This window comes from Chiloscyllium plagiosum, unplaced genomic scaffold (genome assembly GCF_037043375.1).
Source record: "Chiloscyllium plagiosum isolate Xiang-an unplaced genomic scaffold, Cpla_swu_hap1 HiC_scaffold_45, whole genome shotgun sequence".
Taxonomy (NCBI): domain Eukaryota; kingdom Metazoa; phylum Chordata; class Chondrichthyes; order Orectolobiformes; family Hemiscylliidae; genus Chiloscyllium; species Chiloscyllium plagiosum.
The window spans coordinates 14,938,184-15,082,362 of record NW_028270183.1 but is presented as its reverse complement, the minus strand read 5'-3'; the positions used below and the strand labels follow the sequence as shown (position 1 = coordinate 15,082,362).

The window sequence follows — 144,179 nt, the reverse complement described above, 5'->3', positions numbered from 1 at the left end:
TCCCTCCATGCTTCCTCACTCCCCTTCTCCCTCCATCCTCCTCCCTCCCCTCTCCATCCTTCCCCATCCTCCTCCCTCCTCCCCTCCATCTTTCCCCATCCTCCTCCCTCCTCCCCTCCATCCTTCCCCATCCTCTTCCCTCCTCCCATCCTTCCCCATCCTCCCCCTCCATCCTTCTCCTTCTTCCTCCCTCCCATTCTCCCTCCATCCTCCCATCCATCCTTCATCCCTCCCCTTCCATCCTTCTTTCTTCCTCCCTCCCATTCTCCCTCCATCGTCCCTCCCTCCCATCCATCCTTCTCCTTCTTCCTCCCTCCCATTCTCCCTCCATCTTCCCGGCCATCTTTCCTCCATCTCCCTTCTATCCTTCTCCTTCTCCCTCCCTCCCATTCTCCCTCCATCCTCCCTCCCTCCCATCCATCCTTCTCCTTCTCCCTCCCTTTCTCCCTCCATCCTCCCTCCCTCCAGTCCATCCTTCCTCCCTCCCCTTCCATCCTTCTCCTTCTTCCTCCCTCCCATTCTCCCTCCATCCTTCCTCCTTTCTCTTCCATCCTTCTCCTTCTTCCTCCCTCCCTCCCGTCCATCCTTCCTCCCTCCCCTTCCATCCTTCTCCTTCTTCCTCCCTCCCATTCTCCCTCCATCTTCCCTTCCATCCTTCCTCCCTCCCTCCCGTCCATCCTTCCTCCCTCCCCTTCCATCCTCCCATCCTCCCTCCCCTTCCATCCTTCTCCTTCTTCCTCCCTTCCATTCTCCCTGCATCCTCATGTCCATCCTTCCTCCATCCCCTTCCTCCCTCCAACCTTACTCCCTCCCCTTCCATCCTTCTCCTTCGTCCTCCCTCCCATTCTCCCTCCATCTTCCCTTCCATCCTTCCTCCCTCCCGTCCATTCTTCCTCCCTCCCGTCCATCCTTCCTCCCTCCCGTCCATTCTTCCTCCCTCCCGTCCATCCTTCCTCCACCCCCTTCCATCCTTCTCCTTCGTCCTCTCTCCCATTCTCCCTCCATGCTTCCTCACTCCCCTTCTCCCTCCATCCTCCTCCCTCCACCCCACCATCCTTCCCCATCCTCCCCCTCCTCCCCACCATCCTTCCCCATCCTCCCCCTCCATCCTTCCCCATCCTCCCCCTCCATGCTTCGCCATCCTCCTCCCTCCCACTCCATCCTCCTCCCTCCCCCTCCATCCTTCCCCATCCTACCCTCTCCCCCTCCATCTTTCCCTATCTTCCCTATCCTCCTCCCTCCATCCTTCCCCATCCTCCCCTCCATCCATCTTTCCCCATCCTCCTCCTCCCTCCATCCTTCCCCATCCTCCTCCTCCCTCCATCCTTCCCCATCCTCCTCTCTCCCCCATCCTTGTCCATCCTCCGCCCTCTCCCATCCTTCTCTATCCTCTGCCCTCCCCTCCATCCTTCACCATTCTCCTCCCTCTTCCTCACTCCCCCATCTTTCACCATCCTTCTCCCTCCTCCACCATCAACCTCTTCCCTCCCCCTCTATCCTTCTCCATCCCCCTCGATTCCACCTTCCTCCACTTTCCCCTCCTCCATTCACCTCCCTCGCCCTCCATCCACCACCCTCCCTACCTCCATCCTTCTACATCCACTTCTCATGCTCCATCCTCCTCCCTCCCATCCCTCCATCATCCTCCTCCCTCCCCCTCTATCCCCGTGATCTCTTCCCCTCCCTCCATCTTCCAACCTACCTCCATCCCTCTTTATTCTCCCTCCAACCTACATTCTCACTCCCTCCCCCTTCTATCCTTTTCCTTCTTCCTCCCTCGCATTCTCCCTCTATCCCGTCCATCCTTCCTCCCTCCCCCTTCCATACATTTCCGTCTTCCTCCCTCCCATTCTCCCTCCCTCCCCTTCCATTCTTCTCCTTCTGCCTCCCTCCCATTTGCCCTCCATCCTCCCTCCCTCCCAGTTTCCCTGCATCCTCCCTTCCTTACATACATCCTTCCTCCCTCCCCTTCCATCCTTCTCCTTCCTTCTTCCTCCCCCCCATTCTCCCGTCCATCCTTCCTCCATTCTCTTCCATCCTCCCTCCCTCCCGTCCATCCTTCCTCCCTCCCGTCCATCCTTCCTCCCTCCCCATCCATCCTTCTCCTTCTTCCTCCCTCCCATTCTACCTCCATCTTCCCGGCCATCTTTCCTCCATCTTCCCTTCCATCCTTCCTCCCTCCCTCCCATCCATCCTTTCTCCCTCCCCTTCCATCCTCCCATTCTCCCTCCATCCTCCCTCCTTCTCCTTCTTCCTCCCTCCCATTCTCCCTGCATCCTCCTGTCCATCCTTCCTCCCTCCCCTTCCTCCCTCCAACCTTACTCCCTCCCCTTCCATCCTTCTCCTTCGTCCTCCCTCCCATTCTCCCTCCATCTTCCCTTCCATGCTTCCTCCCTCCCGTCCATTCTTCGTCCCTCCCGTCCATTCTTCCTCCCTCCCGTCCATTCTTCCTCCCTCTCGTCTATCCTTCCTCCACCCCCTTCCATCCTTCTCCTTCGTCCTCCCTCCCATTCTCCCTCCATACTTCCTCACTCCCCTTCTCCCTCCATCCTCCTCCCTCCCCTCTCCATCCTTCCCCGTCCTCCTCCCTCCTCCCCATCATCCTTCCCCATTCTCTTCCCTCCTCCCCTCCATCCTTCCCCATCCTCTTCCCTCCTCCCTCCATCCTTCCCCATCCTCCCCCTCCATCCTTCCCCATCCACCCCCTCCATGCTTCGCCATCCTCCTCCCTCCCACTCCATTCTTCGCCATCCTCGTCCCTCCCCCTCCATCCTTCCCCATCCTACCCTCTCCCCCTCCACCTTTCCCTATCTCCCTCCACCTTTCCCTATCTTCCCTCCTCCATCCTTCCCTCCTCCATCCTTCCCTATCCTCCTCCCTCCATCCTTCCCCATCCTCCTCCCTTCCCCATCTTCTGCCCTACCCTCCATCCTTCCCCATCCTCCCCTCCATCCATTTTTCCCATCCTCCTCCTCCCTCCATCCTTCCCCATCCTCCTCCCTCCCCCATCCTTGTCCATCCTCCGCCCTCTCCCATCCTTCTCTATCCTCTGCCTTCCCCTCCATCCTTCGCCATTCTCCTCCCTCTTCCTCACTCCCCCATCTTTCACCATCCTTCTCCCTCCTCCACCATCAACCTCTTCCCTCCCCCTCTATCCTTCTCCATCCCCCTCGATTCCACCTTCCTCCATCTTCCCCTCCTCCATTCACCTCCCTCGCCCTCCATCCACCTCCCTCCCTACCTCCATCCTTCTACATCCTCTTCTCATGCTCCATCCTCCTCCCTCCCATCCCTCCATCCTTCTCCATCCTCCTCCCTCCCCCCTCTATCCCCGTGATCTCTTCCCCTCCCTCCATCTTCCAACCTACCTCCATCACTCTTTATTCTCCCTCCATCCTTCTACATCCTCCCCCCCCCTTCCATACATTTCCGTCTTCCTCCCTCCCATTCTCCCTCCCTCCTGTCCATCCTCCCTCCCTCCCCTTCCATTCTTCTCCTTCTTCCTCCCTCCTTCTGCCTCCCTCCCATTCGCCCTCCATCCTCCCTTCCTCACATACATCCTTCCTCCCTCCCCTTCCATCCTTCTCCTTCCTTCTTCCTCCCTCCCATTCTCCCATCCATCCTTCCTCCTTTCTCTTCCATCCTCCCTCCCTCCCGTCCATCCTTCCTCCCTCCCGTCCATCCTTCCTCCCTCCCGTCCATCCTTCCACCCTCCCCTTCCATCCTTCTCCTTCTTCCTCCCTCCCATTCTCCCTCCATCTCCCGTCCATCTTTGCTCCATCCCCTTCCATCCTTCTCCTTCTTCCTCCCTCCCATTCTCCCTCCATCCTCCCTCCCTCCCGTCCATCCTTCCTCCCTCCCGTCCATCCTTCCTCACTCCCCTTCCATCCTTCCTCCCTCACCTTCCATCCTTCTCCTCCTTCCCCCCTCTCATTCTGCCTCCATCCTCCCGTCCAACCTTCCTCCCTCCCTTTGCATCCTTCTCCTTCTTCCTCCCTCCCCTTCCATCCTTCTCCTTCTTCCTCCCTCCCATTCTGCCTCCATCCTCCCATCCAACCTTCCTCCCTTCCCTTCCATCCTTCTCCTTCTTCCTCCCTCCATCCTCCCACCTTCCCGTCCATCCTTCCCCCCTCCCCTTCCATCCTTCTCTATCCCCTAATCGTCCTCCCTCCATTCCTCCTTCTCCCACCTCCTCCAACCATCCTCCTCCCTCCTCCCTTTTGTTCCGTGTCCATCCTTCTCCCACCATCCATCCTATCTCCACCAATTGTTCTCTCGCTCCCTTCCCTCCATCCTCCCACTTCCAGCCCCCTCCATCCATCCTCTTCTAGCCCCCTCCATCCATCCTCTTCTCCCCCTCCCCTCCATCCTTCCACTTCCAGCCCTCTCCATCCATCCTCCTCTCCCTCTCCATCCATCCTCCTCTCCCCCTCCATCCATCCTCCTCTCCCCCTCCATCCATCGTCCCACTTCCAGCCCCCACCATCCATCCTCCCCTCTCCCCCTCCCCTCCATCCTCCCAATTCCAGCACCCTCCATCCATCCTCCTCTCTCCCCCTCCCCTCCATCCTCCCACTTCCAGCCCCCTCCATCCATTCTCCTCTCTTCCCCTCCCCTCCATCCTCCCACTTCCAGCCCCCTCCATCCATCCTCCCACTTCCAGCCCCTCCATCCAGCCTCCCACTTCTATCCCCTACCCTCCATCCTTCCACTTCAAGCTCCCTCCATCCCTCCTCCTCTCTCCCCCTCCCCTCCCCTCCATCCACCCACTTCCACCCCCCTCCACCCTCCTACTTCCCATCTCCCCCTACTTCTCCTCTCTCTCCCTCCCCTCCATCGTCCTCCCACCAGCATCCTTCTCCCCGCATTCTCCTCCCTCCCTGTCCATTCTTCTCCATCCTCCTCCCACCTCTCCATCCTCCTCCCCCCATTTGTCCTCCATCCTTCTCCCTCCCCTCCATCCTCCTCCCTCCAGCATCCTTCTTGCCGCATTCTCCTCCCTCTCGTCCATTCTTCTCTATTCTCCCCCCACCCCACCCCACCATCCTCCTCCCCTCCATTTGTCCTATATCCTTCTCCCTCCTTCCCTGCATTCTCCTCCCTCCCCTTCCATTCTCCCTGCATCCTCCTCCCTTCCCTGTTCATTCTTCACTATTCACTTCCCTGCCTCCCTCTTTCTCCATCATCACTCCCTTCTCCCTTCCCTCCATGCTTCTGATTCCCCCCTCCATCCTCCTCTATTCCCCCTCCATTCTCCTGTCTCCCCCTCCACTCTTCTCCATCCTCCACCCTTCTCCATCCTCCTCCCCTCCCCATTCCGTCCCCCTCTCTGCCCCCTCCTTCTCCCTGCGCCCCCTTCCCTCCATCCTTCTCCATTCTCCTCTCTCCTCCCCCCTCCTGTCCCCCCTTTCATCCTTCCTCGCCCCACTATCCATTTCTGTCCTTCCCCCTCCATCGTTTCCCATCCTGCACCCTTCCCCATCCTTCTTCACCCTCCATCCTTTCCCTCTTCCCCCACCTCCATCCCCTTTCCCTCATCGCCATCCTCTCCCTCCACCAATGTTCACCCTAACCTCTCCAGACTTGCCCCACCCTTGCCCCCCACTCCCTCCATCCTCCCCCTCCATCCTTCCCCCTCCACACTCTCTATCCTATCCCCTCCAACCTCCTCCCTCCACCCCTTTTCATCCTCCATCCTTCCCCCTCCATCCTGCCCTTCCATACTTCCCTTCCTCCAACATTCTCCTCACTTCACCTCCATCCATCTCCCTCTCCCACCCATGATTGCTCCCTCTATTCCCCACCCCACCCCACCCAGATTGCTCCCCATTCCATCCCATTGCCTCTGAGTGCTCCCCTCATTCCCCCCTCCACCCCCAATCGCTCCCCTCATTTCCCCTGCCCTCCCCCTCATTCCCCCTACCCTCCTCCTCATTCCCTCTCCCTGCCCCAGATTACTCCCCTCATTCCCCCTTCCCACCCCTGATCGCTCCCCTCTTCTCCCCATCTCATGACTGCTCACCTCATTCCCCCCCACCTCCCGATTCCCCCAATCCACACAATTGTCCCGTCATTCCCCCTCCCCACCCCGATTGACGTGTCGTTCCCCCTCCCCAACTCCTGATTAACCCGTCATTCCAGCTCACCATCCCCGATTACTCCCATCATCCCCCATCCTGATCACTCCCTTCTTTCTCCCCCACCTCATGACTGCTCTCATTACCCCTCCCCACCCCGATTGATCCCTCATTCCCCCCAACTCCCGACTGCCCCCGTCCACCTCCATGGTTGCTTGCCCCATTTACCCTAGATTGCTCTCCCTCACTGCCCCCACCTTCTGAGTGCCCCCTCATTCCCCCACAGCCCGATCGCTCCCCTTATTCTCCCCCACCCCCAATCTCTCCCCTCATTCCCGATCTCTCCCCTCATTCCCCCCCCACCCCCGATCACTCCCCTCATTCCCCCCCGCCCCCGATCTCTCCCCTCATTCCCCCCCGCCCCCGATCTCTCCCCACATTCCCCCCCGCCCCCGATCTCTCCCCACATTCCCCTCCGCCCCCGATCTCTCCCCACATTCCCCCCCGCCCCCGATCGCTCCCCACATTCCCCCCCGCCCCCGATCGCTCCCCACATTCCCCCCCGCCCCCGATCGCTCCCCACATTCCCCCCCGCCCCCGATCGCTCCCCACATTCCCCCCCGCCCCCGATCGCTCCCCACATTCCCCCCCGCCCCCGATCGCTCCCCACATTCCCCCCCGCCCCCGATCGCTCCCCACATTCTCCCCCGCCCCCGATCGCTCCCCACATTCTCCCCCGCCCCCGATCGCTCCCCACATTCTCCCCCGCCCCCGATCGCTCCCCACATTCTCCCCCGCCCCCGATCGCTCCCCACATTCTCCCCCGCCCCCGATCGCTCCCCACATTCTCCCCCGCCCCCGATCGCTCCCCACATTCTCCCCCGCCCCCGATCGCTCCCCACATTCTCCCCCGCCCCCGATCGCTCCCCACATTCTCCCCCGCCCCCGATCGCTCCCCACATTCTCCCCCGCCCCCGATCGCTCCCCACATTCTCCCCCGCCCCCGATCGCTCCCCACATTCTCCCCCGCCCCCGATCGCTCCCCACATTCTCCCCCGCCCCCGATCGCTCCCCACATTCTCCCCCGCCCCCGATCGCTCCCCACATTCTCCCCCGCCCCCGATCGCTCCCCACATTCTCCCCCGCCCCCGATCTCTGCCCACATTCTCCCCCGCCCCCGATCTCTGCCCACATCCTCCCCCGCCCCCGATCTCTGCCCACATCCTCCCCCGCCCCCGATCTCTGCCCACATCCTCCCCCGCCCCCGATCTCTGCCCACATCCTCCCCCGCCCCCGATCTCTGCCCACATCCTCCCCCGCCCCCGATCTCTGCCCACATCCTCCCCCGCCCCCGATCTCTGCCCACATCCTCCCCCGCCCCCGATCTCTGCCCACATCCTCCCCCGCCCCCGATCTCTGCCCACATCCTCCCCCGCCCCCGATCTCTGCCCACATCCTCCCCCGCCCCCGATCTCTGCCCACATCCTCCCCCGCCCCCGATCTCTGCCCACATCCTCCCCCGCCCCCGATCTCTGCCCACATCCTCCCCCGCCCCCGATCTCTGCCCACATCCTCCCCCGCCCCCGATCTCTGCCCACATCCTCCCCCGCCCCCGATCTCTGCCCACATCCTCCCCCGCCCCCGATCTCTGCCCACATCCTCCCCCGCCCCCGATCTCTGCCCACATCCTCCCCCGCCCCCGATCTCTGCCCACATCCTCCCCCGCCCCCGATCTCTGCCCACATCCTCCCCCGCCCCCGATCTCTGCCCACATCCTCCCCCGCCCCCGATCTCTGCCCACATCCTCCCCCGCCCCCGATCTCTGCCCACATCCTCCCCCGCCCCCGATCTCTGCCCACATCCTCCCCCGCCCCCGATCTCTGCCCACATCCTCCCCCGCCCCCGATCTCTGCCCACATCCTCCCCCGCCCCCGATCTCTGCCCACATCCTCCCCCGCCCCCGATCTCTGCCCACATCCTCCCCCGCCCCCGATCTCTGCCCACATCCTCCCCCGCCCCCGATCTCTGCCCACATCCTCCCCCGCCCCCGATCTCTGCCCACATCCTCCCCCGCCCCCGATCTCTGCCCACATCCTCCCCCGCCCCCGATCTCTGCCCACATCCTCCCCCGCCCCCGATCTCTGCCCACATCCTCCCCCGCCCCCGATCTCTGCCCACATCCTCCCCCGCCCCCGATCTCTGCCCACATCCTCCCCCGCCCCCGATCTCTGCCCACATCCTCCCCCGCCCCCGATCTCTGCCCACATCCTCCCCCGCCCCCGATCTCTGCCCACATCCTCCCCCGCCCCCGATCTCTGCCCACATCCTCCCCCGCCCCCGATCTCTGCCCACATCCTCCCCCGCCCCCGATCTCTGCCCACATCCTCCCCCGCCCCCGATCTCTGCCCACATCCTCCCCCGCCCCCGATCTCTGCCCACATCCTCCCCCGCCCCCGATCTCTGCCCACATCCTCCCCCGCCCCCGATCTCTGCCCACATCCTCCCCCGCCCCCGATCTCTGCCCACATCCTCCCCCGCCCCCGATCTCTGCCCACATCCTCCCCCGCCCCCGATCTCTGCCCACATCCTCCCCCGCCCCCGATCTCTGCCCACATCCTCCCCCGCCCCCGATCTCTGCCCACATCCTCCCCCGCCCCCGATCTCTGCCCACATCCTCCCCCGCCCCCGATCTCTGCCCACATCCTCCCCCGCCCCCGATCTCTGCCCACATCCTCCCCCGCCCCCGATCTCTGCCCACATCCTCCCCCGCCCCCGATCTCTGCCCACATCCTCCCCCGCCCCCGATCTCTGCCCACATCCTCCCCCGCCCCCGATCTCTGCCCACATCCTCCCCCGCCCCCGATCTCTGCCCACATCCTCCCCCGCCCCCGATCTCTGCCCACATCCTCCCCCGCCCCCGATCTCTGCCCACATCCTCCCCCGCCCCCGATCTCTGCCCACATCCTCCCCCGCCCCCGATCTCTGCCCACATCCTCCCCCGCCCCCGATCTCTGCCCACATTCTCCCCCGCCCCCGATCTCTGCCCACATTCTCCCCCGCCCCCGATCTCTGCCCACATTCTCCCCCGCCCCCGATCTCTCCCCACATTCTCCCCCGCCCCCGATCTCTCCCCACATTCTCCCCCGCCCCCGATCTCTCCCCTCATTCTCCCCCGCCCCCGATCTCTCCCCTCATTCTCCCCCACACCCCGATCTCTCCCCTCATTCCCCCACAGCCCGATCGCTCCCCTCATTCCCCCGATCTCTCCCCTCATTCCCCCGATCTCTCCCCTCATTCCCCCACAGCCCGATCGCTCCCCTTATTCTCCCCGACCCCCGATCTCTCCCCCCACAGCCCGATCGCTCCCCTCATTCCCCCGATCTCTCCCCTCATTCCCCCACAGCCCGATCGCTCCCCTCATTCCCCCGATCTCTCCCCTCATTCCCCCGATCTCTCCCCTCATTCCCCCGATCTCTCCCCTCATTCCCCCACAGCCCGATCGCTCCCCTCATTCCCCCGATCTCTCCCCTCATTCCCCCACCCCCCGATCTCTCCCCTCATTCCCCCACAGCCCGATCGCTCCCCTCATTCCCCCGATCTCTCCCCTCATTCCCCCGATCTCTCCCCTCATTCCCCCACAGCCCGATCGCTCCCCTCATTCCCCCGATCTCTCCCCTCATTCCCCCGATCTCTCCCCTCATTCCCCCGATCTCTCCCCTCATTCCCCCACAGCCCGATCGCTCCCCTTATTCTCCCCAACCCCCGATCTCTCCCCCCACCCCCCGATCTCTCCCCTCATTCCCCCACAGCCCGATCGCTCCCCTCATTCCCCCGATCTCTCCCCTCATTCCCCCACCCCCCGATCTCTCCCCTCATTCCCCCACAGCCCGATCGCTCCCCTCATTCCCCGATCTCTCCCCTCATTCCCCCACAGCCCGATCGCTCCCCTCATTCCCCCGATCTCTCCCCTCATTCCCCCACAGCCCGATCGCTCCCCTTATTCTCCCCCACCCCCCGATTTCTCCCCTCATTTCCCCCACCCCCCGATCTCTCCCCTCATTCCCCCACAGCCCGATCGCTCCCCTCATTCCCCCGATCTCTCACCTCATTCCCCCACAGCCCGATCGCTCCCCTTATTCTCCCCCACCCCCGATCTCTCCCCTCATTCCCCCACCCCCCGATCTCTCCCCTCATTCCCCCACCCCCCGATCTCTCCCATCATTCCCCCACAGCCCGATTGCTCCCCTCATTCCCCCGATCTCTCCCCTCATTCCCCCACAGCCCGATCGCTCCCCTTATTCTCCCCCACCCGCGATCTCTCCCCTCATTCCCGATCTCTCCCCTCATTTCCCCATCCCCCGATCTCTCCCCTCATTCTCCCCCCCACCCCCGATCTCTCCCCTCATTCCCCCACCACCGATCTCTCCCCTCATTCCCCCACCCCCGATCTCTCCCCTCATTCCCCCACCCTCCGATCTCTCCCCTCATTGCCCCGATCTCTCCCCTCATTGCCCCGATCTCTCCCCTCATTGCCCCGATCTCTCCCCTCATTGCCCCGATCTCTCCCCTCATTCCCCCACAGCCCGATCTCTCCCCTCATTCCCCCACAGCCCGATCTCTCCCCTCATTCCCCCACTCCCCGATCTCTCCCCTCATTCCCCCACAGCCCGATCTCTCCCCTCATTCCCCCACTCCCCGATCTCTCCCCTCATTCCCCCACAGCCCGATCGCTCCCCTCATTTCCCCCACCCCCCGATCTCTCCCCTCATTGCCCGATCTCTCCCCTCATTGCCCCGATCTCTCCCCTCATTGCCCCGATCTCTCCCCTCATTGCCCCGATCTCTCCCCTCATTCCCCCACTCCCCGATCTCTCCCCTCATTCCCCCACTCCCCGATCTCTCCCCTCATTCCCCCACAGCCCGATCGCTCCCCTCATTCCCCCATAGCCCGATCGCTCCCCTCATTCCCCCGATCTCTCCCCTCATTCCGCCGATCTCTCCCCTCATTCCCCCCACCCCCCGATCTCTCCCCTCATTCCCCCACCCCCCGATCTCTCCCCTCATTCCCCCCACCCCCCGATCTCTCCCCTCATTCCCCCCACCCCCCGATCTCTCCCCTCATTCCCCCCACCCCCCGATCTCTCCCCTCATTCCCCCCACCCCCCGATCTCTCCCCTCATTCCCCCACACCCCGATCTCTCCCCTCATTCCCCCACACCCCGATTGCTCCCCTCATTCCCCCGATATCTCCCCTCATTCCCCCCACACCCCGATCTCTCCCCTCATTCTCCCCCACCCCCCGATCTCTCCCCTCATTCTCCCCCACCCCCCGATCTCTCCCCTCATTCTCCCCCACCCCCCGATCTCTCCCCTCATTCTCCCCCACCCCCCGATCTCTCCCCTCATTCTCCCCCACCCCCCGATCTCTCCCCTCATTCCCCCCCACCCCCCGATCTCTCCCCACATTCTCCCCCACCCCCGATCTCTCCCCTCATTCCCCCCCACTCCCGATCTCTCCCCTCATTCCCCCCCCACTCCCGATCTCTCCCCTCATTACCCCCCACCCCCGATCTCTCCCCTCATTCCCCCCCACCCCCGATCTCTCCCCCACCCCCGATCTCTCCCCCACCCCCGATCTCTCCCCTACCCCCGATCTCTCCCCTCATTCCCCCGATCTCTCCCCTCTTTCCCCCCACCCCCCCGATCTCTCCCCTCTTTCCCCCCACCCCCCCAATCTCTCCCCTCATTCCCCCCAATCTCTCCCCTCATTCCCCCCACCCCCCGATCTCTCCCCTCATTCTCCCCCACCCCTCGATCTCTCCCCTCATTCTCCCCCACCCCCCGATCTCTCCCCTCATTCTCCCCCACCCCCCGATCTCTCCCCTCATTCTCCCCCACCCCCCGATCTCTCCCCTCATTCTCCCCCACCCCCCGATCTCTCCCCTCATTCCCCCCACCCCCCGATCTCTCCCCTCATTCCCCCCCACCCCCCGATCTCTCCCCTCATGCCCCCCCACCCCCCGATCTCTCCCCTCATTCCCCCCCACCCCCGATCTCTCCTCTCATTCCCCCTCACCCCCCGATCTCTCCCCTCATTCCCCCCCACCCCCCGATCTCTCCCCTCATTCCCCCCCACCCCCCGATCTCTCCCCTCATTCCCCCCCACCCCCCGATCTCTCCCCTCATTCCCCGCCACCCCCCGATCTCTCCCCTCATTCCCCGCCACCCCCCGATCTCTCCCCTCATTCCCCCCCACCCCCCGATCTCTCCCCTCATTCCCCCCCACCCCCCGATCTCTCCCCTCATTCCCCCCAATCTCTCCCCTCATTCCCCCCAATCTCTCCCCTCATTCCCCCCACCCCCCGATCTCTCCCCTCATTCCCCCCACCCCCCGATCTCTCCCCTCATTCCCCCACTCCCCGATCTCTCCCCTCATTCCCCCACAGCCCGATCGCTCCCCTCATTCCCCCGATCTCTCCCCTCATTCCCCCGATCTCTCCCCTCATTCCCCCGATCTCTCCCCTCATTCCCCCGATCGCTCCCCTCATTCCCCCGATCGCTCCCCTTATTCTCCCCCACCCCCGATCTCTCCCCTAATTCCCGATCTCTCCCCTAATTCCCGATCTCTCCCCTAATTCCCGATCTCTCCCCTAATTCCCGATCTCTCCCCTCATTCCCCTACCCCCCGATCTATTCCCTCATGCCCCCGATCTCTCCCCTCATTCCCCCACAGCACGATCTCTCCCCTCATTCCCCCCCACCCCCGATCTCTCCCCTCATTCCCCCCCACCCCCGATCTCTCCCCTCATTCCCCCACACCCCCGATCTCTCCCCTCATTCCTACCCACCTCCGATCTCTCCCCTCATTCCCCCCCACCTCCGAACTCTCCCCTCCTTCCCCCCCACCTCCGAACTCTCCCCTCCTTCCCCCCCACCTCCGATCTCTCCCCTCATTCCCCCCCACCCCCGATCACTCCCCTCATACCCCCCACCTCCGATCTCTCCCCTCATTCCCCCCCGCCCCCGATCTCTCCCCTCATTCCCCCCTCATTCCCCCCCACCCCCGATCTCTCCCCTCATTCCCCCCCACCCCCGATCTCTCCCCTCATTTCCCCCCACTCCCGATCTCTCCCCTCATTCCCCCCCACTCCCGATCTCTCCCCTCATCCCCCCCCACCCCCAATCTCTCCCCTCATTCCCCCCCACCCCCCGATCTCTCCCCCACCCCCGATCTCTCCCCCACCCCCGATCTCTGCCCTACCCCCGATCTCTCCCCTACCCCCGATCTCTCCCCTCATTCCCCCCGATCTCTCCCCTCATTCCCCCCAATCTCTCCCCTCATTCCCGCCCACCCCCCGATCGCTCCCCTCATTCTCCCCCACCCCCGATCGCTCCCCTCATTCTCCCCCACCCCCGATCGCCCCCCTCATTCCCCCCACCCCCGATCTCTCCCCTCATTCCCCCCAACCCCCGGTATCTCCCCTCATTCCCCCAACCCCCGATCTCTCCCCTCATTCCCCCCAACCCCCGATCTCTCCCCTCATTCCCCCCCACCCCCGATCTCTCCCCTCATTCCCCCCCACCCCCGATCTCTCCCCTCATTCCCCCCCACCACCGATCTCTCCCCTCATTCCCCCCTCATTCCCCCCCACCACCGAACTCTCCCCACATTCCCCCCCACTCCCGATCTCTCCCCTCATTCCCCCCCACTCCCGATCTCTCCCCTCATTCCCCCCCACTCCCGATCTCTCCCCTCATTCCCCCCCACTCCCGATCTCTCCCCTCATTCCCCCCCACTCCCGATCTCTCCCCTCATTCCCCCCCACTCCCGATCTCTCCCCTCATTCCCCCCCACCCCCGATCTCTCCCCTCATTCCCCCCCACCCCCGATCTCTCCCCTCATTCCCCCCCACCCCCGATCTCTCCCCTCATTCCCCCCCACCCCGATCTCTCCCCTCATTCCCCCCCACCCCTGATCTCTCCCCCACACCCGATCTCTCCCCTACCCCCGATCTCTCCCCTCATTCCCCCGATCTCTCCCCTCATTCCCCCCACCCCCCCGATCTCTCCCCTCTTTCCCCCCACCCCCCCGATCTCTCCCCTCTTTCCCCCCACCCCCCCGATCTCTCCCCTCTTTCCCCCCACCCCCCCGATCTCTCCCCTCTTTCCCCCCACCCCCCCGATCTCTCCCCTCTTTCCCCCCACCCCCCCGATCTCTCCCCTCTTTCCCCCCACCCCCCCGATCTCTCCCCTCTTTCCCCCCACCCCCCCGATCTCTCCCCTCTTTCCCCCCACCCCCCCGATCTCTCCCCTCTTTCCCCCCACCCCCCCGATCTCTCCCCTCTTTCCCCCCACCCCCCCGATCTCTCCCCTCATTCCCCCCAATCTCTCCCCTCATTCCCGCCCACCCCCCGATCGCTCCCCTCATTCTCCCCCACCCCCGATCGCTCCCCTCATTCTCCCCCACCCCCGATCGCTCCCCTCATTCTCCCCCACCCCCGATCGCCCCCCTCTTTCCCCCCAACCCCCGATCGCTCCCCTCATTCCCCCCCACCCCCGATCGCTCCCCTCATTCTCCCCAACCCCCGATCGCCCCCTCTCATTTCCCCCAACCCCCGATCGCTCCCCTCATTCCCCCCAACCCCCGATCTCTCCCCTCATTCACCCCAACCCCCGATCTCTCCCCTCATTCCCCCCAACCCCCGATCTCTCCCCTCATTCACCCCAACCCCCGATCTCTCCCCTCATTCCCCCCAACCCCCGATCTCTCCCCTCATTCCCCCCAACCCCCGATCTCACCCCTCATTCCCCCCAACCCCCGATCTCACCCCTCATTCTCCCCCACCCCCCGATCTCACCCCTCATTCCCCCCAACCCCCGATCTCACCCCTCATTCCCCCCAACCCCCGATCTCACCCCTCATTTCCGCCCACCCCCCGATCTCTCCCCTCAATCCCCCCCACCCCCCGATCTCTCCCCTCAATCCCCCCCACCCCCCGATCTCTCCCCCACCCCCGATCTCTCCCCCACCCCCGATCTCTCCCCCACCCCCGATCTCTCCCCTACCCCCGATCTCTCCCCTACCCCCGATCTCTCCCCTACCCCCGATCTCTCCCCTCATTCCCCCCAATCTCTCCCCTCATTCCCCCCAATCTCTCCCCTCATTCCCCCCAATCGCTCCCCTCATTCTCCCCCACCCCCGATCGCCCCCCTCATTCCCCCAACCCCCGAACTCACCCCTCATTCCCCCCAACCCCCGATCTCTCCCCTCATTCCCCCCAACCCCCGATCTCTCCCCTAATTCCCCCCAACCCCCGATCCCTCCCCTCATTCCCCCCAACCCCCGATCTCTCCCCTCATTCCCCCCCACCTCCGATCTCTCCCCTCATTCCCCCCCACCCCCGATCTCTCCCCTCATTCCCCCCCACCCCCGATCTCTCCCCTAATTCCCCCCCACCCCCGATCTCTCCCCACATTCCCCCCCACTCCCGATCTCTCCCCTCATTCCCCCCCACTCCCGATCTCTCCCCTCATTCCCCCCCACTCCCGATCTCTCCCCTCATTCCCCCCCACTCCCGATCTCTCCCCTCATTCCCCCCACCCCCGATCTCTCCCCTCATTCCCCCCCACCCCCGATCTCTCCCCTCATTCCCCCCCACCCCTGATCTCTCCCCCACCCCCGATCTCTCCCCTCATTCCCCCCCACCCCCGATCTCTCCCCTCATTCCCCCCCACCCCCGATCTCTCCCCTCATTCCCCCCCAACCCCGATCTCTCCCCTCATTCCCCCCCAACCCCGATCTCTCCCCCACCCCCGATCTCTCCCCCACCCCCGATCTCTCCCCTCATTCCCCCCCACCCCCGATCTCTCCCCTCATTCCCCCCCACCCCCGATCTCTCCCCTCATTCCCCCCCACCCCCGATCTCTCCCCTCATTCCCCCGCATCCCCGATCTCTCCCCTACCCCCGATCTCTCCCCTACCCCCGATCTCTCCCCTCATTCCCCCCACCCCTCAGATCTCTCCCCTCTTTCCCCCCACCCCCCCGATCTCTCCCCTCTTTCCCCCCACCCCCCGATCTCTCCCCTCATTCCCCCACCCCCCCGATCTCTCCCCTCATTCCCCCCACCCCCGATCTCTCCCCTCATTCCCCCCAATCTCTCCCCTCATTCCCGCCCACCCCCGATCGCTCCCCTCATTCTCCCCCACCCCGATCGCTCCCCTCATTCTCCCCACCCCCGATCGCTCCCTCATTCTCCCCCACCCGATCGTCCCCTCATTCTCCCCCACCCCCCAGATCGCCCCCCTCATTCCCCCAACCCCCGAACTCTCCCCTCCTTCCCCCAACCCCCGATCTCTCCCCCTCATTCCCCCAACCCCCCGATCTCTCCCCTCCTTCCCCCCAACCCCCGATCCCTCCCTCATTCCCCCACCCCCGATCTCTCCCCTCATTCCCCCCCACCTCCGATCTCTCCCCTCATTCCCCCCCACCCCCGATCTCTCCCCTCATTCCCCCCCACCCCCGATCTCTCCCCTAATTCCCCCCCACCCCCGATCTCTCCCCACATTCCCCCCCACTCCCGATCCTCTCCCCTCATTCCCCCCCCACTCCCGATCTCTCCCCTCATTCCCCCCCACTCCCGATCTCTCCCTCATTCCCCCCACTCCCGATCTCTCCCCTCATTCCCCCCACCCCCGATCTCTCCCCTCATTCCCCCCCACCCCCGATCTCTCCCCTCATTCCCCCCACCCCTGATCTCTCCCCCACCCCCGATCTCTCCCCTCATTCCCCACCACCCGATCTCTCCCCTCATTCCCCCCACCCCGATCTCTCCCCTCATTCCCCCCCAACCCCGATCTCTCCCCCACCCCCGATCTCTCCCCACCCCCGATCTCTCCCCTCATTCCCCCTCTCCCCTCATTCCCCCCCACCCCCGATCTCTCCCCTCATTCCCCCCCACCCCCGATCTCTCCCCTCATTCCCCCCCACCCCCGATCTCTCCCCTCATTCCCCCGCACCCCCGATCTCTCCCCTACCCCCGATCTCTCCCCTACCCCCGATCTCTCCCCTCATTCCCCCCACCCCTCAGATCTCTCCCCTCTTTCCCCCCACCCCCCCGATCTCTCCCCTCTTTCCCCCCACCCCCCGATCTCTCCCCTCATTCCCCCCACCCCCCCGATCTCTCCCCTCATTCCCCCCACCCCCCCGATCTCTCCCCTCATTCCCCCCACCCCCCCGATCTCTCCCCTCATTCCCCCCAATCTCTCCCCTCATTCCCGCCCACCCCCCGATCGCTCCCCTCATTCCCCCCCACCCCCGATCGCTCCCCTCATTCCCCCGCACCCCCGATCTCTCCCCCTACCCCCGATCTCTCCCCTACCCCCGATCTCTCCCCTCATTCCCCCCCACCCCCGATCTCTCCCCTCATTCCCCCGCACCCCCGATCTCTCCCCTACCCCCGATCTCTCCCCTACCCCCGATCTCTCCCCTCATTCCCCCGCACCCCCGATCTCTCCCCTACCCCCGATCTCTCCCCTCATTCCCCCCACCCCCCCGATCTCTCCCCTCTTTCCCCCCACCCCCCCGATCTCTCCCCTCTGTCCCCCCACCCCCCGATCTCTCCCCTCATTCCCCCCACCCCCCCGATCTCTCCCCTCATTCCCCCCCACCCCCCCGATCTCTCCCCTCATTCCCCCCAATCTCTCCCCTCATTCCCGCCCACCCCCCGATCGCTCCCCTCATTCTCCCCCACCCCCGATCGCTCCCCTCATTCTCCCCCACCCCAGGTCGCTCCCCTCATTCTCCCACACCCCCGGTCGCCCCCCTCATTCCCCCCCAACCCCCGATCTCTCCCCTCATTCCCCTCAACCCCCGATCTCTCCCCTCATTCCCCCCAACCCCCGATCTCTCCCCTCATTCCCCCCAACCCCCGATCTCACCCCTCATTCCCCCCAACCCCCGATCTCTCCCCTCATTCTCCCCCACCCCCCGATCTCACCCCTCATTCCCCCCAACCCCCGATCTCACCCCTCATTCCCGCCCACCCCCCAATCGCTCCCCTCATTCTCCCCCACCCCCCGATCGCTCCCCTCATTCTCCCCCACCCCCGATCGCTCCCCTCATTCTCCCCCACACCCGATCGCTCCCCTCATTCCCCCCAACCCCCGATCTCTCCCCTCATTCCCCCCAACCCCCGATCTCTCCCCTCATTCCCCCCGATCTCTCCCCTCATTCCCCCCGATCTCTCCCCTCATTCCCCCCCACCCCCGATCTCTCCCCTCATTCCTCCCCACCCCCCGATCTCTCCCCTCATTCCCACCACCTCTCCCCTCATTCCCACCCACCTCTCCCCTCATTCCCCCCCCACCCCCCGATCTCTCCCCTCATTCCCCCCACCCCCCGATCTCTCCCCTCATTCCCCCCCACCCCCCGATCTCTCCCCTCATTCCCCCCCACCCCCCGATCTCTCCCCTCATTCCCCCCACCCCCCGATCTCTCCCCTCATTCCCCCCACCCCCCGATCTCTCCCCTCATTCCCCCCTTACCCCCCGATCTCTCCCTCATTTCCCCCCCACCCCCGATCTCTCCCCACCCCCGATCTCTCCCCCACCCCCGATCTCTCCCCTCATTCCCCCGATCTCTCCCCTCATTCCCCCGATCTCTCCCCTCATTCCCCCCACCCCCCCCGATCTCTCCCCTCATTCCCCCCACCCCCCCGATCTCTCCCCTCATTCCCCCCACCCCCCCGATCTCTCCCCTCATTCCCTCCACCCCCCCGATCTCTCCCCTCATTCCCCCCACCCCCCCGATCTCTCCCCTCATTCCCCCCACCCCCCCGATCTCTCCCCTCATTCTCCCCAACCCCCGATCTCTCCCCTCATTCCCCCCAACCCGCGATCTCTCCCCTCATTCCCCCCAATCTCTCCCCTCATTCCCCCCACCCCCCCCGATCTCTCCCCTCATTCCCCCCCACCCCCCGATCTCTCCCCTCATTCCCCCCCACCCCCCGATCTCTCCCCTCATTCCCCCCCACCCCCCGATCTCTCCCCTCATTCCCCCCCACCCCCCGATCTCTCCCCTCATTCCCCCCCACCCCCCGATCTCTCCCCTCATTCCCCCCCACCCCCCGATCGCTCCCCTCATTCTCCCCCACCCCACGATCGCTCCCCTCATTCTTCCCAACCCCCCGATCGCTCCCCTCATTCTCCCCCACCCCCGATCGCTCCCCTCATTCTCCCCCACCCCCGATCGCTCCCCTCATTCCCCCCAACCCCCGATCTCTCCCCTCATTCCCCCCCACCCCCCGATCTCTCCCCTCATTCCCCCCACCCCCCGATCTCTCCCCTCATTCCCCCCCACCCCCCGATCTCTCCCCTCATTCCCCCCCACCCCCCGATCTCTCCCCTCATTCCCCCCCACCACCCGATCTCTCCCCTCATTCCCCCCCACCCCCCGATCTGTCCCCCACCCCCGATCTCTCCCCTCATTCCCCCCACCCCCCCGATCTCTCCCCTCATTCCCCCCACCCCCCCGATCTCTCCCCTCATTCCCCCCACCCCCCCGATCTCTCCCCTCATTCCCCCCACCCCCCCCGATCTCTCCCCTCATTCCCCCCGATCTCTCCCCTCATTCCCCCCACCACCCCGATCGCTCCCCTCAATCTCCCCCACCCCCCGATCGCTCCCCTCAATCTCCCCCACCCCCCGATCGCTCCCCTCATTCTCCCCCACCCCCGATCGCTCCCCTCATTCCCCCCAACCCCCGATCTCTCCCCTCATTCCCCCCAACCCCCGATCTCTCCCCTCATTCCCCCCAACCCCCGATCTCCACCCCCATTCCCCCCAACCCCCGATCTCTCCCCTCATTCCCCCCAACCCCCGATCTCTCCCCTCATTCCCCCAACCCCCGATCTCTCCCCTCATTCCCCCCAACCCCCGATCTCTCCCCTCATTCCCCCCGATCTCTCCCCTCATTCCCCCCGATCTCTCCCCTCATTCCCCCCCACCCCCCGATCTCTCCCCTCATTCCCCCCCACCCCCCGATCTCTCCCCTCATTCACCACCACCCCCCGATCTCTCCCCCCATTCCCCCCCACCCCCCGATCTCTCCCCCCATTCCCCCCCACCCCCCGATCTCTCCCCCCATTCCCCCCCACCCCCCGATCTCTCCCCCCCACCCCCCGATCTCTCCCCTCATTCCCCCCCACCCCCCGATCTCTCCCCTCATTCCCCCCCACCCCCCGATCTCTCCCCTCATTCCCCCCCACCCCCGATCTCTCCCCCACCCCCGATCTCTCCCCCACCCCCGATCTCTCCCCTCATTCCCCCGATCTCTCCCCTCATTCCCCCCACCCCCCCGATCTCTCCCCTCATTCCCCCCACCCCCCCCGATCTCTCCCCTCATTCCCCCCACCCCCCCGATCTCTCCCCTCATTCCCCCCGATCTCTCCCCTCATTCCCCCCGATCTCTCCCCTCATTCTCCCCCACCCCCCGATCGCTCCCCTCATTCTCCCCCACCCCCCGATCCCTCCCCTCATTCTCCCCCACCCCCCGATCGCTCCCCTCATTCCCCCCCACCCCCCGATCGCTCCCCTCATTCCCCCCCACCCCCCGATCTCTCCCCTCATTCCCCCCCACCCCCCGATCTCTCCCCTCATTCCCCCCCACCCCCCGATCTCTCCCCTCATTCCCCCCCACCCCCCGATCTCTCCCCTCATTCCCCCCCCACCCCCCGATCTCTCCCCTCATTCCCCCCCACCCCCCGATCTCTCCCCTCATTCCCCCCCACCCCCCGATCTCTCCCCTCATTCCCCCCCACCCCCCGATCTCTCCCCTCATTCCCCCCCACCCCCCGATCTCTCCCCTCATTCCCCCCCACCCCCCGATCTCTCCCCCACCCCCGATCTCTCCCCTCATTCCCCCCACCCCCCCGATCTCTCCCCTCATTCCCCCCACCCCCCCGATCTCTCCCCTCATTCCCCCCACCCCCCGATCTCTCCCCTCATTCCCCCCACCACCCCCCGATCTCTCCCCTCATTCCCCCCACCCCCCCCCGATCTCTCCCCTCATTCCCCCCACCCCCCCCGATCTCTCCCCTCATTCCCCCCGATCGCTCCCCTCAATCTCCCCCACCCCCCGATCGCTCCCCTCAATCTCCCCCACCCCCAGATCGCTCCCCTCAATCTCCCCCACCCCCCGATCGCTCCCCTCAATCTCCCCCACCCCCCGATCGCTCCCCTCAATCTCCCCCACCCCCCGATCGCTCCCCTCAATCTCCCCCACCCCCCGATCGCTCCCCTCAATCTCCCCCACCCCCCGATCGCTCCCCTCAATCTCCCCCACCCCCCGATCGCTCCCCTCAATCTCCCCCACCCCCCGATCGCTCCCCTCAATCTCCCCCACCCCCCGATCGCTCCCCTCATTCTCCCCCACCCCCGATCGCTCCCCTCATTCTCCCCCACCCCCGATCGCTCCCCTCATTCCCCCCAAACCCCCGATCTCTCCCCACATTCCCCCCCACTCCCGATCTCTCCCCTCATTCCCCCCCACTCCCGATCTCTCCCCTCATTCCCCCCCACTCCCGATCTCTCCCCTCATTCCCCCCCACTCCCGATCTCTCCCCTCATTCCCCCCCACCCCCGATCTCTCCCCTCATTCCCCCCCACCCCCGATCTCTCCCCTCATTCCCCCCCACCCCCGATCTCTCCCCTCATTCCCCCCCACCCCCGATCTCTCCCCTCATTCCCCCCCACCCCCGATCTCTCCCCTCTTTCCCCCCCACCCCCGATCTCTCCCCCACCCCCGATCTCTCCCCTCATTCCCCCCCACCCCCGATCTCTCCCCTCATTCCCCCCCACCCCCGATCTCTCCCCTCATTCCCCCCCACCCCCGATCTCTCCCCCACCCCCGATCTCTCCCCTACCCCCGATCTCTCCCCTACCCCCGATCTCTCCCCTCATTCCCCCCACCCCCCCGATCTCTCCCCTCTTTCCCCCCACCCCCCCGATCTCTCCCCTCTTTCCCCCCACCCTCCGATCTCTCCCCTCATTCCCCCCACCCCCCCGATCTCTCCCCTCATTCCCCCCAATCTCTCCCCTCATTCCCGCCCACCCCCCGATCGCTCCCCTCATTCTCCCCCACCCCCGATCGCTCCCCTCATTCTCCCCCACCCCAGGTCGCTCCCCTCATTCTCCCACACCCCCGATCGCCCCCCTCATTCCCCCCTACCCCCGATCTCTCCCCTCATTCCCCTCAACCCCCGATCTCTCCCCTCATTCCCCCCAACCCCCGATCTCTCCCCTCATTCCCCCCAACCCCCGATCTCACCCCTCATTCCCCCCAACCCCCGATCTCTCCCCTCATTCTCCCCCACCCCCCGATCTCACCCCTCATTCCCCCCAACCCCCGATCTGACCCCTCATTCCCGCCCACCCCCCAATCGCTCCCCTCATTCTCCCCCACCCCCCGATCGCTCCCCTCATTCCCCCCACCCCCGATCGCTCCCCTCATTCTCCCCCACACCCGATCGCTCCCCTCATTCCCCCCAACCCCCGATCTCTCCCCTCATTCCCCCCAACCCCCGATCTCTCCCCTCATTCCCCCCAACCCCCGATCTCTCCCCTCATTCCCCCCGATCTCTCCCCTCATTCCCGATCTCTCCCCTCATTCCCCCCGATCTCTCCCCTCATTCCCCCCGATCTCTCCCCTCATTCCCCCCGACCCCCGATCTCTCCCCTCATTCCCCCCCACCCCCCGATCTCTCCCCTCATTCCCCCCACCTCTCCCCTCATTCCCCCCACCTCTCCCCTCATTCCCCCCCACCCCCCGATCTCTCCCCTCATTCCCCCCACCTCTCCCCTCATTCCCCCCCACCCCCCGATCTCTCCCCTCATTCCCCCCCACCCCCCGATCTCTCCCCTCATTCCCCCCCACCCCCCGATCTCTCCCCTCATTCCCCCCCACCCCCCGATCTCTCCCCTCATTCCCCCCCACCCCCCGATCTCTCCCCTCATTCCCCCCCCACCCCCCGATCTCTCCCCTCATTTCCCCCCACCCCCGATCTCTCCCCCACCCCCGATCTCTCCCCCACCCCCGATCTCTCCCCTCATTCCCCCGATCTCTCCCCTCATTCCCCCCACCCCCCCGATCTCTCCCCTCATTCCCCCCACCCCCCCGATCTCTCCCCTCATTCCCTCCACCCCCCCGATCTCTCCCCTCATTCCCCCCACCCCCCCGATCTCTCCCCTCATTCCCCCCAACCCCCGATCTCTCCCCTCATTCCCCCCAACCCCCGATCTCTCCCCTCATTCCCCCCAACCCCCGATCTCTCCCCTCATTCCACCCAATCTCTCCCCTCATTCCCCCCCACCCCCCCGATCTCTCCCCTCATTCCCCCCCACCCCCCGATCTCTCCCCTCATTCCCCCCCACCCCCCGATCTCTCCCCTCATTCCCCCCCACCCCCCGATCTCTCCCCTCATTCCCCCCCCCCCCGATCTCTCCCCTCATTCCCCCCCACCCCCCGATCTCTCCCCTCATTCCCCCCCACCCCCCCCCGATCTCTCCCCTCATTCCCCCCCACCCCCCGATCTCTCCCCTCATTCCCCCCCACCCCCCCCCGATCTCTCCCCTCATTCCCCCCCACCCCCCGATCTCTCCCCTCATTCCCCCCCACCCCCCGATCTCTCCCCTCATTCCCCCCCACCCCCCCGATCTCTCCCCTCATTCCCCCCCACCCCCCGATCTCTCCCCTCATTCCCCCCCACCCCCGATCTCTCCCCTCATTCCCCCCCACCCCCCGATCTCTCCCCTCATTCCCCCCCACCCCCGATCTCTCCCCTCATTCCCCCCCACCCCCCGATCTCTCCCCCACCCCCGATCTCTCCCCTCATTCCCCCCACCCCCCCGATCTCTCCCCTCATTCCCCCACCCCCCCCGATCTCTCCCCTCATTCCCCCCACCCCCCCCGATCTCTCCCCTCATTCCCCCCACCCCCCCGATCTCTCCCCTCATTCCCCCCACCCCCCCGATCTCTCCCCTCATTCCCCCCACCCCCCCGATCTCTCCCCTCATTCCCCCCACCCCCCCCGATCTCTCCCCTCATTCCCCCCGATCGCTCCCCTCAATCTCCCCCACCCCCCGATCGCTCCCCTCAATCTCCCCCACCCCCCGATCGCTCCCCTCATTCTCCCCCACCCCCCGATCGCTCCCCTCATTCTCCCCCACCCCCGATCGCTCCCCTCATTCTCCCCCACCCCCGATCTCTCCCCTCATTCCCCCCAACCCCCGATCTCTCCCCTCATTCCCCCCAACCCCCGATCTCCACCCTCATTCCCCCCAACCCCCGATCTCTCCCCTCACTCCCCCCAACCCCCGATCTCTCCCCTCATTCCCCCCAACCCCCGATCTCTCCCCTCATTCCCCCCAACCCCCGATCTCTCCCCTCATTCCCCCCGATCTCTCCCCTCATTCCCCCCGATCTCTCCCCTCATTCCCCCCGATCTCTCCCCTCATTCCCCCCCCAACCCCGATCTCTCCCCTCATTCCCCCCGATCTCTCCCCTCATTCCCCCCGATCTCTCCCCTCATTCCCCCCGATCTCTCCCCTCATTCCCCCCGATCTCTCCCCTCATTCCCCCCCCACCCCCCGATCTCTCCCCTCATTCCCCCCCACCCCCCGATCTCTCCCCTCATTCCCCCCCACCCCCCGATCTCTCCCCTCATTCCCCCCCACCCCCCGATCTCTCCCCTCATTCCCCCCCACCCCCCGATCTCTCCCCTCATTCCCCCCCACCCCCCGATCTCTCCCCTCATTCCCCCCCACCCCCCGATCTCTCCCCCCATTCCCCCCCACCCCCCGATCTCTCCCCCCATTCCCCCCCACCCCCCGATCTCTCCCCCCCACCCCCCGATCTCTCCCCCCCACCCCCCGATCTCTCCCCTCATTCCCCCCCACCCCCCGATCTCTCCCCTCATTCCCCCCCACCCCCCGATCTCTCCCCTCATTCCCCCCCACCCCCCGATCTCTCCCCTCATTCTCCCCCACCCCCGATCTCTCCCCCACCCCCGATCTCTCCCCCACCCCCGATCTCTCCCCCACCCCCGATCTCTCCCCTCATTCCCCCGATCTCTCCCCTCATTCCCCCCACCCCCCCGATCTCTCCCCTCATTCCCCCCACCCCCCCGATCTCTCCCCTCATTCCCCCCACCCCCCCCGATCTCTCCCCTCATTCCCCCCACCCCCCGATCTCTCCCCTCATTCCCCCCGATCTCTCCCCTCATTCCCCCCGATCTCTCCCCTCATTCCCCCCGATCTCTCCCCTCATTCCCCCCGATCTCTCCCCTCATTCCCCCCGATCTCTCCCCTCATTCTCCCCCACCCCCCGATCGCTCCCCTCATTCTCCCCCACCCCCCGATCCCTCCCCTCATTCTCCCCCACACCCCCTTCGCTCCCCTCATTCTCCCCCAACCCCCGATCGCTCCCCTCATTCTCCCCCACCCCCCGATCGCTCCCCTCATTCCCCCCCACCCCCCGATCGCTCCCCTCATTCCCCCCCACCCCCCGATCTCTCCCCTCATTCCCCCCCACCCCCCGATCTCTCCCCTCATTCCCCCCCACCCCCCGATCCCTCCCCTCATTCCCCCCCACCCCCAGATCTCTCCCCTCATTCCCCCCCACCCCCCGATCTCTCCCCTCATTCCCCCCCACCCCCCGATCTCTCCCCTCATTCCCCCCCACCCCCCGATCTCTCCCCCACCCCCGATCTCTCCCCTCATTCCCCCCACCCCCCCGATCTCTCCCCTCATTCCCCCCACCCCCCCGATCTCTCCCCTCATTCCCCCCACCCCCCCGATCTCTCCCCTCATTCCCCCCACCCCACCGATCTCTCCCCTCATTCCCCCCACCCCCCCCGATCTCTCCCCTCATTCCCCCCACCCCCCCCCGATCTCTCCCCTCATTCCCCCCGATCGCTCCCCTCAATCTCCCCCACCCCCCGATCGCTCCCCTCAATCTCCCCCACCCCCCGATCGCTCCCCTCAATCTCCCCCACCCCCCGATCTCTCCCCTCATTCCCCCCCACCCCCCGATCTCTCCCCTCATTCCCCCCCACCCCCCGATCTCTCCCCTCATTCCCCCCCACCCCCCGATCCCTCCCCTCATTCCCCCCCACCCCCCGATCTCTCCCCTCATTCCCCCCCACCCCCCGATCTCTCCCCTCATTCCCCCCCACCCCCCGATCTCTCCCCTCATTCCCCCCCACCCCCCGATCTCTCCCCCACCCCCGATCTCTCCCCTCATTCCCCCCACCCCCCCGATCTCTCCCCTCATTCCCCCCACCCCCCCGATCTCTCCCCTCATTCCCCCCACCCCCCCGATCTCTCCCCTCATTCCCCCCACCCCCCCCGATCTCTCCCCTCATTCCCCCCACCCCCCCCGATCTCTCCCCGATCGCTCCCCTCAATCTCCCCCACCCCCCGATCGCTCCCCTCAATCTCCCCCACCCCCCGATCGCTCCCCTCAATCTCCCCCACCCCCCGATCGCTCCCCTCAATCTCCCCCACCCCCCGATCGCTCCCCTCAATCTCCCCCACCCCCCGATCGCTCCCCTCAATCTCCCCCACCCCCCGATCGCTCCCCTCAATCTCCCCCACCCCCCGATCGCTCCCCTCAATCTCCCCCACCCCCCGATCGCTCCCCTCAATCTCCCCCACCCCCCGATCGCTCCCCTCAATCTCCCCCAACCCCCGATCGCTCCCCTCAATCTCCCCCAACCCCCGATCGCTCCCCTCAATCTCCCCCACCCCCCGATCGCTCCCCTCAATCTCCCCCACCCCCCGATCGCTCCCCTCAATCTCCCCCACCCCCCGATCGCTCCCCTCAATCTCCCCCACCCCCCGATCGCTCCCCTCAATCTCCCCCACCCCCCGATCGCTCCCCTCAATCTCCCCCACCCCCCGATCGCTCCCCTCAATCTCCCCCACCCCCCGATCGCTCCCCTCAATCTCCCCCACCCCCCGATCGCTCCCCTCAATCTCCCCCACCCCCCGATCGCTCCCCTCAATCTCCCCCACCCCCCGATCGCTCCCCTCAATCTCCCCCACCCCCCGATCGCTCCCCTCAATCTCCCCCACCCCCCGATCGCTCCCCTCAATCTCCCCCACCCCCCGATCGCTCCCCTCAATCTCCCCCAACCCCCGATCGCTCCCCTCAATCTCCCCCAACCCCCGATCGCTCCCCTCAATCTCCCCCACCCCCCGATCGCTCCCCTCAATCTCCCCCACCCCCCGATCGCTCCCCTCAATCTCCCCCACCCCCCGATCGCTCCCCTCAATCTCCCCCACCCCCCGATCGCTCCCCTCAATCTCCCCCACCCCCCGATCGCTCCCCTCAATCTCCCCCACCACCCGATCGCTCCCCTCATTCCCCCCCACCTCCGATCTCTCCCCTCATTCCCCCCCACCTCCGATCTCTCCCCTCATTCCCCCCCACCTCCGATCTCTCCCCTCATTCCCCCCCACCTCCGATCTCTCCCCTAATTCCCCCCCACCCCCGATCACTCCCCTCATTCCCCCCCACCCCCGATCTCTCCCCATATTCCCCCCTCATTCCCCCCCACCCCCGATCTCTCCCCTCATTCCCCCCCACCCCCGATCTCTCCCCTCATTCCCCCCCACCCCCGATCTCTCCCCTCATTCCCCCCACCCCCGATCTCTCCCCCACCCCCGATCTCTCCCCCACCCCCGATCTCTCCCCTACCCCCGATCTCTCCGCTTATTCGCCCGATCTCTCCCCTCATTCCCCCCACCCCCCCGATCTCTCCCCTCTTTCCCCCCACCCCCCCGATCTCTCCCCTCATTCCCCCCAATCTCTCCCTTCATTCCCGCCCACCCCCCGATCGCTCCCCTCAATCTCCCCCACCCCCCGATCGCTCCCCTCAATCTCCCCCACCCCCCGATCGCTCCCCTCAATCTCCCCCACCCCCCGATCGCTCCCCTCAATCTCCCCCAACCCCCGATCGCTCCCCTCAATCTCCCCCAACCCCCGATCGCTCCCCTCAATCTCCCCCACCCCCCGATCGCTCCCCTCAATCTCCCCCACCCCCCGATCGCTCCCCTCAATCTCCCCACCCCCCGATCGCTCCCCTCAATCTCCCCCACCCCCCGATCGCTCCCCTCAATCTCCCCCACCCCCCGATCGCTCCCCTCAATCTCCCCCACCACCCGATCGCTCCCCTCATTCCACCCCACCTCCGATCTCTCCCCTCATTCCCCCCCACCTCCGATCTCTCCCCTCATTCCCCCCCACCTCCGATCTCTCCCCTCATTCCCCCCCACCTCCGATCTCTCCCCTAATTCCCCCCCACCCCCGATCACTCCCCTCATTCCCCCCCACCCCCGATCTCTCCCCATATTCCCCCCTCATTCCCCCCCACCCCCGATCTCTCCCCTCATTCCCCCCCACCCCCGATCTCTCCCCTCATTCCCCCCCACCCCCGATCTCTCCCCTCATTCCCCCCACCCCCGATCTCTCCCCCACCCCCGATCTCTCCCCCACCCCCGATCTCTCCCCTACCCCCGATCTCTCCGCTTATTCGCCCGATCTCTCCCCTCATTCCCCCCACCCCCCCGATCTCTCCCCTCTTTCCCCCCACCCCCCCGATCTCTCCCCTCATTCCCCCCAATCTCTCCCTTCATTCCCGCCCACCCCCCGATCGCTCCCCTCATTCTCCCCCACCCCCGATCGCTCCCCTCATTCTCCCCCACCCCCGATCGCTCCCCTCATTCTCCTCCACCCCCGATCGCTCCCCTCATTCTCCCCACCCCCGATCGCCCCCCTCATTCCCCCCAACCCCCTTTCTCTCCCCTCATTCCCCCCAACCCCCGATCTCTCCCCTCATTCCCCCCAACCCCCGATCTCTCCCCTCATTCCCCCCAATCTCTCCCCTCATTCCCCCCGATCTCTCCCCTCATTCCGCCCCACCCCCCGATCGCTCCCCTCATTCCCCCCCCACCTCCGATCTCTCCCCTCATTCCCCCCCACCTCCGATCTCTCCCCTCATTCCCCCCCACCTCCGATCTCTCCCCTCATTCCCCCCCACCCCCGATCACTCCCCTCATTCCCCCCCCACCCCCGATCTCTCCCCTCATTCCCCCCCACCCCCGATCTCTCCCCTCATTCCCCCCCACCCCCGATCTCTCCCCTCATTCCCCCCCACCCCCGATCTCTCCCCTCATTCCCCCCCACCCCCGATCTCTCCCCCACCCCCGATCTCTCCCCCACCCCCGATCTCTCCCCCATCCCCGATCTCTCCCCCACCCCCGATCTCTCCGCTCATTCGCCCGATCTCTCCCCTCATTCCCCCCACCCCCCCGATCTCTCCCCTCTTTCCCCCCACCCCCCCGAACTCTCCCCTCTTTCCCCCCACCCCCCCGATCTCTCCCCTCATTCCCCCCAATCTCTCCCCTCATTCCCCCCAATCTCTCCCCTCATTCCCGCCCACCCCCCGATCGCTCCCCTCATTCTCCCCCACCCCCGATCTCTCCCCTCATTCCCCCCAATCTCTCCCCTCATTCCCGCCCACCCCCCGATCGCTCCCCTCATTCTCCCCCACCCCCGATCGCTCCCCTCATTCTCCCCCACCCCCGATCGCTCCCCTCATTCTCCCCCACCCCCGATCGCTCCCCTCATTCTCCCCCACCCACGATCGCTCCCCTCATTCTCCCCCACCCCCGATCGCTCCCCTCATTCTCCCCCACCCCCGATCGCTCCCCTCATTCTCCCCCACCCCCGATCGCTCCCCTCATTCTCCCCACCCCCGATCGCCCCCCTCATTCCCCCAAACCCCCTTTCTCTCCCCTCATTCCCCCCAACCCCCGATCTCTCCCCTCATTCCCCCCAACCCCCGATCTCTCCCCTCATTCCCCCCACCCCCTCCGATCTCTCCCCTCATTCCCCCCACCCCCCCGATCTCTCCCCTCATTCCCCCCACCCCCCCGATCTCTCCCCTCATTCCCCCCCAATCGCTCCCCTCAATCTCCCCCACCCCCCGATCGCTCCCCTCAATCTCCCCCACCCCCCGATCGCTCCCCTCAATCTCCCCCACCCCCCGATCGCTCCCCTCAATCTCCCCCACCCCCCGATCGCTCCCCTCAATCTCCCCCACCCCCCGATCGCTCCCCTCAATCTCCCCCACCCCCCGATCGCTCCCCTCAATCTCCCCCACCCCCCGATCGCTCTCCTCATTCTTCCCCACCCCCCGATCGCTCCCCACTGCTCTTCTCATTCACCTACCCCAGATTACTTCCCTCATTTGCCCCACGATCGCTCCCCTAATTCCCCCATCCCCTGATCACTCTCATTCCCCCTCCCTACCCCGATTGCTCCCCTCATTCCCTCTCCCTACCTCCTCATTGCCTCACACCTCCTGATCACCCCCTCATTCACCCTCCCAATCCCCTCATACCCCCACCCCCTCATACCCCCACCCCCTCATACCCCCACCCCCTCATGACTGCTCTCCTCATTCCCCTTCCCACCCCCGATTGCTCCCTCACTCCATGATTGATCCCCCACTCCATGATTGATCCCCCACTCCATGATTGATCCCCTCATTCTTCCCAACCCCGATTGCTCCCTTCAATCCCCTTCCCCACTCCCTGATTGCCCCCCTCATTTCCTCCCATTGCCCCCTCGTCTGTCTGTCTCTCCCTCCCCCCACACACACCCGCAGTCCGGCCTCTGCGCATGCTCGCTGGCTGCCAGCCCGGCTCGCGGGCTCGCGGTCTTACCGGCCGTTTCTCTTTGTTCCATTAAACAGCGCGAGCGGCGCCTCCAGTCCAGGTAAAAGCCTCTCGGCTTCTCATCTCCTCGGGACTGGGCCGGGCCGGGTAACTGGGACTGGGCAGCGCGAGGGACGGACGGGCGGGCGAACGAACGAGGTCCGCTACCGGTTTGCTGTTGAATGAGGGGCGGCGCGGCTCGTTGCCCCGGCGCCGCTTTTATTGTTTAAAAGGCGAGAGTGAGCTGCAGGCCCCGCCGCCCGATATGGTGGCGCATTCGGACTAAAATTAATTAGTTTATATTGCGATTAATTCAAAATATATTGTTTAGCCAGATCTGAACAGGGGAGGGAACTGCGTGGCTTTATTGCGCTGATCGGATCAGCTGTATTTTTATTGCGCTGATCGGATCAGCTGTATTATTCTGTACATGTGTGTGTTTCTCACACTAGGGCTTTCTGCGTGAGTAGCTGCTGAATGAACAAAGCATCAATCTCTGCTGTCTGCAAATACGTTTTTTGCTAATTCAAAAGAAAAAAACTTTATATTGTTGCATAGGCGATGCTTTTAAATATCTCTTATAGTGTGTTAGAATGTAATTCATGGTATATTTTAAGTTGCAATGATGCCCTATCAATATGACCCCGTTTGAATGTTTTACCTTCCCCTTTTGTTGTCCCAATAAATCGAAAAATATAGTCGTTTACAAGTTTTTGTTATGATTGTGGAGGTATCTGTTCTGAATTGACGCTGCACCCTACTAAATATTGTTGTTTATAGATTTTCCATTTATTTTAAGTCTTTTGCATATGTGAGCATAGATATCAGGGTCTGTATTGTTTATAATGTAGTTTGTGATGACCTGGTTTATTATTCAAAATACAATGTGGATGTTGAGATAATTTTAAAGACTGTGGCTGCTGAATGTCTTTTTTATTTCACATTTTCCCCTGACTCTGGTAGTATGAATTCAAGTAAGCAAATAAGTATTTGGAGTTGTTTAAAGATGAAAGTGTAATAGTTTGAACAGTTCAGTGTTGCCTTCTGCCTGGAACGTTCTGTTCCAAACTAAGCCCTCTTCCCACATACTTCTATTAACCAACTGTGATCCTTGCACCCTCACTCTCCCCAATCGCAGAAAGAGAGAATTAAAAGCAGCTCTATTATAAACTAACTTTGCCTCCTGTTGGGTGCAAAGGATGGCATTGATGGATGCAGCAGTTCACAGTTCATTTCATGCAGCTTTTCTGCAGAGGCTATGAAAAACTTGAAAAGTTCTTTCTTTTAAAATTTCATTTTCCTGTCAAAGATTTTGTGAGGTTCAGGGAACTGCACACATTTCTGCCCCTGGCAACGTTGGCAAACTATTGACTGGATCTATTGCAAAGGAGGACTGCAGATGCTGGAGAGTCAGAGTTGAAAAGTATGGCATCTGAAAAGCACAGCAGGTCAGGCAGCATCTGAGGAGCAGGAGAGTCGACATTTTGGGCAAAAGGCCTTCCATCAGGAATGTGAAAGTTCATCAGGTATCAGGTTCTATTGCAAAGCCTGCTACAATCTTCACCAGTTGAGAATTAATAAATGGAAATACTAGACTAATCAGAAAACGAGGCATAATCTGTAGAGAGAGAAAGACAAATGCAGATGTGTTATCAATTAACTTAACAGGAAGTTGAAGTTTTCAATAGTTTCTAAAAGTCAGGGAGGACTGATGGGAATGAATGAAAAGGGAAGGTGATAGTGATTATAAATGGGAATCATGATTGACTGCTTACCTATTGGTCTGACAAGATAGAAGTAATGATCTTTATTTTGTGTTACATATGTGTAACACTAATCTACAATTGGATCCCTCTAGATAGAGATCTTTAAAAATGTGAATTTTACATAGGAAGGACAGCCCCTGCAGTGATACAGTGTCCTTGAATTGCTATTGTGGTGAATTGGTAAGAGGCACAAGCTTAAATCATGAAAGCAGCATTTTTAAAAAGCACTGGTGGCTGATCAGTCAGTTGTTCAGACCAAAAGGTGTAGGCTATGTTTCCAAAACATGATCAATTCTGCAACTAATAAAATGAAAGGTGGAAGGACTTGTCTCCAACCTATATCATTCTTTGAGCAGAAAGCAGAGATAGGGCAGCTCAGAGTCAAGAGGTCACACAGGGCAAGCTTCAGAGCTGCTTGCCACCCTTATCTCTCTACCCTGCCTCCATTCCTGATGAAGGGCTTTTGCCCAAAACATTGATTTTCCTGCTCCCTGGATGCTGCCTGACCTGCTGTGCTTTTCCAGCACCACTCTAGTCTAAACTCTGGTTTCCAGCATCTGCAGTCCTCACTTTTGCCTATTCAGATCTGCCAACCTCATTTGGTCTGAACTTTATCTTGTCAGCTAGACCATTTAATTGGAGGGATGACTCAGTGAGAGATGGGAAGAAAGTTTTATTTTAACTTACTTATGAGATTACAGTGTGGATCCGTTTTCTCCATAATGTTATTGCCGTCTTCCAACTGATCTGGTTCCTACTAGAGTATGTCCTTCAGCAGGAGTTGCCACGGTGAGCTCAGATGCAGCTTGTTTGGACTGTCCCTGCTTGTGACTGTGTAAAGACGCACTGAGGTTTTCTCAACCCTTGGGGATTAGCAGCTGTGTGGACTGCAATTTGAGCCCACATTGTGCAGTTAAATTCTTACTGACTAAAATTATCAAGGCATTATTGGGAAGTTTGTTGAAGTCCGTGTTTCCTGGGCGGCTTTGCCCCTCTAACCCGTAAGATGAAATTGTGATGTGTTTAGCCTTGCCCACAGCACACATAAGAGTTATGGTGAAAGCTGCATTAGACCACAGTACAAAAACAGAGATTGCGGAGAAACTCAGTAGGTCTGGCAGTATCTGTGGAGAAAAAGCAGAGTTAACATCAAGTCCCCCAGACAGCACCTTCCACACCAAGACCGCTTCCATCTAGAAGGACATGGGAACACCACACCTTCAAGTTCCCCTCCAGCCCATTCATCATCTTGATATGGAAGTAAAGCGCTGTTATTTCGCTGTTGCTGAGTCAAAATCCTGGAATTCCCTCCCGAATAGCTTTGTGGGTCAACCCACAGCAAGTGGCCTGCAGCGGTTCAGGAAGACAGCTCACTCCCACCTTCTCAAGGGCAACTAAGGACGGGTAATAAAAGCCAGCCCTGCCAGCGGTCCCCACACCATAAGTGAATTTTAAAAATCCAGTAACCCTTCCTCAAAAACAAGTGATGTGTTTTCGTTCCACATGTTTAACCAATAATAACAGGCATTTGTATCGCACCTTAAATCTTCCAAGGTATCAGCCAACATTTGACACGTGTTGAACTCGGAGTTTGTAAATCAAGAAAATTTGAGCAACTCTTCACTGCTATTTTCTCCCAACCCATGTTTTGTGTCCCCCGCTTTCACCAACCCTTCTCACGTGTACTGTCCTCCAAACCGCAGCCTTTTCACCGTCTACCCTGCCGCGATTCCTTTGTGTGAGCGAATCAATCTCTCCGAGCCCAAGTTAATTGAACCTGTTCATAGTGATGTGAGGATAATTAACCGCCCTACTGTCGTGGGAATAATAAATGAGGTTTAAAGCCTAGATTTGGAATGACGGTTCCCTTATGTACAGTACCGCATCGGACTTTTCGGAAGCCGGTCAGTTAAAGAAAGTCATCATTGCTTAGGAAAGATAATAATTTGAATGGACTAATAATTTGCATGGAGGCGGAGAGAATGGAAGGAGTGTGGACTCCGGCAGAAGCCATCGGCACGATCTTGATGTGCACACGAGACACCGGATTTGTTTAACATCTGGTCTGGCTGTTTTGCCACAGATCGCTGCCTGACATTGTGCTGTGCTATGTAAAGCATCGTCTGTATGGAAGCATCGTGTTGGACGGAAGCAGATAGAGAAAACAGGGTGCAATAGACCAATTTGTTTGACATCAGTCATCAAGGAAGTATTGCGATGTTATTACAGAGTTCAAATGCACTTAGAACAGCGTAGAATGATTAGTATCAGTTATTGAATCATAAGAGGTGTACAGCATAGAAGCAGATCCTTCCATACAAGTCGTCCATGACGACCAAATATCCTAAATTCTGCGCGCAGTATCCTAAATTCATCCAATCCCATTTGCCATCATTTGGCCAATAAATGTCCAAACCCTTCCAAGCCATATACCCATCCAGATGCGTCTTCAATGTTGTAATTGTAACAGTGTCCACCACTTCCTCTGGCAGCTGTTCCACATACACCACCCTCTGCATGAAAACATTGCCCCTTAGATCCCTTTTAAATCTTTCCCCTCTCACCTTAAACCTATGCCCTCTAGTTTTGGACTCCACTACCTCAGGGAAAAGATCCTGATTATTCAACCTATCCAAGTCCCTCATGATTTTATAAACCTCTACAGGTCACCCCTCAGCCTCTGATGCTCCAGCCTTTTCAGCCTCTCCCTGCAGTTCAAACCCTCCAGCCCCAACAACATTCTTGTAAATCTTTTCTGAATCCTTTAAAGTTTCACAATATCAGTCAATGTGGGTTTATGAAAGGGCAGTCCTATTCAACAAATTTATTGGCATTTTTTAAGAATGTAACTAATATGGTCAGTGAACAGGAACGTGTAGGTATAGTAAACTTGGATTTCAAAAAGGTATTGAATAAGTGGATGCACAGAAGACTTGAACCTCTGGAGCTGGATGGTTTATTTGCATGCATAGAGAATTGGTTAATAGATAGGCAGCAGAGAGTAGGCCAACTGTGACTAATGGAGTGCCACGAGGATTGGTACTGGGACAGCAGCTATTCACAGTCTATATTAATGACGTGGAAGAGCAAACAGAAAATAACGTATCTAGGTTTGTTAATGGTGTAAAGCTAGGTGAGAATGCAAGTTATAAGGAGACCACAAAGAGATTGCAAACAGATATAAACAAGTTTTGAATGGGCACCAAGGTGACAGATGGAATATAATGTGGAGAAGTGTAATATTATTCACTTCTTTCTTAAAAATAGAAAAGCAGAATTTTTGAAAAGGTGCAAAACTTGGAAATTTAGATGCTCACAGAGACTTAGGTGTAATCATGCAACGAACACATAGGTTATCATGTAGGTAAAGCAATTCGGAAGGCAAAGGGATCGGAGCACAAACATGAAACAATAACCTTTCTGTAATTGTATGTGATTTTGGTGAGGCGATGCATTACATTGTAAAGATATCCTTGTATTGGAAGCAATAAAGTGAACGTACTCTAGATTGATCCCTGTGATAAGATGCTTGCCCTGTGATGAGAGGCTGAGTAAATTGGGTCTATATGCTTGAGCTGAGAAGAATTTAAATCATCTATACTTTATTATAAGATCAGTGGATACATTGGAGCTGTTGACTTCATTGCATCCAAACATGGATAACAAAGCTGAACTCAAGGTGAGGTGGGACTGACTGTCCTTAATATCAAGACAGAATTTAACTAAATCGTGGTATCAAAAGACCTGCAAAATTGAAGTTAATGGGAATGAATCGAGATTCCTGATGAAGGGCTTTTGCCCAAAACATCAATTCTCCTGCTCCTTGGATGCTGCCTGACCTGAATTCCACAGGATATTGTTCTAGGCCCAACCACCTTCGTCGGGTCAGAAGCAGGAATGTTTGCTGATGACTGCACAATGTTCAGTATGAATCGCAATTTCCTAAGCTGTTTATGCCCATATTTAGTAAGTCCTGGACAACATTCAGGTTTGGGCTGATAAGTGACAAGTGCTAGACATAGATTCTTCTGTTGGAGATTATCAAACCATCTTCCCATGACATTTGGTGGCAATATCACTGAATCCCCAACTACCTACATTCTGGGATTTACTGTTGATCAGAACCTGAACTGGAAAAGCCATACTATTGCTACCAGTGACAAGCAAATAAAACAAAAGGGTGTGCCTGCTGTCAAGAGCAGGCAAATATCAGAGGCAGAGAAAATTCAAGGAAAGGAAATCCTGAGGCACAGATCAACTTATACATTCAACCACACACCCTGTTGGAACTCTGCCAAACACCCAGGTGATGATAGTGGTCTTCTTCACCTCCAGGGATGAACAAATGGGTCATTCTAAATTGAAAACTAACATATAAATTATTTCTGCTTGTTGAGGACTTTAAAACTGGGGGAAATAGCCTAATAATCAATGCTGTGTCTTCCAGGAATGAAGTAATGAGACAGTCACAAACACACAGGCTGATAGGTTAGAATTCTCTTCCACAAATATCAACTAATGCTAGACCTGTTGTTCATTTTAAACCTAAGATTGATAGATTTTTGGATAGCCAGAGCACTATGGGACAAAGGTGGGTAGGTTAAAGTTCAGTCACAAAAATATTTTGATGTCACTGAATGACTGTCTCGATGTGGGGGGCTACATGTCTTCTCATGTTCCTATGATACAATCTCGGTCACAGTCAAGATGTGGCTCAACATCCTTTTGAATACTGTCAAAGAGTCACCACACACTGCAGCAGTCAGTAATGTATTTCCATAGAGCCCTCCTCCGTCCAGTACGATGATCCACTGACACCCTCCTTCGACTGACTAAACTGGTCCTCACCCTGAACAACTTCTCTTTCCAATCCTCCCACTTCCTCCAAACCAAAGGAGTAGCCATGGGCACCCACATGGGCCCCAGCTATGCCTGCCTCTTCGTAGGATATGTGGAACAGTCCATCTTCCGCAGCTACACTGGCACCATCCCCCACCTTTTCCTCCGCTACATCGATGACTGTATCGGCGCTGCCTCGTGCTCCCACGAGGAGGTTGAACAGTTCATCCACTTTACCAACACCTTCCACCCCGACCTCAAATTTACCTGGACCGTCTCAGACTCCTGCCTCCTCTTCCTAGGCCTCTCCATTTCTATCTCGGGCGACCAAATCAACACGGACATTTACTATAAACCGACCAACTCCCACAGCTACCTAGACGACACCTCCCACCCTGCCCCCTGCAAAAACGCAATCCCATATACCCAATTCCTTCGTCTCCGCCGCATCTGCTCCCAGGAGGACCAGTTCCAATACCGTACAATCCTTCTTCAAAGACCGCAATTTCCCCCCAGACGTGATCGATGATGCTCTCCACCGCATCTCCTCCACTTCCCGCTCCACCACCCTTGAGCCCCGCCCCTCCAATCGCCACCAAGACAGAACTCCACTGGTCCTCACTTACCACCCCTCCAACCTCCATATTCATCGTATCATCCGTCGTCATTTCCGCCACCTCCAAACGGACCCCACCACCAGGGATATACTTCCCTCCCCTCCCCTCCCCTATCAGCGTTCCGAAAAGACCACTCCCTCCGTGACTCCCTCGTCAGGTCCACACCCCCCACCAACCCAACCTCCACTCCCGGCACCTTCCCCTGCAACCGCAAGAAATGCAAAACTTGCGCCCACACCTCCCCCCTTACTTCCCTCCAAGGCCCCAAGGGATCTTTCCATATCCGCCACAAATTCACCTGCACCTCCACACACATCATTTACTGTATCCGCTGCACCCGATGTGGCCTCTATATTGGGGAGACAGGCCGCCTACTTGCGGAACGTTTCAGAGAACACCTCTGGGACACCCGGACCAACCAACCCAACCACCCCATGGCTCAACACTTCAACTCCCCCTCCCACTCCACCAAGGACATGCAGGTCCTTGGATTCCTCCATCGCCAGACCATAGCAACACGACGGCTGGAGGAAGAGCGCCTCATCTTCCGCCTAGGAACCCTCCAACCACAAGGGATGAACTCAGATTTCTCCAGTTTCCTCATTTCCCCTCCCCCCACCTTGTCTCAGTCCCAACCCTCGAACTCAGCACCACCTTCCTAACCTGCAATCTTCTTCCTGACCTCTCCGCCCCCACCCCCACTCCGGCCTATCACCCTCACCTTAACCTCCTTCCACCTATCGCATTTCCAATGCCGCTCCCCCAAGTCCCTCCTCCCTACCTTTTATCTTAGCTTGCTGGGCACACTTTCCTCATTCCTGAAGAAGGGCTCATGCCCAAAACGTCGATTCTCCTGCTCCTTGGATGCTGCCTGACCTGCTGCGCTTTTCCAGCCACACATATTTAGCTCTGATCTCCAGCATCTGCAGTCCTCACTTTCTCCTCTGGGATAGAAACTGAGCAAACTACTATCCTAGTTAACAGTAGGGTATTGGCTAAGTCTGTTGTGCTGTAACCTCTTTTACATCTGAGCTGGACATTAACTGTCTGGCACTCTCTGTATAAAAATAAGGAGGTTTTGGTTTTGCTCAGAGACTAGTTAAGAGGTAACCACATTGCTCTGAGTCTGGAGTCACACTGTGACTCTTGCTGTGTAAAATCCATTGCATTATCTTTATCCAGATGGCATGTGTTGGCTAGATTCTGGTTGCCTTCTTATAGGAAGGATGTGGAAGCTTTAGAGAGGGTGCAGAGGAGATTTACTAGGATACTGCTTGGACTGGAGGGCATGTCTTATGAAGAAAGTTTGAGACAGCTAAAGCTTTTCTCATTGGAGTGAAGAAGGATGAGAAGTGACTTGATAGAGGAGTACAAGATGATGAGAGGCCTAGATAGAGTGGATAGCCAGAGATTTTTTTCCCAGGGTGGAAATGGCTATCACGATGGTTAATTTTAAGGTGATTGGAAGAAGGTTTAGGGGAGATGTCAGAGGTCAGTTCTTTACACAGAGAGTGGTGGGTGCATGGAATGCACTGCCAGCAGTGGTAGTAGAGTCAGATACATTAGTGACATTTAACTGACTCTTAGATAGGCACATGGATGATAATAAAATGAAGAGTATGTAGGTTAGTTTGATCTTAGAGTAGGATAAAAGGTCGGCACAGCATCAAGGGCCAAAGGCTGTGTACTGTACTGTACAGTTTTATGTTAAATGCTTCCTAAACTGTAGGGATGATAGTCCAACCTGACAACATCCCCTCCTTTACTTTTCCACATCAGGAGATGTTTGCTATTACATTACAAGTACATCTTTGGCAGGGAAGGATGGGGGTAATTTCTATGCAGTATGGAGGGCCTCAATCTCCTATAGCATCACCAGAAAGTTGACAAAACTCTGATTAAGTGGCATAAATAGACCATAAGACCTTAATAATGGCTCCCTGAGCCTGCTCCACTATTCAATAGGATCATGGCTGATCTGACATTCCTCACATCCACTTTCCTGCCTTTTTCCCATAACCCTTGATTCCAAATCTGATCAAGAATCTCTCTCAGCTTTAGATATACACAAGGACTCTACCTCTACAGTTGTATGTGCCAAAGAGTTCAAAGACTCTCAACCCTTGAGAAGAGATTCCTCCTTATGTCAGTCTTAAACTGGTGTTCCTTTATTCTGAGACTGTGCTGTCTGGTCATAGAATCTCTCATGGAGGGAAACATCCTCTCAGTAGACACTCTGTCAAGTTCTTTAAGAATCCTATATGTTTCAAAAGAGATCACTTCCAAACTCCAGTGAGTAGAGTCTCAACCTGTTTATCCTTTGCTTATAAGTCAATTCCTCTATACCTGGGATCATCCTAGTGAACTACCTCCAACAAAATTATACCTTTCCTTTAAATAAGGGGACCAAAATTGCTCACAGTATTCTGAATGTGGTCTCACCAGCACGTTGCACAGTTGCAATAAGACTTCCCTACTCTTATACTTCAAACCTCTTGAAATAAGGACCAACATTCAATTTTTAAAAAGTTTAACCTTCTTTTCTGATCAACCTCTCTCAGGTGTTATTACATATCTCTGGAAGGTGGGACTTGAATACAGGTCTTCTGACTCGGAGGTAGGGACACTAATACTGCACCACAAGAGAGCCCAGCCAACATTCGATTAGCCTCCCTGATTATCTGCTGCACCCGTGAGCTAGCTTTCTGTATTTGTGCACAAATATACCGAAGACCCATTCTGTTGCACCTTTCTGCAGTTTTTTGCCTTTAAATGAATATTCCGTTCTTTTGTTCTCCCTTAGAAAATGAACAATTTTGCATTTTCCCACATTATACTGTATTTGCCAACCTTTTGCACTCCCTGCCCTTATATAACCTATCCTTCTCTCTGTAAGTTATATCCCTCTCAGAACCTCCCTTTCCACCTATTTTTGTGTTGTCTGCAAATTTAGAACAAAGAACAAAGAAAATTTACAGCCCAGGAACAGGCCTTTCGGCCCTCCAAGCCTGAGCCGATCCAAATCTACTGTCTAAACCTGTTGCCCAATTCCTAAGCATCTGTATCCCTCTGCTACCCACCTACTCATGCATCTGTCCAGTCACATCTTAAATGAATCTACCGTGCCTGCCTGGCACATGCCTGCCTCTACCATCTCTGCTGGCAACTCGTTCCAGACGCCCACCATCCTCTGTGTGAAGTACTTGCCACGTGTATCTCCCTTAAACTTTCCACCTCTCACATTGAAAGTGTGACCTCTCATTATTGAATTCTTCACCCTGGGAAAAAGCTTGTCTGTATCCACCCTGTCTATACCCTTCATGATTTTGTAAACATCAATCAGGTCCCCCCTCAATCTCCTGTTTTCTAATGAAAACAAACCTAACCTACTCAACCTCTCTTCATAGCTGGCACCTTCCATACCAGGCAACATCCTCGTAAACCTTCTCTGCACCCTTTCCAAAGCGTCCACATCTTTTTTTTGGTAATGTGGCGACCAGAACCGTACACAGTATTCTAAATGCGGCCGAACCAATGTCTTGTACAATTTTAACATGACTTGCCAGCTCTTATATTCAATACCCCGTCCGATGAAGGCAAACATTCTATATGCTTTCTTGACCACTCTATCCACCTGTGCAGCAACCTTCAGGGTACAATGGACCTGCACTTCCAGATCTCTCTGCCCATCAACTTTTCCCAAGGCTCTTCTGTTCCGTTACTTAACTAAAGTACATTTACACCCTTCTCTAAGTCATTAATATATAATGTAAACAGCTGCAGTCGCAGCACTGAACCCTACAGAATCGCATTGGTCGTGGGTCACCAACCTGAAAAAGAACCCCTTATCCCCACTCACTGTTTCCTGCCCATAAGCCAATTCTCTATCCATGCCAATATTCTACCTCCAACATCATGGGGTCTTACTTTATGACTTAACCTTTAGTGAGGTACCTTCTTGAATGCCTTCTAGAAGTCCAAATATGACAAATCTACTGGTTCCCCTTTATCCACTCTGTCAGAAGTCACATGACACAAGGCTGTAGTGTTTATTTGAAATCACAAGCTTTTAGAGCACTGTTGCTTCATCAGGTGAACTTTATTGGAGGGATATGGGCCGGGCGCTGACAGGTGGGACTAGATTGGGTTGGGATATCTGGTCGGCATGGACGGGTTGGACCGAAGGGTCTGTTTCCATGCTGTACATCTCTATGACTCTATGATTGAGACTTTCTTGAAAAACTCTAGTCAGACACAATTCTCTTTCATGAAGCCATTCTGACTCTGCTTGATTAGATTATGATTTTTCCAAACTAATTTGCTATTATTTCTTTAATAATTGATTTCAAAATAGCTGTTTACACAGTTTCTCCATTCGTCTTCCACCACCATTAAAAATCTACTCCTGTATGTTTTATAAGTATCAGACTCAAATTACAGAGTGGGTTACATCATGCACAAGTCAGTGAGTATAAATTTTCAATTGTGGTAACATTACATCTTGTCAGCCTGTGATGCCATTGACTCTAGCTTCCATTAATTAGTTTCCATTCACTGGCAGCTCTCCTAGATCATCCAAATAAATGTTCTTTTTTCACATGGGAAGAAAGGCTTGTGGTAATACTATGTCTTCTACGGGTTCATTGCATCTCTGAGAAATGCAAAGACTATTGTGTGGACAATTACGTTAACTAGTTTTTGGTAGTGTTTTCTTCAAAGGAATGTTTTGGGAGAATGACTGTTTTGGAATGTCGCCTTGCAATCATTGCTATTCTCCTGACCAAACAAGTTTAGTGACTCATCTCAAGGTCAGTACACCTGTTGCAATTTTAAACTCTTTTGATGCTCCACTGAGTTGCAGCTTAAACAATTTGTTCAATGCCTGTAGATGATGTTAATTAATAATCTCTATTATAGAGCAGGATCATCCAAAATCCTAGGGCTGAAAATGACCCCTTAACAGTTTCTGAATCTTATCTAATCTCATGCTGAGCTCTAACCCTATAATTACTCAATAGAATGACATATTGGTCTATTAATGTGGGCACATGATGTGCAGGCATGAGGTCAAATCCCAACTAAATAAAATCTGGTCCAAAAAGTTGACCAGAAGACTACTGAATTGTCATTAAAGTAATTCTGCTTCACAATATCCTTTCATGAAATAAACATGTCATTCTTGCATGCCTATAAATGTGATTCTGAACCCAGAGCAATGTGATTCATTCTTAACTGACTTTTGGACTGGCCTAGAAAGCCATTCAAGAAGGTAGCTCAGCATAACTATATTCTCAAGGACAATTAGTGATGGGCAATAAATGCTGACCTTTTCGACAGTGTTTACATTCCCATGAACAGATTAAACAAAACATTTTGGTACACCCATTGATATAAACATAATACCAAAACATGATCATTCTGTACAGTTTTTGAACAATCAGTTTCCAGACTACCATGCTAGGTAGCTGGGCTCTGCTCTGATACTTCTCCACTCCACTGGGAACTTTGTGAGGAAGACATGGTGCTAAAGTCATGCAAAAATAACTTTTAATGAGCAGAGTAAAAATAGGAATCAGCTGGAGGGTAGTGAGCAGCCTACTGATGTGAAATCTGGGGTTCATTTAATTAAAATTTCCATCTGAGCAGCCGCCAATTTGTGTTCAACAGGCAAATTCCTGTCTTGGAATCTCATTTATCCTTTTTCCTGATGGCAGCTCGTTACAAAGGCAGCGAGTGAAACAATCTGGGTATTTTTAGTGCCTGTTGGGAAAGTGCAAAGCTCGGTCAACCCACACTGGCTAAACTACGCACAACCCACACTTCCTGTGACAGCTGGAGATGTTTTCTGTGGGATTGGATTGCTGAAACAATTAGTTCTTTTTAAAAAGGGGAGAAAACCAGTTAACTAATTCGCTGCCAGCAATGGCTTACACGACAGTGCAAGAGTACTTTTCCTTTTGCAGGAAAGAAAAAGCTTAATTATCTTTTGAGTCAATCTGCCACGGTTGCTGTGACATTGTGCTCGTTTTTTAATTCAGAACCTGCAGCTGGGAATTATTGCTAAGAATAATCTGAGTGAAGGGAAAAGAAGGACGTAAGGGGGTTTTGTTTTTGCTGCTTTAGGAAAACGATTGAACTGAATGCCTTCATAGATTTACCATGGAGTGGGAAGAGAGAGCACAGAGATAGTGGGTTAGGGAAAGGAGGTTTCCCAATTGTGCTCCCATCTACTCTTAGCCTCACTGTTAAGACACATGATATATCAAGAAGTGACACTTAGTATGTGATTTTCTGGATGGGGTTTAAATCAGAGTAAATACAAATTAGCTACTTGAAAGCAAAACATTTTTTTTAAAGCCTTACCTTTTGATTTTTGGGGGCCACTTTTTTGATTTGCAGGGACTATTACCTCCATTATTCAGTGATGTAGTCACATAGTAACATTACCTTTTGTATTTGTTTGACATGTTTCTTATGTGGACTCTGAAGCAGAATTAGCAGAATTGATCACTACCCTCAATAATTGTCAACCTACTAAATTTAACACCAGAACACATAGCATTGGCACAAGACAATAGACTTAAATAGTGAAAGTTTTTTCAAAACAACTTACGCACAGAAAGTCATCACACACTTTCTACTGACTGGTGAAGTCTCGTCGAATGTTTTTCCATCATTTATTCACAAGATTGGAATGTTTTAAATAGTCAGTTACTGCCCTTATACTGCATCTCAGATCTTGATTTTAGATTTGAATTGTAACAGTTGACAGTGTTCTTTACATAGCATGTACTACAATCTTCCCCATAAAGTAGCTCCTGAACATATGCAGCCTTAGATTAGCAATACCACATCCATTTACAAGAAATTAATTACCTCAATTTTTCAAGTATTATTAGTTTCTAGTTAGCTGAGTGTACCTTTGCTGACAAGTTTGGAACTGTTCTGTTTGTGTGGCCTCCCTGTCTGTCTGTCTATCTCGCTCTCTCAAAACTCAAGACCCCTCTTTTTCTCAGTCTCATCCCCTTCTACCTGTCACCATTCTTGTGTCCCCACCCCCCACCTCCCCACCATCACCAATCCAGCCTGGCCCTTGCTATATTTTTAGAGGTAACTTCTTCCTGATGAGATGTTAGACTGAAGCCCTCCAAACCCTTCCTATTCATGTACCCATCCAATGCCTTTAAAATGTTGCAATTGTATTAGCGTCCACCACTTCCTCTGGCAGCTCATTCCACCCTCTGCATGGAAAGGTTGCCCGTTAGGTCTCTTTTATATCTTTCCCCTCTCACCTATGCCCTCTGGTTCTGAACTCCACCACCTCAGGGAAGAGACTTTGTCTATTTATCCTATCCATGCCCATCATGATTTTATAAATCTCTATAAGGTCGCCCCTCAGCCTCCGATGCTCCAGGGAAAACAGCCCCAGCCTACTCAACCTTTCCCAATAGCTCAAATCCCCCAACCATGGCAACATCCTTGTAAATCCTTTCTGAACCCTTTCAAGTTTCACAACATCCTTCCGATAGGAAGGAGACCAGAATTGCATGCAATATTCCAAAATTGGCCTAACTAATGTCCTGTACAGCCACAACATGACTTCCCAACTCCTGTACTCAATTCTCTGACCAATAAAGGAAAGCATACCAAATGCCTTCTTCATTATCCCATCTACCTGCGATTCTACTTTCAAGGAGCTATGAGCCTGCACTCCAAGGTCTCTTTGTTCAGCAACATTCCCTCGGACCTTACCATTAAGTGTATAAGTCCTGCTAAGATTTGCTTTCCCAAAATACAGCACCTCTCATTTATCTAAATTAAACTCCATTTGCTACTTCTCAGCCCATTGGCCCATCAAATCAAGATCCATGTGATTGCATTTTCAGGCTATTTAAGATTTGGGGGCAGATTTGCCTGCCATTCCTGTATATTTTAAGTATTGCTTGAAAGCAATCAGAAGAAGCAAGAGATAAAGCTTCCTCTGTCATTACCCTGAGCTCCAGAGTCCTCTTAATGCAGGCCATAGATGGGCTATAAATGTAGACCCAGCCAGTGATGTTCACATCCCATGAATGAATAAATAAAACCATTGATGAGGCTTCAGTGTAACCTGTTATCAGAAGGACGTTACCTCTAAAAACATAGCACTGCCTCTGTCCTGCACAAGAGTGGCAGCCTTGATTATACTACTCAGTCCCAAAGTGTATTTGTTCACTCATGGAACTCTTGGGTGTTGCTGCCTGGGATTTATTGCCTATCCCTAGTTGCCCTTGAGAAGGTGATGGTGGCCACCTTAAACCACTGCAATCCATGTGTTCTAGGGACACCTGTAATGCCTATGAGAGGGAATTCCAGAATTTTCACCCAGCAATGCCGAAGGAACAGCAATCTCCAAGTCAGGATGGTGTGTGATTTGGAGGGTTTCTTGCAGGTGGTGGTAGTCCCATGTATCTGCAGCCCTTGTTCTTCTAGATGGAAGGTGCTGCCTACAGATCTTCGGTGAATTTCTGCAGTGCACTTGTAGATTCTACACACTGCTGCTACTGAATGGTGCAGGAAGTGGATATTTGTGGGAGAACACATTTTAAAAGCTTTGGCAGTATAAATCCAACTGGTTCACCAATGTCCTATAACGATATGGACTTAATATCCAACCCAGTCTATCTTACCTGTGTCTTCAGACCTACAATTTCTGTATCAACCAGATTGCTGATCAGCACTACCTTTTCCTCAGAAGACGATCTTGGAACAACTAATAATATGCTATAAATGCAGACTTGTTCACATCCTGCCTCCTGTAAAAACGCAATCCCTTACTCCCAATTCCTCTGCCTCTGCCGCATCTGCTCCCAGGAGGACCAATTCCACTCCAGAACATCCCAGATGGCCTCCTACTTAAAAGACCGCAATTTCCCCTCCCATGTGGTCAATAATGCCCTCCAGTACATCTTCTCCACTTCCCACACCTCTACCCTTGAACCCCACCCCTCCAATCACAACAAGGACAGAATCCCCCAGTTATCACCTTCCACCCAACCAACCTCTGGATACAATGCATTATCCCCCACCATTTCCACAACCTACAACCAGACCTCACCGCCAGAGATATATATTCCCTCCCCACCCCTATCTGCATTCTGCAGAGACCATTCCCTCTGCGACTCCCTCGTTAGGTCCATACCCCCACCAACCCAGCCTCCACTCCCAGCACCTTTCCTTGCTACTGCAAGATGTGCATAACCTGCTCCAACATCTCCCCCCACCCTCGCCTCCATCCAAGGCCCCAAAGGATCCTTCCACATCCGGCAGAGATTTTCCTGCACCTCCAAACACCTCATCAGCAGTGTCCATTACTCTTGATGTGGTCTCCTCTACATTGGGGAGACAGGATGCCAACTTGTGGAATGTTTCAGAGAACATTTCCTGGACACACACACTAAGCAACCCCACCGTCCTGTGGCTGAATACTTCAACTCTTCCTACCAGTCCACCAAGGACGTGCAAGTCCTGGCTGCCTCCACCGCCACCTGCTAGCCACCTGACGCCTGGAGGAAGAACACCACACCTTCTGTCTTGGGACCCTTCAACCACACAGCATAATCGTCGATTTCACCAGTTTCCTGATCTCTTTCCCCCACCCTTATCTCAGATCCAACACTCCAACTTGGCACCACCCTTTTGAACTGTCCTACCCGTCCATCGTCCTTCCCACCTATCCGGTCCATCCTCCGCTCTGACCTATTATCATGAACCCCCATGTCCATCTATCTATCGCATTCCCAGCTATCTTCCCCCTACCCTTACCCCTCCTCCATTTATCTCTCAGCCTCATCGGATGTTGCCTGACTGGCTGGGCTTTTCCAGCACCACACTTTTTGACTATAAATAGGTGTGGGTGAGAGCTCAGGCCTCCATGACTAGTTTAAAACACTGTGGTTCCTTGCATTTATATAACAAGTCATCACAGTATCTCAACATTTTAATTTACAACAAATTATGAAATAGTGTGCAGAATCTGTATTTACCTGATAGCCATTTGTGTGCAGCCAGATTCTACAAACTGACACAAGGTAGCATTGCTTCCAATTTGTTGAGTGTTTGCCGCATGAATGTCCACTTATGTGCATTTAAGTGATATTGGTTGAGTGAGGAGTATTGGCCAGAGCTTATTTGACTCTCTATTTAGAATTCTAGTGGAGCCAAAGGACAGACGGGAACTCAAGTATGACATCCAATCAGAAGAGCAGCTCTGATGATACTCCCTCTATCCACCAGTGTGGGTCATGTCCTTTGTGCAATTTGAACCCATAAGCTTTGGACTGGGAGACAGTCATGCTGTAAAGTGAAATGTGGTGCTCTCTCCATTGAGAAATAAGACAATGAAGCAATGGCATGGTCTGTGTGCAAGCATATGGATTCATAAAATATGCATGTCAATATGAATCTATCAACAAAAATGTGCCAACTAGATCTTAAAGCTTTTGTCCAGCCTCTAAAGCCTTTCAAAGAATCTTGCCTGCTCCCTTAATTGTTTTGGTTCCTTACTGTCCTACAATTTAATAAGTACATGCTGCATGATTATTGCTGAAGGAAATCCCTCCCTGTTTCACCTGACCAACAGCAAACCCAACTCTGGGGAATCTCAATGACCTGCCTGATGTATAAATCTCTCTGAGTCAGCATTGTCCTGATATGCCTGCTGTGTGAAGACTAGTGATCTGATCATAAAGCTGCTGTCTTTCTTTCCTTGCTCTTTTCAGTTCTTATTCCAATCAAATCACTCAGTTGTCTCATGAATGTCCACTTGATGTGCATTTGAGTGTTTTTTTTTCAATCCATTTGAATATTGTTGAAAGAGAGAGTCTGTCAGAGGAGAATTGAAGTGATAGTCAGATTTTGGGTATTAAAATTGAATCTTATATTAAACAGGATTGTCAAGATTTGAAATAATTGTTACAGGACACTCTCCTGTCAAGGGCACAGACAGGAGATTCTGTGGCAGTGAGCGTGAATCACGGATAGTATGTAGTTTGCCTGGTGCCCAGGTTAAGAATGTATCAAAAGGTTTGAAGCACATTATCAAAGGGGATAGTGAGAAGCCGGAAATTGTTGTACACATTGGTAGGAATGATATAGTTAAGGAAGGGGTTAAGGCATTGCAGAGTGAATATAAAAGGTTAGGTAGAAGATCAAAAAACAGAACATCAAAAGTAGTAATCTCTGGTTTACTTCCAGTGCCAAGTTCTAATGAGGGATTATAAAGCTGCTGTCTTTCTTTCCTTGCTCTTTTCAGTTTTTATTCCCATCAGAATCACTCAGTTGCCACATGACTGTCCACTTGATGTGAATTTGAGTGATGTTGGTTTTGGCTGAGTCCTGCGGCTATTCCTCTCTCAAACAGATATTCCATTATGTGTACTGTTGAAAGAGAGACTCTCTCAGAGGAAGTGATCGTCTAAGTTTCTTGGATCATTGGGATTGCTTCTGGAACAGAAAAGACATATTCAGAAAGGATGGGGTTCACCTGAACTAGAAAGGGACCAATATCCTGGCAGGGAGATTTGCTAGTTCTATTTTGGGAGCCTGTAAACTTTTTTGGGGTGGGGGTGGGTGGGAATGGGGGCTTCCTAAGTAACAGTGAAAAAGGAAAGGAAGGTGAGGATGGTTCTGAATCAGAAAAGAGCAAGTTAATTAGAAAAGACAGGTGAGCAAGTCAGAGAATTAAGTAACTCTGAAGAATTAAACTGCATTTATTTCAATATAAGAAGTCTTACAGGTAAGATGATGAACTCAGGACATATATGGGAACATGGCACGGGACATTGTAGCTATTACAAAAGCTTGGCTGAGGGAGGGAGGGACAGGACTGGTAGTTCAGTGTTCCAGGTTTTGGATGTTGTTAGAAAGGGAGATGAGAGGAGGCAAAGTGGCATTTTGATTAAGGAAAACATTACTGCTGTAACTAAAGAAGATATTTCTGAGGGATCACTTAGTAAAAATATATGGGTTGAAATAAGAAAGGAATGATCATCTTCATGGATTTGTGCTATAGGACCCCCAATAGTCAGAAGGAAATTGAGAAGCAAATATGTACAGAGATCTCGAATATATGTAAGATCAAAAAGTTTGTAATAGTAGGGGATTTTAATTTTCTAAACATTGACTGGGATTGCCATCATGTTAAAGGTCTGCATGGTGAAGAATTATTAAATATGTTCAAGAAGATTTTCTTTTTCAATATGTAAATGCTTCACTAGAGAAGTCACAAAACTTGACCTTCTCTTGGGAAATAAGGCAGGGCAAATGACTGTCGGAAAACACTTTGGGACTAGTGATCGTAATACTATTGGTTTAAAAATAAATATGGAAAAGGATAGGTCTTCCATAAAAGTTGAAGTTCTTAATTGGAGGAAGGAAAATTTTAAGAGTATGAAACAAGAACTTTCAAAAGTTGATTGGAGTAGACTGTTCACAGGTAAAGGGACACCCGACAAGTGGGAAGCCTTCAGAAGTGTGATAACAAGATTTCAGAGGCATTATGTTCCTGTTAGAGTGAAAGGCAAGGCTGGTAAGATTAGGGAACAATGGATGAATAAAGACATTGAAGTTCCAGTCAAGAATAAGAAAGAATCATATATTAGATATAAAAAACTAGAATTAATTGAATCTCTTGAAGAGTATAAACAGTGAAGGGGCATTCTTAAGAAGGATATCAGGAAAGGAAAGAGGGGATATGAGATAGCCTTGGCAGACAACGTTAAAGATAATCCAAAACTTTCTACAAATTGTAAAGAGCAAGGGACCAACGAGAAAGAGGGCAGGTCCCCCTAAGATCAGTGAGGTTGTCTTTGTGTTGAACCTCAGGAGATGAGAGAGATATTAAATAAATACTTTGTGTCACTTTTTACAGTGGGAAAAAAATGGAAGCTGGAGACCTCAGGGAAATAAATATTGATGTTTTAAAAAACAGTTCACATTACAGAAGAGAAAGTGCTGGAAGTCTTAGAAAGAATAAAAGTGGATAAATCTCCAGGACCTTATCTGGTGTATCCCAGGACATTGTGGTAAGTTAGGGAGGCAATTCCAGGGCCCTTAGTAGAAATATTCATATTATCTAAAAACAGGGGTGAGATACCAGAAATTGAAGGATGGCTGGTGTTATGTCATTGTTTAAAAAGGCTGTGAAGAGAAGCCTGGAAACTATAAACCTGTGAGTCCGACATCGGTGGTGGGTAAGTTGTTAGAGATGATTCTGAAAGATAGGATTTACATACATTTGGAGAGGCGAAGAATGATTAGGAATAGTCAGCATGGTTTTGTGTGAGGAAAATCGTGTCTCACAATCTTGATTGAGAATTTTCATGAAATAACCAAAAAGATCAATGAGGACAAGTAATAGATATTGTTTACTTGGACTTTAGTAAAGCCTTTGACAAGGTTCTGTATGGTAGACTAATTAGTAAAGTTCGATCACATGGGATTCAGGGTGAGCTTACAAATTAGATACAAAATTGACTTATAGTAGGAGACAGAGGGTGATGGAGGGTTGTTTTTCGAACTGGAGGCCTGTGACCAGCAGTGTTCCATACTGGGTCCACTTTTGTTTGTCAGTTATATAAATGATTTGGATAAGAATATAGGAGGCATGCGAAGATTTGTAGCTCGGGTGCTCATTGTTGTGGTTCTGTTCGCCGAGCTGGAAGTTTTTGTTGTCGCCTAGCCAGGGGACGAAACGTTTGCAACAAAAACTTCTAGCTCGGCGAACAGAACCACAACATAGGAGGCATGGTTAGTAAGTTTGCAGATGACATCAAAATTGGTGGTTGCGGATAGTGAAGAAGGTTATCCAAGCTTATAAGGAGATCTCAATCAATTGGGTCATGGACTGAGGAGTGGCAGATGGAGTTTAATTTGGATAAATGTGAGGCATTGCATTTTGGTAAAACTAAACAAGGACAGGACTTATACAATTAAGAGTAGGGCACTAGATACTGTTGTGGAACAGAGACCTAGGGGTTTAGGTACACAAATCTTTGAAGGTAGACAGAGTGGTTAAGAAGGCGTTTAGCATGTTTGCCTTCTTTGCTCAGACCTTTGAGTACAAGAGTTGGGATGTCATGTAGAGTTGTACAGAATATTGATGAGGCCTTCAAAGTTTGTGAGAAGATTTGTAGCTCGGGTGCTCGTTATTGTGGTTCTGTTCGCCGAGCTGGGAATTTGTTTTGGAGACGTTTCGTCCTCTGTCTAGGTGACATCCTCAGTGCTTGGGAGCCTCGTGTGAAGCGCTTCTGTGATCTTTCCTCCGGCATTTGTAGTGGTTTGAATCTGCCGCTTCCAGTTGTCAGTTCCAGCTGTCCGTTGCAGTGGCCGGTATATTGGGTCCGGGTCAATGTGCTTATTGATTGAATCTGTGGATGAGTGCCATGCCTCTAGGAATTCCCTGGCTGTTCTCTGTTTGGTTTGTCCTAAAATAGTAGTGTTGTCCCAGTCGAATTCATGTTGCTTGTCATCTGCGTGTGTGGCTACTAAGGTAGCTGGTCATGTCATTTCGTGGCTAGTTGGTGTTCATGGATGCGGATCGTTAGCTGACTTCCTGTTTGTCCTATGTAGTGTTTTGTGCAGTCCTTGCATGGGGGATTTTGTACACTACATTGGTTTTGCTCATGCTGGGTATCGGGTCCTTCGTTCTGGTGAGTTGTTGTCTGAGAGTGGCTGTTGTTTTGTGTGCTGTTATGAGTCCTAGTGGTCGCAATAGTCTGGCTGTCAGTTCAGAAATGCTCTTGATGTATGGTAGTGTGGCTAGTCCATTAGGTTGCGGCATGAACTCGTTCCGTTGTCTTTCCCTTCGGCATCTGTTGATGAAATTGCGCGGGTATCCATTTTTGGGAAATACCTTGTATAGGTGTTCTTCTTCCTCTTTTTGCAGTTCTGGTGTACTGCAGTGTGTTGTGGCCCTTTTGAATAGTGTCTTGATGCAACTTCTTTTGTGTGTGTTGGGGTGGTTGCTTTCGTAGTTCAGGACTTGGTCTGTGTGTGTGGCTTTCCTGTATACCTTTGTGGTGAATTCTCCGTTAGGTGTTCTCTGTACCATCACGTCTAGGAATGGGAGTTGGTTGTCCTTTTCTTCCTCTCTAGTGAATCGGATTCCTGTGAGTGTGGCATTGATGATCCAGTGTGTGTTCTCTATTTCTGTGTTTTTAATGATTACAAAGGTGTCATCCACATATCAGACCAAGAGTTTGGGTTGAATTTGCGGTAAGACTGTTTGTTCTAATCTTTGCGTTACCGCTTCTTCTATGAAACGACACGACCAGCTATCCTTAGTAGCCACACACGCAGATGACAAGCAACATGAATTCGACTGGGACAACACTACTATTATAGGACAAGCCAAACAGAGAACAGCCAGGGAATTCCTAGAGGCATGGCACTCATCCACAGATTCAATCAATAAGCACATCGACCTGGACCCAATATACCGGCCACTTCAACGGACAGCTGGAACTGACGACTGGAAGTGGCAGATTCAAACCACTACAAATGCCAGAGGAAAGATCACAGAAGCGTTTCACAAGAGGCTCCCAAGCACTGAGGATGTCACCTAGACAGGGGACGAAACGTCTGCAACACAAATTCCCAGCTCAGCGAACAGAACCACAACATTGGTGAGGCCTTTTCTGGAGTACTGTCTGCAGTGCTGGCCACCCTATTATAGGAAGGATATTAAACTGGAGAGGGTTCAGAAAAGATTTACCAGGATGTTGCCGGGAACGGAGGGTTTAGGATATAAAAATGGACTGGAAAGACTGGGACTTTTTTCACTGGAGTGTAGGAGGTGGACGGGTGACCTTATAGAGGTTTATAAAATCATGATGAAAAGAGTGTTTTCCTTAGAATGAGAGAGTTCAAAACTAGGGGGCATATTTTTAAGGTGAGAGGAGGAGAAAGATTTAAAAAGGACACGAGGAGCAACATTTTTACACAGAGAATGTTTTTTGTGGTGTGAACTGCCAGAGAAAGTGGTGGATGCAGGTATAGTTACAATGTTTAAAAGACATTTGTATAAGTTCATGAATCAGAAAGGTTTGCAAAGGTATGGATCAAGCGCAGGCAGGAGTGACTAGTTTTTTTTGGGAACATGGTTGGCATGGACTGGTAGAACCAAAGGGTCTGTTTCCATGCTGTATGACACTATGCTGATTTGCTGTCCCTGTTTTGTACCAGCACAGTCCAAATTAACTGACCTCCATCTGACTTTCCTTTGAATATTATTCCCTTTTCTATTCTGAAAAGACATATGTTTAGCTAAAATTTGATTGCCAGATATCCAAAAGTACACGCAATGAAGTAATTTTGAAGTGTACTCACTGTGAGAAACATGTCAGTCACATTATGGCACAGCAATGTGACAATGACCAAATAATCCATTTTTGTGATGTTCATTAAGTAATAATTATTTGTCTGGACACTACAATAAAAATCCTCCTTTTCAACAGATAAGCATAGTCTCTTCTACCTCAGAGAGAAAATGAGGCTTTAATTCACACTTTCTCCAAGAAATGGCCCCAACCAATAATGTGGCAATCCCTCACTACTGCACCGGAATATTTAACCAATTCATCAGAGTTCTTTGAGAAAGCAAGATATGCTGGAGACAGAGGAGCCAGTGAATGCACTGCACCTAGACCTGCAAAAAACATCTGACAAGGTGCCAAATCAAAGGCTATTGAGGAAATTAAAAGCTCATGATGTAAAGGATAACATATTGACATGGACAGAAGACCAAGCCACCAGCAGGAAACAGAGTTTTCACAAAGAAGTCATGGTTCCAAATTGTTCCCCACCTCCTGAAGACACTAACTTCTGTTTGGGTATAGCTCATTATACTTTCCTAACAACAATCATTTTCCTTGATTACAGATTTATGAATGCTCAATGGCCATTCTCACATGACAGCCTAAACCGCAAATGTCCAGAGTATTAGGGTATGGAAGTCATCAAACAAAGTATACCCTCCTGTCCAGGAGATTCTGGTGGCACAGAGGTAATGTCCTTTCCACTGGACCAGATGATCCAATTTTCCAGAGCACCTGCCCCAGACATATGTTGCAGCGTGTCAGAACATATTGAGTAAAATAACTACCCTCCTGTCCTACCATTCATTTACTTGGGAATACTTGGAAATTAGGATATGAAAAGGATTTAAATAAAAGGAAAGATTGGGATGAAAGAGATAAAGTGTAACCAGATCTCCCAGCTAAGATTCTACTAATTTCCCACCTCCCTCTCAACATAAATTCAGCATTATCTTGCTGGATTCCTCACATTACTCAAATTGCTTCTTCAATCCTGACTTGAGAAAAACTAGATAATTTGTATGACAGTTGGTTTTATTTTTGCCTGTGTCTTCAGAAAGCATGGTATCACCCCTGGGATTCACAGGCCTGCTCTCCCTTTCATAGCGATTGTCAGTGAAATACAAATGCTGCCTGAAGTGTATTTGCCTGGCAACCCACATGTCAGTTTTAATTCAGGCCAAGCACTGTACAGTTGGCTCCACATCAGCACACACCTAATCTAATCACAGAGTTCTGATCTACCAAATCACTTCCCATTCGCTCCTATTATGTAGAGTTCCACTGCAATAAATCACTTCCCACTCAGGCTCCTATCACATCCTGATCCCAGAACAATGGTTCTCCCCAATTATTGCATGATTTCAACACTCTTAGCATAATCAGTATTCTGTCTAATCACACCCGACAGCCACAGAATTAGAATCTAATCTTCCACAGTAATGCATTCTTCTGAGAGCTAATGACTGCATGTATGGTTGAATAATTGAAGTATTGAGAAGGGATGACAATTCTTTTGAAATGCACGTAGTTTCTATTAGATTTAACCATTTAAAACCTATCTCTTTTCCCTTCCACACTGATCTCCTGTCCCTATTTCTCACACAGTCATCACTTTTTGTTTTATTATGTTGCTGCAATATAAAGGGACTATTTAGATTGGCCTAGTGGTTGACAGTGAGGATGAAGGTGTTAGGTTACAGATTGGTCAAATGGGCAGATTGGTGGCAAATAGAATTTAACCTGATAAGTGTGAGGTGACGGCATTTTGGAAGAAGTAACAAGTCAAGATTCTTATATTATGGTGACAGGCATTTTTACTCTCCAAATTTATTTTGCACAATGGAATAGCATTGGTCATCCATTCATGGCTGTCAGAGAATCAGACCTTCAAGGGGTACCTAAAATCCATTTATTGGTTTATTAGTTTATTGCCATTAAGCTGCATTGTCAAGCCTCGTAGAAAACTTTATAGAGCAGTAGGTGACAAATGATGAACAATGCTCTACAGATCAAACAGGCCTAGAAATAGAACACAGAAATAACTTATATTTATATAGCAACTTTCACAACTGTAGAACAGCCCAAATAATCTTGCAGCTGATGAGATGATACAGCAATGATAATGTTGCTAGTAATCCTGAGGAGCAGATTTTGCAAAACATTCATTTACATCCCATCGTGGCAGCTGATAAAAATTAAAATTCAAGGAATTTCAAGGGAAGAAAATCTGCCTCCTGGGCTACATTGTGACTCCAGATTCACACAGTGTTGTTGACTCTTAATTAGCCTTTATAACGGCCAAGCAAGCCATTTTGTTAAAGGACAGCACACAACCTCCTCCTTAAGGGCAATTAGGGTTGGGGAATAAATGCTGGTCTTGCCATAACATGTTCAATCCGTGAAAAAAGAAAAGTCATTTTGAAATGTCATAATTGTTGGGATATAGGATGTATGTCAGCCAAATTGTGTTCTGCAAGCTCCCCAAGTGGCAATGTGACTAGGTCATATTAAGTGATATAATAAAATGTCGAGCTGCAAATGCTGGAGATCTGAAACAGAAACAGAAATTGCTGGAGAAACTCAGCAGGTTTGGCAGCATCTGTGGGGAGAAAGCAGAACTAACCTTTTGAGTTGAAAGGGCAGCATGGTGGCTCATTAGTTAGCACTGCTGCCTCACAGTGCCAGGGACCTGGGTTCGATTCCACACTCTGATGACTGTCTGTGTGGAGTTGGCACATTTTTTTTAGATTAGATTAGATTACTTACAGTGTGGAAACAGGCCCTTCGGCCCAACACGTCCACACCGACCTGCCGAAGCGCAACCCAGCCAGACCCATTCCCCTACATTTACCCCTTCACCTAACATCATGGGCAATTTTAGCATGGCCAATTCACCTAACCTACACATTTTTGGACTGTGGGAGGAAACCCACGCAGACACGGGGAGAAACTCCACACAGTCAGTTGCCTGAGGCAGGAATTGAACCCGGGTCTCTGGCGCTGTGAGACAGCAGTGCTAACCACTGTGCCGCCCATTTTCCCTGTGTCTGTGTGGGTTTTTTTTCTGGGTGCTTTGGTTTCCTCCCACAGTCATGCAGGTCAGGTGAATTGGCCATAGAAATTGTATGGTTACAGGGATAGGGTAGGAGACTGGGTCGAGGTGGGATGCTCTTCAGCGGGTCAGTGTGGACTCAATTGGCCAAATGGCCTGCTTCCACACTATGGAGATTCTCTGAGCCCAATTGATTGGTTTATTCAATAGTACAGTACAAAAGGCCATTTGACCCATTAAGTATAAACTGACTTTTTCAGACAGCAACCCATTCGTCCCACTGTCTCTTATCATATCCCTGCCATAATTTTCTGACCAAGTATTTATCCAATTGTATTTTGAAAACTGCAATTGAAGCTCTTTCAATCCATCCACCCTGTTAGGTAGTGCAATCCAAATTCTAACCATACGTTCCTTTAGAAATGTTTGCATCATGCTGCCTCGGGCTCTTTTGTCAATATCTTCAAAGCCCACAGGTTTAAACTCTCTGGTTATCAACCCAATACCATTCAAAGTTTCTCTTTATTTATTCTATTGAAAGTGTGTGATTTTTAAAAAATCATTTCTCTGCTCCAGTTATGGTTATGACATGGGGAGAACTTCTCTGTGAGAATTCAAAAGCGGAAGCCAAGCATGCAGACACTTGAACCAAAGCATCGCACGCAGAAATGAAGGCAAATGCATTGGGTAATGTGTATCTTTTTATTGAAGGGTGGGCAGCCAGTCGTCAAAGAGTGTTGCTGAAAAATGTCAACTCCTGATCCTCCAATGGGAGGCACACCTCGCCCAGGCCCCTCACCAGGACCTGGACCTTCTCCTGGATCAATGCTAGGCCCCAGTCCTGGACCCTCACCTGGCTCTGCACACAGTATGATGGGACCAAGCCCTGGTCCCCCATCTGCCGGTCATTCCATGACTCCACAGGGGCCTGGAGGTTATGCTGCAGAAAGCATTCATCAACTTCATAAGGTAATGTTGTGATAATCTCTTGTAATAGAACTGTGATGTGTTAGAAAGCAGTCTTTAAGACAAAGAGTTTAGCAGCAAAAGGAAAACATGAATGGGGCTAGACTTTTGATTTGTTCGGCTTATTAAAGTCATTCCATAGCTGCTGTTCACAATTTTGTGGAATCAAACAGCAGAGCAGGCTACTTGACTCAGCATTGTAATGTTAGCTCTTTGATATCTATGTCATTAGTGGCACTCCCCTGACTTCACGCAGAACCTGACCTTTCCTCCTTCTGATTCTCTGAGCCACCTCCCTTAATACTATAGTAATGACATTAGAAATAGAAGCAGGAGTAGACTATTTGATCCTTCAAGCTTTCCCCAACATTCAATAAGACCATGTCTGATCTGCCTCAGGCTTTCATTTCTCTATCATGTCATCTCCTCACAGCACCCAACTCCTTGAGATTTCAAAAACATATCTACCTCCTTTTTAAATACCTTAGTGATTCTAGCCTTCCCCGCTCTCTGGGGTAGAACGTTCCAGACATTCACCACCCTCTGGGAGAAGAAATTCCTTCACATCTCAGTTTTAAATGAATGTCCTGTTATTCTTTAACTGTGGCCCCTACTTTGAGATTACCGTACATGTGACAATGTTCTCAACATCCACCCTCTCAGCACGCTCGGAATCCTGTATGTTTCAATAAATTCACTACTTATTCTTCTAAACTCTCATCAGAAAAAGTTTAAACTGTATGTCAGTTCCTAATAAGTCATGCACTTTGTTCAAAGTAATCAGCTTTTGGACTACCTCCAGTGTGAATATATCATTTCTTAAACACAGAGCATTTATATTGTCACCAACACCCTATATAGTTGGAATAAGACTTCAGTATTTTTAAACTCCAGCCTCCTAGCAATAAAGCCAAAATTACATTTGCGTTCTTGATTATTTGCTGCACCTGATTACACTCTGCCCACTCCTCCAAGCCATTAGACCATAACATCATAAGACATTGAGTTAGAAGCAGTGTGATCACAGCTGATCTGATAATACTCAACTCCACTGACCTGCCCATAGCCTTGATTCCCTTACTAAAAATATGTCTATCTCAACCTAGAATACACTTAACAATCCAGCCTCTACACCCTTCTGCAATAAAGAATTTTACAAATTCACTTCTCACCTCTGTCTTTAAAGGATGTTTCCTTATTCTGACACTAAACTCTCCCATAAAGGGAAACACAGTTGACACAAGTAAATAATTGACGCTGTAGGATCCTTGTGGTACTCCATTAGTGACACCTTTCCAATCCGATAAAGATCTATTAATCCTGAATGTCTGCCTTCTTGGTGTTAATCAATCCTCAATCTATGCTAATACATTATCTCCAACACTGTGAGCTCCTACCTTGTGCAATAAACTTTATCAAATGCCTTCTGGAAATTCAAATGCATTTCATCTACCAGTTGCCCTTTGTCAATTCTGCATGTAGTTTCCTCAAATAACTCCCAACAAATTTGTCAAACCTGATTTTCATTTCACAAAACCGTGTTAAATTCCATTTGATTGCACTAAGTTTTAAGTGTCCTGCTGTTTCTTCCTTAATAATGGACTACAGCATTTTCCTAACAAGAGATGTTAAATAACTGGCCTAAAGTTTCCAGTTTTCTGTCTGCCTTCCTTCTTGAATGAGGCATAACATTAGCAGTTTTCCAAACCTTCCTCGAATCCAATATGTTGTGGATTATGTCGATCAATACCTCTACTATCTCTGCAGTCATAGAGTCATAGAGATGTACAGCATGGAAACAAACCTTCGGTCCAATCCGTCCATGCCGACCAGATATCCCAACCCAATCTAGTCCCACCTGCCAGCGCCCGGCCATATCCCTCCAAACCTTTCCTATTCATATACCCATCCAAATGCCTTTTAAATGTTGCAATTGTACCAGCCTCCACCACATCCTCTGGCAGCTCATTCCATAGACGTACCACTCTCTGCGTGAAAAAGTTGCCCCTTAGGTCTCTTTTATATCTTTCCCCTCTCACCCTAAACCTATGCCCTCTAGTTCTGGACTCCCCAACCCCAGGGAAAAGACTTTGTCTATTTATCCTATCCATGTCCCTCATAATTTTGTAAACCTCTATAAGGTCACCCCTCAGCCTCCAACGCTCCAGGAAAAACAGCCCCAGCCTGTTCAGCCTCTCCCTGTAGCTCAGATCCTCCAAATCTGGCAAAATCCTTGTAAATCTTTTCTGAACCCTTTCAAGTTTCACAATATCTTTCCGATAGGAAGGAGACCAGAATTGCATGCAATATTTCAACAGTGCCCTAACCAATGTCATGTACAACCGCAACATGACCTCCCAGCTCCTGTATTCAATACTCTGACCTATAAAGGAAAGCATAGCAAACGCCTTCTTCACTATCCTATCTACCTGCGACTCCACTTTCAAGGAGCTATGAACCTGCACTCTAAGGTCTCTTTGTTCAGCAACACTCCCTAGAACCTTACCATTAAGTGTATAAATCCTGCTAAGACTTGCTTTCCCCAAAATGCAGCACCTCGCATTTATCTGAATTAAACTCTATTTGCCACTTCTCAGCCCATTGGCCCATCTGGTCCAGATCCATTTGTAATCTGAGGTAACCATCTTCACCACCACGCTCTGTCTTCTACCTTTGAGCCAGTTCTGTATCCAAATGGCTAATTCTCCCTGTATTCCATGAGATCTAACCTTGCTAATCAGTCTCCCATGGGGAACCTTGTCGAATGCCTTACTGAAGTCCATATAGATCACATCTACTGCTCTGTCCTCTTCAATCCTCTTTGTTACTTCTTCAAAAAACTCAATCAACTTTGTGAGACATGATTTCCCACGCACAAAGCCATGTTGACTATCCCAAATCAGTCCTTACCTTTCCAAATACATGTACATCCAGGTCCCTCAGGATTCCCTCCAACAACTTGCCCACCACTGAGGTCAGACTCACCGGTCTATAGTTCCCTGGCTTGTCTTTACCACCCTTCTTAAACAGTGGCACCACGTTTGCCAACCTCCAGTCTTCCGGCACCTCACCTGTGACTTCCGGCACCTCACCTGTGACTATCGATAGTGTATAAATCCTGCTCACAATGTAGCACCTTGCATTTATCTGAATTAAACTCCATCTGCCACTTCTCAGCCCATTGGCCCATCTGGTCCAGATCCTGTTGTAATCTGAGGTAACTATCTTCGCTGTCCACTACACCTCCAATTTTGGAGACATCTGCAGACTTACTAACTGTACCTCTTATGCTCGCATCCAAATCATTTATGTAAATAGCAAAAAGTAGTGGACCCAGCACCAATCCTTGTGGCACTCCACTGGTCACAGGCCTACAGTCTGAAAAACAACCCTCCACCACCACCCTCTGTCTTCTACCTTTGAGCCAGTTCTGTATCCAAGTGGCTAGTTCTCCCTGTATTCCATGAGATCTAACCTTGCTAATCAGTCTCCCATGGGGAACCTTGTCAAATGCCTTTCTTTGTTACTTCTTCAAAAAACTCAATCAACTTTGTGAGACATGATTTCCCACGCACAAAGCCATGTTGACTATCCCAAATCAGTCCTTGCCTTTCCAAATACATGTATATCCTGTCCCTCAGGATTCCCTCCAACAACTTGCCCACCACTGAGGTCAGGCTCACCGGTCTATAGTTCCCTGGCTTGTCTTTACCACCCTTCTTAAACATTGGACCACGTTTGCCAACCTCCAGTCTTCTGGCACCTCGATGATACAAATGTGACTATCGATGATACAAATATCTCAGCAAGAGGCCCAGCAATCACTTCTCTAGCTTCCCAACAGAGTTCTCGGGTACACCTGATCAGGTCATTTAGTTTAAAACCCATGAATGCAGACCGTCAGGTCCTGGCTTCTTCTCAAGTTGTCAAGCACTTTGTCTTTCTGATAGAGACTTTCTTTACATTAGTACCTTGCTTATCTGTTATCTTTGGGATGTTTGCAGTCCTCAACCATGAAGACTGATGCAAAATATTGATTTAATTTATCTTATCACTTCCTTGTATCCTATTGTTAATTCCTGAGTTGCATTCTCCAAGGATCCCATACGTATTTTAGCTACTCTTATACACGCACGAAGCTCTTGCTGTTTGTTTTTATATTTCTTGCCAATTTATTTGCATCAATTTTCTCCCTCTTTATTAACTTTTTGTATATCCATTGCTAGTTGCTAAAAAGATTCCCAATCCTCTGTACTACCACTAGTTTTGGCAATTGGATACTCTTCTTGTATTCCATGGCATGTTCATCCTTGTCACCAAGTCCTCCTTTTTGACTGAAACAAATGTTTGCTGAGTGCTATGAAATATCTACTGCTTTTCACGGCTCATCCACTGACATTCCCTTTAGCTGTTTTCCCCAGCCCATTTTTGACAATTTTTCCCTCACATCATGTAATTGTGCTTATTTGAGTTGAGACTTGTGTTGCTTCCCTGAAACTTACCATGTTATCATCACTATTCCCAGAGGATCCTAAACAATGACATCTCTTATTGATCCTATTGTATTTCACATTACTAGAATTTTAGGTGGCTTAGCTGTGGAGACATTGTTTCCCCTTGTGGGAGAGTCTCAGACCAGAGAGCATAATCTCAAAGTAAGAGATCACTTGGGTAGGACAGAGAAAGAATTTCTTCTCTTGGAGGGTAGTAAATCTGTATGTTTTTTTTAACACAGAGGTATGTGGAAGCTGGATCATTAAGTATATTCAGTGCTGAGGTAGACAGCTTTTTAATCAGTGAATGTATCAAGGATACAAGAAAAGGCATGGAAAGTAATGCTGAGGATTATCAGTCCAGTCATGATCTCATTGAATGGTAAAGCAGATCTGATGGGCAAAATGGCTTACTTCTGCTCCTACATTGTGTGGTCTTTTAGAGCTAAAATAATCTGTTCCCAGGTAGGTTCTGCACTCATTGATCTAAGAAACAATCCCTGACGCACTCTATAAAATTGTTTTCCATGTTACCTTTATCCATCTGATTTGTCTAATCAATACACAGATTGGAATCACCCATTAACATTTGTAGATCCCTGATTATAAACCTCCATTATTTCCTGATTTATACTTGGTCCTACGATGATGCAACACTTCAGGCCTACAGATGAGTCCCACCCTTGACCTCTTTCCCATGCTATTCCTTATTTCTACCTAAACTGATTCCACATCACGAAGTATTGCATGTATATCACTATTTACAACTGGACAAATACCTTCTATTATGAACAAAGCTATCCCACTCCCTTTTCTTTTTTGCCTGTTCCTCAAAAACATTGAATACTCTTGAATATTGAGTTTTTAGTCTTGATCATTGTGCAACCACATCCCTGTGACTGCTATGAAGTCATATTAATTTATTTTAATTTATACCTATCTTGTGTCATGTGCATTCAGATAAAAGGCCTTAAATTTTGACGTTTTACCAATACTACTTACTCTGGTTTTTATTTTTTTCTGCATTCTTCTGCTCCTTCCTATTATGGACTGATTATTGTTCATCTTTTCACTATCCTGCATCTCTGCTCTCTTGTTTCTTTTTGATTTTTTTAAACTTTTGAGACTTATGTTGCTTCCCTCAAACTATTATGTTATCATCACTACTCCCAAAGGATCTTAAACGATGAGATCGCTTATTGATCCTATATTATTACACATTACTAACATTTTAGGCGGCTTAACAGGGTAGCTGTTAAATTGAACCCTCCCCAACTAAGTAGTTTAATGCCCTGTCTACAGCTTTAGGCAGCAATTTTCCAGGACATTGGTTGCAATACGATTCAAATGAAGCTGGTCCCAACAAAACAACTCTCCTACCCCAGTACTGGTGCCATTGCTTCATGAATCCGAACCCATTTCTCCCACACAAATCTTTGAGCCATGCACTTACCTCTAATCTTATTTACGTTATGCAAGTTTGCATATGGCTCAATTAGTAATCTGAACATTAACACCTTTGAGGTTCTGTTTTTTAAATTTAGCCCCGAGCTGCTCATATTCTCAGAGAATATGTGTCTTAATCCTACCTATTGTCATGGTCCACGTTAGTGCCAATGTTGGAGGCATGTGCCAAAATTGGGAGAGCTATCTTACAGGCTGACAGAGTCGTAAGCACATAATCATAATCATATAGAATAGATCTCAAAGCAGTATTTCCATCCTTAGGTAGGGTATATGCTGTCCCACGAGGATAGAACTGCCAGAGATGGGAACATAGAGATGGGAGGGTGAGGTGCCCTGGGAGTCCATGATATTGAAGTCTTCTGGCATCAGGTCAGACTAAAACAAGGAAACCACTGGCTGATATCACCTGCTAAACCGCTTTGACTAACAGATCAGTCCTTCTCCATGTTGAACACTACTTGGAAGAAACACTGAGTTTGGAAAGGGCACAGAATTGAGTTTGGTGGACAACCTCATTGTTCATCACCCGTAAGGGCTCATTAGTACTAATGCCATCAAGCTAGATTAGCACTGTTCAATAAGAGGTGCTAGAAAAGGACATGACAGGTATACCATCAGGCATAAGTAAAAATGAGGTGTTGACCTGGTGAATTTACAACACAGGATTATTTGTATACCTAACATTGGACGCACCATGTGTTGACAGGGCTGAGCTATCAGATAGCCAACAGATCCAATCTAAGCATTTTCCCCTTCAAACCACTCACTGTCACTGTTGGGTTCTTTTTCCAAAGTTTCACACACAAGATGCAATTCGCACACACCAACTTCTGCAAACAGTTAAAGTTTATTAAAGCTTGTACAAGTTAGGTGATCCCCTTTGACCCTCCCCTCCTTTGCAGGCGTGCGAAGTCGAGTCAAAGTGAGGCCCTGAACAAAGAGAACACATTCCCTTTATATAGGTCAGTTGGTAATGTTCACAGATACTCTGGCCACTCCCCCATAGTCACATGCCACTCACGACAATCCCCAGTCACTCCCTCACAGTCACATTACCCCAGATACAATGGTAGGATGAGATCATCCTTGGAGATAATGTAAATGTAAATGCCCTAATCCTGGGAAATCGTTATGTAAATGATTTTCCTGACTCAGTGGTTCCCCAAGACAATGCAGGTGTGACATACCTAGCTTCAGGGGATGGCTAGAAAGCATTTCTGAATGGAAGAGATTAAATGATTGTTTAATTTGATAATAGGGGGAGTAGTAGCAAATGACTAATTGGACTAGGGGTCATTCGCATTCTTGCATGAATGTCATCCCCACCCACTTCCAGAATGTTCACTCAGTGCACTTTAACTTTGTAATATTACATTAATGTCCAGAGAGATATTCCTATTTAATCTTTTAACGTTACATCACAAATCCTTCATTGATGTTGGGTCAAAATCCAGGAATTCTATCCTTAATGGCATTTGGGTTGACCTAAAGCACATGGATTGCAGTGATTCAAGAAAGCAGCTCACCACCAGCTCTTAAGGGCATTTAGGGATGAGCAATAAATATTGGTTCAGCCAGCAACACTCACATACAGTGATTGAATTTTTTAAAAAGGCTCTGCTGTATCCAGTCATGAATGGTGGAGGACAGTTAAACTACTAACAGGAGGGAGGCCCATCGTGCGTGTGTCCCAGAGATGTTCTCTGATTGGGGAGACAGTACGCCTTGAAGAACATCTCTGGGACAGATGCACAAAGCAACCCCACTGCCCTGCGGCCGAACACTTTAACTCCCCCTCCTACTCCACCAAGGACATGCAAGTCCTGGACCTCCTCAATCGGCTAACCACCCAACGCCTGGAGGAAGAACACCTCATCTTCCGCCTTGGAACCCTCCAACCACACGGGATTAATGGTGGACTTCAACAGTTTCCTCATTTCCCCTCCCCTCACCTTATCCCAGATCCAACCCTCTAACTCAGCACCGCCCTCATGATCTGGCCTACCTGTCCATCTTCCTTCCCATCTCTCTGCTCCATCCTCCTCTCCAACCTATTACCATTAGCCCCACCTTCATCTACTTATCACACTCTCAGCTACCTTCCCCCCCCCCCCAGCTCCAAACCCCTCCCATGTATCTCTCTGTCCTCTTGGCTCACAAGCCTTATTCCTGACGGAGGGCTTATACCCGAAACGTCGATTCTTCTGCTCTCGGATGCTACCTGACCTGTTGTGCTTTTCCAGCACCACACTCTTGACGCTGCTGCTTCCTCACTGAGCTTGTCTTGCCACCTTCCGCAAACCTGTAAGAAGAAGTAGACACCGCAGCAGATTCAGAAAGTGCATCATGGCTGCTGCAGTGGGTCGGATTGTGAGAGCTTGATTCTCGAAGGGTAAAGCTCCGGACCTGTGCACTTTTCTGTTCCTCTTCTGTCACTCTAAAATTGGGAAGAGAGCCTCTTCATGCGTGCTATTGGTGTCACCTACAAGGCATGTACAGTATTTGCAGCCTAAAAACTATCCCTCAACATAGCAGTCTAATATTCCTCATCTCTCTAAGTAACACTCTGATTTGTATCAAATTTCTCTGTAAAGTACTCTGGTACACTCTCTCCTCTATGTAACACTGTAATACACCATACCACTTTATATAGCACTCTGATATACCATGCTTCTCTGCATAATAGTATCTGTACGGATGCCCCTTCAATTATACCACTATCTTTTCCAGTTGTATGGTTCCAATGTCAATTGCAGGGTCAGTTTCTGCTTTTCTTCCTATTTCATTTGCATTAAACAGTTAAGTTCCAGATGCATTCTGCTCCTTAGCACTGTGTAACCCGCTGTCATTGCTGTCTGAAAGGCTGACTTTGACATTTCTGCTGAACCCTGTTCGAATCCATGTGCAGCTAGCAGGCTTCTTTGTGGTAATCAGCAGCAGCAGGATGCCAAAGTGCTGACTCCGTAGGAAGTCTGTCAGTTTCACCTTATCTCCTCTTCTCAGCAGCTCTCCTCATGTTAATCCATTATGCTGCATATACTGTGCAGTTCTTGCGAGCCATTTGTAATGCAGAGACCTCCAAGGAACCTGCTACAGTCAGTGCTTGGCTACCCCATTAATCACAGCTAAATCCCCAATCCCTTCCCTGTCCCATTGTGTCCATTTCACTGAGAGCTTTGGTCAACAGAACGCCAGGAAACTGGTGAAGAGCATGACATTAATGGATTGCACATTCACTGGTACAGGCTGTGTATAGTAATTGCAGTTCTCTGCCAGCTGTAGGGGAACAATGCCTCCAACATTTTTTCTCTTTGCAGGCAATGGAATCAATGCATGAAAAGGTGATGCCCGATGACCCACGTTACAGCCAGATGAAATCCATTAGCATGAGGTCAGGAGGACACAGTGGCATGGCACCACCGCCTAGCCCCATGGACCAGCATTCTCAAGGTAACAGGCTTTGCTTTAATGGAGATATTTTTATTTTAATAAAATAAATGAATGGGTTGCATTTTTTGTTGCACCTCTACTGCTCCATTTAAAAAATGAATAAATTATTTTTCAATCATACAATGGCTACTGCTTGGAGTCAAGGAATTATGGTCCACAGGGACTTGCCCTCCAGATGATTTAACTTCAAGTTGTTTCCTCTGCGAGGATCTCTGCTGCCTCTATCTTAACTTGTTCTGGCCCATTCACACACCATCATCACATTCCTTGCATCTCCCCTCCTCCTCCTGCAATGTCCTTAAAAATCCCAATGTTCATCATCCATTATTGTCAGCTATGCCTTCACCGCCGCTCCCTCACCACCCGACGCCTGGAGGAATAATGCCTCATCTTCCGCCTCGGTACACTTTAACCCCAGGCCATCAATGTGGACTTCAGTAGTTTCGTCATTTCCCCTTCCCCACCTCACCCAAGCTCCAAACTTCCAGCTCAGCACTGTCCCCAAGACTTGTCTTACCTGCCTATCTTCCTTTCCACCTATCCACTCCACCCTCCTCCCTGACCTATCACCTTCATCCCCTCCCCCACTCACCTATTGTACTCTATGCTACTTTCTCCCCACCCCCACCCTCCTCTCATTTATCTTTCCACCCTTCGGGCACTCTGCCTGTATTCCTGATGAAGGGCTTTTGCCCGAAATGTCGATTTTACCGCTCCTCGGATGTTGCCTGAACTGCTGTGCTTTTCCAGCACCACTAAACCTAAACTCTGGTTTCCAGCATCTGCAGTCATTGTTTTTACCTATGCTTTGAGCTGCACAGGCCATAATTTCTGGAATACCCTGTTCAAATATTTTAGGTCATCTTCCCTAACGATTTGTTATCTAATTTTGTTTGGTAAAGCTCTTGTGAAGTGCATTGTGTTATACTTCTGATAGCCAGTTAGTGAAGGAAGAAACTGGAGCCAGTCTTTGCTTGAAGTAGATTTGTTCTCAGAATGAAACATTAAAGGTATATCTCCTATCTCCACTCAAGTCTTGTGTCAGTCAGTGTCTCTTTGTACATTTTTGAAATGTTGAGAAGCATAATTGGCAGGATGTGCTCCAGTTATCATTTAATTAAATTTTCTCTGTATTTTATTGTATTCTTACTGTAAAATACACATGATAATATAAATCAAAATCTAATTAATTCTCTCCAACCCTAATCTTTGATACAATTAAAACATTGGGTTGTTTTATGTTTTAAAGTTTTATTCAAATGCAAGTTGTTCATTTAAGACAAAGTTAATCTGTAACAACTCTTCAATCACAGGTTACCCTTCTCCTCTGGGATGTACTGAGCATGCCCCAAGTCCAGTACCTGCTAACGGCCCTCCTTCGGTACCCCCTATGACTTCTGGACCAGGTGGTGTTCCAATGGATGGCGGGGAACCTCAGACACTGGGACAGCAAAACCGTGGACCCTCTCCTTTCAACCAAGGGCAACTGCATCAGCTGCGAGCACAGATCATGGCATACAAGATGCTTGCAAGAGGACAACCCATTCCTGACCACTTGCAGTTGGCTATCCAAGGGAAGAGACCACCGCCTGGAATGCAGCAGCAGATATCATCACTACCTCCGCCCTCCACCCCTGGAACTGGAGCAGCTTCAGGCCCAGCTCCTGGGAATTACAACAGACCACTTGGTATCCGCCTCTTCTTTTACATTGATTGTTAGCAAGTAAACCAAGCTCCATTATAATACTTACACACCCATATCAGAAAGGCAGTTTGGTTTCTATCTCAAAACTCACCACTAAAAGTATATCCAGTCCATAAAGCCCTTTTAAATATGATGTGTTTTGTTAGAATAAAGAAAGATAAGCAGTTTTCATTAGCAGGATGGATGGTAATCAGAAGATGTATATTTGAGATATTTGGAAGGAGGACCAGGAGAGAATGTTATATATTATGATTGATATGTACTACCTGATAGGCGGTGGAATCAGATTCAATAGTAACTGCCAAACCAGAACTGGCTAAGTAATTGATGGAAAAATTGTAGTGCCATGTGGAAAGAGCAAAGGGGTCAGGCTCATTGGTTAGCTCTTTCAAACGGCTGGCACAGGCCAACGGGCCAAATGAACCCTTACTAAGGTCCATGCAGGTGAAAGCCTGACAATCCCCTTTAACATGACAAGGACTCTTCGTGATATTAAGGAGAATCGATAGGGCAGATAGAGGGGGAAACCATTTCAGCTGATTTGAAGTCCAGGACTAGGAGATATGGCCTAAAGGTTACAGACAAGAAGCAAGTTAGGGAATTGTTCTACATGCACTGTCGACTGTCCTTTGATTCAAGAATGATCTTCATCTAATTGAACTGACTGATTCATGACCAGCAGATCTTCGGTATGTGGCAGCTTTCTACACATGTTGGGTCAGATGTTAATTTTAAATCTTTGATTAAGACAACTCTATGAACCAATGATTTTAAAATAAGCAAAGGAGATAATGAGAAGTAAGGTCACAAACTGGCCACAATCTCATGGAAGGATGGGCTTAAGAAGCTAAATGGCCTCTTTCTGTTCCTGTCCTGTTTTCCCTTAGTTTATTTTTGATTGTGCTCATGCTGATATTTGTGTAACATTGTGCTTGCTAGGGATAGAACTGAGGTTAACCAGATCCTGGTTGTATATCAACACACATCTGCAAACACATTGAGTATCCTACGTTATTTACTAAACCACCCCATTTCTCACTTATTCCCAACTGTCATCCACCTGGCTTGCAGTATATATGGATTGTGGCATCATACATTGAGGTACAGAGTTTCTGATCATTGTGATTTGAAGCTTGAGATACTCGGGTATCAGTATGCATGGGCAGATAGTGGAGCATCAATGCTTTGAATACTAAGGCACCAGTATATTAGGACACCAGAACTTTGGGATCAGGTTACTAGAGTATCAGTGTATTGCAACAAAATATGCTAGAGAATTGAATTTTGGAGCATCCACATTTAGGAGCGTGGTAACATGATTTCCTGTGTTGCGAGTCGCAGAATTAAGTTGTGCAGTTCTGACTGAGGAGGTCCCATGTTCCTCCCTGCACAGGCGAAAAGAGGGAATGTCATCACCAGACAGTTGGCTTACTTTTGTGGATTTAAGGTAGTCTTGGTAGCAGCTGCCCCTATAACCTCACGTGTGGTCTGAAAGGGACTAATAAGGCAAAAATATGATAAATATCTTGTCAGAGGGAGTTGGGCATATGCAGGACCTACTAAAAAAAAGTCTTGTTCTCACAAGCATGCCATTGTTTGTCATTACTTCCAATACTAAAACAATCCCTGCCTGTGCTGGTCTATCCACGTGACTTTGTCTCTTCCTTTACCCCTTGTTTACAGGTATGGGAGGATCTAACATGATGCCTCCAGGATCTGCTGGTGTCAATCAGGGAATGCAATGTCAACCTCCCGGCGGCCCCTCAAAATCCTGGCCAGAAGGTAATTCTCTATGCTGTTTGGAATTATTGAGAAACCTGGCCAAATAACCGAGGCTTGCAGGGCAGGAAGGCACTGAGGGTAGAAGTGAAGACCAAATAGTACAGGAAAGAATGGTAGTGTGACCCCAAGATTGTGCCCTAAAAGATGATGGGAGGAAAGGAAGTCTGAGCAAATTTGAGGAGTTCTGCCATTTTTCAGGTCTCACAAACGAATGAGCTTGAGAAGCTGCAATGAGTATCAAGAGCATGAAAGTGTAAGTTGGGAGATATTTGGAGGAACAAGAGTGGAGAGTTCAAAGAAGTGTTTTGATCAGGTTGGATTACCAGGACAGGTATTATGAACTTAGCTTGAATTCCTAAGCATGAAGGAGATTCAGGGGTAATTTGATCAAGATATTGAAAATATTGAAAGGATTCAGTAGGATAGATACACAGAACTAATTCCTATAGGGAAGAATCCAGAACAAAATACAGCCTTGGAATTAGAGCCTAGGCCATTCTGGACAGAAATCAGAAAGCACATATCTCACACGAAAAATGGTAGAAACCCAAAGCTTAGTAGATGCAGGGGGATAGTTAGAACTTGCAAGCTTGAAAATGATAGATTTTTATTTAGTAAGGATACCAAGAAATATGTAGCAATGGTGAGCTGAGGAGCAGATCATCTAGATCCATTTGAATTCCCAGAGGAGGCTCCCGGGGCTGACTGCCCTCTCTTGTTCCTATATAAGCACTTACTAAGGAGTGTATTGCTTTATAATTGATCAGAAATTTTGAACTAGGATGAGGAGCCAGAACTAGAGGTGACTGCCGACGTGACATTGGCTGCCTCAATTTCTCCACCCCTTCCCCACTCCAACCTCACTCCCTCTGAATGTGCAGCACTCCACTCTCTCCGCACCAAACCCCTTTTCATTGTCAAACCCCACTGAAAAGGTGGGGCAGTGGTTGTCTGGAGGATGAACATCATAGTCCCCCAGCCTCGCACTGCCCAGTTTGACCTGCTCCCCAAGATCCAAAAGCCCAGTTACCCTGGCCGATCCATTGTCTCTGCATGCTCCTGCCCCATCAAACTTATTTCTTCCTATCTCGATTCAATCCTCTCCCCCCTTGGTCCAGACCCTTCCCACTTACATCCGTGACACTACCCACACCCTCCACCTCTTCAGTAACTTCCAGTTCCCTGGCCCCCAGCGCTTTATCTTCACTATGGACGTGCAGTCCTTATACACGTCCGTACCTCACAAGGATCGCCCTCAGACTCTTCCTCTCCAACAGACCCATCCAGTCCCCCTCTACCACTATCCTCCTCCGCCTTGCCGAATTAGTCCTCACCCTTAGTAACTTTTCCTTTAACTCTTCCCATTTCCTCTAAATCCAAATCCAGAGGGTAGTAATGGGCCCTAGCTATGCCTGCCTCTTTGTCAGTTATGTTGAATATTCCCTCTTCAATACCTACACAAGCACTGCAGTTACATCGATGACTGCATTGGTGTTTCATCCTGTAGCCAGGCTGAACTGCAGCAGTTCATTAACTTCATCCACAACTTTCACCCCACCCTTAAATTCACTTGCTCTATCTCAGATACCTCCTCCCCTTTCTTGACCTCTCCATTTCCATCTCAGGCGACAGTCTACAGATGGACATTTACTCTAAATCCACAGACTCCCATAACTACCTGGACTACACCACCTCCCACCCAGTATCCTTCAAGAACTCCACCCTGTTTTCCCAATTCTTCCACCTCCATTGCATCTGCTTGGACGAGGAGACATTCTACTCCCAAGCACCCCGGATTTCCAGTTATTTTAAATAATGTGCTTTTCCCCCCTCTGTCACCCAGACATCCCTCCACCGCAACTCCTCCATTCCCTGCTCTACTGCTCTAAATTCCGTCCCCCCCAAACACAATAAAGTTGGAGTCCCCCCTTGTCCTCACTTATCAGCTCACCAGTCTCTGCATCCAACGTATGATCTTAAAAGACTTCCACCAATTCCAATTAGATCCCACCACCAGTAACATCTTCCCCTCCCCACCCCTCTCTGCCTTCTGCAAATTCCCTTCGCCAAACCTTAGTTCATGCCACTCTCCCCATCAACACCCCCGAACGCCTGGTACCTTCCCTTGCAACAGTAAAAGATGCAAAACCTACCGACACACCAACCCCCTCACCTCCATTCAGAGCCCCAAACAGTCCTTCCAGGTGAGACAGAGGTTCACCTGCCTCTCCTCTAACCTAGTTTACTGTGTTCGGTGCTCCCAATGTGGTCTTCTCTACATTGGTGAGACCAAATGTAAACTGAGGGCACATTTTGTCAAGCATCACAGCTAGGTCTGCAGAGGCCAACCTGACCTCCCAGTCACCGCCCATTTTAAATCCCCTTCCCAGTCCCTTTCTAACATGACCATCCTCTGCCTCCTCTATTGCCACAGCAAATCAGACCACAAATTGAAGGAAGAACACCTCATCTTCTGCCTGGGCAGTCTACAGCCCGGAGGACTTAATAATGAGTTCTCCAATTTCAAATAAACTTCCTTCCCATCACCTGACTCCCTTTCCAGCCCCTCACCCTCACTACCATTCCTCTGACTGACCTTCCTTCCAGTTACCAACTAGATTAATTCCTCCCATTGACCAACAAGGTTGTACCCTATACCTGGTTTTTAATTCCTCCCATTGACCAACAAGGTTGTACCCTATACCTGGTTTCACCTATCCCTACCTCACCATCCTGCCCCTCCTCCCACCCAAAACCATCCCCCCCCCCACCCCCACCTTCCCACCCCCAGTCCTGAAGAAGGGTTACATCCAAATGTTGACTTCTCCACCACCTGGTGCTGCCTGGCATGCTGTGTTCTTCCAGCCTCCTGCTTGTTTACCTTGGATTCCTGCATCTGCAGTTTTTTTTCTCTCAGAGCTGGAGGTGAGTCTGTTAAAGATCAGGAAACACCTCCATAGTTCCGTTGAAAATTTATTTGGGAAAAATGAGCTGATATAGTTTCCAAAAAGCCAAATTTGCAGGTTCTGTCTTCTGTTGATAGATGTGCTGTTATGTAGTTTTTTTAATGCTCATCTCAAAGTACAAAGTTCAAGTAATGTAACAATTTGAATTAAGAAGCTTGTCTTGACGATCATGGCACATGGAAAGAGCAATCTATGGAGTTTAATTACTTCCTTTCATTGAGAATAATGCTCAAGAAAGTGTAGGTCAAGTGATAGTTGGACTTTACATCTGATCGCATCTGAGAACAACAAAGTCCTTTAGAAAAGGAAAAGGAAGTTGTGGGAGCTTTTCAAGACTGTCAAAAGCAACGCAAAGCTCTCCACACTCAACAAATTACATTTTCTTCCCAGAAGCTCTTGTTCTGTACACAAACACAATCGCCATTCCATGCATAGCAAAATCCCACAAAATATTAGCTATGCGGGGGGGATGTTGGCCCTGAAGAAGTCACTGAAAAGGGCCATTGGTTAATATCCCCCTAAACTACATGGATAGGCAACATGGATTGACCTACAGAGGCAGCAGTTTCTCTTTGCCATGGAGATTTTTCTTTGTCTCCTGTGTCAATAACGAGCATGTTGCCATCTGTGTTTCCAAGCTTGGATTGTTTTCAAGAAAACCACATCAATTTTCTAACTGAGATAAAGGGTCACCGATGAGTTGGCTTCTCTCCTATCAAAGTACCTCCTCAGATCTTTTAATTTTCATGAGTGTGTCAGCATGGCTCAGTGTTTGGTTCCCTCATTATTGTGGGTTCAAGCTCCACTCTCATGAGCACACAGTCTAGGCTAAGACAGTGCAGTACTGAGGGAATGCTGCACTACCAGAGATGCTGTCTTTCCAATGATGAGATAATAAAGTGAAATCCGTCTGTCCTCTGGGGTGGATGTCAAAGATTCCACAGCCCTCTTTGAAGAAAAGTAAAGGAGTTCTCTCTTTATCCTTTAACTAATGTAATTCAACTGATTATCATCCTATTATCACATTGCTGTTTACGGGAGCTTACTGAATACAAATTAAATGCTACGTTTCCTGCACTACAGCAGTGGGTACCATTTAAAAGTGATGCACTTCAAAATGATGGAGGTTGTGAAAGGTGCTTTAGAAATACAAGTTTTTATTTTGTTCTGGAATGAGATTTGAACTCAGCATGCTTGAAGCTGGTTGGCAATTGCCAAGAAGCAGATCTGCTGCACTCCAAGTAATCCTGCAAAGGTAGGCAGCAAAGTTCAGCTTTTCCTGTAATTATCACATTATTTTATGTTTCAGGTCCAATGGCCAATGCCACTGCACCAACTAGCACCCCCCAAAAGCTGGCTCCCCCTCAACCCACTGGTCGACCTTCCCCAGTGCCACCAGCTGTGCCCCCTGCTGCCTCCCCAGTCATGCCACCTCAGACACAGTCACCAGGCCAGCCAGCTCAGCCGGCCCCTATGGTGCAGCACCATCAGAAGCAGAACCGGATCACCCCCATTCAGAAACCACGAGGGTTGGACCCAGTTGAACTTCTCCAGGAACGCGAGTATCGGTATGGAGAGTTGGTAATATTTTGGAATGAAATGCATGTTTATAGACTGTTAGTTCTGGTCCTGACTTTGTTGGCATATTATGGTAGTTAGGTGTTTACCAAAGCGTGCTTTAAAATGCTCATCTCTGTTTTCAAATCTCTCAATGGCCTCACTCCTTCCTATCTCTGTAACGTCCCCAGCCTTACTACTTCCTGATGTCACAGCAGCCAATAATTTCAGCTTCTTGAGCTTGAGCACCAATGATTTTAATCGTTGCAATGTTGCCTTCAGCTGTTTAGGTCCTAAATTCTGGAATTTCCTCCTTAATCTTGGCTATTTCTCTACTTCTGTCTCCCCCTTTAAGACCTCAGAACATTCCTGTTTGACTGCATTTTTGGTCCCCTTTCTCTACATGGCTCAGTGTCAGATTTTGTTTGGTAATGCTGCTATGACCAGTGTGGAATATTTCACAATGTTGACCATGTTGTACAAATGTAAGTTGTTCTTGTGCTGAATATGTTCACTGCCCTTCAGACCGTAGAGGTCCTTCTCAAGTCATCAAAATCTCATGTGGTCTTTCTATTGGCACACATTTGATCCTGCAGTAAGGATCCTGTGCACTTCACAGGTGTAACAGTTTTATGGTGAAATTATTTGCATTTTTATCATTTCCGTGAAGACGATATAAAACTCTGCCCTACGTAATGTGCACTCCCACTGTTTCAAAAATAAAAATTACAATTACATGACATGACCATTGTGATTTATACCTGTGTAGTGTGCTGAATGACTTCCTACTCATATGACCATTAGCTATAATATTCATACTCCAGATTCACACAGCTGATGCTTGGTTTGTTGGCAGGTTGCAAGCACGCATTTCCCATCGGATCCAAGAATTGGAAAACCTCCCTGGCTCATTAGCAGGAGACCTTCGCACAAAAGCAACCATTGAACTCAAGGCTCTGCGGCTCCTTAATTTCCAAAGGCAGGTTGGTATCAGGTCAAAGATGTTTTAGTTTCCTTCTTGTTTCTCTTTGCACTGTAATAGTTGCCTCACTGGCTACACATTAAAAAATATTAAACAAACACAATTACCATCTTCAGCTGCTTCATCAATGAACTTCTCACCCATCATAAAGTCAGAAACAATTATCACCAATGTTCAGCATCACTTGTGAATCCTCAGATACAGAAGCAACCCAAGTCCACATGCAGCAAGACCTGGACATCTCCAGCTCCTCCAAGACCGTGTTAGGGAACTGGAGCTGGAGCTGGAGTTGGATGAACTTCGGATCATTCGGGAGGCAGAGGGGGTCATAGATCAGAGTTATAGGGAGATAGTAACTCCAAAGATGGCAGATAGATGGGTGACAGTGAGGGGGACTGGGAGGAAGCAGCCAGTGCAGGGACCCCCTGCGGCCGTTCCCCTCAAGAACAAGTATACCGTTTTGGATACTTGTGGGGGGGATGACTTACCAGGGGTAAGTAACGGGGCTCAGGTCTCTGGCACGGAGCCTGTCCCCGTTACTCAGAAGGGAAGGGTGGAGAAGAGCAGAGCAGTAGTAATTGGGGACTCGATAGTTAGGGGCACAGATAGGCGGTTTTGTGGGAACGAGAGAGATTCACGTTTGGTATGTTGCCTCCCAGGTGCAAGGGTACGTGATGTCTCTGATCGTGTTTTCCGGGTCCTGGAGGGGGAGGGGGAGCAGCCCAAAGTCGTGGTCCATATTGGCACCAACAACATAGGTAGGAGGAGTGCCGAGGATGTTAGACAGGCTTTCAGGGAGCTAGGTTGGAAGCTCAGAGTTAGAACGAACAGAGTTGTTGTCTCTGGTTTGTTACCCGTGCCACGTGATAGAGATTCGAGGAATAGGGAAAGAGAACACTTAAATGCGTGGCTACAGGGATGGTGCAGGAGGGAGGGATTCCGGTTTTTGGATAACTGGGGTTCTTTCTGGGGACGGTGGGACCTCTATAAACAGGATGGTCTACACCTGAACCTGAGGGGCACCAGTATCCTTGGGGGGAGGTTTGCTAGTGCTCTTGGGGGGGTTTAAACTAACTCTGCAGGGGCATGGGAACCCAGATTGTAGCTTCAGGGTGCAGGGCCTGGAGTGTAGGGAGGTTAGGAACATGGCATCAATTTCCAAGGAGGGTGTCTGTAAACAGGAAAGTGGCTTGAAGTGTGTATACTTCAATGCAAGAAGTATACGAAATAAGGTAGGTGAACTTGCAGCGTGGGTTGGTACCTGGGACTTCGATGTTGTGGCTATTACGGAGACATGGCTAGAACAGGGACAGGATTGGCTGTTGCAGGTTCCAGGATTTAAATGTTTTAGTAGGGTCAGAGGTGGGGGTAAAAGAGGGGGAGGTGTGGCATTGCTTGTCAAAGATAGTATTACAGTGGTGGAAAGGACGATGGATGAGGACTTGCCATCTGAGGTAGTTTGGGCTGAGGTTAGGAATAGGAAAGGTGAGGTCACCCTGTTAGGAGTCTTTTACAGGCCTCCTAATAGTCCTAGAATCATTGAAGAAAGGATAGGGAAGGTGATTCAGGAGATGAGTGACAGTAATAGGGTGGTTGTTATGGGGGACTTTAACTTTCCTGATATTGATTGGGAAAGCTATAGCTCAAGTTCGTTAGATGGGTCAGTGTTTGTTCAATGTGTGCAGGAGAGTTTCCTGACACAATATGTAGACAGGCCAACAAGAGGTGAGGCCATACTGGATTTGGTTCTGGGTAACGAACCAGGCCAGGTGTTAGAATTAGAGGTAGGTGAGCACTTTGGGGATAGTGACCATAATTCGGTGATTTTTACTCTCGTGATGGAGAGGGATAAGTGTGTACTACAGGGCAAGAGTTATAGCTGGGGTCAGGGAAATTATGATGCGGTGAGGCATGACTTAGGATGTGTGGCTTGGAAAAGTAGACTCCAAGGCAAGAGTGTAAATGATATGTGGAGCTTGTTCAAGGAGCAACTATTGAGTGTCCTTGATAATTATGTACCTGTCAGGCAGGGAGGAAAGGGTCGTGCGAGGGAGCCGTGGTTTAATAAGGAATTGGAATCCCTTGTTAAATGGAAGAGGGCGGCCTATCTCAAGATGAGACGTGAAGGTTCAATTGGGGCGATTCAGAGTTATAGGGTAGCCAGGAAGGACCTGAAGAGAGAGCTAAGAGCAGCAAGGAGGGGACATGAAAGGTCCTTAGTCGGTAGGATTAGGGAAAACCCTAAGGCTTTCTATAGGTATGTTAGGAATAAAAGAATGACTAGGGTAGGAATAGGTCCAGTCAAGGATAGTAGTGGGAAGTTGCGTGTGGAGGCGGAAGAGATTGGGGAGACACTGAATGAATACTTTTCTTCAGTATTTACTCAGGAACAGGGCATTGTCGTCGATGTGAATACTGAGTCACAAATAAGTAGAATGGATGGCTTTGAGGTATGTAGAGAAGAGGTGTTGGAAATCCTGGAAAAGGTGAAAATAGATAAGTCCCCTGGGCCTGATGGCATTTATCCTAGGATTCTCTGGGAAGCAAGGGAGGAGATTGCAGAGCCATTGGCCTTGATTTTTATGTCCTCTTTGTCTACTGGAGTAGTGCCAGAAGACTGGAGGATAGCAAATGTGGTTCCCTTGTTCAAAAAGGGGAGTAGGGATAACCCTAGTAACTATAGGCCGGTGAGTCTCACTTCTGTTGTGGGCAAAGTCTTAGAGAGAATTGTAAGGGATAGGATTTATGCACATCTGGATAGGAATAATGTGATCAAGGATAGTCAGCATGGTTTTGTGAAGGGCAGGTCGTGCCTCACAAACCTTATTGAATTCTTTGAAAAGGTGACGAAGGAGGTTGATGAGGGGAAAGCGGTAGATGTGGTATATATGGATTTTAGTAAGGCGTTTGATAAGGTTCCCCATGGTAGGCTACTGCAGAAAATACGGAGATATGGCATTGAGGGTGAGTTGGAGGTTTGGATTAGGAATTGGCTGGATGGAAGAAGACAGAGGGTAGTAGTTGATGGCAAAGTTTCTTCATGGAGTGCCGTCACTAGCGGTGTTCCGCAAGGATCTGTTTTGGGACCATTGCTGTTTGTCATTTTTATAAATGACCTGGAAGAGGGGTTAGAAGGTTGGGTGAGCAAGTTTGCGGATGATACGAAAGTCGGAGGAGTTGTTGACAGTGAGGAAGGATGTGGCAGGTTACAGCAGGATATAGAGAAGCTGCAGAGCTGGGCAGAAAGGTGGCAAATGGAATTCAATGTAGCTAAGTGTGAGGTGATTCACTTTGGGAAGAATAACAAAAAGATGGGGTACTGGGCTAATGGTCGGATACTTGGTAGTGTGGATGAGCAGAGGGATCTTGGTGTCCATGTACACAGATCTCTGAAAGTTGCCACCCAGGTAAATAGTGCAGTGAGGAAGGCATATGGCGTACTGGCTTTTATTGGTAGAGGAATTGAGTTCCGGAGTCCTGAGGTCATGATGCAGTTGTATAAGGCTCTGGTGCGGCCGCATCTGGAATATTGTGTGCAGTTTTGGTCGCCATACTATAGGAAGGATGTGGAGGCACTGGAACGGGTGCAGAGGAGGTTTACCAGGATGTTGCCTGGTATGGAAGGAAGATCGTATGAGGAAAGATTGAGACACTTGGGGCTGTTTTCATTAGAGAAAAGAAGGTTTAGGGGTGACTTGATTGAGGTGTACAAGATGATTAGGGGGTTAGATAGGGTTGACAGTGTGAACCTTTTCCCGCGTATGGAGTCGGGTATTACAAGGGGGCATAGCTTTAAATTAAGGGGGGGTAGATATAGGACTGAAGTTAGGGGTAGGTTCTTCACTCAGCGAGTCGTAAGTTCATGGAATGCCCTGCCAGTAGCAGTGGTGGACTCTCCCTCTTTATGGGCATTTAAGCGGGCATTGGATAGGTATATGGAGGATAGTGGGTTAGTATAGGTTAGGTGGGGCTTGGATCGGCGCAACATCGAGGGCCAAAGGGCCTGTACTGCGCTGTATTCTTCTATGTTCTATGTTCTAAAATCTAGGCTTCGGCTAATAAGTGCCAATAACAGTTTCACCACACAAGTGCCAGACAGTAATAATCTTCAACAAGAAAGAATCTAACTGTCGCCCCTTGACATTCAATGGCATTACCAAAATTGAAACTCCCACTATCAACATCCTAGGTTTTAACATTGGCTAGAAACTGAACTGCATTATCATACTCTGGATACAAGCAGGTCAGAGGGTAAGAATTCTGCAGTGAATAACTCACCTCTATCTTCCCAAAGCCTGTCCACCAGGCAAACATCAGGTGTGATGGAATACACTTGCCTGGATGAGTGCAGCTTCAATAATGATCAAGAAAAGCAATATCAACCAGGACAAAACAATTGTTTTATTGGCACCTCAACCACCATCAACATTCACTCTCTTCATCACCAACACACAATGGCAGTAGTGTGTACCACCTATAAGGTGCACTGCAGTAAGTTACTAAGACTTCTCCAACAGCATCTTCCAAACCTGAGACCTCTTTCATCGAGAAGGACAAGGGTAACAGATACTTGGGAACACCACCCTACAAGTTCCCCTCCAAGTAATATATGATTGTGACTTGGAACTATATCAATGTTCCTTCATTATCATTGGGTAACTCCCTTCTTAACAGGATTGTGAGTGTCTCAACATTCCAAGGACTGCAGCAGTTTCAGAAGACAGCTCACCACCACCTCTATTAGATTAATAGGAATAGGGTTGAAACGTGTGGCACTGGAAAAGTACAGCAGGCTAGGCAGCATCTGAGGAGCAGGAGATTCGACGTTTCAGGCATAGGCCCTTCATCAGAAAATTAGGAATAGGCTCAGAAATAATCCTGAGCTTCACAGCGATGCTCTCATCCCATGATTAAAAAAAATTTCAAAGGCGACATAATTTGTTTCTGTCATAACCAAGTGAAGAGGGATGATCGGTTTCCTCTTTTTAACACTCTCAATTGATCACAACAAATATTTTAATTTATTTTTTAGCACATAGCTATCACATTTTAACTAAGCTAAATTAGCCAAATCAAAAATTCAGGAGGGCCAATTCCAAGATTTTCTTGAATGAAAGAGAGTGGTGCTTTATTACCTACTAAACCCAAGATAATTAAGAAAACACAACATCTAACACATGCACAAAACACAGGTAATACCTTAAAAAGAAAACAGGAGAGGGGGTCTAGTACAGACAGAAAAATAAAGAAAGTTGTAGTTTGATATTCTACAAGTCCTTCTGTTGTGAGAGTGAAACCTGAGTTACAACTTTTCAGAAATGCTGTTTTCTCAGCAGTTTTGAGGTTTGCAGACGTCCTGCGCTTTCAATGAATGGCTGTTGCCTTTGCACTGGTACTGACATTTTAGCTTGATGAGGAGAGACAAGCAGAGAGAGTGTCTTCTGATTCTTGTTTACAAATCAATTTTCCTTGTCTCTGCCCTGCTGCTCAGAAGCAGCTGTTGATAAAGGTTCATTCATATGTTTTGAGTCTGCTCATTGTTTTTTGAAGATGAATACACTGCAGACAACCTTTCATCTCAGTGTGTAACTTCCAGGAAGTTGTGAATAAAATGGGAAATAGAGATGAGATTTCAGTGCCTTTTATTAACAATTTTAATTTTGGCACTGACTAATTCTTATTTATTGGTGGTTTCATAAGCTGGGCTCAGTTTTAGTCAGATGATCATAGCAGCCATTATAGGTCCATATTTGGCCTTTTTAAAAGTCACTTTAGTGCTTGAAGGTCTCAGATATTAAAAATGATGGAAGTGGAATATTGATAGTCCTTGTTTACTCCGTTATCATGATTTCATATTAGGATTTTCTTTTCCTCTTATAGAAGGATGATGAATAAGAAACCAGGCATGCTGTTGTGTTCAGCTTATTAGGTTGCGTCCTTACTGGAAACTGAATCTTGGAATTGGCTCACCTGCATTTTTGATCTGGTTAATTTAGCTTAGTTGAAGTGTGATAGCTATGTGCTATCAACGTTTTCATCTTTAGTAGGTGGAAAACATACCCTCAATTCCCAATTAGAATTAACTTCATTTTATTTCTTTCAGAATTCTTTAGTTTAATCTGCACTAGATATAGTTAATCCCACACATTCTATGACCCACTCCCACTATGTTAGAAACAAATAGTAATTGTCTTGCTGGTTGGGAGTATTGGTAACATAATCAGGAAGACTTTTACATTGCGTTATTATATCAATGTAAGAACTTACTTGATAATATTGTGAGCCTTCTTCATAGGCACTAGCATTTCAGAATTTAAAATTACGGCACTGCAATTTGCAGATTAGAGTAAGGTTTATTACTGAAGGTGATTAAATATTAGCAGGGTTTATCAGTAGTGGTAAGGTTTATTCATAGTAGTAAGATGTATTAGAACTGGCAACAGCTAATTGCAATAGTTAGGTTTACCGATAGTTGCAAGGTAATTAGATATCAGATGGAGGGTTGCTCCAAACTCTTATGCTACATGGGAATTCCAGGATACTTCCAGTGTTCTGATCAGTTACACCAGCTGTCATCATTATGCTTCATCCATGAGATTGAGAGCTTTGTGGGTAGCATATTTATAGATATGGTCACCCTTCCATTCAAGAATATGCAAGGAGAGAGGGAATGGATGAACACCAGACAAGTAAAAAGAGGCAGATGTGCAGGAGTCCCCTGAGTTCATCCCATTATCAAACCAATATTCAGTTGTAAATACTGATGAGAATAATGGCTCACCTGGGGAGTGCAGTCAGATGGTACCATTGGTGCTCTACCTTGGAGGCCTATACAATGAAGGCTGGAAAAGCAAATTATGCTGAAGAGAGAGAGAGAAAGAGAGAAGGGATATCCCAGTGCAGGCTAAGACGGAATCTACTTGGCTGAGCTAAGAAACACAAATTGCAATTCCATTGCTGAGTGTAGTCCACAGGCCAACAACTAGCGAAAAGGATGTCGAGAAACAAGTTTGCAAGAAAATTACAGATAGATGCAAAAATTAAATTATAGTTATATGGAGATATTTTAGTTATCTGAGAATAAACTAAAACAGTCATGTAAAGGGCAGTGAGGTGTAAGAGTTTCTAGATTGTGTTTTGGAGGCTTGTGTACAGCAGTAGGTCTCCAGTCAAATGAGAAAGAACTGTTGCTCAGCTGGGAATGAGGTGGGCCAAGTGGATTAAACATCAGTAAGGGAACATTTAGGAGACAGTGATCAATGCATCATAAGGTTTAACTGGGGAGAAGCCAGCTTCAATGGTGTAAGAATTAAGCTGGGCTGAATACATTTGAATCAAGGTTGGCAGGAAAATTTTGTAGCTTTTTTTTTTGAAGAAGAGAGAGTTCAGGCAAACTATAGTCCCCTGAAGAGATAAGTGGAGCAAACAAATCCATTGGATGACAAAACAGATAGAGGTCAAGATGAGGAAGGAAATTTGTGCACCTGACAGATGCCAGGTGAATAACACAATGGACAGCTAGGATTAATTTTTGGATTTTTAAAATTCATTCATGGGATTTCCATCAGTATTAGTTCCATCTCTAATTGTTCAGATGGCATTTAAAAGTTATGCTGTGGGTCATATGTCAGCCAGACCATGTAAGGATGACAGATTTCCTACCCTCAAGGATATTAGTGAACCAAATGGATTTTTACAATAATCAGCAGTGATTATATACTCACAACTAGGCTCACATTTTTTTTATGGAGAAAGTAAGGACTGCAGAAGCTGGAGATCAGAGTCAAGAGTGTGGTGCTGGAAAAGCACAGCAGGTCAAGCAGCATCCAAGGAGCAGGAGAATCAATGTTTCGGGCATAAGCCCTTCATCAAGAATGACTCTTTTTATTCCAGTTTTTATTTCAATTGAGTTCACGTTTTACTGTTTGTCATGTCTCCAGAACATTAGCCTTAGGTTATAGATTTTTAGACCAGTACCATTATCATTTCATCTGAATGCATAAGACTCAGAGGGGAATAAAAAAGAAAATAAAAGAAGCATAGAGACTCTTTGAAAAGAAACAGGCAGCTAACATGAAAGAAAATCCTAAAGTCTTCTATAAACCCTTATGAATAGTACAAGGAGGAGTAAGGCCAATTAGGGATAAAAAAGATATCTGTGCATGGAAGTGGGGAAATAGCTAAGATATTAAATGAATGGCTTGCATCTGTCTCTGCCATGAAAGAGGATGTTACCCAGGAAGATGTAATTCATATGGTAGAAGAATTATGAAGACATCGGAACAAATGCAGAAAAAAATCAAAAATGATTTCAGGAATGTGGAACTTCATTTAGATTCAGTTTAGTTTTCAGATAGTTTGAAGAATTTGGGACTGTTTTCTTTTGAAAAGAAAAGGTTGAGAGGAGATAAGATAGAGCTATTAAAAATAATGAAAAGTCTGGACAGAGTATATGAACTGTTCCTACTCATGAAAAGATCACAAATGAGAGGGCAGAGATTTAAAGTCATTGATAAAAAAATAGTGATCTGAAGAAAATCTTTTTCATTTAGAGAGTTTAAGATTTGTAATGTACAGCTTGAGTGTGTGTAGGGGTAAGGTTGAACTGAGGCATTCAAAAAGAAATTAGACTCTTAACTGAAAAAGAAGAATGTGAAGATTGCTGGTGAATGGTACTAGATGAATTGCTCATTCAGAGAGCTACTGTAGACTCAATGGGCTGAATCACCACCTGCACTGACAAATCTAAGATTCTATGAATTCTGGTTTAATTCTTCCATAACAAGGTGTCAATTCTAAGTTTGTAGTTGCTCCTCAGCAGTATTATGAGTACTACAGCCATATGAAATAAGTTGATTAAAAGTGAACTCATGCTAGAGAATAGTAAAAAGTGAGGTCTGCAGATGCTGGAGATGAGTGTCGAGAGTGTAGTACTGGAAAAGCACAGCAGGTCAGGCACAGCAGGATGCTGTGCTTTTCCAGTACCATATTCTTGACTCATGCTATAGAATGTGAGATCCACATGTTAAAATTAATAAATAGTACAACTTACCGATTTTAGACAAGTGCTTTTACTGATTACCCATTTACATTACCCATTAGCTATTGGCAGTTGGCAATGCTTTTATCCATTGATTATTGTGACAAAGCAAATATTGGTGAAGAAAATGTGTTTTCCACTGTTACTAGAATTTTTCTTGATGACAGTCTGCTGCGATGCTGGATGTTTGTCCCTGTTAATGTGCTTTTGACAAGATGACCTTTGTTTTGTACTCAGCTTCGGCAGGAAGTGGTGGTGTGTATGAGGAGGGATACAGCCCTCGAGACAGCGCTGAACGCAAAGGCTTACAAGCGCAGCAAGCGGCAGTCACTCCGCGAGGCACGGATCACTGAAAAACTCGAGAAACAGCAGAAGATTGAGCAAGAACGAAAGCGCAGACAAAAACATCAGGTACCCATGTCCAGGGGATTGAATATATCACACATACACTCTCACAACAGCAATTACATACCATCTTTAATTTGACATTGAGACAAATAAGTGACCCAAAGGCTGGGACGAAGAGGTGGGTTTTAAGAAGGCCATAGAGAAGGATGGAGAGGTGTATGGAGAGAATTCCAGAGCTTTAAATTTTGGTAACTGAAAAGACAGTAGTCATTAGTAGAACATTGAAAAGCAGGAATGCATAAGAAAGCAGAATTTGATTACTTCAGAGATCATGGAGAGATAAAGGGCTAGAGGAAATTATAGAGGTAACGGTGGCACAGTGGTTAATACTGCTGCCTCACAGCGCCAGAGACCCGGGTTCAATTCCCGCCTCAGGCGACTGACTGTGTGGAGTTTGCACGTTCTCCCCGTGTCTGCGTGGGTTTCCTCCGGGTGTTCCGGTTTCCTCCCACAGTCCAAAGATGTGCAGGTCAGGTGAATTGGCCATGCTAAATTGCCCGTAGTGTTAGGTAAGGGGTAAATGTAGGGGTATGGGTGGGTTGCGCTTCGGCGGGGCAGTGTGGACTTGTTGGGCCGAAGGGCCTGTTTTCACACTGTAAGTAATCTAATCTAATCTAAAGCAGTACAAAGGCCACTAGAGACTGAAAATTCTGTCATCGGTAGATAGAAAATACCAGCAGAGAGATTTTTAAAATCCTGGTAAATTAACAATGTTACTGGGATCCTCTTTTGGGAGTTATGGAAGCTTTTCTCATTGTTCTCAAAAATAAATTGTTCAAATATCATTTGGTCTCTGAATTGAGTACTTTCTGGCATATATCACAGGATATGCCCTCAATGGAATGCAATATCAGGGTGCCTGACAAGGATCCACTTTTAGACTATGAGAAAGGTAAAATCTAAATGGAGACAGAAAGAAGGGGTAGGACTGTGTTCAAACTTTTTTTCAGATTTGTGTTTTTTTTCTAAACACCCTCAGTTCACTGACTACACATTTCCTCCTTGCTTCCAGGAATACCTCAATAGCATTCTGCAGCATGCAAAGGACTTCAAGGAATATCATCGGTCAGTTTCTGGGAAGATGCAGAAACTAACAAAAGCAGTGGCCACGTACCATGCAAACACTGAGCGTGAGCAAAAGAAGGAGAATGAACGGATTGAGAAGGAGAGGATGAGGAGACTGATGGTGAGCTGCTGCTGATTTGATTCAGTGTCCCCAGCTTGATGCAACTTCCTTGTTGAGGAAGTTGCTCCACAGCCTTCCATTACATGGCCCACACAGCCATTTTTCATGTGTGAAATTTAGTTCTCCATCTCTGAGTTTGATCCCAAGCACTCTCAGTATCAGGTGTGGTGGACACTTCTCTCCAGACCACAGTCTATTTTGTCCAGAGAGCGTATGAAGAAAAGACAGTGCAATGAATATAGGAATATATTTGATGGTGCTGGAATACCACACATGATGGCGTTCAGTTCCATGTTCCCCATGAGTGTGTCAATGCCATTTGTTGATATCTCTCTTTTTCCCTGCAGGCAGAAGATGAAGAAGGCTATCGAAAACTGATTGACCAGAAGAAGGACCGACGCCTGGCATACCTGCTGCAGCAAACTGATGAATACGTAGCCAATCTGACAGAACTCGTCCGACAGCACAAGGCAGCACAGGCTGCGAAAGAGAAAAAGAAGAAAAAGAAGAAGAAGGTCAGAAGTTTGGAATGAAACCCTGACTACAGGGCTGAATGTTGTATCTAGTCTAACTGCACTTCCTAGTCTGAGTGGTGATTAATTTTTGAATGTCATCCCTTTACTGCTGCTGGGCATGACAGTGTCCAGAACCAGTTAACTAAGCAGGAGGAACCTTAAGCAAATGCTATCTTGGGATAGAATTACCTAATTGAGAACAAATTACAGACCAATTTTTCTCAAAGTCCTCAGGTCTGATGAAAATATAGTAGCATAAATATTTAATTCCAAGATCACTTTGTTTCACCCTTCTGTTCCAACCCATATCCTTTTCAGAAAGGGTTGCTCAGTATTGGTTGGAAGTGACAGCCATAATTAGTTTTATCCCATTTCCCCAAGGCCAACTGTAACACAAGGATGTGTACATATAGTCCCTTGCTACGATTCTGGTGACCCCTGCTGCAATTCTGGTGACTGATGTCATGATGACTGTGTTACATGGATCCTGCTGTGCCCTTGTACTGCAATCCCCACCTACCCCATGTCACTTTATAATACTCCCTTCTTCTCCTACAGAAGCAGGAAAATGTGGACGGTTTGGGTTCTGCTGTTGGCCCTGATGGTGAGGTGAGTAATTGGAAAGTTTGTCACCTTGTATAATAAAGCTGGACCAGCAACTAAAAGATTGGCATTGAAATCTTTTGTGGAAAGTTGTGAAATTGAATTTAGTTAATTCAGATGTAAACTGACATGAAAATATGAAGCCAACAGCTTCATTGTCCTTCAGAAATTGGGAACCTGTCACTCCTACATATGGAAGTAGTCTTACTGCATGTGTTTGTCTCATGGCACCTTCTGAAGGAACAAAACAAGTCCCCTTCAGCAAAACTTCGGTCACTGCTTGAGAACAGGGAGGATTTGAGTATTAAAAGGAATTCAGTGGCTCATTACCTGGAATTGAAGTCATGAAGACTTTCAATGCAGAAACTTTGGTGGAAATCTGGAACTCCACCTTAAAAGAATATACTGTTTAGACTGTGGGAGTGACTCTTAATTGAAAGTATCAAAATTCAGATTGATAGATGTTTACTAAGCAAGTGTACTATGATCCATTTTGATGTTGCTACTATACAAGACACATCCCAGAATGAAATCTCGCTTGATCGGTCTTTTTCTTCTCTTAATTTAAATGGCAGTCTTTCACTGAAACATTAGCAAGACTGCATAGTTGATTTTAAGAATAAAACTGAAGGTTATTACGAACACAACAAAAATAGATTTTAAAAAATCGAAAGCAAAGCAAGTTAACTACATAACATGAATTTGAAGGATTTAGAAACCTACAGCAAACAAAATCCCATCAACTCCCAAACACCATTACTTTAATTATTCAAAAATCCAGAACATTCCTTCCTTATCAAATCTGTAAGTTTGACTTAATTGCTTCTTCTCTGTTCTGAAGCTAGAATGAATTAATTAGTTAATGTTAGCTAAAATAATTTCTAAAATTAAGTCTCTAAGTTAAAATTAATCTTTGATTATTCTAAACCTTTTAAATGTTTTCTTTCGCCTGTCGTAATCCTCCACAAACTTTCATTACCATTCCAGGAGGTACATAGAGGTTTTAGAAGTCATGGTTCTGGAAAAACAGGCATAGTTAATTTTTAAACCCCTTCACAAAATATAAACCAATATCCCATATGCCAATTATTTAAAATTCAAACTCGGAAAAAAATTATATTAATTTGTATAAATCACACACCTTATATCACAAGGGTTATGGAAGCAAGATGGAAAAATAGCATTAAGATGCAGATTATCCATGCTTCATTTGAATGGTGGAACAGTCTTAAGGGGATGAATGGCCTCCTTTTGTCCCAAAGAAATGATAATATTAAATAAATTAGACCCACAATATAAGAAACAAATGGGTAAATCGGCCAGTTTGATCAGTAGCCTGATTAAACATACACTAAGGGCAGGAGGATGGTGGTTTAATGATTGAAAATTAATCTCCAACTCTAGCTCTTGGATGAGACTAGCCAGATGAGCGATTTACCAGTGAAGGTGATTCATGTGGAAAGTGGACGGATTCTGACTGGAGCTGAGGCACCAAAGGCTGGGCAGCTAGACACCTGGTTGGAAATGAATCCCGGGTAAGTAGACCACACTGAATCTCCTCAAGTGGCTGGAGAATCTCATAACATTTTCATTACTGCATAACTTCACCAATCTTCTGGGAGTATGCTACTACATGACTGATGTGGACCTCTGTCATCCACTGGATTGATCCTGCTAATGATGGGCCCTGCTCTCCATATTCATTGAGACCTACTGTCAATTACAGTGCCAAAAACTGAAGTGTAATCAGTAATGTAACATAGGAAATGCAACAGGCATTTTGCACACAGCAAAATTCCATAAACAACAATATGATAATGGCCAGATTTTCTATTTTTGTGGTGTTGGTTAAGGGATTAAATGTTGACCCAATAAACTGGGGCGAATGTCACTGCCATGGAATTTGCGGATAATTGTGTGGACAAATCAGGATTCTATTTAATGTCCCACAAAAAAGGCAACTTTGACAGTACTGCATTCCTTCAGTAAGTGTCAGTCTAGATTTATGTACTCAATCCACAACTCTGACTTGGAGGTTAGAGTGCTACCTGTTGATCGCAAAAATGAACTCTGGAGGAATGCCAGATTTACATGCACAGATAAACTTAGAAATCCTTTGGATTCCTGAGGTGTATGTGGCTTCTGGGATTATTCGATTAAATTATTGGGTTAAAGTGCAGTATCTGGTGACCTGATAGAGTGAAGCTGAATCCCAGCCCTGTGTCCTGTGAACTGATCTCAGTTAGTGGAACCTTCAGGTGGATTTAGCATCCCTGGACCAGGGTGAGGAAAAAAAACAGGTAGAATTCCTTACGCCTCAATGCTTATATGAAATAAGAGTAGGGTTAGTGGAAGCATGAATGAGGTTGCCCCCCACTCCAAACCTCTCCAAACGTGGGAGGCCCACTGCCTTTACAGTTCTTCCAGGTTCTCCATCTGATGTCTTTGCCATTTCTTCTGAACAGCTACGAGGTGGCTCCGCGTTCTGACAGTGAAGACAGCGGCTCTGAGGAAGAGGAAGAGGTGAGAGTGAAAAAGAAAACGCAACCTGTCTACTGAGCTGGAACCCTTGTTATAATATGGGTTTGGTGGAGCCATGCAGAACGACATTGAGAGTATTATAATGGGAGTCGTTCCCAGTCGCCCAGCTCAGATTTACTCTTCCAGTCGTTTTACATTTTCTTTGCATATTATAAGATCTACTATGATTTAAGCTGCATAGTCCTAAAAGAAGTAGCAATAATCTCATCAGGCCTCACTCCCTTGTATTTACTCAGTGCTTTATCCTTTTTGTCTTGGTGGCATTTTAAAGTGTTCTCTGCAGTCTCTGTCTTTAAAATGATCCAGCAAACAAAATGGCGAGAGAACTGTTTGGAAAAGTTGCTGGCTGGAGCCGGGCGACTGCAAACTGTTGATTTTCTTTTTGGATGCAGTGCTTTTATTTTTTTTCATGAACTGTCTTTAAAATCACGTCAGGATACGACAGACTGGAGGCTGCTAATCATGTCGGAGGACAGGTCTCGTTCGGGACTGCTGGTAAGCATTTTAGAACAAGTGTAAGGGTTCCGTGAGTCTTCACATAGCTTGTGAATTGCCGTGCATTGGGAGGGGTCATGACCCCAACCAAGTCCTTTAGTATTCTGTCCATTATACGGATTCCTGAAGGCATTGAATCTTGCAGTTTGCTCACTCATCAAGCATCTCTGGTACAACACCAAGATGACAATTTTTTGAGGCAAGGACAGAGAGACAAAGCAAATATCATTTCTGGTGCCCTCCACATATCTAATAACCTGCGCAGATTTTAAACTTTCATAGGCATGATGTATCCTCACCCTGTGTCCATTCTGGTCTTCTGGCAGGAGAACTGGCCGATCATCTCCCCCCAGTCCAGACCCACGGAGATGAATTTTACTGCTCTATAACTGAAACAGTTATTTGAGACCTGTAAATGGAATTTGAGAAACCATGGTCCACATGGCAGTATCATCATCTGAGCTGGAAAAGTCAACTGCTTTAACTGAGACTTGTCCACTGCTGCAGCCATGAACTCCAAACAGTTAATGTCTAAAATTGGACAATCTTATTCTGAATTGAAATTTGTTTCTGTTCCTCACCAAGTATTCACCTTCTGCTGACTGTCTGCAGCTTCCAAACGTTATTAGTGTAATGAAACTGCATTAGAACATGGAGTGGTGAGGCAAAGGACTGAACTCACCACCTACCCCCCCACACACACACACACAAATCTGTGTTAATGGAGTATTGGGTGCAAAATCCCCGATACATGACCTCTTGCCACACTTGTATGTATCTCCTAGTGATATCTGGCAACAAGACTTGAAGAGACTTCGAAGCAGGTCAACTTGTCGCCTAGCCACATATAGGTGTTACATCAGATGAAAGGGGAGAAGGCAGATGGGAAGCCAGTGTAACAGGCTGAAAAACAAGTATCTTTCCAGCAATATGCCTTTTATTATAAATTAATCAGGAATCTTCAAATGTACTAACTTATATTACTGAGCATGCCAGCACCAACTCGACTGAGGTAGAAGGGAAAGTGAAATGGCAGAGGAATAGACCCCAAAGTTTCACCTCCAGGACCTGAGTACACTCATTGCCCAGACTGCTAGGACAAGAGCATGCTGACTGCTACAGTTTTTTGTGAATTTGTTGGGAAACTAGTAAAACTGGACAGCTGAGATGGGAAAATAAATTATCTGGCACAGTAACAGGAATACCCAACAGCCATGGGATTGAGTTAGAGGAGAGGAGCTCACACTTACCACTATTCATGTTTGGAATTAGAAAGTTTTGGTTGCCTGAACCTCCCCGTACTTAATGTTTGTTTAAACTAGCATCTGGTGAATTCTCCCTGTGGCATTTTCGAAAATGAAATGCTCCACATGAGGAGCCCACTTGTTCTATCCTGATTTTCCCCCCATCCCCTCCCATTTTCTCTTCTTTTGCATCTGCATTCTCCCTGCTCTTCACTTGGTAGATTTGTACAGCTTACACCAAATGGATTCCTGAAGATTGGCAATTTTGACCTCACTCCTCTCTCACGACCTCCCAATCCCTTCCTTGAAATGGCCCTTTTCTGTAAATGTTATGGAAGTATTTCAACAACTGAAGGTAATGTGTTTGGGCAGGCAAATGGAGTAATGACCTTCCCTTGCCTATGATACATTGATAATTATCTAATCATAAAATCAGGAGCATTATTTAAGAATTGATCGACTATTTGACAGCAGCAGTTAGCTGTTTGTCTTAACAAGTGCCCTAAAACTACTATCACGGCTTGGCACCTCATGCACTATCTGTGTCTTTTTCTATGCCTAGTGGGTTAGCACATGTGTGGCACTCCTTGCAGGCATCTCTTCTGTTGGCAGTTGCATCACTCCTGGAAGATCATAGTTAATTGATGGCTGCTATGGATTGTGATGAGGGAATCTACAAGTTATCTCACCTCACAACTCACTGGCCAGTTAACATGCTTACTGTGCATCCTACCAAGAATTGAAAATGGGAAAACAGGATTGTACTAATCCTGGTTTTTAGATTTTTTTAGCATCTGGAGTATGTTTCCTTAAAAGCTGGTGGAAGCAGCTTCAAAAGTTAACTTTCAAAAGGGAATTTGATAAATAACTGACAAGAAGAAAATTGACTTGGTTAAAGGAAAGAGCTAGGAAGTAGGAAACTTAGGTAGTTCTTTCAAAGAGCTGGCATAGGCATTATGGGCCAAATGACCACCCTCTGTGCTATGTGATTCTGTCATTCAAATTTTTCTCAGAATTTGAAGATGATAAACTAGAAGTTTGAAGTGATAGTATTTCATATACAGTCTCTCCTCATTGAAGTACCTCAGTAAAGTAGCTATTCATCACCTGTGACTTTGGGGAGGAAGGGATGGCATCTTACTCAACTATGAGGACAGCAGTGGATCAATTTTGAACAAACATCCACATCAGCCATTGCCCAAGATGGGTGACTGGAGGAGGGTCCTGGGTTGGTTTAAAGAATAGCATTTCCCCATGCCTTTCCTACTGTTATTTGTAGTCACAAATGTAACTTAAAATGGAAATTCATCCGGAGCTTGCTGTAGGAACTTGCTACGTAGATGACCTCCTACCCCTTTGCAAGACACCAGGGTAAGTAGAGTGCGAATTTACTACCTCCGTGCTTCTGTGAATTTTCCCCTACAAGTCACACACCATTCCAGCTGAGAAACATATCACCACTTCAACATCATCAATCGATCAAATTCCTGGAACTCCCTCCTCAAGAGCACTGGCAATGCACCTGCAGTTCAGGAAGCAGGCCTACCATGCCTTCATAGCGTAACTAGAAATGGGCAATAAATGCTGGCCCTGCCAATTACATTCCCATTCCAAGAATTAATAAATAATAAAATAAGCTGCCCGAGTGGAAACGGGCCTCATGTTTTGCGTGAGGGTCACTGCTTGGGTGATTCAAGTGCCTGAGTGAAGGAAACATCATGATCTATTGATTTCTTCTGCTTTCTGTTCAGGAAGAGGAAGAGGAGGAGCAGGCAAACCCACCAGCACAGACTCCTGCACCGGAGGAGAAGAAGAAAATCCAGGATCCAGACAGTGAAGAAGTGTCTGAGTTGGACGCAAGGCAAATCATAGAGTAAGTGCAGCAATATTGGGAGTTGAGGTCAGGGGCATGGGAAAGAATTAGTCTGCTGCTGAATGTGATGGAAGTTGATCTGGAGAAGAATGAGGAAAGAGATCTGGTGTGCTGATAAGTATGAGTGTAGAGATTTCCTTTATTCACATGTTGTGACTGGAACTAATTACATCTTTTAGGAACGCTAAGCAGGACGTGGATGATGAGTACAGCGCACCACTATCTAGTATACATGGTCTGCAGTCCTATTATGCAGTAGCTCATGCAGTGACGGAGAGGGTCGATATTCAGTCTACGTTGCTTGTGAATGGTTTACTCAAACAATATCAGGTAAAGGATGGTGAGAGGCCATTTCCATTGGTGTGTTTGACTTTAGTTTCGGTACAGTCATGGAAGATCATCAAGCTGCTCTTGGGCACTGGATTGATCATATAAACATAGCCAGCTCCTGGATGCACTGAACAAACACCAGGTCCTTCCACAAAGATAAACCTGAAAGGAGGGGAGGGTGGCTGTGACAATAAGTAACTACCCTTTCAGTGTGTGGTCTAACCAGTGGCTTTCATTGCAAAAGTCAGCAATAAGATCTGGTTTTCCAAGGTGGCCATAGAAATGGAAGAAGGCAAATCAAGAAACACTTCCCAGCTTAAGAGCATTTTGTCCATAATGTATGTTCCAGTTCTTTGAAAGAGCTATCTAAGCTGAAACCCCATCCCTTTCTCATGCTACCAAAATTTTTCCCCTTCATGTGTTTATATCCAATTCAATTTTGAAAGTTACTGTTGAATCTGCTATTAGTATATTTTCAGTCAGCTCATTCCAAATCATAACAATTCACTGCATTAAAAAAAATTTTCTTATCTCATCTCAGTTTTTTTGAGATCAACCCTGTCTTTAAAGTCTGCAATTATTGTACCAAAACTTAGAGATTATAGCTATCAGGAAAGATTGTGCAGAAAATAACCTGATCGAAATCTTGATGGTTTGCTAGGTTGGAAAAAAAATCTGTTTGTTGGAGAAATATAAATATAGTCACTAAGAAAACCAGTAGGGAATTCAGGAAAGTAATGAAAATGTGAACTTCTTATCTCAGAATATAGTTGAGGCAGAGAGTAGAAATATGTTTAGCAGGAAGCTAAGTTAGTACATGGAGAAGTTGAATTTGTGATAGAATGAAGTGAAGAGGAGCGGAAGAAAAATAAATACCAGCATGGATCCCAATGGTCTGTTTCTGTGCTATATCTTTTTTGTAAATTTTATGCAATTCCATGCAGGTCAAAGGTCTGGAATGGCTTGTCTCGCTGTACAATAACAACCTGAATGGAATCCTTGCTGATGAGATGGGCTTGGGAAAGACCATTCAGACGATCGCACTCATCACTTACCTCATGGAGCATAAGCGCATCAATGGACCTTTCCTGATCATAGTACCTCTATCGTAAGGAGAAAGCTGTTCTTATCTCTACCTGCCAGGGGCTGAGAAAGCAATGTTGGCCAGGATGCCAGGAAAGTACTCCCTGCTCCCATTCAAAGAAGTCTTTTACATCATCTTACACCAATGGAACTGATGATGCATCAGTTTATCACTTCTGTTCAGAACTTCAGCGGAAAAGGATTCCACGGTTCTCCTAAATGTTATTGGGATGGCGGAGATAATTTTGACTTAGCTCTCTGGGGGTGAAATCTACAAGATGTGCTGAAATGCTGAGTTTACACCTTGTCATAATATTGATTTTAATTCAGGATAAAGTTAGAGGGGTGCGAAGTAAACATTTCACCGGGCTCCCATCAGTTTCCCAACAGGCAGAATAGGTTAGAATTTCCCAATGAGCTCAGTCTACACTACATGGGCTTCAGCAGTTCATCACCACTTCTCAAGGACAATTGGGATGAACAATAATTGTTAGCCTAACCAGCAACATCCATAAATTGTCAATAAATGAACAAAAAACAATAAATGCATTACTAGAGTTGGAGGGGGTAAGAGTACTATTTCATCTTTTGATCATCGACATTTTTAAAAACCAAAACCATGAAATCCTTTTCCTCTTTCACTCGTAGCATAAATGCTAAACTGAGGCTCCATATGTTCCACTGGTGCAGAGCAGAGGAGCACTCCCAATGTCCTGAGCAACATGCCTCCGTCAACCATCACCAACACTATTCCTGCATGTACGAAAAGGCTGCTGTGTTTGCATACAAAAAAGTAGTTAATTGGCTATGAATCTCTTTCAGAAGTTTCAAGTGCTGTATAAATTTTAATTGCTTGCTGTCACCATTTTTATTCTTGTTAATTTCAGTAAACAGTTATTGCTCAAGTTCCATATTAGTTAACATATGATTCAAGCATGTTGTTATCCCTTTTTGATTCTGTTCCTGTGAGAGGTCACTGTGTCTTTTTTATAAGGCCTTATCTATTGACATAAAAAGTCTGCATGCTGTGCATTGCTTAAATTCGTGCTTATGCAGCTAATCCGTTTCATTTTTAAACTTGGTATGGTTGTGAAAGGGGGAGGGGTAGGAATGTGGCTGTGAACAGGGGAGAGTTGGGGGGGCGGGGTGAGGCTATGAATGGGATAGGGTGTATTCCAACTGAATGGGGTGAGTGGGGTTGGAGGGTGGTGCAGTGTGAAGGGAGAGCAGTAGCAAACCCCACAATCCCTGACCTCCTCGGTCAAATCTTCCCATGGTTCCCCCATCTATATCCTACCTGCTGCTGCCATTCCCGACCTCCCTTAATTCCCCCCTATTGAATCCAGTTCAATATACTTGTTTTCTGTGCATGCCTTTGCATATGATGTCATTGGAATTTTGCATAACGACGTAGAGAGTCTGCATCTGTGCGCATGCGTGTTTCCAGACGAGCGTGCAAGTGCAGTTGTGAGTGTCAGCAAACACTGCCGATGTCAAATGACCAACAAAATAGCTGATGGTACTCCTTGCATGTGCAGACAGTGCCAGTAATGTCAACTGGCCGTGACATGCTTCAGGATGCATCCAAACATGCACCACTGTTGTCATCATGTTCCATGCGTAGTAGTGTGAGTATGTGCACAGCCTGACCCTCCTTTATTTCACATTTTGCTTCAGCTGCTGCTTCTCAGCATCTTTTTTTTGTCATAGTTGCACACTTATTAGTTACCCATTGGTTGAAGGAAGCAATAGCTGACATGGTTTTGTGAATATAGCCTTACTTTATGGCCTCTACTTATACTTCCTAATGACAGAATGATTTGTCTTGAAGAAGAGTCATATCAAATCAAAATGCTAACTGCTTCTCTCTCCACAGATTCTGCCAGCATTTTCTGTTTTGATTTCAGATTTCCAGCATCCACAGTATTTTGCTGTTATCAGAATAATTTTGCTGCCTTGACTACTTCCTCTCACACTCCCTCCCAACTCTTCACATTGATTTAGTCCACAGCATCAGTTGATCCCTCATGCTGTTTTGTTCCCTTTTAGCACTTGCTTTTCCTCCTTGCTGAATATTAAAATTAGTTATCCAGCTCACTGCAGAACCTTCTTGAAGTAGCATTTGAAGCATCTGCAGTCATTACAAAATTCTGTAACTTCCAAATGACGTCAACTTCCTCTTTGTGCATGCTAACTCTGCACTGCCTAGATATGAAGTTTGGACCATTCATCGCTGTTAAACTAAGCTTCAGTCTTCCCTCTCAGGTGAACACGACTCATGAAAAACAGATTTTCCGATCATTATCTCATTACTGTTTGTGGGAACTAGCTATAAACAGGATTGGCTACAGAATTTCCTACATTACAATAATGATAGTTCTTTAAAAGGAACACATTTAGTATAAAAGTGTAAAACTATAAAGTCATCATAGTTTCTATAGATATGCGTTTCCTGTACCTGCTTATTTTGAAATAGCTCTGCTAGAAGAGAGTAACAGACTCTGATAGAGCTCCGCTGTGGGAGATGATTAGGCTCTGCTGGATGAGAGGAACAGGCTCTGGTGGAGCTCTGCACGAGGAAAAGAACAGGTTCTGATGGTGCTCTGATGGAACCCTACTGGAGGAGAGGAGTGGGCTCTTGCAGTAACTTTGCTGAGAGAAAAGGAATAGACTTTGATGAAGCTCTGCTACAGGAGAGGGAGTGAACTTAAAGTCAGCATCTCAGACGAATAGAGCCAAGAAAGCGGTGGTGGAAAAGGAATGCAACTTTTAAAAATGTACCAAACGTGGAGAAAAACAATTTTGGTATCCAACTTGATAGAAAGGAGAGATTTGGAGACTGTAATTTGATCTCCAAGCTTGTCTGAATCTAATATAAAGCTTTTAGATTTTGTTATTATAACCCAACTTGATACTCATAATGAGATTCCAGCCCGTAATTGTAGCCATCACTCAGTACAATAAGAAGCCAGTAGTTTCCGTGTATTAGCACTCATTTTAGTGATTGTATTTACAGAACGCTGTCAAACTGGGCCTATGAGTTTGATAAGTGGGCGCCATCAGTATCACGGATCTCATATAAGGTACTTTCATCTTCAGATTTAATGCTCTTATTTTGTACACTGCATGTTGTTTGGTTGTTTTGTATTTGCACGGCCAATATTGATGTGGGTTTTCTCCTCTGCACCCCCATCCCTGCTCTTCCTACTTCAGGGTTCTCCTGCAGCTCGAAGGGCATTTGTTCCTCTGCTTAGAAGTGGGAAGTTCAATGTCCTACTCACCACTTATGAATACATCATCAAAGACAAGCATGTTCTTGCCAAGGTGAAGTTTTACTTTCTTGCATAATTCTCTTCCTTATCCTGTCATCCAATTCCCCAGAGATCATGATGTATGCTGGACTTCTATCTTGTTAGTATTTCCTCCCATTGCATTCACCTGTTACCCCTCCAATTTGGACCTTACATAGGCCAGAACTCTTACATGAGTCCAGAATTGTAGTATCCCAGTACCAGGTCCTCCATCCCACATCCTGTTTCCACAGTCTAATCCACCACCTTGGTACTCCAATGCCAAATGCCTTGGTACTCCAATGCAGGTGTCTTTCTGCTACTCAAATGACCCTATGGTATCCGAGTGTCTAACTCACTGTTGCTGGTGTCATAGTGCAGAACCAACTGCTCCTGATACCCTATTATTCAACCCACTGTCTTTAGTACACATTCATGTCAAAACTATTGTCCCTCGCACACAAGCGTCTAACCCACTGTTGCTTGGAGCCCAGTGTCTAATTCTCTGCTGGTAGTATCCCAGTGTCTAATCTTTCACCTATTACCATAGTGTCTGTACCACCGCCCTGGTGCTACAGTCTCTATGCCACTGCCCCCATACCATAGTGTCTATATCAAGTACATTTTGAATATGACAGATCCGCAGCTCCAGTATAAAATAACAGAATCATGTAACAGAGTGATACCATTGCATCTGCACCACTCTTTGAAAGAGTTATCCAATCAGTCTCACATTCCACTGCTGTTGCTCCACATTCCTGTCATAGCTTCTTTTCTCTTGAATGTTTATTGCCTTTCCTTTTGGAGGCTAGTGTTGAAATTGCTTCCACCAACTTTCAGGCAGTGCATTCCAGCTTACAACTTGTTCCAAAACTTTTCAACATTTCTGAGTTTCATAGCATCTGCATACCTTTAAATTATGTCTTGTTACACTGATACATGTAGATATCCACTCCTCCTCAGAATCATTCCCTCTTCTGCAGATATCGTTTTCCTTATGATAATGTTCGATCAGTTGAGCTGACTTCCAGGTGAAGGTTTCTTTCACAAAAGCCAATTTGGTAACTATTTTCAATGTTTTCTTTTCCTCTTCAGATCCGTTGGAAATACATGATAGTGGATGAAGGTCACCGTATGAAGAACCACCACTGTAAGCTAACACAGGTGCTGAATACGCATTATGTGGCACCACGTCGCCTGTTGCTCACTGGCACTCCACTGCAAAACAAGCTGCCTGAGCTGTGGGCACTCCTCAACTTCCTGCTGCCAACTATTTTCAAAAGCTGCAACACGTTTGAGCAATGGTTCAACGCCCCCTTCGCCATGACAGGAGAAAAGGTACATTAAGGATGAGGGCCAGAAATGATCATCATACAAAGTGGACATGTCATATCAATGCAGAAACCTACATGTATTTAGAACTTTCAACTTCTTACAGCCCTATATCCCTTTTGTGATCTCAGCATTCCTCCAATTCTGGAATGATTAAAATCAAGAAGACACTGCCAGCGACTGTGTTTCCAGCTCCCATGACTTTAAACTATGGAATTCCCTCCCTCAAACCACTCCATCCCTCTATCTCTCCTTTTCCTATAAAATGCTTCTCTTTGACAACTTGGTCACTCAGCCCAATAACCCTTTTATGTGCCTAGTTATCAAATTTTATTTGAATCCACTTTAAACCAGGATGGTTTTGGTTTGTATTTTTAGTACCTGAACATCTTAGAATTTCATTTCACGGTGAGAAGCAAACCAAGGTAGTTTACTGAAGGATTCCGTTTAGTGGATAGAACTTGTAAACAGAAATCTTTATCCATTTTATACTTGATTAGTAGTTTTGTGTCATTTCAATAGTTTCTTTCTTGCCTGTACATGCAAGTTATGTTTCAAAGCTAATTTTTGAATGTTAATACTAACCTTCTCAGAGGCAAATGAGGAATACATAGAAGGTGGCTCCCAAACTCTGGATGGAATTATGAGACATTAAATCAAAAAATGACACTATTTGGAATAAAAGCAGAGGAATTATCCCGTGTCTTGACCAATATTTATCTCCCAACCAGCACTGCCAAATAAAATTAATATTACATTGATATTTGTAGACATTTGCTGTGCACAAATTGGTTACCACAGGGCTTACATTACAACAATTTCAGTATTTCAAATATATTTCTGTAAATTATATTGTGGCATCCTCTGTTTTTGAAAGGTAAGTTCAATAGGAATTTTGGTAAGGAAGTGTTTTGCTCAAATGCATCTTTTTTCAAGATTCAGATTGCGTCATAATTCTTTATGCGGCCACCATTGTGTTCAACGTCTTGCCATCTGTAATGTAACACAGGTGGATCTAAATGAAGAGGAGACTATTCTGATCATCAGACGTTTGCACAAGGTCCTCCGCCCTTTCCTGTTGAGGCGATTGAAAAAGGAAGTTGAAGCTCAGCTGCCTGAGAAGGTGATTTTCCTGTTCTGAACAGTTAGAACACGCCTTTTAACTGGGGATAGTGGCAAAGGGACACCTTACTCCTGGTGGCTTTGTAAATAGCTTCAATATGAACATCACCAATTCTGCTGGACTGTGTTGACTGTGATTGCTTTACTAAGCTAGGTTCAGTCTGAGATAGGAATTCCACAAAGTCACTGTTTAATTTACTCACCAGTGTCTTTGAATGGATCCCATGAGACATCATCCCATCCTGAAACAAGTCTAGTAACCTATTCCCACTCTCCCTTCACAACAAACAATATGGCTTCACTGGAAGTCACTTCCCAATGGTGACAGAGCTCCACTATTACATTACCTCTTAGTCATCAATATTCCAACTGAGGGAGAAATAACCTTTCAAGCATTTTTTTTATGTCTAGTCAATCTTGTGAATCTTTAACTCCTGACATGACTCAAATACCCTCCCAATTCTAGATAACCTACACCAACCCATCACAATCCATCAGTTTTATAATCACTGTCTTGAAGAAGTTTGACACATCTTTTAATATTCAGTGCCAATCACATTTGGTTTTTTCTTTAAACTTTCACTTCAGTAACCTTTTCTAATTCTCAGAACATTTGACGATGTGCAGTTTCTGCAGTTGTAAAACCCCCCACACTTAATTGCAAATGCATTGTAGTTGGAAGCTCACAGTATTGATAACAGTTAGCTGACCCGTATAGGAGTGAGACAGAATATTGCTATGTCATCAGATCAGTGGTTACTAATGGTGCCATTAATTTACTCAAAACCATATTGTCTTTCCTGCTCCCCATTCTAAGTACTAACTGAGGGAGTTCAGTAGGAGATTGTATTTCACCGTCTGCTACAGTTTGTGTTTTATTCCCTTGTCTGGATCATCTTTGTCTTTCCTTCCTCTCTCTACCATTAATTCTATTCTGTTGCACTCTAGCAGACAGAAAGAAACATGCCTGAGCTTAGTAGAACCCAACATTCCTCTTATTGGGGATCCATCAGAGAATCTTTTCTCTGTTGGATTGGAAGACTGACTCAACTGGGTTTATTCTGTTGGTCAGTAAATGGGTACATTTGTGGCTTGTGTGCAAGTCGATTGACTTCATGTGTTAAGCAGTTAAAAGACACAGCTACCTATGGCAGGATGAAGAGAGGAGAGGGTGAGTGTCCAAAGCTGCTTCTGAGATGAGCTTTCTGAAATAAACCAGCTGAAACAGTGTTTTATTCCCTCATAGGTGGAATACGTCATTAAATGTGACATGTCAGCTTTGCAGAGAGTACTGTACCGCCACATGCAAGCCAAGGGAGTGCTGCTGACTGATGGCTCAGAGAAGGATAAAAAGGTTTGGGAACAACTCAGTTATCTTCCAGCACTGAGCCATTCACTGGAGCAATGACCGTTAATTAATATTCACCATTATGTGTCTTGCACTGTTTTTTATGTGATACAGTTTATTTACATGAAAGTGTGGCCTGCTGATGACTTTGACTGTTTCTGGGGAGTGGTCATTGTATTTGCATCATTACCATCTGGTGAAGCTGCTTATAGTTTTTTAAGTTTATTTGGAGTTTGCTTGTTGAGGCATTTGAAATAATGTTGGTTGAAACAAGCTAAATAGAAAACAGGATATTAATGTCATTCAAGGGGTGTAATGCAAGATATACGATTAAACTAAATACTATTTTGGGTAGAGAATAGGACAACTCCTGAACAAACAGTTGTGAGGCTGTGAAATGCATGTCTGAGGTAAATTTTACAGCAAAGCTCATGTTCATATTTAAGATCAACAACAAAAATCCTAGCATTTCTATAGTACTTTTAACATAGTAAAACCTCCCAATGCACTGTATAACAATGTTATCAAATCTAAGTTAAGATTGAGCCATTTAACAAAATTATAAGATAGATGACCGAAAGCTTGGTCAAAGAGGAGTACCTTAAAGAAGGAATGTTTCATAGAGAGGAGGAGAAGTGTAGGGAAGAAATTCCAGGGTTTAGGGCCAAGTCAGTTGAAGGTATGGCCAGTTTTGTTGGAGTAATTAAACTTTGGGATGTGCAAGAGGCCAAACAGAGGTTGTTTGAGAGTGATGAGACCAGAGGAATATCAAAGGAAGAATATGAATTTTAAAAGTGAGGCATTGCTGGTATAGGAGTCTTTGTAGGTCAGCAGCTGAAGGGGTAACAGTCAAGTAGAATTTGGTGCAAGTTTGGTGGTTGAAGGCAAAGGGGTTAGATAAATAATTAAGAGACTATTTGTGTTCAGTATAAGCACAAGCAACAACACTAATTGGGCTGTTTGACTCATTTCTGTGTTGTATTGCTTATGTAATTGTATGTTATGCTCATGTGTGAACTCCAACTCAAAAGCTTCTGTTGAGCTTTGCAATCTTCATACAATTCATGAAATTCAGGAATTTTCATTTCTAAATGTTAAATCTGATGTTCTGAAGCACTGTCTGTGAAGACAGCCTGCAGTCTCAGCACCAGTGGAGAATGTTGTTTACTGCAATTATTTTATGTTTCAACCTCTAACTCCTGCACTCTTTCTTCAGGCCAAGTGCTGCCATTTAACTGTGAATTCTTTGTCTTATTTGCTTTAGGGCAAAGGAGGCACAAAGACACTGATGAACACCATTATGCAATTGAGAAAGATTTGCAACCACCCATATATGTTTCAGCACATTGAGGTAAGCAGCTCTGCCTACATGTGCTAGTGTCGCAGGGCAACAGTTGGCACTTGGTACAACATCAACTTTATTTAGAACCATAGCTACAACCCCAAAAATACATTATTTGCTCTCTGTCAAAGCCCCACTAATACTCTCATAATCTCTTTTAAGTATGTAATTCTCCTGATTTTAACATCTGTAAGACAGAGAGCTCCAGAGCAGGGGTAAGGATGAGGAAGACACTCACCAGTGTAATACAGAGGGGAAATGAACTGTGTTCCTGCCTCTGATTACTTACCCAAGAACTGTACCGATAAGTATAAATGTTTGGTTGTGCATGTGAGCATACCCATGAGTGATTGTACAAATGCATGGTTGTGCATCTGTCATTGCTGGAGATCTATTGAGGGCAACGTTGGGTTAGGTTCCAGTTTTCTCCTTTCTTGAGGGTGCTCTCTCTTGTAGGGTTTGCCTGTGTGAGCACTGACCACCCTAACCCAAGCATCTATGCGTCACCTGTAAAAACTGTGCATCAGTGGAAAACATCATACCAAATCTCAACCTTCTTTTTGCCATGTGTTTTACCAACAGAAATCCTGGGATAGCAAACAGGAAGGGGAATCCAGCCTATTTTCTTAATTACTTTCTGCCAAGAACAAACATGTGAGGCATGGGGGTTTACAAAATATAGACCAGCAAACTTTGCAATGGCCCACAATTTCAAATAGCTCTAATTGTTCAGGTTTACTAAAATGTATTGCAGCTTTGTGCCAGTAAATAGTTTAACGTTGAACTCATATGGAAGTGAGCAGCTGTGATTACCTGATGCTAGAGTGACTGTGTAATGGATAGCATGCTCAGTGGCAAGGCATTCATTCATGTAAACTTTGTCTGCTTTTTAAAGTCAAGAGTGTTTATAGAAAATCTTTGCATTAAATTCATTGTGTAAAGGGTGTGCACTGATTGCTGAATCATTGAAGTAAAATCAGTATTTCTTCAGAGTTTGCAATTTAAACATTCACACCAGTTTCCAGCAAACCACTGAATTGGAGTGCCCTTTTGTAAAGTCTCTTTGCATGGCTTCTCACTGAGTGGGAGATTGATAGTTAGTTCTGCTTCCCAATGATCAGTTGACAGGAATATACGGATTAATGGATGTGTATTGTGTATGCATGTGTGTCACAATGACACAAATCAGAATGTGTTTTTGCTATGGTGGAGTTCACCTCATTCCAAATACAGTGTTGCAACTTTTGCCCAAGGACTGAGAATATTGCAATACTTGCTTCTGTCCTCCACATTTACATCTTCATCCCTTTTATTTTTCAACCAGGAGTCTTTTTCAGAACACTTAGGATTCACTGGAGGCATTGTACAAGGGTAAGTGCAATAGTCTCTACAACAAATCAGAAAGCAGCACTTACCTGGGCTGAATGTGTTGTATGTATGATGAGACTAACTAATTTAGTATGTAAGGAGGTGTTTCAGTAATTTGAACCTACATGGGTAAGGTTGGTAACCAAGACCCGCTAAGGATAAATTTGAACACTGACCTGCTTAAAATTTAGCAGACATGACTCACAAACCTTATCGAGTTCTTTGAGGATGTGACTAGAAAAGTTGATGAGGGTCGAGCTGTGGATGTGTAAATGGACTTCAGCAAGGCATTTGATAAGATTCCCCATGGTAGGCTCATTCAGAAGGTCAGGAGGAATGGGATTCAGGGGAACATAGCTGTCTGGATGCAGAATTGGCTGGCCAACAGAAGACAGCGAGTGGTAGTAGAAGGAAAATATTCTGTCTGGAAGTCTGTGACTTGGATGAGGGGATTGAAGGATGGGTCAGCAAGTTTGCAGATGACACAAAGGTTGGAGGTGTCGTTGACAGTATAGAGGGCTGTTGTAGGCTGCAGGGGGGACATTGACAGGATACAGAGATGGGCTGAGAGGTAGCAGATGGAGTTCAACCTGGATAAATGCGAGGTGATGGATTTTAGAAGGTCGAATTTGAAAGCTGAGTACAGGATTAAGGTAGGATTCTTGGCAGTGTGGAGGAGCAGAGGGATCTTGGTGTGCAGGTACATAGATCCCTTAAAATGGCCACCCAAGTGGACAGGGTTGTTAAGAAAGCATATGGTGTATTGGTTTTCATTAACAGGGAGATTGAGTTTAAGAGTCGTGAGATCTTGTTGCAGCTCTATAAAATTTTGGTTAGACTGCACTTGGAATACTGCGTCCAGTTCTGGTGGCCCTATTATAAGAAAGATGTGGATGCTTTGGAGAGGGTTCAGAGGAGGTTTACCAGGATGCTGCCTGGACTGGAGGGCTTATCTTATGAGGAGAGGTTGACTGAGCTCGGACTTTTTTCATTAAAGAAAAGGAGAAGAGGGGACCTAATTGAAGTATACAAGATAATGTGAGGCATAGATAGAGTCGATAGCCAGAGACTATTTCCCAGGACAGAAATGACTAACACGAGAGGTCATAGTTTTAAGCTGGTTGGAGGAAAGTATAGAGGGGATGTCAGAGGCGGGTTCTTTACACAGAGAGTTGTGAGAGCATGGAATGCGTTGCCAGCAGCAGTTGTGGAGGCTGGGCCATTGGGGACATTTAAGAGACTCCTGGACATGCATATGGTCACAGAAATTTGAGGATGCATACATGAGGATCAGTGGTCGGCACAACATCGTGGACTGAAGGGCCTGTTCTGTGCTGTACTGTTCTATGTTCTATGTTCTATGACCTGAGCTACTTCCCTTATCATAAACAGTTGAACAATTTGTCAAAATGGCTGTGATCAAGGGTTGAAAATGTCTGTGACCCTGAGAGCAAACACTCAGAGAACCTCCACTTATAAACAGAGTTGATTAAAGAAAAGCTCAAGATGGCTGTCTGATTAAGAGGTACCTGCTGTAAACACGCGATCTATTCTGACCAGTGTTTTAAAGTGCTAGAGTGGGTTGATTGTCTAATGGTGAGGAGCAACCATGGTTCATAGTGGGCAATTTAGACAGTGAAGATCTGAGTATGTTGGTTACTGTGCAGCAGGCTATAGATGAGAGAAAGTTGATTTATGATGACAAGTTATCTGTTCGTGACTAGTGCGACAGTATTGAAGCTGAGCTTAACAATAACCTAGAATCTTCCAGTGGCTTGACACTAACATCAAAGAACGCATTGGCATCACAAAGTGACCACAATCATTGGGGTTGTATTTAATAACTTCTACTTATGTATTAATTTTAACATAGTAAATTGTTAAAAGGTGCTTTACAGGAACTTTATTGAATAAAATTGGATACTGAGCCATATTCGGAGTTACCATGACAGGTGACAAAAACTAGGTTTTAAACAGCCTCTTAAAGAAGAGAAAGGCAGAGAAGTTAAGGAAGAAAATTCCAGAACTTGGGTACCTAAAGGCCAAGCTGCCACAGTCGAGTAATCAAAGTCTGGGATGCTCAAGTGACCAGAATTGAAGGAGTGCAGAGATCTTGAAGGATTGTAAGTCTGGTGGAGGTTACAAAAATAGGAAGTGGGTGGTGAAGCTATGGAGGGACTAGAAAACAAGTATAGGAACATTGATGGATAGGGAGCAACTGTTTTCGCATTAACTTCTAAGGTTATTGTTCTGGGCCACTGGACACTCTGGTCTGGCACTGAGATGGAGGCCAATGTGGAATTCTGTTGAATTGTGCTGTTTGCTGACAGGGCTGATCTTTACCGAGCCTCGGGGAAGTTTGAACTGTTGGACAGGATTCTCCCCAAGCTGCGAGCCACCAATCACAGAGTGTTGCTCTTCTGCCAGATGACCTCACTGATGACCATCATGGAAGATTACTTCACATACCGCAGCTTCAAGTACCTTCGCCTGGATGGTGAGTGGATCACTTGGTATTGCTAACTCCTCCATCTCCAGTCTACCAGCCACTCACTCCTTCTGGAGTTCTCCAGGCAACACTCCCCTTCCTACACCATTTCTCATTCCAGGGATGACTTTTCATTTCTGAGAATAGACACCTGAGGAAATAATTTTAAACCAACCCATGTTAAGGAAGTGATGGCATCTGATGCCGTATAGATTTAAAATGCCACCCAGTATTGCTCTGAATTAACCAACCCTGCCTTATGTTAGTAGAACATCACAATCAACTCTACTTCTAACCTTGATACAGCAAGGTTAGATCCCATGGAATACAGGGAGAACTAGCCATTTGGATAAAGAACTCATTCAAAAATAGAAGACAGAATGTGGTGGTGGAGGGTTGTTTTCCAGACTGGAGGCATGTGATCAGTGGTGTGCGACAAGTATCAATGCTGGAGTCCACTGCTTTACATCATTTATTGAAATGATTTGGATGTGAACATAGGAGGTATAGTTAGTAAGTTTGCAGATGACAACAAAATTGGAAGAACATCCTCAGAGTAAAGGGCTGAGGAGTGGCAGATGGATTTTAATTTAGATACATGTGAGGTGCAGCATATTGGAAAGGTAAATCAGGGCAGGCCTCATACACTTAATGATAAAGTTCTGAGGAGTGTTGCTGAACAAAGAGACCTTGAAGTCCAGGTTCATAGTTCCTTGCCAGTGGAGTCACAGGTTAATAGGATAGTGAAGAAGGCGTTTGGTATGCTTCCCTTTATTGGTCAGGGCATTGAGTATAGGAGTTGGGAGGTCATGTTGTGACTGTACAGGACATTAGTTAGGCCATTTGTGGAATATTGTATGTATTTTTCTGGTCTCCCTCTTGTAGGAAGAATGTTATGAAACTTGAAACGATACAGAAAAAATTTATAAGGATGTTGCCAGGGTTGGAGGACTTGAGCTATAGCGACAGACTGAATAGGCTGGGGCTGTTTTTCCTGGAGTGTCGGAGACTGAGTGGTGACCTTATAGAGGTTTATAAAATCATGAGGGACATGAATAGGGTAAATTAGACAAGGTCCTTTCCCTGGGGTGGTGGAGTCCAGAACTAGATGGCATAGATTTAGGATGAGAGGAGAAAGATTTAAAAGGGACCGAAGGGGCAACTTTTTCACGTAGAGAATGGTGCATGTATGGAAATATGCTGCCAGAGGAAGTGGTGGAGGCTGGTACAATTACAACATTTAAAAGATATGTAGATGGGTATATGAATAGGAAGGGTTTAAAAGGATATGGCCCAAGTGCTGGCAAATGGGACTAATTAATTTAGGATATCTGGTCAACGTGGACAAGTTGGACCGAAGGGTCTGTTTCCGTGCTGTACATCTCTATGACTCTAATGACAAAAAGAAAATACTGCAGATGCTGGAAATCTGATTTTACTTCCAACTGTTCATAATAGCCAAACACTGCAGTACTTATCAGCAGAGAGTAACTTGGCTTCTTTCCAACATTCTTGTAATTTGTTCCACTTGCTCTTTATCTCGCTCCCCTCACCACCGTCTCTCCATAAAATCCACCATTTTCCAGCTCTTTTCAGTTATTAAGAAGGATCATACTAGACTTGCAAAGTATTTCTCTCTCCACAGATGCTGCCAGGCCTGCTGTGTTTCTACAGCACTTTCTTTTAAGTTTTAACTAGGTACCAGTCAGACACAGAGAATTCAGCTCAATTTGTTTTATTTTCTGTTTCTCCACTACTCCCTCTGCCAACCCCTCTCCCAGGTTTCCACCTTCGTTCACAGGTGATAAGACCAGTTGTAGTGCCATTATTGGACAACTGACTGAGATGGACCCGCTCAGTTTAAAAACTGAGGCGAAATGGCTCTTGTGGTCCCACCTACTCCAGAGATGCATCAGAACATTTCTGAACAGGTTGGATAGAAAATATCCAAAAATGTGAGGCTGGGGCCAGAAACTTTCTGCCTACCTTGTTACAGTTATGAAAAATACCAGTAGAGTGAGCTGTTGTACTTCTCCATATTGAAGTCTGGAGCTGAGAAATTCTCAGCTGTCAGAAAACTAGCAGGGTGGGAATTTCATATGCCCTGACTGAGACCCTGTCCCAAATCTGGGGAAAGCAGGGAATTCAATTACGTAACAGAGTGGACATGATTCTACTGGGCCCCTGGCACCTTATGCATATACTGAGATCCTAGGGCAGCACCTTGCCACACAGGGAGGGTGAAGTGAAAGGGTTATGGGTGGAACACAATGAACCCAATTTAGCCCGAGTACCCATAGGCAGAGGTCTTGACTTTGCGGGTGATCTATCATCAACTGCTTCCCTATCCAAAATTTGTATCAATTTTTATACTTTTCCATTTTATTTGGACAGATGCCAGGTAGCACTGCTAAATTTATGGGGAAACTAGAACCTGCTTCCAGATATGATATCTGAACAGAAGGTAGCTTGTTAGAACATGCTCCCACCTCACTCTCTTTCCCTTTCCTTGCTCCCTACTCTCTGAAAAAAGCATGTGATGTAACCTTCAGGAATACCTCTGGAAAGAGTTGGCGACCTTTATCCCCATACAGAATCCTGACTGATGATTCTCCTAGTTTGGTAGGTGACTTTGAATGGCTTTCAATCTCAGCAATACTGTATCAAAGGAGGTTGGGACAAATTAGATGATCTTCCAGCTGAGGCTAATGTCCTATTTTTCAGCGGGACCTTCCATTATCTGGCACAAACATACTGAACTGAATGACCTCCCATAATGCAGCTACATTCTGGGATTCCTTCTCTGCTGGTTATGGAATAGATCTGCCACCAGATGGAGCTGTCTGATAGCTATATTGGAGATCACTCACTATCCAACTGCTGATCCTGCTTTTGTTCATTCTCAGGATGTAGGCGTCACCAGTGAGAATGGCTTTTATTGCCCATCTCTGTTTACCCTGAAAGGATGGCAGTGGAGTTTCTTGAAATCAGAGGGCAGTTATGAATTTGCTACATACTGAACTAGACTGGATAAGAATGATAGGTTTCTTCCCAAAGTTTCATGGTTACTTTTACTGATGCCGTTCCTTTGCTGACATTGCTGAGATGGTATTTGAACTGGGTGTTCTCTGGATTAGTAGTCGTATAACCATAATTTCACCAATTCTGAGATATCATCACACTGAATGAATATGATTGTGGTCACTAGAGATTTTTTTTAATGGTTTACCTTTGTCCCCTTTTCCCCATTGTCTCCACACTACCAAGTATTCTAAGGATAGTATTTTCAGTCAGGAACATGATGTTGGCATGCAATGATTATCCAGGATGGTGGTGGGGACAGACATTAAGTTCTGTCGAATGTGCTATCTAACAACCTGTTCTCACCCTCTTTAAGGGACCACCAAATCTGAGGACCGTGGGATGCTGCTGAAGACTTTCAATGAGCCCAACTCCCATTACTTTATCTTCCTGCTCAGCACTCGGGCTGGAGGTCTAGGCCTCAACCTTCAGGCTGCAGACACTGTTGTCATTTTTGACAGTGACTGGAATCCTCACCAAGTGAGTATTGCAGTTATCCAATGCACAAATCCCTTTGTCAAAAGGTGTAAAGGTGAACACTTTGCAACCAAGTTATCAGGTCAGTGTAATGGAAACATGAAAGAACAAAAAGGAAAGTACACTTCAGTGTTTAGAAGAGGAGTAATTAAACAACAAAAGAAATGGTGATGAAAGCAAAACTGGGTACTCATGGCCAAAGTAACAAAACAAGACGGGTCTAGAGGTGGTGAAGATTACAAATGCAGAATCTCCACCAGACCCTGAAAAATGTGAGCAGTGTTTATAATTGAAATTGTTGAACTTGGTATTGATTCCAGAATGTTACAAACCGCCAAACAGTGTAGGAAGACAGAGTGGGGTGGAGAATTTAAATGACAAGTGACAGGAAGCTCAGGCTCCTGCTTACAAACTGAACAGAAGTGTTCGACAAAGTGATTACCCAATCTGTTTGGTTTCCACTGCACAGAAGAAACCACACAATGATCAGCAAATCCAGCACACAAAGTTTGGTCTGTGTTTCTCTGTAGAGGTAGGTTTCTAGTGTCCTTGATCTGTGGCCATGGAATTGGACTGCTTCTCGCTCTTCTAGCAAGCTGTTCATTCAGCAGTCAGCAGAATAATTCTGTAAATTCTACCTGCTGGGTGTTGTACTTACAGATTGTCTGTGAAACCAGAACTCAAGTGCCAAGTCTGCAGGTGGAAGTGACTATTCACTGAAAGTTTCACAGCAACACTTCCACAGATGTCAATTTCTATAATTACAGCCATCAGAAATTAGCCCCCCAAAAATTAACTCTTTATTGTCTTGTTTTAGAACTTTAGATTACTGTCGCAGACAATCACCATCCAGAATCTCAAAGCACTTGTAATTAATAATATCCTTCGTTATTTGACAGCAAATTATTGAGCAGACTGGGAATTTGGCAGAGCAATAGGAGTCAGAGAATAAGGCTAACACAGGTAACTGGCATGATGTAACTCATGGTGTGCCACAAGTTCCTGAGTTGAGGCCTAAATATTTTGCCATATTTATTAATGTCTTTGATGATAAGGTAGAAAATTGCATTTCCTAGTTTGTCAATGACATAAAGCGTCTTGAAAGCAGTATAATTGGAAGTACAAAATTAAAAAGAGATGTTGAAAGATGAAGTGACTGGACAAAACTGATAGATACATTTCAGTGTAGACAAATGCAAGATCGTCCACGTTGGACCTAAAACGAATAGAACAGAATACTTTCTAAATGATGAAAATCTAGAATTAACAGCGATCCAATGACACTTAGCGACCTGATACAGAGATCATTAAAAGATCATTAATGGTCCTGGTCTTAATATTCCAAAGAACTACATCATGTTTACCTGCTAGATCACATCTGGAATGCATTGAGCAATCTGGACATCAAAAGAATAGGAAGGATATATTGGCCTTGGAAGAAATACTGCATTGATTTATCAGTACATCGGGTTAAATTGTAAGGAGAAGTTACATAACCCATTGTTGTATTTCCTGGAATTTATTACTTTAAGGAGTGATTAAGACAAATTTTCCAAGATAATAAGGTGAACTGACAGGATAGATGGACAGAAACTCTTTCTACTAGTGGAAAGTCCACAGATAGGAGCATGGTTAAAAAAAAACATAGAGCCAAATGTTTGAGCTGTGAAACTAGAAAACAATTCTACACTCAAAGAGAGATAGGAGGTTGGAATTCTCTTTCTCAATGGAGTTGTTGAGCTGAGAGTGACAACCGTAGACATTAAGGTAGCATTTGACTGATTATGGGATCAGGAATCCTAGTAGAACTATAGTTAATGGAATTCGGGGGAAATTGTTCACTGGTTGGAGTTATATCTAGCACAGAGGAAGGTGATTGTTGTTTTAGGAGATCATTCACCTCAGTCCCAGGACATCATTGTAGGAGTTTCTCATGAATGTCCTAGGTCCACCAGCTTCAACTGGTTCATCAATGACATTTCCTCCATCATATGGTCAGATATGGGAATATTCACTGATGATTGCACAATGCTCAGATATCCTTAAGACACTGAAGCAGTCCTGACCACATGCGGAAAGAACTGGACAGCATCTAAGACTTGGGCTGATAAATGGGAAGGAACGTTTGCACCACACGAGTGCCAGGCAATGACTCCAACAAGACAGAATGTTACCATTGCCCCCTGACGTTCAACGGCATTACCAGTGCTGAATCTCCCACTGTCAATGTTCTGGGGGTTACTATTTACCAGAAACTAAACTGAACCAGCCTTACAAATTATGTGGTTACAAGAGTACGTCAGAGATAAGGAATTCTATTGTGGGTAGCTCACCTGTCTCACCAATGCCTGTCCACCACTTAGAAGGCACAAACAAGGAGTGTAATCAAATACTCTCCACTTGCATAATGTCACTGTAATGGGTACAACTCTGATAAGATTCAAGAAACTCAACATTATCCAGAAAAAAAAAGCCTGTTCAACTGACACCCCATTCAACATAATGAACATTCAGTCCCTTTACCACCAATGCACAGTGGCAGTAGTGTGTACCATCTACAAGATGCACTACAGCCTCTTACCTAGGCTCCTTTGATAGCACCTTGCAAAGTCACAACCTCCTACTGCCTAAAAGAACAAGGACAGCAGATACATGGGAACCCCACAATCTGCAAGTTCTCTTTAAAGCTGTACATCACCCTGACTTGGAACAATATCACTTATCCTTTCACTGTCAATGGACCAAAACCCTGGAAATCCCCTTCTAGCAACATTGCAGATTGATCTATACTCCAATGACTACATCAGTTTCAGCAAACGGCTCACCACCATCTTCTCAAGAGCAGTTACAAATAGGCAATAAATGCTGGCCTAAACAGCAATACTCCTATCCCTCGAACAAAGAAAAAAAGTTAAATTCTTAACTTTAAATCTGAAAGTCAAGAGATATTTTGCTAACCAAAGGTATTAAGGATATGGGGTGATGGTGTGTGTATGAAGCTAGGTTACAGATTAGCATAATCTCATGGAACAAATACATGGATAGGAAAGGTTTAGAAGGATATGGACCAAGTGCAGGGAAATGGGATTAGCATGGATGGACATTTCGGCTGCAATGGATAGTTTGGACTGAAGGGCCTGTCTCCATGCTGTAGGACTCTGACTCTGGCAGAACACGCTTGAGGGACAAAAGGCTTCTTTCTGTTCATATGTTCCAGGCTCATCAGCTGGCAAGCAACCTACTCACGCTTGGATTGGTAGGGACATCACATTTTGCTAACACACATGTGTTCTCTCTCTCTTTCACTCACACTCACACTCTCTCTCTCTCTCTCTCACACACACACACACACACACGATACACACACACGTTTCTCAGGTGGGTGGTTGTGAAGTGATCCCTATAATTGTAAGAGTCACCAGGCTCGAAGCAACTTGAGGACCAACCACAGCAAACTGCTGTCCAAGTGAGGATTTGACAGGTGTGTGCAATGCAGCATTCATCACCCATTCCTGCAGTGCACAGGGAAGAGTTTGGATCATTGATTGTGACTCGCCTTACACCTGAATAAGCTACTTCACCAGGCATGAAGGATTGTTGTAATCTGGACTGGGTTATGCTTGGTAGATTGCCTTTCCTGAGAAGCATAACTGAATCATGTTTGTTACTACAATAATCCAGGAAGTTGCATCTTGTTGGTAACAGCCTACTGTGCAGATTTATTGCATCCAGTTCCCCAGTGGGATTTGAACTGATCAACTCTGGATTGTTAAGATGGCAATAAAAGTGGCAAAGTAGCGAACACACCTGCTAATTTGCTATTAAATCCCATGGGCTAAGATCCAATTGTTTCTATCAGACACAGGAAACACCCCTGGTTGGAGGGAGAGTGATAATTGTAAATTATATCTATAGGGAATAGAAAAGAAGCTTTATCAGTTGCCTAATGTGTTACCCTATGGCAATTGAGTAAGGACCCAACAGCGTTGCTAATGCTTGCCTTTTAGGTTTACAGTCCAGCTATAAACAGGCAGAAGTAATTAACCCACCTATCTCCCCACCTTTAGCTGTTCATTAACTACTGATAACTTGTCACTTCTCAGTAATTTGCTAAGTGCACTCATTGAGCCTGACCTCTTAATATTCAGTATTAACCTCTTCAAGATCTGGTCTTTGGACTTTATGATGAACATAGTTTAATTTATTCAGTGTAGTAACAGAACATGATACAAACTATAGAAATGGGACGAGGAACTTCTGTTGGTGGGTAGGCTGAAGAAGCTTGGATTGTACTTCTTAGGGAAGAAAAGGCTAGGAGGCGATTTATTAGAGTGTTCAAAATCTGAAGTGTTCTGATAGAGTAAGTAAGGAAACACTGTGTCCATTGGCAGGATCCATAACCAGAGGGCTAAGATTTATAATATAAGAGAGGGAGAAATAAGAAAAAATATTTTTATGTAGTAAGTTGTTGTGATGTAGAAAACACTTTCTGAAAGTGTGGCAAGAATAGTTGCAAAAGTAATTTAAAAAAGCATATTGGAAAGGAAAATACGTGCAAATTGTATAATAAATGAATGATTGTTTTACTGAGCTGGCAGAGATGTGATCGGCCTCCTATGCTGATCTATGATCTCCAGGGAAGCATAAGTATTGCTACTATTAACTCAATGTCCTACAATTAGAGGGGTAGAGAAAGGTAGTTAGGTTACTCATTTCTGATGAGTAAATAATAACTCTGTCGAAGCAACAAGGTGAAAGGATATTGTAAGAAGTCGACACTTCAAGGAGGGAAGAGTCTTCAAGAGTGGAGACTCGTGGGAGAAGGAAGATCCCAGGGTGAGTTGGCATTTTCAGTGTCAGGGCATTGTGGCACATGGTGCATTTGTGGTGAGAAGGTCCTACAGTTTATTCATAATCTCGACCATAATACCAAAAGATCTCCAGGGTAGTCTACTTTATTGCACCTCCCACTAGTCAGTTAAAGAGCAGCAACAATAACCAGGAAGTTGGGGTGCCAGCCCACCTTCTAGCCTGAGAATGAATATGATGTAGAGGGAGGAGCTCATTGATGAAGAAAGAAAATGAAAAGCAGCATTTCTGAGCTCTTCATGTTTGGGTTTGTTTCAGGACTTACAAGCTCAAGATCGTGCTCATCGCATCGGACAGCAAAATGAAGTACGCGTGCTGCGCCTGTGCACTGTGAACAGTGTGGAGGAAAAGATCTTAGCAGCAGCTAAATACAAGCTCAATGTTGACCAGAAGGTCATCCAGGCTGGGATGTTCGATCAGAAATCCTCCAGCCACGAGAGGCGGGCATTTCTTCAGGCTATACTCGAACATGAGGAGCAGGACGAAGTGAGTATAAAATGAAACTCTGCCTAATCTGAGCCACTGTGTAACATCCTGTGTCTTTAAAATGTATACAGACTCACAAGCAACATGTGAATCTAGCATAAAGCATGCAAATATTCCATACAGTGTGCAGATATTCCACATGATGTCTAAATATTCCATATAATGTGATATTGTTTCATACAGAGCCTTGCGCTCTGCTATCGGGCTGTTAGAACATTTTGGGAAACAATGCACAGTGGCAGTTCTGAGTTGAGCTGATGTGATGGGCAGGAAGGAGCTGCTGCAGATGAAGAAGAACTCACACAATGCCTGAGAATAAGCCTAAAAATCTGTATAGCAGATTTGGGAAGATGGGACATTTCTTACTTTGTGAATGTCAAGAATCTTAGCATCATAGCCCCAGCCTGTAATCCTGTTTAATTTGCATTATCTGAATCAAGCATGCAAGCAACTACTTGCTGATTTGCTGATTAAGCAAGTAAGAAAATTCAAGAATAATGTTTAATAGCAACAAAGGCAAGACCATCAGTTGCACTCATGGAATCATAGAAATGTACAGCACAGAAGGAGGCCATTTGGCCTGTTATGCCTGTGCTGGCTCTTTGAAAGAGAGTTGTAATTAATTCTACAACTCTGCTTTTTGCCCATAACTTTCTCAGTCTCAAGTACTTGTCCAGCTCCACTTCAAATGATTTAAGGAATCACCATCCAGCACATTTTCAGATAGAACGTTTGAGATTCCAATATGTATGAAAAGAACTATTTGTCTTCCCTCTAGATCTTTTGCTAATACTTTTAAATCTTTAATTCACTTGTGCTTGATCTACTTGCAGACAAAAAATGTTTTCCTCAAATTTATCAGAGTCTATTCATCATTTTGAAACTCTAAAAATGCTGCATCTTGGCCTTCTCCATTCCAACTCTCTTCACTCTTTCAATTTCCACAAATTTTCGGCCACCCAACCTCCGATCCTAGTTCTCTCTCCTCAGGTACTGTCCCTCTCTTTCTAATCTTATTACCGTTTATTCAAAAAATTAATCCATGGTTCCTCAGTTTTGCAAACCACTGACTCTCTTTGCTCTACAAATTTCTCTCACCTGTATTGATTCCCAAATATATTCATATTTTTCCTGGAACTTCATATTTTAACTTTTTCTATCATGTTTCAACCCAACCACAGTTCCAAAATAACTTTTATCAAAATCATAGATGACGTCCTATTTTATTGTGCCAAAGATAAACTATCCCTCCTCATCCTTCTCATGTGTCCTCAATCTTTGACATGGTTGACCACACCATCCTCCTCCAATGCCTCTTTACTCTTGTCCCACTGAATTTGACTGCATTTTCTCAGTTTCATTCTTACTTATCCAGTTGTAGACAGAGAATCCCTTTTCATTTTCTACATAGTTATCTTTGGTTTCCCCCACCTCCCCCCCCACCCCCTCCACCCCACCACATCAAGGACTGCAGTAGTTCAAAAAGATGGCTCACCAGCACCTTTATCAGAGCTATTAGGGATAGTTAATTAGGGCTGGCCTAGCCAGTGAGGGCGACATCCTATGCATGAAGGAATATTTTTTATAAAGCCTTAAATCCTCTCCTATTTCTTACCTACATGCTTCCATATGGCAGCACCATCCAATAGCAAAGGTTTCACATGTACACTGACAACATCTAGCTCTACCTCATTGCCATCTCTTTCAATTCCTCCTCTGTTATTAAATTATCAGACTGCTTGTTCAGTATCCCATACCAAATGGGCAGAAATTTCTTTCAATTAATTTAGGGAAGACTGAAGCCATTGTCTTGGTTCCTGCTTCAAACAGGAAAAAAAACTAGCTACTGACTCCATCCCTGTCTCTGACAGAACCAAGACTGATTAAACTGTCATATTTGACCCTTCAGTTGAGCTTCCAACCACACATTCTGCCATCATTTCCACATTATTGCATCTCCCAGTATTATTTGTTCCTGGAACATTCATCAATGTATTTGTTACCTTTAGATTTGTCTACTCCAACTCATTGCTGAGCAACATTCTAATTTCTGTAAATTTGATGTCATCTAAAATATCTGCCTGAGTCTGAACGCACACCCAAGTCCCATTCACCTCTGTGCTCACTGTCCTGCAATAATTCACAATCTAGCGGTCTTTTTATTTTAAAATTCATATGATTGTTTTCAAATTCCTTTCCTCCCTATCACTATAATCTCCTCCATCTCCTCAATTGCTTGAGATACGGGCTCTTCTGATACTTTTATATTCCCGATTTTAATTGCTCCAATTTTAATTTGTGGCTGTGCCTTGAGCTGCCTGCCTCTAAGCTCCAGAATTCTCAAGGTACACCTCTCTGCCTTCTACATCACTTTCTATCATTAAGATACTCCTTAAAATCTAGCTCTTTGACCAAGCTTACGGTCGCTTGTCCTAATATCTCCTTACGTGACTCCAATTTTGTTTGACGCTCATGTAAAGCACCTGGGAACTTTTTATTATAATAAAAGAATTACATAACTACAAGTTGTTATTGTCATTGTTGTAGCTGCATGTCTACTCTTTTCAAACTTGTGCTAGTTATAATGTACTCATCAGAATCTTAGCTCAGAATTATAATTCCATTACAGTAAATTCTGACTTTGGGCATGCGTAAATGTTTTGTCTAATCTAGTGGGAGCACCAAGGTGATCAGACATGACCTAGCTGCAGAGACGTTGATACTCACTGAGCTGCAAAGTAACTTAGTGCCATCATAAAAGGAAACCAAGTATTATCTTTGTGAACTTATTATAGGCTACTGTTGTTCACTCTGTGTACTAACCTATATCTCCTTAGCTGGGTAATGGAGTGGTCTTATTATTCATAATTTCTCAATTGGCAATTTAAACAGGAGGCTTAACAGAATCCTCAATGTAGCTGCCAAGGCTATGGTCTGTGATTTACCACCACTGTCCTTGCCACGTTACAGCTGTTTTGTCCTGGATTCTGCTCCAAATCATTATTCAGCAACATCTGCTGGATGTGTATGTGAGTTTGTGTGCTGTCATTCTCCTGTTTGCCCTTCTTTATCTATGGAACCTCTTCCAGCACTACTGTCTGTCTGAGATCTCTGTACTTCTCCAATCCCTCCATCATAGATGGCTGTGCGTAGAGTTCTGCAATTTCTCCCATGAACCTTTCTTTCTCCTCATTTAAGAAGACCTTAGAAACAAACCTCTTTGGCCTAGCTTTGGTCACCTATGCTTATGTTTCATTTTGTAGCTCGGTGTGAACTTGTGTCTGATAAAACTCCTATGATGTGATTGGGATGTTTTACCTGATTAAAGCTGTTATTTAAATGCTGTTGTATTTTTTGTGAATGAATGAGTGTGGGACAGCAAGGGTGGAAATACAGTGAGGCTCAAGTTTGCCTTTGAACCTGCCGACACTCGCAATACAGGCATTCCCATGAAGATTGGTCGCTTGGAAAATAATGGTGGCAGACAGCAGAACAGAAGAACGACATCAGTAATGAAGTAACATAGGAGCAATAGGCTAGGCTAATCAGCTCCTTGAGCTTCTTCTGTTGTTTTACTTAGATCATGGTTGCTTTGTGCCTTAATCGCACCTACTCACCTCAGTTCCATATCCTCAACCCTTATCTGACAAAAGAAAACTATTAAAGTAGAATTTTTCTCTTAATCCCTAGCCTCAACATTGTTGTGGAGGACAGAGTTCCAGATTTCCACTGCACTTTGTGTGAAAAAATGCTTCTTGCAGTTACCACTAAACAGACTAGCTCGAATTTTAGGATTACGTTCCCTTGTTCTGGACTATCCAACCAGTAGAAATAGTTGCTACCCAGTGGGTCAATGTCTTTAATTATCTTCAGACATCTCAATTATATCATTATTTAATCTTCTATGTTTGAGACTGGCTGTCTCAGCAACAAGATCTTTATCAGAGTAACAAAATTGATCTGAAACTTAGGATGGACTTGAGGAACAGTGGGGAGGTTGCTCTGTGGTCTCAAAGCATTATTGTGGATGTTTACCAAGCTCCAGTTGTATTTACTCTATACCTGATCAGTGGCCATGGTCTTTTGGGAAAATGTGGCTGTGTTTCTTCCCTCTTTGGCTGCATAGAGACATCCTCCATCATACCCCGAGAATGTGACAGGAAAGGTCTACATTGTAGATGAAAACAAGCAACAATGAACAGGCTTTGATTTACCGCCACTATCCTTGCCCAGTTACAGCTGTTTATGTCATTTGACAATAGAAATTCTGAACATCAATGGCAGTCAGTTCACAATAATCACTTGTACCTTCTGAACCCAACCTCAAAGCGTTTGATGACTTTGGGCTGAATGTCACAATACACATGAAAAACCAAGGAATGGAAATACAGTGATCTTCTGAAGAATAAAACGTTCTGAGAATGTTTATTTCAGATGAAATGAAGCCTCTGCCTGAATTGCTTAACAAGCAGCCTGCATTTCTAGAGAATAAATCCATAGCATATATAACATGAATGTAATAAAATGTCCCAAGGAGTCAACCACGGTTCATGGATAGCGTTTTCACCTCAGACTCAGAAGGCCACACTTTCGAGATGAATTCCAGTAACTGGAACTCAAAAATCGAGCCAAACATTGTCAGCATCTTGCAAACTTGCAACCTCAGCCACTGAGAATGAGATGGGTGGCAGGTGCTGGAGAACACCACCCATTAAGCAAGTTACCCATTAAGCCATGAGTTTTCCTTACTTGGAAGTATACATCACAGTTTCTACACTGTCACTAGGTCAAAATCCTGGAACTCCTTCATGAACACCACTGTGAGTATGCCTGCACCACATTTCAAGAAGGCAGCTTACCAGCGAGAACAAGTAGAGCTGGGCACTAAATTTGGCCTTGGTCTAACCAGCCACAATCCTGTTCAATGACGGGATGAAGAAGACCACTCATGAGTTCAGCACTTTAGGAGGCCCCCATTTTCCCCTTTATAAATAATTCCATGCCATAATTTTGAACCAATGTCGTTAAAATAGATTAACTTGCTATTACTGTTTGTAGGATCTTACTGCGTGCAAGTTGGCTACCATATTTCTGAAATTAAAACAGTAGCTATGCTTCAAAAGTGGCTGTAAAGCTCTTTAAGGTGTCCTGAGTTAATAAAAGATGCTATATAAATGCAAGCTCTTTCTTAAGGTGCGTAATCAGACAAAAACACTGGCAATGAGTCAAAAGAGCATTAGAACAGTTGGACAAATGCTTGGTCAAAGTTACCATCTTTCGCTTCAACCCTGCTGCATATTTAGAGCATTTTCTGCTTTTATCTCATAAACTCAAAGATGATCCATTTCATTCATATAAAACAGATGACCCTTCACTGTCAAAAGGACCAAACTCCCTCTTCATCATTCAACTGCATCTCCAGCAGGTGTTTCCTAATCAAATGCTGGGACAAGAACCTCTATTAAGGAGATGCTGGAACATGATCCTGAAAATATTGAGGGTACAGTAACATAGTGGGTTATCTTACTGTACTAGGAATCCAGGGTTCTGGTTTAATGATCTAGAGACATTAGTCCAAATCCCACCAACACAGTTGGGGAATTTAAATGTAGTTCAAATTTTGAGACGGAATTCAACCATAATGCTGACTATTAAACTCCTAAATATCATAAGAACCCATCACATTCACTATTGTCTTTTAGGGAAGGAAATCATCTTTAACCAGTCTAGCCTACGTATGGCTCCACACCTACAGTAATGTAATTGGCTGTCAATAACCTTCTGAATTGCTCTATCAAGCTATTCAGCAGTATTCAAAAAGGTGGTTCACAACCCCTTTCTCAAACAAATTTAGAGATGAGCAATAAATTATCGCCTTGCCAGTAACTACCACATGCGGTGAATAAATTTTTAAAAACTGCCTCCTCCTTGACCAGAAGTTACCACAGAATTCCACTGGCCTTGTCTATAGCTGGGGTGACTTCTAGTAAAAAAACATTTTTTTGTCTCAACTTTTCCATGTAATCAGTGGTGACTAATAAATGAAGTAATGGGATATTTGTTTGTTGTTTTTCTTCCCCAATTAACATAGTCTGAGGTTGTGGCAGCGGAGGTGAAAGGATCGGAAGGACATACTGTAAGTAGACTAGTTTGTAGTCCGACCTGCATCTGCGCATCATCTTATTCTCAGGCTGTGCCGGAGGGCTCCTCTTGTTTCAGGTCTTTGGCAAAATGTTGCTAAACTTTATGCACACATCATGTTATAAAAGAGCAGGAACAACATCAAGTGTTTTCTGCAGATGTGAACACTTTTGCCAAAAGATTTTTCACACGTGTTGGTTGAGAGACAGTGGAGCCTCCTGTCACAGAGGGGGCCTGTTTACTTATTAATTTACATTTATTTTTGGATTTAAGTTGGGAAAACTGCAGAAATTCTGCACATCCCACATTCACCAACCTTTCCTTACTCAAGAAAAAGAAGATTTTAAAGAGTAGGGGAGATGAGGAGACTTTTTTTTTAAACACAGTGAGTTGTTAAAATCTGGAATGTGCTGCCTGAAAAGGTGGTGGAAACAGATTCAGTGGTAACTTGCAAAAGGAAATTTGATACATACCTTGAAACGGTCAAAGTATTGCAAGGTTCTGGGGAAAGAGCAGGAGTGTAGGACCAATTGGATTTAAGAATATAAGAAATAGGAACAGGAGTAGGCCATTTGGCTCCCCAGGCCTGCTCACTGTTCAACATAATTATAGCTGATCTTCTAGCTCAGCTACACCTTCCCGCACTATCCCCATATCCCTTGACTCCCTAGTATCCAAAAGTCTCTCAATTTTTGACTTAAATGTACTTGATGATTGAGCTCTTTGGTAGAGAACTGAAATAATCCACAACCCTTTGGGTTAAGAAATTTCTCCTCATCTCAGTCCTAAGTAGCTAACTTCTTATCCTGAGACTGTGACCCATAGATGTGAATACCAGCCCAGGGAAACATTTTCCTAATAATTATCTTGTCAATCCCCTTAAGCATTTTATATGTTTCAATAGATTCACATCTCATTCTTCTGAACTCTAGGGACCATAACCTTTCTACTCAATCTCTTCACATTAGACAACCCCCTCATCCCAGGAATTAGTTTAATAAACCTTTGGTGCACTTCCTCAAAGGCAAGTACATTCTTCCTTTGGTAAAGAAATCAAACTGCACACTGTTCTCCAGGTGTGGTCTTACCACTGCCCTATATAATTACAAGAAGACTTCTTTACTCTAACACTCCAATCCCTTTGTAATAAAGGCTAGCTTTCTTGGTTGACTGTTGAACATGAGCTAGCACAAGCATGATGAGCTGAATAGACTCCTTCTGTGCTGTAAGAGTCTAAGAAAACTTCATGTTTTTGATTCAGGCTGACCTCTACTGAACTATTAGAAATTAGGCCAACAACTTCCAGTGGGAGTGTTCCTGGTATTTGGTGTAAGAGGTGGAAATTTGCCTTCATGGACAGGGAGACAATCCCACCTCCTCTCTTGTACCTTGCCAGCAGAGGCCTTTTCTGTCAGCTCTGGAAATGGTTGCGGGATAAGCTGGCAGAAGTGATAACGGATAATATATAATTAAAGAAACAAAGAGAGGTTGTTTAAGAGCATGCAGTGATGCAGAATGGAATTGGTGGCCTTGCTGGGAGGCAGATGTTTCACAGGAGATGATTAGATATGGTTCCTTGTCCGCAACACATTTACACTATGAAATCACTAAACCCCTGCCTGTGGTCTCATGCTATTAATTAGCCACACACTTGTAATGAAATCTTTCAAGGACAGGACCTTGGGCATCAGCTGCCTGTTGCAACTGATGGTAGCATTCTTGTTTCTCTGAAGTGAGCATGTTCCCAGACAAGGTCTCAGTCCCCTCCTGCCTCCTCAACCATCTCATCTCCAAAATAGGTGTGGGAATAATGGCAAGAAATTGCAGGGCAGAGAAAAGATACCAAAAAACATTGTTTCTTTTCCTTTTTATATTTGATCCTTTGCTTTATTACTGCATGCCAAATGTTTCTTTGCTTTAAGTGATGTTTTGGAATAAAAGAAAATAAACATACTTAAGGAGTACACCCCACCCTCATTATAAAGTTCCCAGTTATAATGCCATCCTTGTCGCACACCGCACCCTCATATAAGTCTGTTAATTATAACCCTCTCTATCAGACACTCTTAGTAAAAGGCTCCCAACTCATAATCCTCTCATTGTTTCTCACCCCATCCTCAGTACAAGGCTTTCAGTTTTAACCTGCTTTGTTGCATACCTCATTCTCCATATAAACCTCTTTGTTGTAGCCCTTACAGTTACACACCCCATTTTCAATTCAAGCTATCAGTTTTATAAAGATGTTGTGATAAGTTGTGTTAAGACACTGAGTTGCAGTTCCTTATAATGGTTGGAATGTTTTCCCTAAAATTGTCAATAGTGTAATTTGAAAGCTCAATGTGCCATTTGTAAAGCTGACTGTACCTTAATGTGACCAAAAGTGAGAATCAGAAATCAACCTTGTGTGGAATGTGTGCCTTGTGATACCAGCTTCATGTCAATGTCACAGTCACAGTTTGTTAAGCATCTGTTTTGCATGGTGCCATGTTGCCCTCTTTCATATATGAACCACAATATCAGGGTGAGAAGATGAGGGTTTGCTTTATTTTTTTAATCTGTAACCTTCTGTATTTTACGGAATTGAGTCTCCAAGAGACTGCATGAGTGAGTGCAAGCATTTCCACCACTGGTTGGTTGTAAGGTCACAATCATAAGCATTGAATGCCTTTGATTTATTGATTAGATATTTGGTTTGTCCTGCCTGTCATTGAATTCAGAATCTCATAGTGATTAGCCACTTGAACCAGATTGCAGTTGGCACTGACGTCTAGTTTATAGCCCGTTGCTTGGAATGGTAACTTTGGTTACTCACAAAGTCTGATTAAATATGCTGTGTCCATTTTTTTAAAATGGAAAGAATTTGGATTCAATTGGTGACATGCCAGTTTTAGTTATTCCCTTTTCTTACTTTGTCCCTTGTACGTATTATGCACTGTATCTTGATGGTTGGTGTTTGACAGCCTGATGCTTCTCACTGAACCAAATGGCTCAATCTTGACTCTGCATCACCTGTCAGCAGGCAGACCAAATCTTGGGACTCACAATGGGATGTGGGCTATCAAGCTCTCAACCTGTATTTGAAAATTCTCTGGTTTGTGCATTGTACTTCCCTCCCCTTCTCAAGAACAACAAGAGTTAAACACAGAACCACTTAGAATATTCATGTTGCAGAGAGAATTTGTTGGATTGTACCTCAGCCCATTGAATCCACCATCGCAACATTTAACCTGCTATCTGTTTGCTTATAGGAAGAAGATGAAGTTCCCGATGATGAGACAGTGAATCAAATGATAGCCAGACACGAAGAGGAATTCGACCTCTTCATGGTATGTCGTGACAAAAACACAAGCAATACGTTTTCTACTTAAAACTGCAACATTGTCTTTTTACCCTGATTTCTTTCTACTCTCCTATACTGTAGACCCTGACTCCTGTTGATTTACAGTTTCCAATGGCCTTTAAGCCCTCCAGATTATTAGATTAAGTAGTCTTGCCTCATGTATGAACCTAGTCAGTGTTAGCCACGTATTCAACTTTGGAATTCGTAATAGCTGGCCCAATATGTGTCAGGCCAATGTTGACAGATGAACTTTCAATCGTGATCTTCTGAGTAGTGATGTAAGAACCCTATATGTTTTATTCCCCACCACCCAAATCCAGGGTATTGAGCCCTATACAAACTGAAATGAATTGACTCTGTACAGAAGCTAGGACCTTTAGATCCACATGGTTTGGTCGTTTAGTAGTTTCTGTCGTTACCTGCCGGAGCACAAGGTAATGTCACCGTGGCTCAGGAGTAGCATTCTCATCTCTAAATCAGAGACTCAGTGAGTTCAAGTCCCAGTCCATAAAACAGAGTCCAAAAATCTTGGCTAATATTTCTGTGCAGTACACAGGAAGTGCTGCACTATTGGAGGCCCTGCTGAGCCATTAAACCGAGAACCTCTCAGATGAGCGTTAAAAGTCCCAAGGCAACATTCAAAGAATAACAGGAGGGAGTACTTTCCAATGTGTTGGGGCAATAGTTAAACCTTAAACAGCAAAATTAAAATAGATGATTTCATTGTTAGCACGAATAATGCTTGTGGGAGCTTGCTTTGTGCAACTTATAAGTATTTCATTGGCTGCAAAGAGCTTTGAGACTTCTCAAGCTTGTGAAGGGCATTTTAAAGTAGATGTTCATTCAATCTTTTGTTGGGAAGGTGTGACTTTTTTCTTCAACATGGGAGCCCTCATGCTGGATCACAGTCTTAGCAGATGTCCCTCAGCAGCAGGAGAAATCCTAAAGGAATGGGAGCTGGGTCACTGAGTTTAGTGGTCCTGCTGGAGTGTCAGGCAGACCAATGTGTGATTCAGCAGCACTGGAGGTCCCATTCAGCTGTAAACTCAAAAGACAAAGGGAATGTAAGCATAGAAGACCCTTCAAGTTATCTCTCTCTCGCTCGATTTAGCGGATGGATTTGGACCGTCGTCGCGAAGAGGCCAGAAACCCAAAGCGGAAACCACGGTTAATGGAGGAAGATGAACTTCCAAACTGGATCTTGAAAGATGATGCTGAGGTGGAAAGGCTGACATGTGAGGAGGAAGAGGAGAAAATGTTTGGCCGAGGCTCGCGGCAGCGCAAGGAGGTGGACTACAGCGACTCTTTAACCGAGAAACAGTGGCTCAAGGTAGGAGTGTGAGTGCGTGGGAATGCAGCCCAATCATTGGGTGTTTTTACACATAAACAACACAGGCTGAATATAGCACCATCTCCCAGGGAATAAATCCCTCCAAGCAGCTTTTTAAAATTCTTGCATAGACTGTGGCAAGGCCAGTATTTTCTGTCTATGCTGATTGCCCTTGAACTGACTGGCTTGCTCAGCCATTTCAAAGATCAGTTAACCCCATTACTGTGGGTCTGGAGTCACATGTAGGCCAGACAAGATAAGTTCAGCCAACTTCCTCTGGACCAGAAGACCTGGGTTCAAGTCCCACCTGTGCTGGAATGTCACACAACATGTCCAAATAAGCTAATTCAATATATTTATTTAGTCACAGAAGTATTTGGTGGTTATGTTTAATGACATCAGGCAGGAATGAGTGAACAACTGTGCCTATTGTTGAATTCCATATTAGAAACAGCCCTTCTGGAATTCCCTCATCTACCCCATCATACCAGGATTGCACGTACACCTACATACCACAGGTTGACTGGCTGAGTAAAGTACCAAAAAGGATGGGTTTCATTGTGATTCTTTCTCTCCCAACAGGCCATAGAAGAGGGCAACCTTGAGGAGATTGAAGAAGAGGTTCGTCAGAAAAAAGCCCGCAAACGAAAGAGAGATGTCGACCCACCGTTGGTCATGGCAACCACGAGCACGCGTAGCAGCCGGGACAAGGATGATGATGAAAAGAAGAAAAAAAAGCGTGGGCGGCCACCAGCAGAAAAATTATCACCAAACCCCCCAAACCTCACCAAAAAAATGAAGAAAACTGTAGATGCAGTGATCAAGTACAAGGACAGGTTAGTGAAAGGATTACTAAGGGTTAGTGAGAGGTCTGCTTGGAAAATGTAAGATGGTCACTGGGTCAAAATCCTGAAACTCATTACTGACAGCACTGTTGGTGTATCTCCACCCCAATGAATGCAACATTTCAAGAAAGCAGCTCACCACCACTATTGCAATGGTAATTTAGAAATGGACATCAAATGCTGACCAGTGATGTCTACATCCCATGAATTAATATGAAAAATGGACCGAGCAAGTGAGATCAAGGAGACTGTTGCCTCTTCTACCTCCTTAGCCAAGGTAGCACTAAGGTCATAGTGCAGGCAGTATACCAACAGTTGTCCTGGGTTAGTTGCAAGTGATATAGTGATGTAGCTTGGGAACTGCTACTCTGTACAGCTCAGTACCACACCGTTTATCATTCTAGAATACACAGGTTCAAGATAATTCACAAAAGAACCAGTAGTAAACTAAGCCGATTTATTAGCAGCATGTTATCATGGCCTAGAAAGTGCTGGAAACAAATTCAGCAATAATTTTCAAAAGAGAGTCAAATAAATATTTGAATGGCAGAAGATTGCACGATTATGGGGAAACAAAAAGGGGAATTGGATTAACTGGATACCTTTCAAAGACCTGGCACAGGCACGATGGATTGAATGTCCTCTCTAAATGCTGCAGAATGCTATGATTCTATTTTGCATCATACCTTCTCAAAGCTGATGATCAAGATTCTGAAATCTGCACGTCGTAGAGATATTAAAACAAGAGTCAGCTTGTTAACTGCTAAAAGCTGGTTAGCTTGTGTTTTATTTAGGGTGAAATGGCAGTGTTATGCTCCTAAGATTATGTCGCATCAGCAACAACAGCAGTGTATATCTCACACATTACTCCTTCTGTGCCGTGAACAACTGGTAATCGACATTTTTTTTGTTTTAAAGCAGTACTGGCCGACAGCTCAGTGAAGTCTTCATTCAACTTCCATCACGCAAGGAGCTTCCAGAGTACTATGAACTCATCCGCAAACCCGTCGACTTCCGGAAGATAAAGGTACACTTGCTCCTGTGTGACTACTTGCATAGCAGTACTGTGTCAAGAGAATTTAAACATTTGCAAGGAGTATAATGGTAGTGTCACTGATCTAATAATCCAGAGGAGAAAGTGAGGTCTGCAGATGCTGGAGATCAGAGCTGGAAATGTGTTGCTGGAAAAGCGCAGCAGGTCAGGCAGCATCCAGGGAACAGGAGAATCGACGTTTCGGGCATAAGCCCTTCTTCAGGAATGAGGAATGGGGGATGGAGGTGTACAGGGACTGGATGTCCATGGTGAAAATAAGGCGTTGGGGACCGGGGAAGCGAAAATCATGGAGCAGGTGGAGGGCATGGGTGGTGTCCCGAACGTAGGTGGGGAGTTCTTGGACTAAGGGGGACAGGACGGTGTCAAGGTACGCGGAGATGAGTTCAGTGGGGCAGGAGCAGGCGGAGACAATGGGTCGGCCGGGGCAGTCAGGTTTGTGGATTTTGGGCAGGAGGTAGAAGCGGGAGGTGCGGGGTTGTGGGACTATGAGGTTGGCGGCGGTGGATGGGAGATCCCCTGAGGTGATGAGGTTATGGACGGTCTGGGAGATGATGGTTTGGTGGTGGGGCGTGGGGTCATGGTCAAGGGGGCAGTAGGAGGAGGTATCTGCGAGCTGGCGTTTGGCCTCAGCGGTGTAGACTGGTCGGTACGGCAGGAAAGAAAGAAGCGGAGGGCTTCTTTCCCTCCCTCCGTGACTCCCTCCTCAGATCCACACCCCCCACCAACCCAACCTCCACTCCCGACACCTTCCCCTGCAACCGCAAGAGGTGCAAGACTTGCACCCACACCTCCCCCCTCACCTCCCTCCAAGGCCCCAAAGGAAACTTCCATATCCGCCACAGATTCACCTGCACCTCCACAAATATCATCTATTGCATCCTCTGCACCCGATGTGGCCTCCTCTATATTGGGGAGACAGGCCGGCTACTTGCGGAGCGTTTCAGAGAACACCTCTGGGACACCCGGACCAACCAACCCAACCACCCTGTAGCTCAACATTTCAATTCCCCCTCCCACTCCACCAAGGATATGCAGGTCTTTGGACTCCTCCATCGTCAGACCACAACAAAACGACGGTTGGAGGAAGAACGCCTCATCTTCCGGCTAGGAACCCTCCAACCACAAGGGATGAACTCGGATTTCACCAGTTTCCTCATTTCCCCTCTCCCCCAGCCTGTCTCAGTCAAATCCATCAAATTCAGCACCGCCTTCCTAACCTGCAATCTTCTTCCCGACCTCTCCGCCCCCACCCCAGTCTGACCTATCACCCTCACCTTGACCTCTTTCCACCTATCACATTTCCGACGCCCCTCCCCCAAGTCCCTCCTCCCTACCTTTTATCTTAACCTACTGGACAAACTTTCCTCATTCCTGAAGAAGGGCTTATGCCCGAAACGTCGATTCTCCTGTTCCCTGGATGCTGCCTGACCTGCTGCACTTTTCCAGCAACACATTTCCAGCGCTAATAATCCAGAGGTCCAGACTAATGTTCTGAGGACATGGGTTTGAAAAACACCGTGGAAGATGGTGAAATTTGAATTCAATAACAAAAATAAATCTGGAATAAAAAGCTAGTTTAATGTAACCATTGTTGATTGTCATAAAAACCTATCCGGTTCACTAATATCCTTCGGGAAGGAAATCTGCCAGCCTCACCTGGGCCAACATGTGACTCCAGGCTCACAGCAATGTGGTTGACTCTTAACTGCTCTCTGGGCAATAGGGATGGGCAAAAATTACTAGCTTAGCTAGTGATACTCACATCCTATGAATGAATCCTTTTGTTACATGGACTGTTCTAGAATTTAAAAAAAATACTCTTCTGTCCATCACTGATCCTTTCATAGATGGTGGTTGCCAGTCTGTAGTAATGCTACACATAAAGTGGCATATGAAGCAGCCAGGTTAAGGAAGAGTAGGTGAAAGTATTAAATGGTACATGCACAAGCCTATAGTCCATGCCCCAGTGTGATGGTCCATGGCACAGTCCAATAGTCCATGCCCCAGTATGTTGATCCATGGCACAGTCCAATAGTCCATGCCCCAGTGTAATGGTACACAATACAGTCCAATGGTCCATGCTGCAGTGTGGCTGTACATAGCACAGATCAATATACCCCTTTGCCCCAGTCTGACAATATGTGGCACAGTCCAAATGCCCATGCCCTGTCTGATGATACATAGTAATTCTCTGCTCCCCAGTGTGTTGGAACGTGGCACAGTCTAATAGACTATGCCCCTGTCTGATGATATATAACCCAGTACACTGGTGCCCAATATCTCAATGTGTAGGTACTTGAGCAGGTCAATAAAATAGGACCCAGTATGTGCCCCTGAATCCCTTATTGCTTTCTTTCGTTACCAGAACATTTGCTGTCACCTTCTGTGGTCATGGCCTTGGTTAAAGTTTCTGTCCTGTTGAACTGAGAATCACTCAACGCTTGGTTGATGGGAAGTGTGCTCTTTAGAAAATCACTGACCCTGTCTGCTCTTCCTTCCTTTGTGTGTATTTGGAGCATTTTGTTTCTTCAAACTGATCCATGCATCTCAGAGAGCAGATGATCAGAAAACCCCAGACAACTTCTATGTTATAAACCATTCTAAGTAACAGGAGGCACTAATTAGGGTCACTACACATTCCTGGAAGAATGATTTAGATTTGAAAAAGTTCTGCTGGTAGATGAGCTGTTATCTTTCTCTTAATAGGAACGGATCCGTAATCACAAGTACCGTAGCCTCAATGACCTAGAAAGAGATGTGATGTTGCTATGTCAGAATGCACAGGCCTACAACCTGGAGGGATCACTGGTGGGTAACTGAAAAAGTTTGAAATCATATAATCATACAATACAAAAGACGGTTACTCGGCCCATCATGTCCGTGCTGTATTTTTGAAAAAGAGTCAGTTAGTCTTGCTCCCCTCCTGTCTGGGAACATAAGAGGAGGTACAAGCCATTCAGCCCATTGAGCCAGCTCCACCATTCAGTTAGATCATAGCTGATCATTTAACTCAGCACCACTTTCATATGCTATCTACATATCCCTTGATGTAGAAGGGATAAAAACCAGCCACACTTATAGTCATAGAGTCATAGAGATGTACAGCATGGAAACAGACCCTTTGGTCCAACCCTGGGTATGTATTCATTTGAACCTGACTCACCCATAACACCCTCCAGACCTGACAATCTGCAACAACCTCCTGTTACCCCAAAGCTGACCGAGCCTCTGAGCCTTCATCCTCTAGTTCTAAATACACAAGCCAAAGGAAACATGCTATCCACATACACCCTATCATGCCCTATAAGAATTTTGTTAGTTGGAAAGTGGTCATCTCTCATTCCTTTAAACTCTGGAAAATATTGGCCCAGTATCTTCAATATCAGAAACATTACTGCCATGATTAGTCTAATGAATGTCCATTAAATTTTCTGTATAAAAGTATATCCTTCCTTAGACCAAACTTTACATAATGTTCCAGCTGTATTCTCATCCAGGCTCTGAACAATTGTAGCAGAACATCTTTACTCCTCTATTCAAATCCCCTTGCGTTGAAGGCCAACATACCATTTGCTGCACCTGCGTGTCACTCATTAAAAAAAAAAATTTAAATATTCCAACTTTATATGTTTTCTTTCAACAAGTGGATAACTTCACACTGATTCCTATTATATTCCATCTGCCATGTTTTTACCCATTCACTTAACCTGTCCAGGTCTTCCTCACAACTTTTATTCCCACCTAGTTTTGTGTCATCAGCAATTTGAAAATAGTATAATTGGTTCTTGATCAGCTGAGACCCAAGGCTGATCCTGGTACTAGCCATCTACCTGCGATTCCTGAGAATTGATCCCTATTTCTACTCTCTGCGTTTATCTGATAAAATTCTCAAACCATCCTATAAATTTCTTCTAATCCCATGCACTCTAATTTTGGATGTAAGTTTGTTTCCTGAGCTGGAAGGTTCGTTTTCAGACGTTTCATCACCATTCTAGGTAACATAATCAGTGAGCCTCCGGATGAAGCACTGGTGGCATGGCCCGCTTTCTATATTTGTGTTTAGGTTTCCTTGGGTTAATGATGTCATTTACTGTGATGATGTCATTTCCTGTTCTTTTTCTCAGGAGGTGGTAAATGGGATCCAAGTCAATGTGTTTGTTGATAGAGTTCCGCTTAAAATGCCGTGCTTCTAGGAATTCTCGTACGTGTCTCTGTTTGGCTTGTCCTAGGATGGATATGTTGTCCCAGTTGAAGTGGTGTCCTTCCTCATCTGTATGTAAGGATACTTGTGAGAGTGGGTCATGTCTTTTTGTGGCTCGCTGATGTTCATGTATCATGTATCGGGCGGCACGGTGGCACAGTGGTTAGCACTGCTGCCTCACAGCGCCGGAGACCCGGGTTCAATTCCCGCCTCAGGCGACTGACTGTGTGGAGTTTGCACATTCTCCCCGTGTCTGCGTGGGTTTCCTCCGGGTGCTCCGGTTTCCTCCCACAATCCAAAGATGTGCAGGTCAGGTGAATTAGCCATGCTAAATTGCCCGTAGTGTTAGGTAAGGGGTAAATGTAGGGGTATGGGTGGGTTGCGCTTCGGCGGGTCGGTGTGGACTTGTTGGGCCGAAGGGCCTGTTTCCACACTGTAATCTAATCTAATCTAATCTAATCTAGCCACTAGCATTCCAAGCGGAACTCTATCAACAAACACATTGACTTGGATCCCATTTACCACCCCCTGAGAAAAAGAATGGGAAATTATGCCACCACAGGAAATTATGTCACCACACGAGGTAATGTCACCACAGGAAATAACATCACCAACCCAAGAAAATCTAAAGACATAAATAGAAGTTGGGCCATGCCACCAGTGCTTCATCCAGAGGCTCACTGATGATGTTACCTTGTATGGTGAGGAAAAGTCTGAAAACCAACCTTCCAGCTCAGTGAGCAAACCTACATGCAGAACCTCAACCTGAGCTACAAATCTTCTCAAAACTCACTAACTCTAATTTTGTTGACCACCTTTCAGTATGGAACCTTATCAAAAGCCATTTTTTAAGCTGATGCATTCCAGATCATCATAACTCATTGCATTTTTAAAAAATGTCTTTACCCTTCCATTTTGAACATGGTTGCTGGCACGTAGGACACTTCCATAGGCTACTTTGTTGCCAACACGCTGCCTGTTGGATAAGCCCATTTTTGGTTTTCCCTTCTGGCTTAGGAAAGACATTTTCAACAAGCCTTAATCAGGAAATGTAATGAGTGTTGGCGGGGTAATTTGTGCAATGAACAGTTGATGGCTTAACAGATTCTGTGGTGTCACAGGGCTCAAATGGGAAGTCTTCACTAACTATCTCTGCAGTGTTCAGGACCACCCAAAATGTTTTTTTCAAAGTTTTCTAAAGTATACTTCTTCTGTTTACTGACTGTCTTGTCACTAGAAATAGTTTTTCTTTATCTATCCATGGACAATTCTATTACATCTCCCCTTAACCTTTTCTAGGGAAAGTAATCCTAACCTCTCTTGTAATTGAATTTTGGTATTTCCCCTCTGCACAGTGTTGTGCCCAGATTAGGATACAATACTCCAGCTGAGGCCCAACTGATGACATATAACAGTTTAACAGAACTTCCTGATTTTTCTGCTCTACACCTTTGTTTTCTATCATTGTGCGATCTTTGTTTGTAATCCAGTGCAGTTTATCCACTGATTGGCCTTTTCAGAAATTAGCATTCCTGAACACTGCAGAGATAGTTAGTGAAGACTTCCCATTTGAGCCCTGTGACACCACAGAATCTGTTAAGCCATCAACTGTTCATTGCACAAATTACCCCGCCAACACTCATTACATTTCCTGATTAAGGCTTGTTGAAAATGTCTTTCCTAAGCCAGAAGGGAAAACCAAAAATGGGCTTATCCAACAGGCAGCGTGTTGGCAACAAAGTAGCCTATGGAAGTGTCCTACGTGCCAGCAACCATGTTCAAAATGGAAGGGTAATTGAGACTTTTGCAATGAGCATCTCCTGGAATCAGAGACTGGTTCTTTGCTTATCAGCCACAATTGTGACAGAGAAAAATACAGTGATTGGAGGAGCAACAAATGGCATAACGTGATTAGTTTCACTCACTTGAGCCTGAAATCACAATGTATACACAGGGGTATTAAGGGTTTTAGGTTTAGGAATGTGTCAGACCACAGGAGCCAGTAGGAATAGAAGGCCAATGTTTGAGGGAGGAGAAGAATACAGTTGACTAGGGTCATTGGGTTAGCTATCTTTCAGAGCGAGGGTGAGGGGAGTCGGTAGAATGGGAGTTCAATAGGCCATCAGGAGAGGGAATAGGGATGAGAGTTGGGCAAGCTGTCAAGGTTGGCGAGTGTGCACGGGAGGGGTAGCACAAATAAGAATTTGGGAATGAGAGTCAGGCAGTCATAGAGGTGAAAATTAGTCAGATGGGCTGGTGGGATTAAAAGAATGAGAACTGTGTGGACCATCAGGAATGTGATGCTGGAATGGTTCAGTGAGTAAGTGAGTGATACTAAGCCAAACACACCTAGAAAACCTTAGTCACAATTAGCTTGAGTTTTGAATGAATTCTATTGTACCCAGCTCAGATGTACATGCCATCAGAGGTGAACCAAAGTCAGTGCTTATTTAACTCAATTTCTTAACCCTGGTCTCTGCCCAGGTCCCTGGTGATGACGACTTGGGACCTAATCTGTAACTTTCTCTCAAGCTCTGATTCTTAACCAAAATGGCCATTGGTGTGTGCATGGGCAGATATTAACAGCTGGTCAATAAAAAAAACACTATATTTCTATTCCTCCAATTTCTATAGTCAACATCACAATATACTGCATATTGCATCAGGTCTATTTCATACATAGAATATAGCGATACTGCAGCTTGTGTTATAAAAAACATGATTTAGCCTGATGTGCCAGGTTATGCATTTTGTTGCTGCTAACATACATACACATTATCTTGCTGCAGCTCATGTTTAAAAGCTATTTCTAACACTATACTGATCCTGTCTCAGTTAAAGGGCCATTAGACTGCACTCGCATTAGACTGCACCACTGTGTTCCCGTGTTTGTGCATTTGTTACTGCACATGCTGGTGGTATTCAAATTAAGTGCGGCCACAATAGGCCAAACAACAAGTTTGTATTAGTTAGCCCTGTTGCTTGACACATTTTTATTATCCCTTTTATCTTGTATTGATAAGTCATTTAAATTATCAATTTATTGCTTTGGAATTGTCTGTTTAGTACTGTGTCAAAGCTTATCTTTCTGAAATTTGTTCACCCAAACACCACCATCATGCACTCCCTTCCAGTGACAGAAAAAATTAAATGTGGAACCCCTTGTGCAAAAAGGGTGGATAACACTGGTGCAGAACCTCTGTCTGATCTTTCATCCTGTGCTATGCATCCCTGATTGATTGTGTTGCCAATGTATCTGCAGTTAAACACACCCTCTCTTGTACTCCTAGATCTATGAGGATTCAATTGTACTTCAGTCTGTTTTTACCAGCGTACGACAGAAAATCGAGAAGGAGGAAGATAGTGAAGATGATAGTGAGGAAGGAGAGGAGGAGGAGGAGGAAGGATCCGAGTCAGAATGTAAGACTTGTCGAGAGCACTGTTTTCATTTTGTCCTGAGAGTTTTATTTTAGAATTTCCAATCCTGACGTTCATGTTAGATTCCCTCCATTCCCTCAAAATCTTTCAGGTCGATTTCTGTGAAATTATTTTGTGCTGGTGACATGAGAATGGACAGCAAAGGGGTTAGAATTCTGTAACTGCCAAATTTATGTAAATAATGGTCAGGAATGTGTTGCATTCACTTTTTTAAAAACCATTGACTCACTGTAGGGTGAACATACAAGCTTTTTACTTTCTCAAAATAAAAGAATTTTTATGACATAAAGGCTATTTGGCCCAAAGCACTGGCTTTTTGACTAAGCAACTTACCTAGTGCCGCCTTCACACAACCTTGCACATTCTTCTTTTTCAGATAACAGTTTACTCTCTTTCAAAAGCTTCAGTTGAACCTGCTTCCACCATTTTCTCAGGCAGTGCATTCCAGAACCTAACCACTCGCTGCGTGAAGTTTTCCTCACATCACATTTGCTTCTGTCCAGTTAATCTGTTAGCCAGCTTTGACTACCTTGTCACTATGGGGAAAGCGCCCTAGCTGCTCTCCACCAGTGAAGGATCCACAGGGGAAGAGGCAGACTGAAATGATGATCTGTCTAAATAGGGCCTTAATGTGAGACATATGCTTATGAACTGCATCTTACAAAGCAATTACAGAATGAGCTTGCTCAGGATCAAGGGAACATCCTTGAGTTGAGGGAACAGAAGGGCAAACGTAGCCTAGATTATGAGTTCATCGAACATACTCAAGATGGTTTCTTTGAACATTACATTCTGAAGCCAACCACAGAGAGCTATACTAGATCTGGTATAATGCAATAATATAGGGTTAATTAATAACCTCATAGAAAAGGCATCCCTAGGTAACAGCAATTATAATATGCTTAAATTATGTTTCACTTATAAAGGGTGTTGGTGATACCACATCTTGAGTATCATGTAGACAATATTATGGACTATTGGTCGCCCTATTTAAGGAAGGAAGTAAATGGGTTGCTTTAAAAAGAAAGGTTGGACAGGCAATGCTTGTATTCACTAGACTTTAAAAGAGTAAGAAGTGATTTATTTGAAACATCTAAGATCCTGAGGGGTCATGACAGGTTGGATGTGGAAAGGATTTTTTTTGTGGGAGAATTTAAAATTAGCGGGCACAGTTTAAAAATAAGACAAAGATGAGGAGAAATATCTTCTCAAAGAGGATTGTGAATGTTTGGAACTCTCGTCCTCAAAAGACAGTAGAAGCAAACACTGAATATTTTTAAGGTAAAGATGGATAGATTCTTGATAAGAAAGGGATAAAAGATTATTGGGTGAGGCAAGAATCTGAAATAGTCAGATAACCATTATCTTATTGAATAGCAAATGACCTATTTCTATTCCTAATTTGTTTGATAATGCACTGGATCAAGGAAACATATCCTGATTGACTAAATGAATGAACACATGCAGGTTCAAGGGAACGTACTTGAGTTGACTGAGTAAATTTTGATTCTGCTTACTAAATTAAGAAATGAGGATAGCCAGAGTGATATGAACACATTCTGGCTCCAATTACTGCATTGCTCTGGTTATAATGAGAGCAGATGAACTTGGATTATGTCCATCTTTCTGATCCATCTCTTTTTTTCTCTCTCAGCTCGTTCAGTGAAAGTGAAAATTAAGCTAGGCCGAAAGGAGAAGAGCCAGGATCGAGTGAAAGGGCGCAAACGCTCCAGTCGTGCCTCTAAATCCAAACCTGTTGTAAGCGATGATGATACAGAGGAGGAAGTGGATGAGGTGGGACCCAGTACCTGAGCCCGTTATTCAGTATTTACATTGTACAAAGTTGTGTTAAAGCCAGTGACACGGGATCTCCAGTATTGGGTGGCCAATAGCCCCCTCCTCCATGTTGACCTCATGCATTCAAAGTTGTAGCTTTTGAGACCTGCAGCTGCCTGCCATTTAATTCACCAGCTACAGTTAACAATTTTCTTGTGCTTTTTATACAAACTGCACTGCACCATGCAATATTAGAAGGACAAAAACTGCCTATGTGTTCCACCCTCCCCTCACCTCCCTATTTCCACCCTTGTCCCCGCAGTTACCAGCCTGAGATCTGGAACTCACATCCTACCTCTGCAATAAGAAGCTGCTGTGCCTCCTTTATCTACAAATCTATTTTTATCAATTTACTCTGGCATGATATTGGCCAGTGTGAGTCTCTGGGTGCAACAATTGATTTTTCTGTTTCCAGGACCAGGGAACAGTGAAATTAGCTGGGCTTCGCACTTCTGATCACTATCTAGAAATACCGACTGGAAACCACACATATATGAACGTTAGGTGAGAATAGGACCAGACTTGGCTATGGCAATCTCATCATGGTCAAATACCTTCTCCAGATACTTAATGAGGCTTGCATATGAACAACAGGCAATTAGATAAAGTAACAATAGTAGCCAGTGCCAACAAGAGTAGTTGTTGGAAAAGGTGGGAAGGGAGGTGTATCGGGAGGAGAAATGTCAAGAAATCAAAAGCTGTACAATTGGAATTATATAAATGATCACAATTGTTTGTCTGTATGTTGTCACTAGATTTATCAAGTGAATTTCAAATGTGGCAAAATGTCAGCTGGATTGCTGCACTAGAAAGGAGAACTAAAGGAACTGGGCTGGAATGGAGATGGAACATTAAGTTTTTAGACCATGAGAATTTGAGTAGACTAGACCTATATTCCCTAGAATTTAGAAGAGTTAGCAGTGATCTCATTGAAATATATAAAATTCTTAATGGGCTTAACAGGGTAGACGCTGGGATAATGTTTCCTCTAGCTGGGGAGACCAGAACTAGAGGTCATGGTCTCAAGATAACAGGCTGCATTTTAGGACTGAGGTGAAAGAGTTGTTAATCATTGAAATTCTTTACCCCAGAGAGCTGAGGATGCACAGTCATTGAGTACATTCAAGACAAGAATAGATGTTGGGTACTGAGGGAATTAAGAAATATAGGTTAGTGTGGGATACCGGAGGTGAGGTAGAAGATCAGCCATGATCTTATTGAATGGTGGAGCAGGCTAGAGGGGCCAAATGGCCTACTCCTGCTCCTATTTCTTATATTCTTATTATTTTGTTTGTTCTTGTGCCTTTTCAGGAACGGTCAGGAACTGGTAGCGAAGAAGATTAATCTCAGGATAACATTCTATGTCGGAATCTACACTGGGGCTTTGTCCATCCTTCAGAAAGTGACTGTGCGATGTTCTCATACCTGTGTCTGGCTAGCAGTGTAGTTTACGTTTTTAGTACACAATGTGAACTTGTATATTTACAGCTGGAGAGGAGAAGGCATGTAGGATTATCAACTTAGTGTCTCGCCATGTTGAAGCCAGTCATGTTCACAGTGGCATTATTGAAATGGAGCTTTTCCAAACTGGCATTATTTTTGTGCAAAAGCATTAACTCTGTCAAGAACACAGCTGCTAACTGCAGATATCCCACAATCTAATTCCTACCACCCCTCCACTACCCCTCAAACCAAACCCCCTACTTTTCATCTCCTGCTGAGTTTCCTCACACTGTGTAAATATAACTCGTTTGGTTAATCGTTACATTAATTAAATTAACCAAACAGAGTGGAATCATGGACTGTGACACTTACCTGTGAGTTAACTTATTGCTGGATGGTGCACTGCATTCTGCACAACAAATGACAACTTGAAGTCTGACCAGGAAAAGAACAAAAGCTCGTGATTTTGGGAATACTTGATTTTTCTAGACATTTTGTTTCCTTTCTCCGTGCGAACGCAGTCAGTCACATGCAGTCCTTGCCTCATTGTATTGTGACTTGTGTAAGCATTGTGTAGGAGTTCACTCCCATTACTATACTGTATTTTAAACAGGTCAAAACTTCCCCCTTTGCTGACTGCAAGGGAATTCTGTACTGTCATTATCACTGGACTACAATAAAATAATTACTTGACTGTGACTTGTGTGTATGTTTGCCTTTTACTTTAACAGAAACTTGCGTGTATAATAACATTACTATTACTTGAAATAAAAGTGTAGTCACATGCAGCTTCCTTCAAGCTCAGGTAAGGTTAGCAGCTATGATTGTCCAGGAGATTTTAATGTTCCCAAGACACTTGACAGGAGTCATTATCAAAACAGGTTTGAAATAGGTTCATAGAAGGAAAAATTAAGGCGATCAAAAATGTGGTCAAAGAGCTAAGTATTAAGGATTCTCTTAAAGGAAGAAACAAAGCTGGAGACATTTAGGAAAGGAATTGCAAAGATTACAGTTTAGACATTTGAAGGCATTGCTAGAAACTGAGCTGTGAATATCAGGGCTATCCAAGAGGCCAGTATTAGAGGAGCATTGTGATATCAAAAGGGTTGTAAAATTGGAGGTGGATATAGAGATAGGGAAGATTGAGGCTAAGGAGGGAATTGAAACAAAGATAAGAATTTCAAAATCGAGTATTAGTGGATCAGGAACCAGTGTAGGTCAGTGCATTCTCAGTCTGAGTATAAGGGTGATGAGTGAATGAAAGCTGCAAGTAAAGATATGGACAAGAGTCTTGGATGAGCTCACAGAGTATGCAAGATGGAAAGTCAGTAAAAAAATGCATTGGACAAATTGGGTCTTAAGATAACACCTCTGAAAAAGAGGCTCACAGTTTGCTCTCTCCCTGTCTCTGACTAATGGTCTCAGCATCGTACACTCTCTCCATTTATATTATGCCAGTCTCCTTTGGGCTGTAATAGAGATAGAGATGTAGAGCCTTCAAATGGAAAGACAAAAGTGAATTTTGGAAAATTGAAACACATGCTGGCAATTACTCAGGTTTAGGCATCACCTCTGGACAAAGAAACAAATTTAACATTTCAGGTCAATTATGTTTTATTGAAACTGGATAAGATTCAGAGATGAACAACAGTTGAAGAAATACAGAGCCAGGGTAAAGAAGATGTTAAGACAACTTATGGTAAAGGAATAGGTAAATTGCATGGTGTAAAGTATTGGATGAAGCTGGGTCCAGTGAAATGTAATGCAAGAGAGGAAAGCAGAGAAGGCTTCCTTGTCCTGGGAATGTGGCAAAAGAATATATATTGACTCCAGAATCTAATTAATGAGTAAAGTTGGATATTTTGAGCTGATTTCCATAATTTGTATCCTAGGGGAATGTTGTATTCAATTAAACTTTCATGGAATAAAATCTAAATGGTAGATACATAAAAAAATTAAAATCTAAATAGGATTAAGCATTTGAATTGTGTCTGTAGAATCAAAACAATGCTGATGTACATATGTGGACCTATAATCACAAACTGAACTGCCCCTCGTTGCTGCAAGCCTCATAGTGTATTGAGGTGATTGCCAAGTAGTTTCTTACTCACTTCTTTCTTTCCCTATCTGTCCCAGTCAGCATTAAAACAGATTATCTGGTTCTTGCTGAGAATCTCCTACACTACAAGAGTGACTGCACTTCAAAGCTATTTTGTTAGATGATAATTTTCAGGACCAAAATGTGGAAATGAAGTTATTTTAAGTATTTTCACTGGCTGACACTGCTGCCATATATCCAAACTTATAATACTGTGCACAGTTTTCCCCTCTGTCTTATAAATTATATAGAAATAGTGCAAAAAAAAGTACAATAACTTGAAGGTTATCCATGTCAAGAAAGAGAGAACATGATAGAGGTCTACAATTACATTGTGTTTTTTTGAGAGGGTACAATTCTTTATTGGAATTATTAAGGACTACTGATGTGCACAAAGTCTAACAGTGGTCTTTAATAATTCCAATAAGAATTCAGGAGGAACTCCAAACACACAAAGAAACCAAAAATGAGGGAAAACAGAATAGAAAGATATGCAGTTAAGGTTAGACAAAATAGATTGAAAGCGGACTGGGGTGAGCCTATCATTAGTCGAGAGTGTGGTGCCGGAAAAGCGCAGCAGGTCGGATAGTATTCGAGGAGCAGAAGAATCAACGTTTTGGGCATAAGCCCTTCATCAGGAATGAAGTAGGGCTGATGCCTGAAACGTCGATTCTCCTGCTCCTCAGATGCTGCCTGACCTGCTGTGCTTTTTCAACACCATACTCTCGACTCTGACCTGCAGTCCTCACTTTCTCCTGGAGAAAATCAGGTGAGCCAAATAGTCTATTTCTGCATGGTAAGTTATTTACAATATTGTTCAAAGTTTTTATTGGTCACTGGCCAGAAGACAAAATATATTTGTGCCCTGAAGTTTAGCTAAAATTTGATTCTCATCCTGATTCCCAATCATTTTCCATCTTTAGATTTCAGGTATAACTCCTAAATTCTGATCTGATGTAGATGTAAGTTTTGTGTGTGTAGTGAAGACTGAAATATCCAGGGCAGAGCTAATCCTGACAACATAGTTAGCTCCTAGTAAAAGATGTATGTGGTATATGTGCAGGGATCCAACACAGGC

General features: G+C 47.2%; 1 protein-coding gene and 1 long non-coding RNA gene across 10 annotated transcripts; one reads left to right on the top strand and one right to left on the bottom strand.

Annotated features, from left to right (window-relative positions):
- Nucleotides 1-30,778: 30,778 nt before the first annotated feature.
- Nucleotides 30,779-141,702, top strand: smarca4a (SWI/SNF related BAF chromatin remodeling complex subunit ATPase 4a). 9 transcript variants are annotated; one of them, XM_087983418.1, is made up of 37 exons: nucleotides 30,779-30,915; nucleotides 58,198-58,455; nucleotides 67,730-67,862; nucleotides 69,176-69,550; nucleotides 71,251-71,349; nucleotides 75,625-75,883; nucleotides 76,729-76,855; nucleotides 86,132-86,305; nucleotides 87,315-87,488; nucleotides 87,836-88,003; nucleotides 88,562-88,612; nucleotides 90,011-90,141; nucleotides 91,072-91,129; nucleotides 91,583-91,642; nucleotides 94,638-94,759; nucleotides 94,939-95,089; nucleotides 96,034-96,197; nucleotides 99,189-99,255; nucleotides 99,386-99,496; nucleotides 100,558-100,800; nucleotides 101,804-101,917; nucleotides 103,163-103,270; nucleotides 104,529-104,615; nucleotides 105,931-105,977; nucleotides 108,305-108,471; nucleotides 111,860-112,023; nucleotides 117,148-117,375; nucleotides 123,467-123,511; nucleotides 126,765-126,842; nucleotides 127,968-128,186; nucleotides 128,769-129,022; nucleotides 129,950-130,058; nucleotides 132,792-132,893; nucleotides 137,577-137,706; nucleotides 139,379-139,518; nucleotides 139,976-140,064; nucleotides 140,872-141,702. In XM_087983418.1, exons 2-37 carry the CDS (start codon nucleotides 58,234-58,236, stop codon nucleotides 141,005-141,007), a joined length of 5,106 nt encoding a protein of 1,701 aa, XP_087839544.1. In that variant the 5' UTR covers nucleotides 30,779-30,915; nucleotides 58,198-58,233; the 3' UTR covers nucleotides 141,008-141,702. The 9 variants fall into 9 exon arrangements, with proteins under 9 accessions (XP_087839544.1, XP_087839538.1, XP_087839537.1 ...); XM_087983412.1 differs by lacking the exon at nucleotides 139,976-140,064 and having other exon boundaries at nucleotides 129,953-130,058; XM_087983411.1 differs by lacking the exon at nucleotides 139,976-140,064.
- On the bottom strand, nucleotides 31,862-34,287 carry LOC148136397 (uncharacterized). The gene is made up of 3 exons (XR_015754472.1): nucleotides 34,160-34,287; nucleotides 33,308-33,744; nucleotides 31,862-32,472 (listed from the first exon to the last, which is right to left on the bottom strand). It is a non-coding gene; the product is annotated as an uncharacterized LOC148136397 (long non-coding RNA).
- Nucleotides 141,703-144,179: the final 2,477 nt, after the last annotated feature.

Bases quoted from the DNA above. Each gene is read 5' to 3' on its own strand.
- smarca4a (XM_087983418.1), top strand. From the start codon at position 58,234: ATGTCAACTCCTGATCCTCCAATGGGAGGCACACCTCGCCCAGGCCCC. The intron at 75,884-76,728 runs GTATGGAGAGTT...GTTTGTTGGCAG, and splicing joins CTCCAGGAACGCGAGTATCG to GTTGCAAGCACGCATTTCCC. The intron at 140,065-140,871 runs GTGAGAATAGGA...GTGCCTTTTCAG, and splicing joins CACACATATATGAACGTTAG to GAACGGTCAGGAACTGGTAG.